This window comes from Strix uralensis, chromosome 13 (genome assembly GCF_047716275.1).
Source record: "Strix uralensis isolate ZFMK-TIS-50842 chromosome 13, bStrUra1, whole genome shotgun sequence".
NCBI lineage: Eukaryota > Metazoa > Chordata > Aves > Strigiformes > Strigidae > Strix > Strix uralensis.
In genome coordinates this window covers 20110395-20234895 of record NC_133984.1, presented here as the reverse complement: position 1 = coordinate 20234895, position 124501 = coordinate 20110395, and the positions used below count along the sequence as shown (strand labels likewise).

Below are 124501 nucleotides of genomic sequence, written 5' to 3'. Positions count from 1 at the left end.
CACTGGTCCAGATAGGCTTTGGAAATCCAGAAGACTGAAGTGGGGTTGCAGCTTAGGCAGAGCTGCTTCACGTGCTGTGCCAGAAGCAGTTCTGTTCTCTGAGCTCACAGCTTGAGAATGATCGTATTCTTAGTGTACTGCCTTTGCCACTGTGGAGCGTTTGCCTTAGGGAAATTGGAACACCTGTACCTGAACCATTTAAAACAGACTGAAAAACTAGATAAGGGGGTATAAAACCCAAGCCTTTTCTGGCCTTTAGACTGCCCTAGGGATGGTATGAGTTTTATGGATTTTATGTAACAGTGCACTCCTTAAAAGATTCAGAACAAATCAGTCATTCTTGATGGTCATGTTGAAGCCAAGGTAGTGAGTAAAACGGTATCTTTTTTTTCCTGGTAAACACATGATCTGTTGTGTGGACTGATAAAATGTCCTTTATGATTTGAAAAAATGAACACGACCCAAGCACCTTTTTACTGAGGTTGCACAGGCTGTGATTTCACAACACATACAAGCCTTACCTGGAGAGCTGAGGTGTAGACTTTTCTTCAGCTATTAAATGAATCTGTAGGTTTAATGATGAAATCTACAGCCTGTTCGCAGCTTGTCTCCACTTTTATCTGTGCTTGTGATATGACTTGCAGAAGTTTTATTTATAGCAGAGGTAATTGTTACATGTATATCTGCTGTCAGGATTTTTTATTATTGTAAGTCATCATGGTTTCAGCCATGAAAACTCTGAAGCTGTAGCTTTTGTGGAGGGATAATGGACTGGTATGGCCTGATAGTAGAGTTAATACTTTATAATTTTGGAAAAATCTGTATGTGTTGTAGTTTCAGATACAAGATAGTTCCCTCTCTCAGGAACTTGCTGCTGTTACCTTCTTTCTCGCCAGCAGAGGTCTAGCTAAGATACCAATTTCAAAGCTGGAACAGGGTAAATCTCTTGCTGATGGCACGTCAACAGCATGTTTTAATGATTGGTTGTGTCTGTGAGTTCCTCTAGATGTGATTTCCCTGCCATACCTGACCAGTGGGACGGATGTGATTGTATTAGAAACTGGAAGTTCAGAAACACTCAGCGAGTCGGTAATGAATGGTGAGGAGCCATTGGCAGATGGCTGTCTCAGAATCACGAAAGCTGAGAGCTCAGTGTGTTATGTTGAGCCTGTTCCATCGGGGCATGTAAGAAGCTTATTGAAGACAATATGATTTTTCATATACCTACAACTAAGTGTGCTGAACCGTACCAGCATTGACCTCTGGTGAATCAATACATAGTCTCAAATTCTCAGACATAATTAGCAGCGAAGTATCTCAGTTTTTATGTACAACAACCTCAAGAAAAACAGCAGTTAGCCTCTCTAGTAATGCCAGTGAGAAATTGGCTATGTTTAACAGAATGTATAACGTCCTCCTATTCAACATTACATTGACTATATGTTGGAGAAATGAGAGGCACAAAAGAATAAAAAGTGATGCTGTAGATTAAGAAGAAGAATTAGCTATTGTGCAAGTTTACTGTAAAGCACAGTTATTTGCCACAGTGTTTTGAGGACAAAAATGAAAAAGCCTTTCTAATACATTTCACCATTATCTCCTAGGTGCTTTTGTTAAATCAACCTAGAAAAATAACAGGAAGCGATTAAATAATGCTAAAATAACATTTGAGGTGATTACCCAGCAGACATCCTTTTGCCCTTTAATCAGCTCTATGCACTTTGAAGAGCGGTTTAAGAAAGTGGTGGGCTATCAGCAGGAAGATCTCTTCCACTTTTATGTGGAACCTTGATTTATTGTGCAGGTTTTAGAATCTATAGAAGTCTTTTATATGGATTGCAGGTTTGCTCATGTTTCATTTAACTTAAATCCAGCTGTCTAAACATGGAACTGAACTCGTAAGCTAGCTTTTATGATGGTCTTTGGAGAAACAATTTCATTCCAGAGCAATTTGGTACTGCGAAACAAACTACTTTCAAATGTAAAACAAAGCTAAAATTAAAATGCCATTTTGTTTGAGCTCCAATAGCAATAGATAATAAAAAGCTATTTACAGTTTGTTTGATATATTATGTAACTTGCACTCTGTGTGTGTATGTTTAGCTGTGTCTTAATGCCTAGCTCTACTGTTTGGCAAATAGCTGTAAATTAAAAAAGATATTGTAGTTTTTCCTGTTATGAGACTGTGAAGAATATGGTGGTGATTCGTGTTGTAAAATATAGTGACTTCAATGTGAAGGGCAGGTATGCTGCAGGTACTTTGCAATGTATATAAGTTAAAGGGGATTTATCGTGGTTTTGTTGTTAAAATGGTTCGGAGTTCTTTTTCTGTAAGCACAGACTCCTATGGACTGTTGTTGCGCAAGTGGAAAAGTACTGGAGGGACCCTGTCAGAAGCCCCCAGCAACACCAGAAAGACCCGGGAAAGTTCGAGAGACAGTACTGCGCATGTGCGGACTGGGGAAGGTTCGAGAAACTCTATTGCGCTTGCGCAGCCAGGAGGTGGAAACTTTTTGGGGAGAATTACACCCATTTTGGGAATATGCATGAGGGTAGACTATAAGGGGGGGGTGGCACAGCTGCACCTGGTGTCCGTCGGTGCGGAGCAGAAACCCCCCCTGCTCCCCGGCGTACCGAGCCTTTTTGTTTTACTTGTTCTTATTGCAATAAATTTATAAAAGTTATTTTCTGGCTCTGCCTCTGCATTTATAGCAAGACAAACCCCCCAAATGCTTTCACTTTGGACTGGCACTGTTTTGTTTGCAAAAGTGTGTTTTGTGGTGGTGAGCTATAAACTGGCTTATCTATGCCTTTAGGTGCAACATGGATAATATAACTTTATCAGGGCAATTCTACTGCCAAGTCCTAGTAAGTTTGAAGGGTCCTTAAGGTGGTGAAGTTTCTGCCCAGAAGAGAGAAATTCTGCATGTTCCCTATTAGCGCCTGGTAATTCATGCCTCCCCTGCCTGGCTTTTTTTGGCTACCTTGCAGATTCTGAAGAAAGGGTTGCTTGCTTATGTTGAGGAAAATCTAACGGCCATCTCGCTATTGCCTTTTGGCACGGATATGCTGATTTTGTGCAGCACCTTACAGAATACACAACACAAAAAAGATGCAGACGTAGAACTATATAGGGCTGGAATGAAGCGTGTGTGTGTGGAGGAGGAGACGACTAAGTAAATTACGTATTAACTTGATCCTGGCTGCTACCTCTAGAAAGGGCAAGTTGAGGCCTGGTCATATCTGTTGACGTCAGAAAGTTGGAGTCCAATATGCACCTCTTCCATGATTTACTTGTATGCTGGAAGCTAGATCAGGCAAATAGGTGTATGGGTGGATGCTCCTCTGTCTCCAAGGGGGTTCAGTTTCTAGCAATTTGCAACCTTCTGTTTTCTTAATAGTATTTTAATTGAACAACTCAGGATGGGGAGCAGGAGATCGTGAGCAAGGATGATCAGAGAAAGACTAATTTTATTTTGTTGTAAAGTTGAATTTTACTTAGTAGTCACACTAATAAGTACCATAGTTGCGCCCAGTTTTGTTTAGTCAGTGTTTGCTGCAGAATATTTCAGGGTAGGATGAGATGATTACTTGATTACTGGCACACCACTGATTAAATGGGTGTGCTGCCTACCTGCATGTCAGCCACTGTCAATGAGTGAGGGGTGCGGGAGGAGATTTTAGTTACTAGCCCATGAAACACTTCCTCTGACTTTCCTTATAGCACCTGCCACAGCTTAGCATACGTACTGGACAAAACCACAAATAATGTTTTAGTACTAGTCTAGACAGGGTAGATCAACCCCCAAACCTAGTAATTGCAGGTTAGATTTGAAATTGCCTTTATTTGCTCTCATCTCTGGGCAGCAAAAGATGAAAACTGTAGCCTGCTCTGAAAAATCTGACAATATGAGAAGCAAGGGGAAAAACAGGGTCTTAAGAAGATCAGCACTTCTCGCTGTACATGTTACTAACCTTTGGCAAGGTAACACAGATCTACAGTCAGAAAACAATAAAGGATCACCTCAAAAGAGTAAACCCTTGGGTCCTCACCTGCAGTTCTTTTCACATATATGGGGCTGGAGACAAGATTTCTCATGCTGGTTCTAGAAAAAAATACTTAGTATTTCCTGATAAGAAACATTAATGACATCTCCCAGTCCACTAATAATGCATTTATGAATCACTGTACTTTTTTTCTATAGGAAAGTCATAGCTGCAGAACTGAATCACCCGTGAAGCAGGAAGCCAGAATTCTTGCTCTTCTCTACTTATTACAATTAGTCCTGATTTTAAAGGAGAAAAGCTCCTGTCCCAACAGACAGAATTGTCCTGGAACTCAAGCCTGCTCTATTTCTTCTTGTGTTGAGGAGTGAAATTCATTTGAAGTAACTAGTGTGGAATAATCCAGGTGTACTTGTATTACTGAAGCTTAGAAATAACTTTGGGTGGAACGAATAATAATGACTGGCAAATCTAAAAAAAAATTAAAACCCAGTCAACCAACCATGGTACCTTTAAACTTCTAATACAGATCCTACTCCATACATCAAATGCTGGAAACAACGTGCTCTGCTAGCTTATAAGAGATACAACATTGATGAAAGATATTCTTCATTTTAAAAAATGAAGAGAAATTTTGCCTCATGCCCTCACCCTTTCCAACTCCCAACGCTGGCATAAATGGCAAATTTCCTAATTCTTACTCTTAAGTGGTACAGCTACACTGTGCTATCACACCTATGTATAGCAATAACTTTTATATGTGGCAACAAAGACTGCATGAGCATACCTGAGAAAGTGAATTGGGCTAACGTGGCATTCAGGCTGATACATGTGCACAAAGGCCGGTTCTTGTAGCGTCAGTGACTGCAAGCTGTCATTTTGCTCTAGTTCTGCTGCCCTCGTCCCACTGGGTATTTGTGTAAAGAGAAAGGTGGAAGCACAGAAATTCACTTGTGAAGCTCATTAGCAGCACACACAGCACAGCACTGGCTGTCACCCTTACTAGCACTCTGTCTAGGCTGAACTCTCCCACTGTCACCTCAACATCTTTATCCATGGCAAGGAAATATATTCATTTTGTCTCTATAGGCAGATGTAGATGTTTCCTTAGGGATACCGACTGGATTTAGAAAAAATAACAAAGCTTTCTATGATTTTTACAATAGGTTATGCCAATATAACAGAATTTTACAATCACACTATTAGTTTCAGAGTATTTTTTATTACTGTTTCAGTTGTACAATTTCAACATTAGAGAACAATACATAATGTACAGTACATAGCTTGCGTTGTTCCCAGGTTTTAAAGTCATGTGTCAAGGTTCAGGCTGCAGAATAGAGTTCACCATTCCTAAAATGAAAGCAGGCACATACCATACTATCTTGCTGCAGTGTTAGCACAATCTTGTTTGGCAAATGTAACGTTAGAAGCACCACCTGCCATTAGGCTACTGCATGTACCAGAGGATCACTAACATGGATTCTTAATGTTCTGCCCTTCTGTCCCTATAGCATTTGTTCACATCAAAGTGACATCACTAGAAAAACACATTTGTTAAGCAGTTTTCTCCTTGGTTTCGAAAGTCAGTGAAAGAGTACAGCTAGAGACACACCTCACAAAATGAAACTACAAATCTGATACACATCTTGCATAGTTAAATTTATGTCAGGATAAACATAGGTCTCTGGATTTTTTTTTTTTTCTTCCAGCCTTTCAGCTTTTGCTTTGAGCTGAAACAGTTATTCAGAACACTCATTCACTGTTCAGACCACGTGGTCACTCCAGATACTTTTCCATTTCTTTGGTTACCTTCTTTTCCTTAACATCTCTTAACCTTTTTTTATTCCTCCTACAGCAATACACAGTTCTAGACATCCACTCCCTCCCCTTTGGCTACTCCTATTTATTCAGCTTTTTCCTCCTCTTCAGTCACTTCCACTCTCTCCTGTTACTCTTGCCAACGTCTCTGGGCTCTTTCTCATCTGCAACCATTCTGATTTTCTCTTCATAAAGAGAAAATGTCACAGTTGTCTTGTTGCATCCAGTTGCTATTGCTATTTGCAATACCACTTCTAAATCCTTTAAAAACATTCACCTCTAAGGGCCTGATTCTTTCTATATTTACACATGGATGTAACCCCAATGATTCCAATGGTTTTACATGCAAAGTGACAGATAAAAATCCAACCCACTGCCTTGAATCATAGCTGCAAAGAAAAGAGAGCTAATAGGAAACAGAATGAAAAATTAAAATCTCAGTGTAGTAGTACACATTCCCTCTCTTGAAGTTGTGCTTTTTTCTCCCTCTTGGTATGAAGCTGAACATCTTCACAGTGTGTCAACTTACTGGCACACTTTTCTGTTACAATAATATTAAACAAGTCTGATCACATTTGCTTCTTTAATCTGTTGATGCAGGTTGTTCTAAATTCCCACTGTTCTCTGATGAATTCTTTTTAACTAGTGCCTAGCATCAGGAAAAAATCTGCCTCCTACCTGTTGACGCCAGAATGGGAGAGAAAAAATTCACATGCATCCCATGTAATGCAGAGGCTGCTGAGATAAGCACACTTTAAAGAACATCACAGGGCAGCCTGGATCACTGCCTACAGCATGAGCAGTTTTGCAAGCAAGTTTTGCACACCTACTGGGTACAAAATGAAAGCTGTTCTTTCTTCACAGTCAAAAGCAAGTAAGTTGTATTTCTGATGGTCTGCAAATTATTTTTTGCCTGTAATTGTAACTTTCATTTCTGTTTCTGTTACAGGTTTGGGTTTTGTTTTCTTGTTTTGGTGAAAGTTGAACAAAACAAGCCCAGCGTTCAGTAGCATAGGGAGCCAAGCCATGTTTTGTTCATTTGCCCCAGTCCTGGGCATTGGCAACAGGTAGGAACATGACTACAAATAGACAGAGACCTCCTGTTTTCACACAGCTCTGCCCGAGCACAGTACACCATTCAGATTTTAAGCCTGCACACAAGCTGATTACTTGCATGCATTAAGAACCACTTTGAGTATTTAACTGCACATATTTTTTAGTATGGCCTTAGGCTAATTTTTCTGTAAGTTAAAACATTTAAAAGGAAAATACTTCATAAAAAACACTATACATTTTGAGATAAGCTAGTGCTTGTGAAAAGTGCTAGGTTAATAACTTTGGAAAGTGCAGTCCTCCATATAGCCAAAGAACATAGACAGCAACAGTGCAGGCATCCCTGCTCTGCCTGCAGCAGATGAGGTGCCAACACGGGGAAGGCGGGGAGGGTGATTAGCCCCTAGGTTGATTCTCTGCTGACATACACAAGGATACCAGTTCTGGAGCTGATGGTTGCAGTCTGAGCACCTGTCAGTCACAGCATGACTGCTAACACTAACCTAACCTGACATACTGTACAAAACAGCTACCAGTTTTAACAACTTTATTACTCCCCTTCTTAGTCAACTTTGAATCATCATCCTTGAGGTAGACTACCAGATATTCCAACATACTTTCCCTGCACCTTTCAGTATCGCCTATTTCAAGTAAAAAATAGCTATTTTCAAACACTGTAGCTAGCGATTTCGCTTTTGCCTACTGCATCATCCATACTGTATCATGTCTGGAATGAGCTCTTCTGTATTACATTTGATGCTTTACATTTTCAAAGCACATCCAAAAATCAGCTAAATGAGGATTGCATTAAACTCTACAATTTAATCATAGTATATGATTATATATAGTATATATATATTATATCTGTATAGTTTTATGGCCAAGTTACAAGCCCCTGAGAACAGAGTTTATGCAGAAACACTGGCACCAATAACACTAGTGGATGCAGCTTTATTTAGATGTAATTAGCATAGAAAGCACCTGAAATTATTTATATTTTCTATTTATAATAGATTAACTCTTTGGATATTTTCATAACTATATTAAGAATACATTTGTTAATCTTAACATCCATTGTGGGAAGATTATATTTACACACAAATACATGAAGACTTGATGCCGAAAGAGCAAGAAGGGAAGAAAAGAAGGTGCCTGATTCCTGTGCCCTTATATACATGGGTAGTGCCTTTAAATCAACTCATATGAGTATGGGTCTTGTGTCTGAATAGGTGTTACAGGTTCAGGTCCATAATGCTTTATGCATATATGATTTTGAAAAACTACTATTTAAACTATTTTTACAAATACAGTCTACAGTAACTGTGTCTACGGGCTCAGGCATCCAGCCCTGAGAGAAACATGAAGTCTGTCCCCTGCGTTTTGTAAAATCTACCAGATGGGGCACATGTCTAGAAGTAGCTGCTTTTACAACTCCGCAGTGAAATGCTCCTGTCTGCCTCGCACAGGATACTATGGTCCCTCAAGCCTCCCAGTCTGCGCTGGGCCCCATCAGGAACAGTTGCTCTTTCACTGATTGTAAGACTTGGACAAGTGAGTCTTGGCGAAACAGTAACAGCTTGCTTAAAATGCAAAACAAGCCAAAACCCAATTCAAAATAAAGTAGATTCCAACTTGTCACCCACCTTGTTTGTGTTTTTATATCTACCTACAGATGTTGCTGTCCAAAAAAGAAGGAGACTTCAGTTCAAGGTAACAACATTACATCATTTGTGAAAATGAAACCGTACACTTTTCAGAGTACAGGAGCTTCTTATATTGGCTACATTCTTCATTAAAGTTCTTCTCTCCTAACACTGTGAATACAACTTGGTTTGCAACATATTTCAGAAGACAAACTAAACATGTTTGCAATACTTTGACAAGAAAATGGAATTCTTTCCAAACTTGACAAAATTTTTGTAGGTAAAAAGTGCAAATTTGTGTATATTACCTCTAAGCATTTTACACTGCTACCTACAGGGACTTTCAAAGCATCCTTCATTTTGATGTGATTTACCAGTTGAATAATACATTTTGACCAAGAGTCATAAAGTATATTTGACTGCTGCCTCCTGACTGTACAGATGCAAAGAACACCTTGAAAGGGAAAAAAAAAGAAAAGAAGCTACTGTCAGTTTACATTTATGAGAAGATTTTTATCTATACAGGAAATCTGAGAGAATGCCACAGTCCCAAATACAAACATATATATATATCACAATTTAATTTTAATCCCATGAGAAACTTTTTAAAGTGAAATGGTGCTTGTGGTACAACTGGGATATGTTTTTTTTGTATATTTTTTTTCCTATTTGGAAAGGCACAAGAGAATATTTTAAAATAATTAATTAATCCAAACAGTTTTGGGGCCCCAGTTTTCTAAATATGTCAGTGGGACTAAGGAGATTTCACAGAACATCTATCAAGAACTGCTATATGCAGGAAATCATACTTGATTATCCATACTCTAGTGCCTGCAATATCTCAAATATTAGAATGTTGGGTTTTTTTCCCCATGATGGCTGCTCTGAATTGCCTGTAATTTCAGAAGCCCAGGAGAGGCAGTCCTGTAGTTGGGCATTATCAGGGCTGGCTCACTAGCCCTCCCCACTCGACCTGTGGTGCTGGAGTCTGGCCAGTTAGCAATGTCTGTACTTGTTATCACCTCTGAAATCAGTTAAGGCTGGGTGGAATAGGAGTTACAACAGAGCTGGCTGAAGTAGGGTGGTGTGAAAGTGTGGAATATCCGTAGGGAGTGCTTTGTGGGGTCAGTGACTACATTTGCTTTGAATGGGGAAGTTATACTAAGGTAAGAAATAATCAATATAAACCCAAAGTTATAAAGATTAAATGGTGTCACAGTCAACTATTACTCATTTTTGCTAAATCACCACACTGTAATCATCTCTGTACCTTGTCATTTCTTTCACATAGAAATTTTAGCTTCTGTGCTTTCTTGTGCATAAATACTCCTTCCAGATTTCCTGTTTCCACTGAGCGTAGTTCAATCGCCTTCTCTCCCCAGCCCATGACCTGATTAGACTGAAGATAAGCTTAAAGGAAAAAAAAAAGATTTGATGCCATTTAACAGCTGAAAGACTGATTCTTGCCTCATTTATGTTAATATGAATCTGAAACATTTGTCTATGATAACAATATATTCTGAGTTATTTATATTTTAAGTTTACACAAAAAGCCTTGTGAACAGTAACTAAATTTCAGTTTTTCCTCTCAGACTTATTTTGGACTCTAGACATAAATCTTAAGTATGCTACTATTCTTATATTTTAGAATTACAGAAGGCGGGAGGAAACCTCTGAAGGGCATCTTGTTTAACCCCCGCCCCCAAAGCAGGGCCAAATGAGCCAAGGTTACCCGGGACCTTGTCCAGACATGTTTTGATGGATATTTCACAAACTCTCTGAGCCCTGCTGCAACGCATCATTACTTTCAAGGTTAAAAATTTCTTCCTAATACCTAGTTGGAATTTCTGTTGATGCAACTTGTGCCCATTTTTGCCTCTCATCCTTTCACCATATATGTCCAAGAAAAGTCTTGACTCTGTCTTCTCTATACCCTCCCATTAGGAAGTCGGGTTTGTATTTACTACCAAGTTCAGCTGAGTCTGAAACCTAAATACTTTTGAGTCTGAGACTATGGCATGATTTATTTGGTGTCCTTATCTATTGTCTTCCCATCACTGGTTAAATGCAGTATCTCCAAAACCGAAAGAAGATTCCAGCACTGTGGAAGCTTACTATGTTACTCTCTTTAAATCTGGTGATTCGACAAGAAATCAGAATAGTGATGAAGGAGTTAACACCACAGATGGCAAATTAGGCACAGTTTCAATGAAAGCCCTCTGATTAGCACGTGTATAGGCTTGCAAGGTAAAAACACATTATTTATGCTCTAATGATAGTCAATGCTCAGAAAATGTTCTTCTTGCTTGACTATGAACTGTTACTTCATTAGTCCAAGAATTCTGGTGCTCTGAAATGATGTAGAGGGAATGTGTGCATTTGACTGGTTTTTAGCTTCAGTGGACAGTGCTTGCCTGCCCTACATTATTAGAGCAAACAATGTCTGGTCCTTAAAACCTTCCATGTTGATTTAGGTTTCTGTCTAAAAACTAAGCTTCCAGTACACACTGATACAGGAAGCAAGAGTCTGCGATCCTACTTTAGAAGGACAGCAGAAAACAAAGGCAGTACGCCTGAGTGACTGTACATCCTTCTTCTAGCAGCTGTTGATTTAATATTAACTTGGAATCCTTGCTTTATAATTCTGGTCAGAACAAGTGTATGAAAATTATGCCTCCTTGGAAATGTGTGTGGTTTGGCTACAATGTGATTTTAGTTCCCTCAAAGTCTACAAATTTCCCCTAAATCTGTTTAGTATACTTTCAGTTATTCTTTGTTCACACTGAAGGCTTCCCTGCCACTAGAGCTGAGAGCAAGAAAATTCTTTCCCAGTATTCCAGCCATGTGGAAAGAGGAAGAAACCATCCTGTTTGAAAAGCAAACCAGCAGTGAGCAACTGAGTGGGAGGAGTGGGGGGAAGGGTATTTTCTAAAAATCAAACACCTGAAATCAATACATTCTAAAATTTTCCCTTATGCTTCAGTTCCTAGGCTGCACAACAGGGCACCCCTGCTACAGGCTGTGAAGAAGACTGTCATTAACATTTCTGAATCACGGCAGAAGTAGCACGATCAGCACCAGGGCAGCACCCACGCACTGCGCAGTTAGTATCTAAAAAGGTAGGCCCAGACCACACTTAGAGTGAAGAAGATAAAAATGATACAATACTCAAACATTTGCTATTTTTCATAACAGCCAACACCACATCATTAACCTTCTCAAACTTCGCTTTTGAACACAGCAGAGACAAAGGCACGCTATGGTTCTGGGGGGTGGGACAGCGAGGCAGGTGCCTATACACAGACAACATGAAAGCATTCTATGGCTACATTGTTTACTATAGGTCATGTATATTGGGCATAAGCAATCCAGGAGGGTGCTGAGACACAGGCACAGGTTGCCCAGAGAAGCTGTGGCTGGCCCCTCCCTGGAAGGGTTCAAGGCCAGGCTGGACGGGGCTTTGAGCAACCTGGGCTAGTGGAAGGTGTCCCTGCCCATGGCAGGGGGGTTGGAACTAGATGAGCTTTAAGGTCCCTTCCAACCCAAAGCATTCTAGGATTCTGTGATAAAGGTCCAGCAACAAAGACCTAATCCACTCATAAGTCTCCTTATCTTTTCCACCACATGAAATCTGTGCTCGAGCTGGCAGTATGCTCTGTCTGTATCAGCTATATCTGCCTTTGGCAGGTTTCAATTTGATAGCATCCTTGCAGCTCTCAGTGACAGCCCAATTAGGCTCTGTTGCAGCCTCTAGATCATGCAGGATAGAAAGCCCTAGATTTCTGGACCACTACTGCTACGTTCAGAAGAGACCTGCTCTCCAAGCAGTATTACAGTAGGAACATAATAAAACAGATAGACCAAGTTCAGCCACTGATGCTCTGCTGGCCAGCCAATATACTAAGAACTTGTCAACTGACAATGGCAAATTTCAGTTCAAGTAGCACAAAAACTCATTCTTGTAGCAGAATCAAAAAGTTCTTTTTCAAATTGCATCTGTGGAATAACATGCCAAAAAAAAGGCTCCATTATACCATTTGTGGGCTTGTCCAATTATAAGGATTTATCTATACATGGAAATCAATTTGGAGGATAGCAGGCTGTGAATTCAAAGGTCAGTACTGAGTCTTGATAATCTTCCCATGTGGGAGCACTTACACAGTTTCATGTGAAACAAATTGAGAACAGATTAGATACTCAGCATAAAGTTGTCTTATTCTGAAACAAAAGCTCCTGTACATGAGCAACTTAGGATATAGTTAAATTTTGAGTCCACCTTCCACCTCAACAAGCTTTAGATAAGAATATCCTATGCTTCCCGCTGGCAACATATAAGGGTGTTTATATTGCACACAATGCAAGACTGTACTGGTTTCTAGCAACCCTAGACCTGGACAGCCACTCTGGTCCTTTGGACAGTAGCTCAGCAGAAAAGGCACATACTGACTCAGACTGATGTGCCAATATTGCTTAATGTGCTGGAACAAAGTTATTCAGAGTTCCCTGAAGCCACCCTGCTTCACCGAGATTACTGCCTATCTTACAAGGCCTACATTTGTGCAGGAGCTGTGGTTTTTGTTACACCGTTTACACCAGCGTTACTCCCTCGGCATCAAAGGATATATGGTGTAAAGTTAGTATAGCAAAGTGAGCTGAAAATCAGTTTTTTATCATCGAGTAGAGCCCCCATTCAGGGAAGCGACTGCTTCAGGGGGAAATGGTTGAGAGAGATGGGAAAGGTGAAAGAAATTACTGAGCCATATTGGATCCATTACTTTCTTCGAAGTGTCACTGACAGGAGCTAATGATCTCAGTCTCACCACAGTAGCATACTCAGTCTGAATGAGACAAGTGCACTTGGTACCACACAACCCAGGTACTGCTACAATCTCACTTCTCAACTTTCCTTTTTTAAACTCTTTCCCTTCAAAAATCCCTTTTCTGATCTCATGTACTGAATTTGGCTCACTGCCATAAGCAGTTATTCCCAACTGAGCTCTGCATGAGAGCAGAATCAGGCCAGCTTTTAGCAAAATATCATAAAATTGGGCTTTTCTGATTAGTGTTACAGAAATAGGGCAGGAAAGGGCCTTAATGCACCTTTTCTTCCATCCGTATCTCTGTACATCAGTATCACTTCTGACAGTTGTTTGTCTAACCTGACCTTGAAGACCTCTAGTGATGGAGACTCCAAAAATTCCCCAGGCAACTGATTCCAAATGATCCAAAAAGTTTGAAATGAACAAACTGAACATGAATTTAAAAAGTCTGACCCACTTTTGCATGCCCGAGTCATGATATCAAACTCCATTTCACAGGGTAAAAGAGAGTGTACGCTGCTTTACTGAATCCCTTTTCAGAGACAATCAATATGTATGTAGGTGAAATTCAATGCAAAAAAGCTACTGATTTTTGCTTTTGTATACATGTTTGAGAAAATAGCTTCAGGCAAGCATGCAGCTGGGCACAAACATTGAAAGGAGACTGTCCAGTGATGATGTTGCTGACAGTAAAAGATAAAGACAGTAAAAGATACCAGCTATTAGACTATACAGCTCTTTCTACAGAAGCCTTCTTTGGCCCTTCAGTCAAACCCAGTATGCTTCAGGAAATTGCGACTTTTATTGGTTCCCCACTCTTTAAGCAAAGTATGTTTATTTATTTATTTGCAGACAAATGGAAGGGAGACACACATGTTGAGGATTGGGAATGGCAATAACCCACAGACACACCAACAGTGTCCTGTAATGTAGCAAAGCTCATTCCCTCTGAAACCCAGCCTCAAGCTCTCCAGCGATGCTGCTGATCACTGATTAGGGACTGATTAGCTACTTGCTTGTACTTCTGTCTGCTGCCCATGCAACTTACTGTCCCCAAAGCTAAGCAATTTTGGGTAGGAAAAATGAGGGAGGAGTCAGTAACTTCTCTTGTGCAGTTTTGTTAAATAGTTTTACTGCCATTATTTATGTTACCTGGATAGAAGTGGGTATTTTTCTTCCTCCAGTCACAGCTGTGGAGAACTTTTACTAAATGAGAGAGGCTAGAGAGCCAAAATCAAGGAGAAAAACCTAAGGCAATGGACAAATTAAGGAATTGGCCATGGAAGGCAGGTGTTTTTCTGCTGTATGTTTTGGTTAGATTGTACTGGACAAAGGGCTAACACGTACACTTCCCTAACCACCCTTAAGCAAGCTAAGAATAAATTTATGTCTAAATCTTTTTTTTTTTTTTCCCTAAACATGTATGTTTCTATGCATCTCTGTTCCAAAGCTTCTCTGCCCCTCTTTGTTGCTCACTCCTCTGTAATTATTCCAGTAGAACTGATAACCTAACCCAGAAATGTATCTGGGGTGACAGTTTGCTTGTTCGAATGCTTTTTGCTGTTTCCTGGGGAAAAAGTCTGCAGGAGATCTGACCAACAAGAATCATGCAGATATGAGCAGGCATTTTCTGTGCATGAGCTGGACAGCAGCTGTTTCAAGAACTGGTGAGTATGCTGATAGAGCACTGAGGCAGTAATTCAGCCAGCTTTTGGTAATGCTGTTTCTCTACATAACATCCTTTTTGCTTCTAATATGTACACAGCAAAGGAAATAAGGACTTTTATTGGTTTCCTACTCTTGGAATATCCAGTTTTGTGCCAACCCTCTAAGACTACATACTGTAAATAATTCATTACTCACACAAAAGGGCAAAAGTGTTTCCAAATCTTATTAACTTGATGTTTCTTAATCCCTTTTTTAATCCTGTTTTATAGAAAGAAAATATTACAGCTATATTTGTATTTAGCCCTACATATGTGAAATATCTTTCAGATTAAATATAACATAGTACTTCTACAATTTTAATTTCCCATGGGATTTGGGTTTCTTCTCCCCATTTTCTTATTTACAGAATGGTCACAGAGGTCCCAACTTAAAGACTATGACAGTAAGCTATATTTAGATTCCCTGCCCTAAATCCATCAATTATAATACAAACTATTCTTTATTTTTTGTAGTCCAGGTATTCTCACCAACTAAAAAAAGTTTTCTTTCAAAATAATTGTTTAAAGAAATCAAGAATTGAACAAAGGATGACTAGAGAGAACCCTGAGGTTAACATAAGATCCTTCTGTCTCTGAAACACAGAGTGAAAATTTTGAGATAATCTCACATAGACTTTAGGAGTTCTGAAATAGGTCTGCAAATTTCATGAAAATGAGATCTCTTATGAAACACTTAAGTTCCCCCTAAATTTGGCCATGCAAATACCACAGTTATTCATACTTCCCTTGTAATAGTTAATGTTTTTGTCTGGAGCTAAGAATTTCAAAGGAACAAGAAAATGAATAGGAGCTAGTGGGAAACAGTCATTAAAATAATAGTTAACAGAGCTCTTTGTTTAAAGTTTGAGTTGTGTGCTGAGTTATAGGTTGGGTTCATTTGCTTTTAGTGGAAATATGATTCCAGTCAGAAGTCAAATTAATTTTGTACCACATCACAAAGATTGACAATTTCTGTTCTAAAGAAATCCATTTCTGAGATACCAGAAGAGCTGCAGCAGCAGCAGAAACACAAGCGTTCTCAAGATAACGTATTGGGAAATCTTAAAATGACAACTGAGAGGGGCTGTTTGGAGACTTCCCTCCTTCAGCTGTGGAATCTGCAGAAGTATAAACAATGAAAGAGGTAGATGGAGACAGACACCTTTCCTTCCAGAGAAAGCCTACAGTCTTGCTTTCTGAACACTGGGAGAAGTTCTAAAAAGAGCTAGCTGTTTACACAGCTCTGCTAAGCTTACCATCCAAAACATTTCATCTAACTCACCCTCTGCTTCCTCAGCAGGATGTTTGATATACCTGTCCTATCTCCCTGTCCCTGGATGGGCACCACCTTCCCATCTGGTGGTGCCCATTTCTCTAGACTGGCTACAGAGAAAATCTAAACTATTCACATAGACGAGACTCCTATAATATAGGAGTCCTATAACTTCTATATAATAAAATTCAGCAGCCAGGATGCCACCCTCAGAAGCATTTTCTCCATCCTCTTCCTATTTAACCGCCCTAAAATACTGTAACAAAAATGCTTAGGCAATTTCATACTGATAGCTTTCCATGCAAATTATTATCATTAGCAGTGTGCTGAAGAACAGGAGAAATAGCTGCATAAGCACGTGGAAAGGCGAATGTCCAAATGGCATTCCTTCTATTAAGATGTAACCAACCTTGAGAAATTGAGAATATCATGCCTAGCCAGATGCATAGTGAAGGATGTTTTAAATCAGAGTAATTAACTGGCAAAAAAGATCACATTCAGCTGGTCCAAGGTGGTGAAGCTTTATTCACTTTAATGCCAGCTGGGTACACGCATGGAAATTTTTACTGAGCTTAAGGCAGTGTGATTTCTGGGCTACAAGAATGCTTTACAAACCTCTCTCCCATATCTGTGGGTTTGATGATTCAGTACTTTCAGCAACATTAGGAAGAAAGACTTAAGGTCTCTGGTCCACTTCTGAGGCATTTCTGCAAACTCGATCTAGATTAAGCGAAAAAGCTTTGAGAGCAATCAATGCCCAGTGACACAAACTGCAAATTTTCAAGCAGGAGTCATAGATCTGTGCGACTCTTCTTGCAATATGCCCCTTTCTGAAGCAGGATGTAAGAAAGCCCTTTTTTCCTTATGTATCATCTGTCTTTGAAACACATTAACTCTCTCGTAACAGTGACTCTTTAGGACACAGCATATAGTAAGAATAATACAACTAGAAAAGCCTGTAATAGTTGCAAATAACATTCACGGTTTAAAAAGTATTAAACATGAGATCAGGGTTAATCTCTGGCAGGACACTTATATAAATGCAGCTGATTTTGAAATTGTTTCTTCCCAAGACAGGAAAAAGGAGTTCTAACCAATGAAGTACATGTGCAAAAACAAAGGAAGGTTTAAATATTTCTGAAAATCATATATGCACACCATAAGGTGGATAAGACTTTACAGTTTGAAGAAAATGTTCATGTTAAGTAAGCTTGCTACTTTTAGTAAGGCCTAAGGAAGCACGTCCCGTAACGACATGCTTCTTGAAAGCTTCTGTCTCCTGCAGATAGCATTCGTCAGTGCAGGTTCCAATTATGTTCAGTATTTCTCATTAGAACTCGTCTTACCCTGGCTGAGTAATTGGTTTTTGATTATTGATTATTTCTTATGGTGTTTCTAACATTAATTCAGAGGGGATGTAAAACTTCAACATCAAAGACCATTAGATGTTCCTATGAAAAATGGAGAATTCATACATTTTAATTACGCCCTGTAGCTCTGAATAAGGACTGAAAATTGGAGATGGGGCTATTCAGTGAAGGGAAGGAAACACTATATAGTTAGCTCATTACCTTATACCTGGTTTTGAAACTGAAGCAGTTTTGTTGCTGAATTTTATTGAAACAGTTCCAAAAATAATTGTCTTGTAGCAATTTGTGTTCCAGAGGTGGGCTTCTTGCCGTCAGTACTGTTGAAAACCCTCTACAACGTCAAACCTGGAATTTACTCAAGAGTTATTCCACTAATTTTAATGGACTTCTCCTAAAACTACCCAGCTAGAAGTGAAAGGAGAAAGGTAAACATCCTCAATTTTTCACTGTGGCATCCAGTTTCTGCCAAGTTAATAATACGCTTTTGTACAATCTAAGTGTCTTGGGCTTTTTTTGTTTGTTGTTTGTTGGTATGTTTGTTTTAAGATGCAGGAGTAAGCCAGAAAAGAAATTAAAAGCAACAAATAATAAAAACAGAAATCTGCCTGTGTTGTTCTTGGTTTTCCCCACACTGTTAACTTGAAGCCCTTTAGGGAAGGTGAAACAAACAGCTGTCCTGGCTACAATGCAATCAGAATCTCCTCCTGCAAAGCCAACTGCAAGCACGGAGAGAACGAGAATCTATTAGAAATACTGTGTGCTGGCAGCACTGTGAATTTAAAGTGATAAAATTAAGGGGCCATTTGACAGCAGTTACAGACCTCTTCGGTAACTGACCTCTCTATTGTCGTGAATTTTTACATAAAACGCTATGGGCTGTGAACAATCAAAGCAGGAAACAAGAGCACCTTTCTTCCCCTCTGTAATTCACGGAATTCTCCCTGTGAAAACTGGTGGTACGCTGCATCCTCAGTCAAGGTATGATGCAAGAAACAGTGAGACAAGAACCCAAACTCTGTGATCCAAATGTGAAGACCCTATTGCAATCACTGGCTGTCTCAACACAAACATACATAAATCTGTTTACTCTTTACACATCTGGATCGTTCAGAAGTTGCTTTATGTGCCACACAACCACTTTCATATGGATACAAACCTCATAAAGAAGTCAGGCTTCATGCAGCAGAATCCTGTATTTAATAAAGTGCTATTTTTCATACGTACCTACAGATGCTGGCATTTCTCCCCACTGTAAAACAGTCTCCTTTGTGAAATGCCCATATATATCAATGTAGATGCCTTCATCTTCATAGGTGAGTAAAAGCTCCATTCCGCTGGTGTTCGGGAGGATGATAATGGCATGTGGGCGAATAGTCCCCTGGATCTAGAATCATATTTTACTAAGATTTAGATCAGAAAACGGACTGCAATTTTAGTGACTACATCAATCTAACTAGCTTGGCAGAGCAATAAAAGGAACTAGCTCATGGCTCATGGAAAGTGAAAGAAACGCCTGTTTTCAGAAAGGCAGTTTGCTAGTTTGCTGGCCTCTGAAACAGGCTTTCTCCCCTCCTCCCCCCCCCGCTTTGAATATGACAGCAGGTTTGCAAACAAATCAACGTTCAATATTTCACTTTATATTTACCAGTATTAATTGGTTTCAAGAAGCCATGGAGCCACTGAGACACAATAATATTTACTTACTCACTCACAAAACACTTGCATTATATAAATAGAAGAAAGGTGAAATAAATTGGAATTCACAGTTATTTCAGGAGATGAAGGACAAAAGCTTCCACATTCCAGGAACTCAGTGCTTTCACTTTCCATGATATTTCCCTATCCCCCCTCACAAGCTAAACCCTGTAAATTCAACAATATTTACAGCAAGTTGAAAAGTTAACCTGGACCTTTCAAATATAAGCTACTCTGTGTCCTTCCCTTCCCACAGCCTTCATTAACAATAGTTCCCCATTTAACGCTGTTCAGCACACATTTTTTCTGCATGCTACAGGAACAGTGCATTTCACTGACACAAATTATTTTAACAGCTGTTCAACGCACTAGAATCTCTCCCAGAAGCCAACATGTCCCAAGTGAAAAAGTCTAAGTATACAACCATGAAGGTGGGGTTTTATGAAAGCGTTTTTGAAAGAAAGAGGACAGCCTTAAAAAACAACAAAGCATTTCCTTGTTTAAAAGCAGTACTCAGGACGTTAAACAGTAAATTAAACCACTACAATTAATATTTTTATAGGAAGGATGACTGGAGTTTCTACATCATTTTCACAAGCCAGCAACACACAGATCTTTTTTTTCTTCAAGCACATACATTTATGCACACCGCAAGGGCACAATGAACAGTAAAAGAAGCACTGAAGCTGTACTTGCCAAACTGAATACACTCAGGCCAACCACTTGACTCCGTGCCTCCGCAACAACTATCCGTAACACTAGAACGGGTATCCAGAGCCGCAGAGCAATTTTAATGCGTTGCCTTGGTACTCGCATGAGCGATCGAAGCAGGTAAGAGATGAAGAAAGAGGTGGGGAACCAGGAAAAGAGGCTACCAGAAAGCAAGAGTATCTAAAGTCAGCCTGTTAAAAGTCTGGTCTGTTGCCACCACAAAGCTCCTTGAGAGAATTATCCGATTCTAGCAGATGCTCTTTAAAATAATAAAATACCAAAAAAAAGATAGAGCCACCGCAGCAGCAGATTTATTTCAGGTCTAAGACTCTAAGGGAAAAAATATTTTTAGTACACGCTAACTTTTGGTTAAAGAACACACTCAAATGGAGTCAGCCTTAAAGGTGCCCCAAATATTCAGGACAGTCACCTGGGAAATCTCTCTCATCAGGTACATAATTATATTTGCAGCCTGTTGAAAAAATAAAGCCTCTAAGAAGGTTCACTTTTTTCTTTGCCTGTCTTATCTTGGGCAATTATGCTAATGATCTTTTTGACAAGTCATTATTCACCTTGCTTAGCAACCAGCTTCCAGGGATGGTATGCAGGCATCACACTTAGATTTATAAACTGATGTGAATTTTTCATAGTTGCATAGTTAACAAAGCTATTAATTGTCAGATTAAATAAACCCTCTAACAGAACAAACATTAAGTCCCTTAAAAAACCCCGACACAGAAATAAACAGTACAAGCTTTTAGCAGGTGATTTGTTTGTTCTGGACAGCTAGAAAAGTTACTTTCTAATTAAGAGAAGTTTAGAAACTTGACAGCCATCCTCAAACATTGTGTCCATCAGAAACACAGGTTTGACAGAATTTGAAGGCAGAATTTCCATGAGCCACTTGTCAGGGCAGCAGAGCGATCAAGTGGCTTGCACGGGAGGCATGGGTTTTCATTTGGTTTGAAAACATGGGGCTGAGAGTGGAGAAAAAGAAGTTTAAAAAAATAAAAAAATAAAAGGGTTCAAGGCACAGGCTGCAACATGCAGATCTGGGATGAGATTTCTTCAGACCTCCTGAGCGTAACTTTGGGACACTGCCTTGGGATACAAGGCGGCCATGGCACCCGATGAGCTAACCCTCTGCCCCTGTGGAGCTCTGTTGACTTCAGGGAGGTTTTCAAGTGTGCACAGAAGTTTCCTTGCCAGAAGCCTCCCATTAGACTGGAACCATGGCAACCTGCTAGTTTTCTGGACCTAAGCCCCCAAGTTTCTCTGGCTTTTGGGACTCACAGCTTTGAAAAGAACTATCTAGAATAGCTAAAAAATAAGCAAACAAACAAAAAGATTAAAACCATAGCACAGACTTCATATTGGACAGCCCCATGCCAGTCATTCACTTCTGCAGGGCAATTACTTTGCTGTTATCTGAGTTTAAGCAGGAATTTAGTGACCACCATCACCTCAATGAACAGATGCACAATGCAGTATGTACACATCAACCTGCAATCAACATCCTCATGCCAACTTCTTGACAATCTAATGAGAAAATCCTGAGGAAAATTCTTTTGAATTTAAGGACTGATTTCACAGGCAACTGAATGGTAAGAAGGCCAGCAAATTTATTTAGACTGGAAGTCGGGTTTCTGCAAAGTCATGACTGAAAGGCAAAACACATTTTGCACACAGAGCCTGGACCTGTAATCACGTGAAACAAATGCAACTTTGCTTCATGTTGAAGAAATCTGGATTATGCACGGGTTCACATGTATACCTGGATCCTCTAGCTACAGGTACTCATTCGTGCAAAGGTAGCATGCTTGCAGTGGATCAAGATTAATATATGTTTCAATGGTCTTTGCAATCCAGGCCAAATTTCAGCTCAATTCAATGATAATTTAATCAGCTTGTCAGCAAGATTGAAAAGCACAGTGGCAGATTGTAAAAGTCACCTAATTCATGTAGATATTATTGTGTCTTTGATTGCTTAAGAAGTCCTAAATTTCCAGGATAAATCAATTAAAAATAGTACTGTCCATATAACAGGCTTTCTGACATTAAACCATTAAAACTGATATTCTAAATATGATAAAAGCCTTTTAACAGAACTTTAGTGTTATAAAAGTATGTGAAAAGTGGTTTTCTATTAGCTGCCATACAGTAATTATTCTCTTACCCTGACTTTTGAAATACAGCACAACTCTTAACCTGATCATCATCAATATACAACTCAAAGAACAGAGGCATTTACGTAATTTTTTGGAGTATCTTACGTGTGTTGGAAGGTACAGGTCATACACGGATCCAGAGTCCACATCAATAGCGTGAAAACCTACTAGTGAACCATATATGACTTTTAATCTTTGTCCATTTTCAACGGTCAGGTCAACTGACAGTGGTTTGTGATGAAGTGAGGTAAAGGACTGGAAAAAGAAAAATACACTATGTAACACAAACAAGCTGTTGGTTTACAGATCTACATATATGGTCTTAAGAATTTTCAAAACTCAAAAGTTAGACTGCTGTTTTTGTTAAATAGTTTGTTACATTTAAGGAGCTAAGTATCCACCACCCACTGAGTTGCAAGGAGTGCTGGATAATTCGCTTGTGTTTTCAAAAAAATCCACATTCTAGAAACCGACTAGGCAAAAATTAGGCTGAGTACCATTCATGTTCGATTTCCTCCTCTTTTGAGGGAAATCAGCATCAACTTTGTTAACTCAAATGTACGTTCTGGCACAGCACTGAAACATGTTATTCACATCTAACAGAATGTGCCAGTTTTATGCCGGTCATCTCCAATGTATGTCAAAAGAGCTACATTTTCTTTAAAAAGAATACTCATTTTATCTTTAACTAGAAATAGATGTTATACAAAGCAACAAAAGCAAAAGCGAAGAGTAGATGAGAGACACTGATACATCTGAACCAAAGTGAAGTTTCACTTACCTTAAAAGCCATGAATTTGTGATAAGGCTTTGGAGCCCAAGCATAAACCTCCACTGAGTTTTTCAAAGCAATTACAAGGAATTTGATTCTCTCATATTTTACTGTAATACAAGAAGAACAATTCCTTAGGTATCAGACAGACACTTAAATCAAAGACCTTCTCATCACATGAAATAATTTCAATGGACTACTTGTAGAAGTAGACATTATCCAGCAAGGGAAACTAATGGGTTCTGGACATCAATGATACTAAACATTGATGTCAATGACAATACCTTGACTGAAAACCTGTAGTTCATTTATTTTCAGTAAAGCCAGATGACTGTTAACAATATTTATATATTGCTTTTCATACATCGATGGGGGGGAAAAAAAAAAACAAAACACACCCTTAAAAAAAATCTTACTTGTCACAAAAAAAGGTCTTGACCCTGCAGCTAAGCCAACCTACTTTATTTTTTAAGTGTGAACACACACCAACATTGCTGGTTGTGAAAAGCTACTTTTGGAGGAATGGTGGTTGTTGGCTGAATAATTCTGTTACACTCTGTAGGATGACTTTTCATTTCACTGTTCATGTGTGGAGTTAAATCTCCATGTGCTAGTGTGGGTGAAGGACTCCCATGTTTCTGAGATGAGTAAGCATTTAAGAGAGGAGCAACTTCTCTAAGTCAATTAAGGTCATGTTGGACTCATCAAGAATAAATGAAGAATCATGCATTGAAAACTAAGGCTTCTCTGTACATTGTGTTTTCACTCTGCCAGAGACAAGCATTTGCTTTGGAAACGGAACGCTAGGGTATTGCATCCCAACACATTCACCCTTCATTTCATATTCAGTGTCTGCTTGGCAGGGATTTTTAAAAGATGCAGGTGTTACGCTACTGAAGTAAGGTTTGTTTTCTCTGGGAGGAGGGCTTGATCAGCCCTTGCTGCTTACAAAAGCAGCAGTTCACACTGGCCAAACATACAGCAGAGGCACAGAGTGGATAAGGGTGACACTGGAAAATCTCACGTAGTCAGAGAAAGAAGAAAAAACCAAACTCCACCAAAATGCAGAACAGTACATCCTTTTCCTCTTCCACCTGGACAAGTGGCTGTAAAACCAAAGGTCAAGATACAAGAAGATTCAGCAAGAGAAAAACAACAGCAGCTGTTCTGTCCAAGTAAGAGTGGCTTGTCGTAAGTAAACACAGAAGCTCCTACAAAATGTTTGCCTATTTTTTTTAAAAAAAAAAAAACAACCCACACCAAACCCAAAGAGGAGCAACTGAAGTGGAACATGTGGGTACTTAGCTGTAATCACAAGTAAAGTAACAACACACATCTGTTTCACATTCTTTCTTGGATTTAACCCTTGCCAGTTTTAAAGCAGTGAGATAAAAGCAAAACAACCATCAAACAAGATACTTATGAGAGCCAGCCACCTTTCTGTCTTCTGCACTCCTCTACATCATTTCTCCATTTGACTTTGAAAAAAGTGCCACTTTCATATACCATCTTTCACCAAAGCAAAACTTGCACTATACATCACACCCCCTCACGAAGTTAAATGATAGAAACTATCACAATACTGATGTTCATCTTCAAGAATGAACTGCCTGAAAGCCAAATAAAAGAAAGATGGTTTTTCTACTGCTATGGTACCATTTCCAGTGTGTAAGTTTAAACAAAGATACATCTAGGTCTTTTCTGATATAGAGACAGGGATGAGCTGCAGCACATCCAATCTGATCTACCTATGGATGTCTTACAAACATGACTTACTAGCACTTTACTAGACCAGTTTCTTAGCAGTTACTCAGAGCCAGGAGGGAAGCTGAATAGCATGGAGGTGGAAAACATCAGTCAATTAAAACCTTAAGTAACTACAGAACTTCTACACCACTGACTGAGCAAAAGACCAGGGTTGGCACTCCCTCCTTCCAGCTGTCACAGGGAATACCCATAACATCATCCGTAACTGCTGCAAAAAGAGATGCTATCTGGAATGACAGGGAGCAAAGCGTCTGCCATGTAAAACAAGGAGGCTTGAAAGAACTCAGAGATATTCAGCCCAATACAATCTTGAAACAGAGCTGAAGAAAAATGCTGGCGTCACAAGATGCAAAAGGATGATTAAGCAGCTCTTCAAGGAAAAGACAAAAAGTCCTTACCAACTTTGTAGTGTACACAGCCTTCCAGGTCACCCACAGACACCCAACCTTGACGCTTCTCCACCTCTGGATCATTGCGCAAAATTTTATTTCTCAGCCATGACAAGTAATACACCCTCAACTTATTCTTCTTCCCTAGGATTTGAAAAAAGAAGACAGACATAATGCTTTAACTCACTGAAGTACAAACTCTCCCACACTTAGAAAAAGCCAGAGTTTTGTGACCTTGAATACAGTGGGTCTCTGACTCTTCAAGGTACAAGAAGAGTGCAGCAGCACAAAAGAAAAGCCCTGTATGACAGCGACATGCAGGAGGGAACTGGAACATGTGCAGTCCTATGGCATTTGGCACACGTGCACTTACCTCGTGACCCAAACTGCATGCAAGATTTTCACACCTGACTAAAATTCCTCCCTCAGGCCAAAGAACAGGTCTCTACAGACACACGCATTATCAGAAATAATCACACTATCTGGCACTTACTCTTTGATGTGAAGGAACACAGGTATGGCCTGCAATGGCCATTTTGAATAAGTAACTCAGTTCTAATTAACTGACAATCTTCATTAAAAGTAGCTATTTTCTTTTGGATGCTTTTCCAGGTGAGAATTACTTTGTCATCTTTCATCTCAGTCAATCTTTCTGTTGCTTTAGTTCATAAGCACATATGGTCAAACAGTAGTCTGGGATCACAGGTTAGTCTAAGGAGAAGGACTGTGTCACATAAGCAACTGGACCTGGCAATATGGGACAAACAGCTCTCACTGTCACCTACCACAGCAAGTCTGCATTGGTCCTTGCTGGACCAATGATATTTTAATAAAATTGCACTTAGATAGAGGCTCACCCATCACAGAAACAAGCAGACTGACAAACTACAAGTTACTGAGAACAAGTTCATTTTAAGGATATGAAACACTTCATACTTCCCACAAACCATTTTACACATTAACCAGGTAATGAAATATCCCAAAGCCTCTCTGAAATGAGAATGTAAATGTTAAAAATTCAAGAGAATTTTTCTATTAACAAGAATAACTGTCCTATGATTTTCTGTAAGAGGAAATTCCTCAACCTAGTTTATAGCCTAATTCTTTTTAATTGCTTCCAACCGCAGTGCAGGTCAGATACTTTTAGACACTGAACTAACCTGATATAGTAATTAGCACATTGAGTCCTTCCAGAACATCCATTTGCTGGAATCGTCTCCTTGTAATCAGTGAATAAACTCTTCCTTGCCCACTTCGGTCCAGCAGCCACAATCCATTCTCTGTTCCCACCAGTAAATTTACTCCTGTTAATACATGAAAAAAAAAATACTGCATAAATCACCTAATGATTCAGAGGCCACTGAGAGTTCATTGTTTTGAGAACTGATTCTTATTTAGTCTAACTTAATGATACCTGATAATTTCTCTGTTGCTCTGTGGATGATTTCCCAGAAAAATGAATAGAAGAAAAGGATCTCACCATTACAGTTTTTACCCAGCAGAACACTTATACACCCATGTAACTTGAAGGATGAGTAGTTCCACTGAGGTCAATGTTGATTTAAACAAAAAGGAAAATGCTTTCCGAACTCGATTTCTCAGGTGACCTTGGAAAATGCCTGTGAGCACTGCAAAACTCCCAGTCCAGCACCACTCCACACAGGAGATCCAACTAAATGATCTAAGGGTCTCTACCAATTAAAAAAAAAAATTTAAAAACCCCTCTTTCCCCAGATACAACACTCAAATCACAGGAGGACCAAACCTGTGGGAAGAAGGGCTGCTGTTACGAGGACGCAGAGTGTTTGAAAATGGTCTGTGTTTTGCAAGAATGCTTTCACATGTCAAATTAAAGGAGTGGATCCATCTGAAATCCAACTGCTCCAAGGAAGCAAAGGCTCCAGTGGGTTGCTGACATCAGAGGATGTCAAAAATTGTGTTCAGCTGGCACGACAGCTATGCTTCCTAATCAGCAGGTTCTTAGAAGTGACATGAGGTATCCTGCTGTAACAAGCAACCTCCTCTATTGGCAATGCTCTGATGAGTACCTGGTGCTCTTCAGCCTCAACACACATTTAATTACAGACCTTGCCACACAGCTCTGTTCTTAATTTAAAATCTTGGAGTCCTAACATACATAACACAAAATCTGTGAAGCTGTAAACTGGAAATCTACATTTCCTTTGGATAATGTTTCAACTACTTCATTCATTTTCCATTCCAGACTCAAAAAGTGAGGAGAAGTAAAAGGCTGGGAGAGTCCCATAGAATACATCCGTTCTTCAGAACTAGAAAGACAGTTAAAACAACTCAAAAGCTTAGCTACTGTGAGACTGGGACAAGGTCTGTAGCTGCTGAAAACTAGTCTGACTACACTCATCTTGGTTTTACACCATGTGAAGCTGATCCTGTAAAAAGGGTGATCCAGCGAGGTTCTGTGGAACAGCAGGAACTAAGGAAGCCAAGCTTTTGGAAAGACTGACACCTGACATGCTTCAGATTCTTGGAATACATAATACACATGACAGCAAAAGGCTTCAGGTTTGTATTATTTCCACTGGGTCAGGACTTAAGAGTGATCAGCTCTACTTGTATGCAGCTAGGACATCATGAGTCGCCTAAGTTATTAAACATTTGCAACTTCTGGCTCTTCAAACAAGCAGTTTCAGTTTGGTGCCCAACCAAAATATTTTCTCATTCTGATGCACAAAATCCTTTGCAACTGTAAATCATCTGTATCTTCTACGAGGAAGGCAGTGCCATGCGAGTGACACAGGTATCTACTTGGTGATCTGCCCCAGGATTTTGACGGAAGAGGTGCAATACAACTGTGAAATCTGCCTGGCATATACTGCCAGCCTCTCCTGCTGCTGCCTTCCCTCCATACACATGTCCAAGTACTTCTGAGCTTACCCCACAAAGCAGCACAAAGGACCTCTGAGTTGAATTTCTTCTTGTATTTACGAATTTCTGGACTGTCACTCTGCGGGCGGATATTCGTTGGGTTGACGTTGACAACGGAGCCCTTCCTTGCATTTTCTCTCCTGACAGGCTCAGGTTTTGCACTAGATGCTAGAATGAAAGACATACGCAATCATGAAAAATGCCAGTGTTTGGCTACATCTCACATTTGACCTGTTCATGGCAGAATGAAAAAATCCCCGGAGGGGTGAGAAGACACCTCAGGAGCACTACATAGCCATAGAATAAAAAAAAAAAAACCACCCCAAAAACATCTGGAAAATTTCTCAGGCATTCCTGAGTAAGCACAGTGGTAACCCAGCAGCAGAGTAGAGCAAGTCACATCTGGAAGAAGGGCAGAAGCAGTACAATGAAAATTCATAGCGATGTGGAGTTTCAGTTTCTGAAGATGTTACCATCAGTTTCCATTTCCAAGCAATAGGCCCTCCCCACTCCCCCCAGGAGAAACCAGGAGTGACATTTTATGAGAAGGGTAAAGCATACTCACGAGAACTACAGGAAGGTCCTACTGGACTGGTGGGAGGGGTGATTGGCAGAAGCCTAGGATCTATGAATGAAGTAAACGATGTGGTAGATGATGTACTGCTCTTTGAAGGTGTGCTTTCAGTGCACAGGGTCTACAATGAAAAATAACAGCTGCTTCAGGAAGATGATGCCAGGAGAGCACACAGCAATGCTGTGCCTTGGAGGTTCAGCAGAAACGGCACGTGGTGTACTTGGACACGATGAGTCTTAAAGCACTATATGCATGGTACAAATTCAGTGACAGAAGAGGAGGCCTGAGCAGGCAGTTGTGTGGGGTTCCTTAGCCAGGCACCGCACTGCCATAACTAGTCCCCAGAAGAAAGGCACGTTGATCACTCCCTGCTGTCACATCTGCAACAGGGCACTGCTCGAATCTCCGCAGCAAGGAGGACGCTGTTGCCTCAAGTAAGGCCGTTTAGGACATGACCACTGACAGAGCTGTTACCTGCCTCCAGTGACACACTCCTCCCCAAGAGAGCCCTGTGCTCACAGTGGTTAGAGGCCCTTTGGGGCTGCTGAGACACGCTGCCCCGGCCCTGTGCACTCCCACCTGACGCTCGGATGGAAGCAAGCCAGGGACAATGAGCAGGGGCAGCCGAGAGTGCTGCGTTGCTGACACGACAGGTAAAGGAGCAGAGGGTACAAGCCCTTCTAGCTTGTGTAAAAGGGGAGGAAAAAAAGGAAGGAAAGAAAAGGGAGCAGATGGGGACAAACAAGTGGAACAATAAAATCTGTTAGGGAGCTCAAGATTATATGTCCCCTAGACATAATTTATAAAGAAAAGGAGTGATGTGGTGAAAAATCTCATCATAAAAAGAGGCAGGATAGATGAAGTTAAAAGACTCAATCTCAGGCTCCTAAGGGCTGGAGGAAAATGATGGTACAATTCATTCAATCTGTAATTTATCTCTTACCTTATTCAGAGGTTTGTTCTGAGGTTCCTGGCTAGTCAGTGGCACTTTTGGTGGGTTCACAGAGGAGTCTGAAATTTGACTTTGCTGGAGGAGATCTGGCAGGAGATAGTTCTGGTTGTTTATGCTCCAGAGGCCTTCTTGGGTGCTAGAAATTTGTTTCCCCAAAATCTGATCCTGCACATGAGAACATACATGTGTATGTATGTTAAAGTCCACATTTAGCATACTTCCATTGCACTATGCAACTCCTGTTAATTAGGACAATAAATAATGACGATATGGGGAGGGGTGTTCTGTGTGATACATCATGTAAAGACAAACCTCATGGAAAGATTAAAATAAAAAAAATCAAATAGAAAAGTGTGTGGCAAACACCAAGACATCAGCACTGGCTTCCACTCCTGAAGTGCTCTGCAAATGTTCCTCATGTACATTACCTCAAGCACAGGTGAAGAAGCAACTTCATTATCAGAGACACTTGAGACAGAATCAAATGACTTGTCCTAACGTTACAGATCTGACCTCTACCTACCACAGTCAGAAGCAGGTACTTCTCAGTTCTGGACCTGCATTTAGTTCAAAGCCCCTTACGGATGCTACTTTCCATTTACCGAATTAGGATACCTTATTCTAGAATGAATGATAACATTCAGTAGGATCCAGTATCATCATTTCCAGTACAATGACGTTTGGTACTGCTGACCTCCTTACAGGATCCCATCAGCTTCAAGGAAATACTTGTAAACTGTGTAAGGTGTGAGGCACCACGCAAGCTCTCTCCCTGACAGCACAAAATACGGAGTCAGAGGTCGGTTTCTGGGAATACATGGCTGGAAGCTTTGAGAGGAAAAAAGATGAGATGTGTAAAGCAAGTGGTGTCCCACATGTGGAGGGAAGTGCAGAGGGACCTACTCCTGGTCACGATCGGTCAAGGGTACCTGAACACCATTGGCACTGGAATGTAGAGAGTGACAGAAGCCAAGTGCTACATTAGAAAATTCCTCCTGAATTACACAGAAGCAGAAAGCACCACCAAACTCGAGCAACTTCTGGCTGGCTGAATTCAAGGCAAGTCTGTACATTGTACTGACTGTGAAAAACAACCTACTGAAATCGGATCAGCCTTTTTGAATGCTGGCCAAAATATGAAAAAAAAAAAGTGTAGATAATTTTAAATAGACAATTGCCTTTTAAAAGCCAAGTAATTAACTAGAAATCAAATTGATGCTCTAAGTATTTTACATTTTGAGTTAGATATAAAAAACCAAACCAAAATGTACACGTCAGTATTTGAGATTAGGGATCAAGCCAGTATGGGGCTTTTTTGTTCAGTTTTGAGTCAGATTCAGCTGAACTAAACCAAACCCCCACCTGAATCATCTGGGCGGTTTGGTACACTCTAATCACTTCATAACAGTTCATGTTGATGGGCCGTGGAAAGGGATGTTGGAAGAAGTTGTGGAGACTCATGATGGCTGTGGGTGGTGAAACGAGGTGGGAGGAACAGATAGGAGTCTCCATGAGGAGGAGGTAGAAGACTAGAAGGCATCAGAGAGATCCATGAGGAGAGCTGGCAGTCATCTGTTTGTTCTCCCTTCTGCATTGTCCTCTCCAAACCCACCAGAATATGTGACCCCCACTCTCTTCCATCCTCCCTCATCCTCAGTTGGGGCCTCAAAGACCCCATCCTTCCCCTGTTCCTCAAGCAGCCTATTTCCAATGCCCAGGTTATCAGGGGAAAGGGAAAGCACCGGGTTGGTTTTGCCACAAGAGAAATACTGAGTTGGCCCTGTTTATAATTCTTTCTCCGAAGCAGGGTCTTTTCTCCTTGAGCATGGTGGGACAAAGGCAAAGTGGGACTCCTTCCCCCGTCAGGAAGGATGCCACCCTGGTGTGAAGCTTAGAAATCACAGCAGAGGTTAAGAAAATTCTTTTTTTTTCCTTAGCCCTGCCACAGCTCACACAAGCAGCTCTGGGGAAAACACCAGTTTCACAGCAATTTATTTTCCCTATCTGTGAAACAAGAGTACACTCAGTAATATCTGAGACGCGCTCTGATGCTGAGTGCAAGTCTTATTACTGTAATTTTTTTTTTGTTTTCGACCACAAAGAACATTGTTCTGCTTTGTCTGTCTTCATCTTTTCTGCACTAATATTTATCACAGGGGAAAATCCACATGACTTGAAGTCTCTACTAGAAACTACAGCTGGGAAGGAACCACAACATGACATATGAGAAGACATGCGTTTTTGCTAAGCCAGTAGGGAGAGATGAAGTGGTTTTCCCCTCTTCTGGTAATATTTTAAGTAGTAAGAGGTACTTCTCTTTAAACTGGAATAAAAAAGGTCAAGATTTTTAAAAATAGCAACAATGCACACCAATAATAATCAACAGCATTGCTTTTTGCAACCTGCCCAGTGCTTTCAAGAAATATGTTGACATCAGAAACAACTACCAGGTCAATAACAAGGACAAATAAAGAAGCACAATTTTGTACCTAAATGTAAGCATTTTTATAGGAAGCACAAAACCTGAAACTGCACATTTTTTCAAGGCTTATAGCTATAATTTGCAATGACAGAGCAGGACTTCAGAGTGAAAACGCTGCCGAGAAGAAATGGATACAGCGTTTATCGTGCACATTAACGATCTGACTCCCCCCCCCACTGTACCCACCCCCTTACAAACGGCCAAATTACCTTCTGTTCTGTGACAGTGCTTTGGGGTTTCAGTTCAATTCCATCTGGTACTCTTGTCCTTGAGAAATCTGCCACTCTGCTGCTTAGCAGTTGCCTGGTAACAAACTCCAATTAATGAACAGAACTACTTCAAGGAAGAAAAAAGAGCCCAAAAACCAAAAAGCAAAACACCCCACATATACACATTCAAAAGTGAGCATCATTAACATTCACTAGTTACACTTAAAGGTTCTTGTACAAAAGCAAGTCGATTAGTCTGTGGATGTGCCTGAACAGACTCAAGCCTGAGGACCACTCGCGGCAGGAAGCTCTCCCCACCTCAGTGGAGAGCATCCCTTCATCTCCCTGCATTTCATCCATCATTTTTCAGACACTGCATAGCTCACGAAAGTGAGAGCTGGTCCCTCAAGCTGTCATTTGAAAAGTGTCTACTTCAAAACTTCCCCTGTCTCCCCTCATACACTACCCTGCGCGGTGCAATTATGAGCCACCCTGCTCTCCAGAGAAAGAGCACCAGCTGCACTAGCAAGGGGGACAGCCGCTGCTCCACATCAGGGACCTCTCTGCCAGTGCCTGCTGGGACAGGCTACACTGGAATTTCATACTGTGAATCGGTCCCTGAAACATGGACATCCTCACCTTACATACAAAGAAACAAAGGAAAAGTTGCCCAGCGCACAGAGACGGAAGAACATAAGAGCTGCTGGACTGGCTGGAGTCAAAGCCCACCCAGCCCAGTATCCTGGCTTCAACAGTGACCAAAAGCAGATACGTAAAGAAGGAGTAAGAACAAGGCAGGCATCTGCTGGGATATACCCCAGCATACCAGTGCTTCCTACACAACCAGCAGTAGCTTTGTGCTTTAAACTTTTTCACCCAAGTGGAACTGCCTCAAACTTCTGTCAGCAAGGCTCTGGCCTCATTTCTCTGCATTTCCACCCCACGTTATTTATTCATTCCATTTACTTATTTATTACTGCAATCCATTTAAGCCTATTACATTTCTGCCTCCTTTCCAGTAATTATAAAACTGGATTCAGGATGCTGGTGTGAAGGGCTCTACAGTGCCACACCACAACTGGTAGGAGAGTGTAAGGTTTGGGGTTTTTTAAATGTTGTCCAATGCGATAACAAAGAAGGTTTGGTGAGAGAGCTACTGAGTTAAGATTGCTGTGAAGGATTTGAAGTTTCTGTGGCTTTTTTTGTTGTTTGTAGTTTGGTTTTGGGTCCTCCTCCGCTTCTATGGGAGGGGCAAATATTTGCATACTAAACTTAGAAGGAATGGCAAGATATGGAGTAGAATCAATGGTGAGGGCAGGGACCTGTTCTTATCAGGAAAGAAACCAGCAGCTGATCTTAAATGATGTCAACCTTCCGCTTATTAGGGGGAGAAAGTAATTCCTAGCCAAGCACACATCTGCACCCACCTTGTTCAAATTTTGGTAGGGAACAGCACGTGAAGAGCAGAGAGAGGAAACTGAATATACAAAATGAGCCCCAGGAAACTCAGTGTTCTAGGGGGACTGCGAATGCTGCAGGCATCGGAAGAGGAAGCATTCTCAATAGGAGAAATTAGCATCAATGGAATAGATATGTTATACAAGCAGGTAAGATGCTGAATCACATACACTGACATCCTTTCCTTAAAACAAAAACCTGGTGGGAGGAAGAATTCTGGCTCATCTCACTGAAAAGAAAAACAAGACCAAAAGTTGTTTTACTGGTCAAAGACTGCTGTCCTTAGTCCTGGCTTGCTCAGAAATGAGCCTTCTCAGGGTGGTTAACAGGATCTGCCCAAGAGAATACGAAGCTCTTTCTCTTGCATATGTGCATGCCCCAAGTCTAGTCCTACTGGGCACCTCCATGAAAGCTGGAGTGTGGAGATCAAAAGCTGTTCTACAGCCCAGGCAAGAACAAGAAAACACAGATTATTTTCAATAGCCAACTACAACTTGGCCCAAGGTGTCTCAGCCAAAGCCCACACAAAAACACTCCTACAGACTGCAAGGGACTTCAGATCCTGCATTCACATGCTTTAGATAGCAAGAAAAACAAAAGCCTTCACTTTAACGAGGATATGCAAAGTTTCAATGCTGGCTGCTGCTTTCACTTTGATCGCTATCCTTTTTGCTATTTACTTGGTAGTAATCAGGATATATTTCCCAAAGTATCTATCTTTCAATATAAATGACATTCAGCTGAGGTGAAGGGACTTTGGTAATAGACAAAATTATACTTTTGATTTTACAGGCGTTTTTGCAGTGGCTGTGTGCACAGGAAGGCAAACCTGGCAGGGATCATCCTGCTAATTCCACTTCTCCAGAGGACTGGTGGACCTCACACACAGAGGAGATGCAAACAACACATGCAGATTTCCAAAGGCAGTGATACCACTCCTTCAAATCATTACAGCATGCAAGGATCACAGCAATCTAACACTTACACAGCAAAGTCATTGCTACAGGGCAAATCCATATTTTTTATGTAGAGTCTTTCTGAGGTCTAGGATGAATTCTATGACCTAGAGTGAATAAAACTTTTTACGGATCAGAGTAAGGTGGTTTGGAAGAGGAGCAGTAAGAAAATAAAGGCATTACGGTAAAAAGCTCTTTCAGGTGCACTGCATTATCTACAAGTTTTTTAACATTCTCCCTCCTCATCCCTCAGCTTTGAAAATGAACTTCAGACATGCAAATTAGAAGCATATGCAGGCACAAAAACTCCACCTTCTTCAGAGCAGCACAGGGGAAAGGACTGGTACCAGGCCAACACAATAGCTTGCCAACAGTGCTACGAATCTGTGCATCTCTTCCTGAAGACTGACAAAACTGCATGTGCAATTATGTCAGAAGAGCAAGAGCCCCATCCCACAGAGCTCTGTGGTCCTATGATGCACTTCAAAGTAAATCCTAGAACTTGAATTAAACTGAAGTCTCTTTGCAAGAAAATTAGAAGTTTCATTCATCAACACTAAAAAATAATTGCTGTTCCAAACAGCAAGGCTGGCCAGCTGTGATCCCCCAACTCTCTCGCTTGGACTATCAAGCTATTCACGCTCCGTTATTTCTCAGTAGAATACACATTTTGCACGACAGGTAAAACACCACAAGATGTCAGTCACAAAATCAACAAGAGAAACTGGAAAGCTACAGAGAAAGAGTTCAGGTGAGATCAGCTTGGTACAAGCCACAGCATCATCTGGCAGCCACAGCAATTGTGTAAAACAACAGTGTTAAAAATACAGCACATTTTATAAAAACAAATCCTGCTTACACTATCCCCTCTTTGTAAACAGCCTTGGTGAAGGAATCAGCTCTTCAGTGGTAATTATTTATCCCGGAGTACACTGTCTGAATACAAGGGTCATGTTTGCCTTGCTTTTTTCACTGTAACCTGTATTTAGCACAAAGGCATACAGTTTTCTTTCCCTCTCCTTTTTTCTTTCAAAAACTCCATTTAAACATAGATCAATGTGAAGTAATCTCTCTAAAAGCACTACCTATTGATATTCAGTTAAAATGAGACATTTCCTCATTGTCCCAGGGCAGCAAGTCATCAAAGCTTATTACACTGCATACATCTGATGGAGCAGAGATTTACCCCCGGGACTTCATTATAGTGCGATTAAACTGCTTAATTACAACTGACATAAATGACTGATAGTAACTTCAGAGGGGAGGTAGTATTCATGTATGCCAACTCTTTCCAGATATTTAAAAGTGTGTAATCAAAATGAAGAAAATAATAGTAATTTAAAAAAATAATCAAGCCAACCTTGTGTGGTTCATGTCATCTTCATCGCTGCTGCCGACTTCGTCACTTGATGAGGAATAGTCTGCTGCTTTTAAGAATGAGCTGGCACTGTCCTTCCCCTTGGCAAAGGAGACTGGACTCTGAGTAAAGAAAACGCAGTTGTTTTTTTTTCTCATAGAAAAACCCATTACTAAACAGTATGTGCAGTATTTTACTGTCCCAGCAAATATACTTATTGTCACTTCTATGCCAAAAAAGCTTTATTAGGAAGCTTTTGTTGGTCCATCACAAGTGGGTATTTCACACAGGAAAGCAACCTAAGCCAAACCACCTGACTTTCTTAAAAGTTGAAAGGTGACTAACTTTAGTCAGTATGTGATTTTGAATCTCAAACATCTATGATTCAATTTTCACACTTTGCAGGAGCACAGAAGTACTTCCTTTTTCACACAAGAAAAGGAATGCTCTGCACCAGGGCTAAAGAATTACACCGGCTTGAGTTCCATTCCAGCCCTGGATTACCTTGAGGCTTGCAGGGCCATGCCTGAGCACAGGCTGTGCCAGTGTGGACCGGGCACGAAGCATCTTTGGGCTGGAAAGGCAATACCACAGAGCCATGGCTCACACCCACTGGGCAGTTAGCCATCCCAGTCCTATGAAAACTCATATATAGGCCTCCCATATTATTGGCAATGGCCTAAACACAGAGTCTTCTTCAAACCTCTGGTCCCTGACAAGCCAGGAGGGGCTGGGGACCCCAGTAAGCTGCAGCTGTCCCCTGCTGCCCCACTCTTCAACCCCCAGAGCCACCCAGGTCTGCTTGCAAAGTTTTAAAATGCCAAGCATCCCACATATGAGCTTTTGCACAAGGTACCGTGAGCTCCAGGTGCCTGACAGACATCCCCCCCAGCTCAACACCACTAAAGAAAAGAAATTCCTCAGTAAATAAGACAGAGAAGTAGCAATCATCCTTTCCATCAGTGGCACATCAGCTAACGGAGAGCCAAGACAGTCTTGAGTGTGTCACAGCCTGGTGGCACGTATTCCAGGCAGCTACACACTGGATATTTGCACAAGCCACCGGCATGGTCTTGACTTCTGGATTTCATTACAACTGATCAATGACTTCCTGAAATATTAAAGGCATACCCTTCCTTTCGAAAAAGTTATTATCAGACAGGTTCAGGAAAACTGAACTCTCTACCAACAACCTGAGCTGATCACAAGTCAGACCTGGACTAAAAGCTGATGAGACGTTAACACAGCAGTAAGCTCAAGCCAGCCCCACGCGGCCTCTCAGGTGGACTCATTAGCTAGTAAACTCAAGAGGAGCTGTCTGCATAGACATACCCGCAGTGAAAACTATGAACAAATCAAAAATATCAGTGGATTTAAAAGAACCTACTGCAATCTGGCCTGGATAAGAAACTTTTTCAGACTTCTTATGCAGCTGCAAGTGGTTCTGGGACAAAGCATTCTCTGCCTTGGCCGGTCCTGGATTCCCTGGGGGGGTGAAAAACAACAAACAGTTTCTTATTTTAAATGCATCTGCAGCAGAGTGACAGAAGGGACCAGTAAGACAAGCACATATAGTTGTCACCCACACCAGACACCAGCTTCTGCTGACAAACTTTTTTTCCTCTTTGTTGCAAAGGGAAATCTTTTTGCTTGTTTCCCAGTAGTTCTGGATGCCACAATATACATATATAAATTGATACTCTGCACTTTAATGCTGCAAGAGTAAGACAAGCAGACCAAAACCTTGGCAACATACTCCCACTATGCACCAGCAACAGTTCCATGGATTGGAAGGCAGCTTGCAAGGGAAAAGGGTGAGGGCATGTTAATCCCTTCCTCTGATCCTCTTCCTGAGGGAAGACTCATCATATCAACAACTGCTGGTCATATTCCAGCACTAAAGGTGCCACCTAGTTATATACCACATATATACCACAGACAGGGGGGTCAGAGAGAGGGTACAGGAGCCCAGGCCCCCAATGCACATTTTCATGAGCAAACAGACTTGGTGCCAAGATTTGGCCTTCATAAAACTGTTGCACAAAAACAGTCTAAAGGGTCTGATTATCTAAACCCAACTGGGCTGAGGGCAAACAGCTGCACTGAACTCCACTCATGAGAATGGGGTCAAGCTAAAAGCAGAAGAGGATTCATCGCTTCCCATGGCAGCACAGGGAGAAGCATGTTCCAGTCCCTGCTTGCCTTGGGGCACGTGGAATGTCACTTCTCAGCTCCCACTTCCACTCTGCACTCTCATTTTTGCAGAGAGCTGGCCCTTGATGCAGGCCAACTCAGCACGAAGTGGCACCTCATGACACTCTACCCAAGGTCAGGTACGGGTAGGAAGGAAGCTGTGGCATGATGCTTTCCTCTCCCAGGTGGCACGGGGATCTACACTTGCCACCATGCTTGCACAGCTACTGAATACCCAAGCAAACAAGACCAGAGGAGCTGGAGTCCATCTGCATATGCTGATGCTACGTTAGAAGGGATGCTTGCAAGTAATTAAGCAAACCTTCCCTTTCAATGCCCCCACTGCCCACAAGACTACCTGGGAAGAGCAAAAGGAGCCTTAGAGAGATGCTGTCTTCCACACAGAATTCCTGATACAAGTGAAGGGAGGGAAAGCACATGTGCCCTCACCCTGCCATTGGGACACACTAGCCAGCTCAACATCTACCTCATTCAGCAATTTTTCCCATGACTATCCCACGGCTACCAACAGGACTCCTTGCAAGTTAAGAGGGGAGAATTCAAGCTCACACAAATTAGGACTTGTATTTGGTAATTTAGATAGTTTTACCACAATGGCTTCGCACATTTTGCAAAGCTTTTAAGATTCAGAATTCCTTATTGGTCAATGAGTACCTAAGCAACTCAGCAGAATTATTAGCTTTAAAGTATTTATAGCCCTTTCCTGCCCAATTCATTATCCCTGTGGGTTTGGGAAAGCAACAAACTCTTTCTGGAACACCATATGCCAGAAACAAGCTGTAATTTAATGACACTTAAGAACCCAAGGAGACAGTTTAAACCACAAGGGAGGTTTTCTATTCTTTCCATTGCTGGTGAGATTTTCACTTCCCCATGCCAAAATAGCACAGGAGTTACACATCACACAGACATTGCAAAGTTGAGCTGGACTGTTGCACATTGTTCATCTCTCTGCTGTTATTCAAACATAAAATGACATAAGAGCAAAAAGAAATAAAACTCAAGCAGTTTAAAGTGTGCTTTGGATTTCTCTTAAAGCCAAGCTTCCTATTCTGTGTAGTTAGTGAAAACAAAACTGGCTTCATTGTGTAATAAATAAGCAATTTGTTCTTCATTTATCAAGGGCTTACAAATTATGTGACCCTCAGTTTAAAAATAAATTACCTCAGCAGCTCACTGGTGTGGTTTCAGAACATTTTTAGCATCCACCCTTCTTCAAACTGGGTGTGATTCCCTATGTCCCCCATCTTTAGTAGTCAGCCTCGATGCAGAGCATTGTAACACACCACTGCTTTGCAAGGAGCTACACAAGAAATTGCCCTACAACTGACCCACAGAAAACAGCCTTAGGAATAACTATAGAGTAACAAAGCTGTCTACTTCTGCTTCATGTCCCCATCTGCCAGAATCTCAGGTCATGTCTCAGGAACCAGAGTCTGTACTGCAAAAAAAATCTGCACAACCATCAGCAAGCCCACAGTGTTCCTACACCGCTACCAGTGATACCAACATAGCTTACAAAGCTGCATTTTACTAAAATTTGGATGAGGCTATCTCTAACTTTTAACTACTTCTGTTTGGTTTTTGTTTTGGTTTGGTTTTTTGTTTTTGTTTTTTTTTTTTTTTCCCCAGTTCCACTATCGTTCTGCAAATAAAATAATATTGGAGGAATGTCTCAAGGTGCTGTACAGAAAATCTTATGCTTCATTCAGCCAGTACGTTATTAGAGTCCAGAAACATTAGTGTACAGCAACTGCTCATCTGTATCATCAATGGGAAATGTAAAAAAGCAGCATACAGTTATGCAGAAAATGCCAATGGGTGAACATTAGTACTGAATTATGTCTGTATGTCTGTAATGTTGGCTCTGTTGAGTTTCATTGGTCTCAGTAAGTGCAACAGAACTGATGTTTTTCAATTCTTAATTGAGGCAATTCAAGTTTTCTGTATGGAAATATATTCACAGTCACTTTTTGACTCAAAAGAGGAAGTATTTATATTTAGGAACATGGAACCATAAAATCCAGAGATCTTTCAAAAGTCTATCATCAGAAGACATTTTTAAAAACAAAATCCCATTTGCAATGCAGCACTTGACACCCTGCAGAAGCCCATTTCACGTGATAGGAATTTTGCACATTTTGACTGATGAATCTTTGACTTAGGAATCACCTGAGGTTGACCAGCTGCTCTGGTGAGATCCCATCTCCCACTGCTTGTTGCCAGGAGTGCTGCTGCCACTGTTTAGCTTCAGAGCATGTCCCCCGGGGGATGACTGATGAGTGTTACTAAACAGAAAGACAAAAAGCAGATCAGATTATCTTGCGTGCAGGAACACAGACTGGAATGGACCTCCTAGTCCACTGAATCCAGTTCCCTCCTGTTACTGTAAGATATCATACTCCTGATAAACAAATATTTTACATTTATTGCTGCTCCAAGCAGGGCCACCCAATAGTGAGATAAGATGGAGAGGACAGCTTCCTCTGGGCAGTCATTCTGGGAGATTATAAAGATTCCCAAGTCATTACAAAATATCCTACCACATGGACTCCTCCCTTGGCCTCCTCAGATCTGTGTCACTCCTGATTCCAAAATCTCATGAATTTTGCAAACAATGAAACCTGCTCCAGCACCCTCCTAGAAGATCACTTATCATCACCCACTTATCAGTGGAGAAAGGAACGCATCAGACAGTAAAACAAGCTGCCAAGCTTGTGAAGTAAAAGAGTGGCTCACCCAGAAACCCAGGCTCAGAAGCCACTCACTTTTAACAGTGTGGTTTACTCACATGTTTCTTTTTTGCTCTGCCTCATATAATTTCTAAGTAGAGAGCGTTTAGGGCTTGACTACACTTGAAAGTTATGTCAGATGATGTTTCTGACTCTGGCTCATCACAAGTGCTGCACACTATTTTGTTATGTCAGCTAAATCCACTTCCCTTTCAAATCTCTCCAACCCTAGTTTCTCACAGCATTATGTTCCCTGATTAGACATCCAGTGGGGGCTACCCATTACCACTGAGCTCTCTGCATCCTTGGTCTTTTCTCCTGGGATATGAAAAAAGTGTACCAGTCTTAAGGGCAGACTGCCAAAATAGTCAAGATACATCTACACTCAGGCTGTTCAAGCTACTACCAAGCAAAACAAAGCTACAGGCACAAGCTTCACAAGCTATAATTGTAAGTGTCTATACAAGGAGTTGGGGCTAGACCCCCACTCGCCAAAGTATCCAGGCAGCCAACTCTCCTTTGAAACCAATGGTGCCAGCGCTGATGTAGAGCATCTACAAGAGTATCCAGGCAGCCCTGCCCATCAGCACTCCCACCAGCCACCATCAGTGTCGATAGGCTAGGACCTCAAATAACCTGCACCTTCAGCATCCACTTACTCTAACGTGAAGGGAAAGTAAAGCGTCGCCAAATCAAAGGAAGTTAAATGACTGCACAACATGCTGCCTGTTAACTGGGAAACGGATGCACAACTTGCGTGCAACCCACTCGGGCATGCCAAACAGGCTGAAGCCAATGAAACAACTCAATGCAGGAATTATTACAGACAGAACAGCCCTTACATATTAAAAATACTGCTTTCCAGCACAAAACAGGACTAACTCACATGAAAAGAAGGAAGAGATCTAAAAGAGGCTTGTTTCTCTTTAAATCAGTTATGTCAATCATTAAAAGGAAGCTGTCTTAGACACTTCCTTCAGGTTTAAGATCAGGAAGCATGATTAGCTATTTTTGTGGACCAACTGACTCAGAAGACAAAATTGTAACAGGTATTAAATGAGGTATGAACCCATACCAGTTTTGGTGTTACTGAGGTTATGGGTTTATTTTTAATAAATTTGCTTTAGTTTTCCTATTGACAATAAATCAGTGTTAGTATAAGCATAAAACACTTAAGAGCTTACCTTGAAAGGCATCTCTGTTGGCCAGGCTGATCCCTGCTGTAAAATTTAGAGGTTGTCCTTTCTGGAACCTTAAGGATTTAATCAAACATTTTAAGGTTGCTACTGATATTTTAGACTCAGTTAATAAACATAATGCTTACCCTGTATCAACGCAAAAATAAGGCTAACCAACATAAATGAATAATGCCTCAGTAGGACCTGTGGAGACGTATTCCATGATACCAACACTGGAAGCTGCAAGTCAGCAGCAGGTGCTTCCAATTTGCTCCAAGGCTGTGCAATCTATCAGGGTGCAGACTGCAAGTGGTTTGCACCTTTCCTTTGAGTCAGCATTATTCTTGGTCAATATTTAAAGCAGACATGGAAACACATCTGCAGTCACTTAACTCAGCTTTCCCTAGGTGGTGGATTACCTTATGTTGCTACCAAAGGGTTGGGGGGAAGAGACACACACACACACCCAACTGCAAAGTCATAAAATGACTACACGCACGCATGCACATACACATCCCTGCACAAATATTATTAGAAATTCTGTTAAAAAGATAAACACACCATCACCTGACTCACACAAACTAATGAGCTTTTCTGCAACAAGCCAGATTTTTCACAGAAAGTGCAGCTACAAATACTTGGTCTAACAAAAGAAGTGTACCTGCATTCTCAGATCTCACAGATATTATACACATACGCATAAACGCTCAACGGTGACCTGCTTATAAATCCGTATCTTCGTTCTAGATTACTGAGACTGGACAAGCAATGAGATTTGCACTGAGTTTCATGAAGTCCAGGGGATGGATGCTACACATCACAGGGGAACTGAGTGGAGTGCTATTAACCACCAACAGTGCCAAACACCCTGCGTTTCACCTACCTTTGGGGGTGGTTCTTCGTTTTGACTCATGCTCCAGAATACGTCATCCTGCACAGGGCTGAGTGGTGTCGTCACCATATCTGACAGTGAACTGCTGTGGTACACATCCTTACTAGCCCGGAAATTTTCACACTTGAAACAAATGAAATACACGTTGAATTGTACTTCCCTGCCTACGTAACAGGTCACAGTCTCAACAGATATCAATGGCTCTGTTTCTGAGATCAGTTTTTTAGTAAACATACAAGGAGTATTGTGTTTGGATATAGCCCTACTCACCTTGTTACTGTGAAGTAAGTTATTCATTTCCAGCATGTTAGGCACAAATATTTCAAGGTGAAGGGCACAATAAAAAGAAATAGCAAAAACATCTATGCTGTACATATATTTCCCCTTCTTAAATCTGTGGAGAAGCTAATGGGTCATTGGCAACACACAGCCAACTAGTTAACTCGATGATGCAAAAATGACTGTTGAGTAAGTATATTTCATTTAAACCTGACTAATGCTTCCATTTCAGAATTTAGATAGTATAATCACTAAGTTAGATGTTGACTTCTAAACTACTCTTCACAAGCCCACCATCAGCCTCGAGTCAATGGAGACAAACTGTCAGCTGGAAGCTCTTTCAACTCTCCAGTGGTTATGAGGGTGCCCTGGCCCTCCTCTGCAGTAACTTGAGAATGCACTAAGAAAGAAATAAGAAACATGCCCAGACTACACCTCATGGGCGCCATGTCCAGGTGCTCCCAACTGAGACCACCTGTGTTTATAAAAGACACCTTCAAACTATTAAATTAAAGCATTAGGATAGTAAATGCCCTAATCATGGTGGGGGCGGGGGAGAAATCAAATCACTTTCTTACAAAGTCTTCATTCCAAGGGAACAAGTAAAGTACTCAAGAGTTGGTCCTTTGATTCTTTCTATATTAAAAGAAAAGGGGGGGGAAAAAAAAGATAAACAGAGGAAAGGGCCCTTAAATTCTACACACTAATGATCTCTTACACTGGCATCTTCCAAAGGGGAAGAAAGGCAGAGAGCTAAAAATGTCAACTGAATGTACTGATCCTCCCTGAAATGAGAAATCCTCTTGGACACAAGACTGAGACAGAACACATGGAAATGCTGCATGAGCTGGGCCCGTCTTGAGAGACTGCTATGCTAGAACCAATTTGATGTTACAGAAATAGAAAAAAATATTAGAGAAATGCCTGAAGCTATACCACTTCATGCTTTATCTTGTCAGACCTCCCATGCAAAGCAGGACTGGGGCTCCCCAGAGACACCGCAGCCGGCAGGAACACCACGGGCTGACATCCTTCCCGCGGCAGAAGGAAGCCCATGCCCCGGCGTGCTAACACACCTCTGTTGGGAGGCGCTTCTGCCTCAAAGGTACGGCAAGACCAACATCCCCACCACTTGCAGGTCTAAGAAAGAGGCTAGCCATTTTTGTCCAAGTCGAAGTTCAAATTCCTGTGTCCCGATTGAGTTACTGCAACTCGGATCAGAGGCAGATGCAGTTCAGTTTTGCCAAAGAATGATTCACATGAATGTTTTATTGATTTATCAGCCCAAGTCTACAAAACTCTCCAGTTCCCCACTCTTAAAAAGTAAAATACAGTAACAGAACTGCGCACAGCTTTTCAATAATATAATATGATTATGAACTCCCAACAACTCTACGATACTAATTATTTCATGAGAATAATGTTCAAAATCACTTAAATATTGACAGGTAGTAGTTCTAAAAACTAGTTAAAGATGCCAAACATCCATTCAAACATCCCATCACAACCTCCCTGACCAGCATGGCAAAGTCAGCTGCTGAAAAACAGTCCTGCGAATTTCACCTAGTTAATATTCAGGTGTTTTTCCTGGCTTTTTGGGACAATATGTTCTGTTGACTCCCTTTACAGAAAATAGCTTTTTCAGCAGTTATAACATCTCATAATCCATGTCCTTTCATTTTGTCAAAACTACATTTTTGTCCAACATGATGGTCACTAATAATAGTTTTCAGTTAACCAGAATTATTTCAACAGCAAAATGCTCCCCTGAAACAATTCATCGTGCGTATAGGAATAGGTTTTATAGCAAGTGTATTATTTTCAGAATATAGGAAGATTTTTTTTCCTTGCCACTTTTTCAACAAGATACTTACATTTCTTCCTAAATTCCAGCTTTTCAGTCCTGCAGACTACCAGAAAACTATTTGTGCTTAAAAGCATGGATAAGCTTTGCTGAATCATGATGTAAGTGACTTGGTGAATCCAAACTCTGCAGATGGTACCCACATACCTTCTTTGGGCAGAGAGAGATCAGTACACTGGTTCCATGTAAAGCCAAGAAGTTATGCCTGCTTTTGGGATGATCTCTGCAGGACCGGCAAGACCTTGCAATTCCACAGCAAGCCAGAAATGTCTCAGATAACCCCCAAAATCATAGAGTTTGATATTCCCCTTAAGTTTTACAGATAAAATAATTTGTATGGGGGAAATTTTTTTTTTAAAAAAAACCTAACAATGATTCTAAACTACTGAGACTTGAGCCTTAAATTGTTTTTATAATAAGTAATACTGAAAGAACAGCAGCTCCTCTGATGCACAGAAAGCACTGGTAGACAGTGTTACCTACTATGTGTCTTCAAACCATAAAGGCACACCTAACAGAGCCAAGGAAAAGGACCCTTTGCTCCCTGAAATTATAATAAGGTGATATAGTACAAAAGACTGATTACTAGAGTTAGTTTAAAAAGATTTAGAAGCAAGAAGCTTTAAAAAGATAGACTGCATTGCTCTTCAGAGGGTGCCTAAGTTACTAATTTGAACTGATCTAGACATAGGGGGTAGATAAGTGCAACTGTTGTTACAAAACAGCATAAGGAAGAGGCTTTTCTTAAACTTCTGAGCAGAACTTCTTTGGGATACTGGGTCAATCCATGACCTAATGCACAGTTAGCTCTTCTAATATTGTTAGCTTTCTTGTTCTGTTTCAGCCACGTTACTCCAGGCAATAGAGGAGATCTAGCTAGCAAATCCTACAGGAAAACCACAGTCAATTAAAAAATGGAGCTCATTTCAGATGTGAGCTAAATTCCTCCACTAGTCGGGCGGCAGGAGACGCTGGGCAGAGAAACAGACTCAGTGACTTTGCTCAAGAAGTCTTTGTGAAATTCTGCAGGTAGCCCAGAACAGCTCATCCCACACCACCACAATCAGAGCGCCAGATCTGCTACTGCGCTGCAAACACAAAACAGGTGGAAGTGGTACACCCTGATCTGGTAATATCTCACATTTTCCTTATCAGACAGATAGGCTATAAGACACTGAGAAATCATGCTCCCTGCACTTCAGGGGCTGTGTTAAGATTTCCAGTGAAATAATTTTGAGAGAGATTTGGGCAACCAGGACGTGCCACAAAATCTCAACAGAATATGATTGTGTAAAATGAGAAGTCATTTTTGTCTGAGCAGAGCAGTGATGACAGATGATCCCTCTCTGACAAACCTGGCTGGAAGTTCTTCAGCAGACATCTGTGATGAATTCAGCTTGCATTTTAACTCTGCAGTTCACTTTTACTTTAAATCAACAAGGCACCCACGTATTGAACTTCACAAGTATATTGCTGTGAGTCTTTTAATCTCCAGGTGACTAACTGGTCCATCACTCATATCGCTTTAACACTTCATACAGTTAATGCAGGCAGCATATCCAAACATGTCACTATTAGCATCAACAACTGCTGCCAACCAGCAAAAGGAAACACAACCCTTCAGAGGATTTATAAATTACCCATTGAAGTTCACCCGGTCTCCATGCTAACACAGCGGGTAGGAGTACAGATTGGCTTCTCCCTGTCCACACAGTCTCTATCAGCTGGAGCACTGACTTGTGAGTGGGTAACAGGGCAGCTACCAGCAGGGAGTAAAATCACATGGTAACAACTGTATATCACTCACTGCTATTATCCTTAAGTAACACCACCACTTTAAACAGCATAAAATTTTTATAGCGTAGTTTCCATCAAGGAATGTGAAGGCGGTTGGTAAACACTGCTTCATCCCTCACCACTACCCTCGGCAGCTGGGAGAGCTACTATCAAACAGGGAAGCAGCGACAAAGTGCAGAGGAATGAAGTGACTTGTCCCAGGTGACGCAGTCAGCCTAGAATGTAGCTCCTTTCATCCCAGGAGTGGCATTTTAACAGGGCAGGGCTATCCTCTGTACAGCCACTGTGCTCCTACAGAATCCCAAATGCCCTGCAATAAACTATGGACTCTCACACTTCTATTGCAGGGCTGAAATATTCACCTCAAGGAAGCTGACAGCCTTTACCCAAGGCTAAGATACAAATGTCCTTCTTGTAGACCTTGCAAGAGTTCTCCAGTGATTTGATGCTACAAGCCAGGCCATCAACTCAAGCCCAGTTATGATACTCGTGACTTGAAATGACAAAGAGGGCCTGGAAAAAAGGATGTGAGAAGATACACAAATATTTCCCCAGGTAAAATCTATCCCAGGTGAAACAGGGCCTTTCCTCTCCCAACAACTGTATATGGTGATTGTTCCACCATCACCAAAGAGCAACCTGAACAGGAAAGGCACAGGGAGGCTTTGACTTAAAGACGCCAACATCCAGCTATTATCTGCCTCCCACAGACTCGCTCCAGAGCATAAACAGAAGCAGAACGACAGGGGAGAGCTAAGTCGGGGAGCCTGATCTTCGAGAAACCTGGCTCCTGGGGAAGGAGGAGCTGTGGAATGCTTTGAGAAGCACAACCTGAGAAAAATGGCAAACATGAGAATGGTGCTACAAGGAGGGCTGGCTCAGGACATGCTGAGCTTGACATGGCCAGTATACAGAGCCACTAACAAGGGCATGATTTTTAAGGCACTTCCTTATCTTGCTTTTTAAGGCACTATCCATATCCTGCTGGGGGACTTCAACCACCCTGACATCTGCTGAAAAAGTAGCAGGGCAAGCTGCAGGCAATGCAGGAGGCTCCTGGAGCGCATTGAGAGTAACTTCTTAAGTCAGGTAACAGACAGCTCTACCAGAGGGGATGCGACACTGGACCACCAACACAAGTGAGCTAATCTCTGACATCAAGACTGAGGGCAGCGCGGGCTGCAGTAATCATGCACTGGGGTGCAATTCAGAGTCCTGTGGCATATGGGTCAGCTGAAGAGTAAAGTCAGGACCATGAATTTTAGGAAAGCAAAATTCCAGTTGTTCAAGGAGTTAGTCAATGGGACCCCCTTGCAAACTGCCCTCAGGAACAAGGGAGCAGAACAGAGCTGGCAGATCTTTAAGGATGCTTTCCATAGAGCACAAGAGCTCTCAGTCTCCAGGTGTAAGAAATCAGGAAAGGAAGGCAAGAGACCAGCATGGCTGAGTCGAGACCTGCTGGTCAAAATAAAAGGCAAGAAGGAAATGCAGCAGCAGTGGAAGAAGGGACATATATCCTGGAAACAGTATAGGGATGTTGCCCGGTTGTGTAGGAATGGGGTCAGGAAGGCCAAGGCACAGTGGGAGCTGAACTTGGCAAGGGATTCAAAGGGCTTCTACGGGCATGTCAGCCAGAAAAGGAAGGTCAGAGAAAGTATACCCCACAAAGGAGCATGACTGGCAAACTGGTAACAATGGACAAGGAGAAGGGTGAGGTACTCAACAACTGTTTTGCCTCAGTCTTCACTGTCAAGCTCTCTTTCCACACCTCCCGAGTGGATGGACCACAAGAGCTGGAGGGAGCAAAGTCCCTCCAAATGTAAGAGGAGATCAGGTTTGAGACTACCTGAGGAACCCAAACATACATAAGTCTATGGGACCTGACAAGATGCATCCCAGAGTCCCGAAGGAACTGGCTGATGTAGTTGCCAAGCCACTCTCATGATATTTGAAGAGTCATGGCAGTCAGGTGAAATCCCCAGCAACTGGAAAAAGGGAAACATTGCACCCATTTTAAAAAAGGGTAGAAAGGAGGACCCTGGGAACAACCAACCTGTCAGTCTCACCTCTGTGCTTGGGAAGATCATGGAACAGATCCTCCTAGAAGCTATGTTAAGGCACATGGAGGACAAGGAGGCGATTCCAGACAGCCGGCATGGCTTCACCAAGGATGAGTCTTGCCTTACCAACCCAGTGGCCTTCTATGATGGAGTGACTACATCACTGGACAAGGGAAGAGATACAGATGTCATCTATCTGGACTTCTGTAAGGCCTTTGACAGGGTCCCCCCACAACATCCTTCTCTCCAAATCAGAGAGATATGGATTTGATGGATGGAATGTTTGGTGGACAAGGAATTGGTTGGATGGTCGCATCCAGAGAGTAGTGGTCAACAGCTCAACATCTGGATGGAGATCAGTGACAAGAGGTGTCCCTCAGAGGTCTGTACTGGGACCAATACTGTTTAATATCTTCATCAACGACATAGTGGGATTGAGTGCATCCTCAGCAAATTTGCAGACAATACCAAGCTGAGTGGTGCAGTTGACATGGCTAAGAGACAGGATGCCATCCAGAGGGACCTGGACAAACTTGAGAAGTGAGCTGTGCTCACACCAGTAGTTTATTTCATTTCTACTTGCTGTCTTGTTTTACTTTTGCTCACACATGCTTATAGTCCTTTCACAAGAGACTGTAGAACAAGGTAACTGCAGTCTAAGCTACTTCTTTCATAGACTGTGAAAGAGTAGGATGTTGAATGGGAGAAGAATTTTTGGGCAGACTGGGAAAATCCTGAATCACTCTCCCAGAACTGGTAGAAATAGCAGGAGCTAAAATGTTTTCAAGAGAAGGATTCCAATACAGATCTTTATCAGAGTGTTTTCACTGTATAGTTACTGTTTAGGTACCACTCCTACCTCTAATATTGAAATTTTTCAAGTCACAGACCTTCTGGGCTCTATACACAAGCAAAATCTGACTGAATTAGTCCTTATTGCATCTCCATATACTCCTAGATTATTTCATAAAATCACTAACAATGTTGCTTGTTTATATGGTCTTCAGCGATAAAAATTCTAGCTTTGGACTTGTTTTGTAAAATGCCGTATGTATCTACGGTGCCATATAAATTATACATCATCCAGGGACTGAAACAGCACGGTCATTCAGGCTTTCTGTGAAACATCTAAGAGTAATATCATGGAATCAGCAATCATGCATCAAGTATATAGAAATAACTAACTCTGATCTGCAGTGCCTAAGCATAATTCCACGTAGAACTTAGCAGCACATGGTGGCACTAAAAACTTCTGAGCTGGTTTGCACAGGCCTCAGTCATTTGTGCCAGGAGCAAAGGAAATCAGGTTTCTGATGTGCTGCTCTGCTTAGGAGCCACCCATACTTTCTCCTCCCCATCTGGGGCGGCAGTACCGTACCTGTACTAACATGGCTCTCTGCGGCGCGGGGGTGCAAGGGCTGGAGCTGCTGCCAGATCCCATCCTGGCGTGTGGCATGGCTTCGTGCCCCAGCACCGCTGGCCACTGGAGGGAAGGCTGGATGCTGTCATTTTTCTTTTTTTGATCCTCGGCCTGAGAAGGAGAAAAGCAGCAGCATGTTGTACACTGAGCCTCAGGCTTTGCAGCCTGGATGTTCTCCAACAGCAGCACAGAGTGCATCGACTCTGATAGACCTCCCCGTCGGGGAGAGGTCAGCCCTGGCACAGTACGAACCATTATTGTCTCTTCATTTGCAAACCTTCCTTTTCCATCAAGTTTCCAAACTGCAGCAAGGAAAAGGGCCTGAGCTGCCATCTGCTGTATTCTAGGCCACCCCATTTGCTGCAGGCTGGGATTTTAGCTGGGAGGAATCATCTGTCTGTATTTACTTACCTTTGACAACATGCAGCCTGGTTTGCTGTGCATTTATTACCCCCTTCTACAACGTTGACTCCATGTTGCTTTCTACTTTAAAACATTTTTGACATTCTATCTTTTGGTATGTTACTTACACTACAGAGAAGACTGAGGAACATGATCTAGAAGGAATAAAGGTCCTTTTATTTCCTGAAGGCATTGCTCATTACAAAAATCTTTCATCCTATGGTTTTGACCCCACTACTCTTTCCAGTTTCATTCAACATGACTAATTCCCATTCTCTAGTGTAAACCTTTAGCATATCCTTTGATTCAGCAGCCTAGAAACAGCTCTACACAGTAAACTAGAGATTAATGCCATAAAAAGACCCAGTTATTTGTGTCTGGGTGGGAATTCTTAACAGTATCTCTCACTGTATCTGGATGTTTGTGCCTGTGTCAGGAAGGTAAGCATATTCATAACACGGCCTAGAAAACTGCTGAGGAGACGGAAAATGATTCCACTTAGACTCACAGATCTCGATTAGGGAAAAAGAGAACGCCAAAAAAAACCCCACAAAAAAAACCTTATTAAAACAGTCAACCACAGCCAAATACCATAAAATTCTAGCCCCAGTGAGCTTGATAGTTATACTACTCTTGGGGCCAGATTTTCATTACTTACAACTCCTAATAATGAAAGGCAAATTTTACCATAAACAAGAAAGAAAATGTAAAAGCTAGACATGATAATTTACCTACCACCTCTGTGCCCAAAGGATGCTTGCATGCTATATATTATGATCCAGATGCAAACTCATGCACCAACACTTTGGGCTCCCAGAAGTGACGCCAGCCCCTGTCCAGGCACTGCACTAGTGCAGCATCAAGCCCGAGCTAGGAGCCTGTCCTCTCAGGTCATTAGCTCTGGTGCGGGTGGGACCAGACACAGCGCAGAGCGAGCTCACATCTGCACGTCCTGGGGGAAACCCACCCCGACCCGCCTGCGCCAGGATGAGCGCAATGGCAAAGACAAGGAACTCCCAAGAAAGGATTTCTGTGGCTCCAAACGTTAAACTTGAGGTTTTAGAGGGCTTTAGAGTTTTTTGTTTGGTTTTAATGCCTCAATGCAACAATAATTCTGGAGGGTTTTTGTATATCAATAATTGGCCCTGCAAATACCACTGAGCCCTAAAAAGTATGCAAACAAACTCACTCTTGAGTAGGCTATCTCCATCCCTGTGTAGATCTCTCCCAACAGAGAAACTAGCATCTCTTTGGCTAATAAACTGCGAAAGATCAATATCAACAAGAACAAATTAACTGAGTTATTGCTGTTAAAATCAGTCAAAACTCTAAAGCATTTTTAAATTGTTGTGGACAATTACGACTGCTGACATAATTACAAAGTCTCAATCTTCAACTGAAAAATGTAACCCTGTACCACTCATTGTGATTGTAGCGGATGGATCTGTGACTTCCAAGTTCTGAGATTAAGTAATATTGTAAAATAATTTTTCCGTAAAACTAAAGTATATTACAGTAGCCATAATGACAAGACCTTTGTGCTGTGAACCTAAAAGGCAGGCAGCACTTTCTCTGCAACTAGTGATATTTTATTTCACCGCTAAATTAAATTAGCAGTGACCGCACACTAAATTCCAATAATACATTTCATTCTGCTACAAAGGGGCCATTTACAAAACACATGCCAAAACCAGAGATGAGTATTTAAGCTGACATTTTGCAGTTGACTTCTAACTACAAGGAATGAGAAAACAAAAGTTAAATTAACTCAACTGAGTCGCATTTTCTCCCCACCCACTGAAAGCCTAGCAAAGGCAGAGCATTTCTATTGACTTTGATGTTGTATATTTAGCAAAAGCAACTTACTTTTCTGTCCACACCCATTTATGCAGCTGGAATAAGACCCAGCCCTCCACCATCAAACAAATACTGATTTCAAGAGTTCATTCAAATTTCAGTAACAATTTGTTTAATCAGTCAGTGCAATAAAGCCTTTGGAGCTAGGGCATTTGAGTTTTCGACAGTGAAGTTGTACTTCAAACAAAAGTACAACTTAAGTAAGTTAAGAAGTACTCTTGTTTTCACAAACTGCTACTCTAACAAGGAGCCTAGTATCTTTTGTTTTCCTGATTTCATATTGCTGCTTAGCTGTTTGAAGACTCTACTCACGTTATTAAAATTCATCATTGCAACAATTCTAGCAGTTTCATTTAACTGTTTATCAATATAGAAGATTTCAGCTCACATGCACACACACAAAGAGATGACAAAGAGGGCACTTGCTTAATAACTGCAGCAAGATGTTAAGAAGCAGCGCTCTAGCATTCCTCCTACATATATGTACACGAGTTCTCCTCATGCATTTGCTTGGGTATTTTGAGAAGATGCTTTGCCATGAATGCAGAGACCATCACATCCACTATTCTACTTAGACACGGCCACCTGAGGAGGCACCTGTGAGCTGCTGAGTTTTTGACACTGACTCAGACTTTAGTAACACAACAAACAGTACCAGCTGTAGAACTGCACTCAAGTCGGGATTATAACAAAAAGAAAAGTAAATGTGCTAGGAATGATAACATATGTGAAATGGACATGTAGCTTTTCACAATGTGACAACAGTAAGCAGAACAAGTTGGTGGGCAAAAATACTTTCAGAGTTAGCAGAAGAATGAAATGGATTACAACTCTAAATCAAGGACTATATGTGGTTACCCTTGATCCATCAAATCTTATCTACCTAAAATCCTGGCAGACAAAGAACAACGAAAGGCATCACAGCCTGACACTGGGGCACAGAGATCTGTACTTGGGAGGCATGACATCAATCTGTGTCTGGGTCACTTTTGTGAACCCTAAAATCAGGCAAAGACATCTGTTAAACCTCAGATGATACTGCCTTAGTTCGTTCCTCTTTGGAAGACAAGGGAATGACACCTAGTTGACCAGAAGGACCTTGTTTCCCCATTCACCAGTCAAACCCTTCTCTGATCTCGACCAGAAGTGACCTTTACCTTATCCTCTACAGTAACGGAAACCACAGGCTTTACTGTAGCATAAGTGTGTAGTACGACTCAGGTCAAGCTCCAGATTTAGGTTTAAAGATCAATCTGTTCTCTGCTCCAGCATTATCACAGCATCATAAAATGCAAAGCACCAAAATGCTACACTGGCCAAGACAGTACCTCTTTGCTTGTGCTGCTTGACAGAGGATGCACTGCTGAATTTGAACTCTTGGAAGGCTCCTTCTTCTTCTGCTTGTGGTCATGCTGGAGAGACAGCAGCTGTGTCTGATCTTTGGGGAGAGTTCGATGCACCTTCCTGTTGTGCTGCACATCTTCCACCTTCTGAAAGCACAGAGTGATGAACGTCAGAGAGAACAATGTCTTGGAGGACAACCAAGCTGACCGCTGGAAATACTGGCTTTTCAAAGAACAAAGCAAGCACAATTCCAGCAGGGCTGACAGAAGAGCCACAACCCCGAGCAATAGGAAGCATAAAGTGACCCCAAACACTCTGTGGTTGGCTTTTGAGACAGCACGTCAGAAAATCATATTTTTTCTTTTTACTTTTCCTAAAACCAGAGGGCTTTAATAAAACACTCCCTGCTTCTGTCTGATTACAAATCAGTTTGCTGCTGAAACATTAGAAAACCATCATGGCCAAGGTGCCAGACTTGACAATAAGACTTCAGCATTAAACTTAACCTCTGCTCCATTTTCATTTGTGAAAAAGAAACGGTTCTGGTTACACAACCCAAACAGAAACTGGAGACTGGAGATTTAAGCTTAGGTTGAGCTGATGCTGGAAGCTTCCAGGGTAAAGATATTTTAAATCAGATCGAAGCGACTGAAGACCGTTTCAGCACACAGAAACGGCAGGGACAGAAGTGGGAGGCAGTGTCATTACTGTAGATAAGGAGGATGACTCAGTAACACATAAATTAACTCACAAGAAGGTTGAATCTGAGAACAAGAGGCAGTAAATGTATTAAAAAGTCCCTCTCTGGTCTGTGACTCAGAAGCTGGGAACACCCTCAGGGAACAGAGAAAGACATCAGCTACAGGAACAGGGAGCTGCGAATTGCTGTCAGTAAACACTCTTTTCATACCTGCTTCTTTTCTGATTTCCTCTGTCCATCTACTATGAACCGTTCATCTTCCACAGCCCTTTTGTCTTCTTTACACCTCTCTTCTTTCCTCTGAACAGCTTTAGCCTCTGGCCACCTCTGCTCGCACTCCTGCTGCCTTCGTAGCTCCTGCTCTCGCCTCTGATGCTGGAAGGGAGCCAGGGAATAACATCGCTTATTTTACTTTACTTTTGTACCCACCAATTACTTGTGCCAGTGTTCATTAATCACAAGGCCCATTTCCTGCCATGCAGTCACTAATAGGGGATACCCGATACACTGAGCAGCAGAAGCAGACAGCCACAAGCTGCCACCACAATGACTGCCCAATTTGAAGTGAAACCTTTGCCCTTTTGGCAGCCAAGGGCAGATTTGCCATTCATTTAAGCAGGCATGCAAGATCTCTGTGACGGCTGGCAGCTAATCTAATGACAGATGTCTTCTCATCATTTTGAGAAGAAACGGTTTTTCCAGAGTCCCTCCGTTTTGCCGAAGCAGCGCTAAGCTTCACAAATGCCAGCTCCGGAGTGTTTCACAATGCTTGAATTTCATTGGATACTCATGAGAAGAGACACGTTGGTGATTTAGTAATGCCTCCAACACCACAGTGTGTCAGACAGCTGAAAAGGCAGCAGCTATCTTGTAACATCTTAAACAGAAGCAGGGCCAGGACTCTGGATCAGACAGACTCCAAACTGGGCAATGCACATGTGAAAGGAATCAAGATCTCTCATCCCATCTTCCTGGGCTTCCACCACCAAACAAACTCAAGCAAAATGCCCTTCCTCTTCTGCTCCCAAAGCTCGGGGCAGGTTCGCAGCAGGAAAAGGACAGAGCCCATTTAAAATCATTGTGTTCAAAAGTGACACAGTTCTCCCAAGGTTAAAGACTACAATCCAGGTTGTACTGACAATTTAACACTGCAGTCTTGCCTTTCAAAGCCTACTCTCTACAGGCATGATTTTTGTTTGTGATGAGACATGGAACAACAATACAAGACAATCCCTACATCCTCCAGCCTCCTCCTCTGCTCTTTCTGCTGCTCAATCCGTTTCTGCCGTTCTGTCAGAAGCTGCTTCTTGTATTTCTCCTGGTCCTTCAGCTGCTGCTGCTGACGATGAGGGTCAGAACGGTTTTTGTTCTCCTGCTGCAGCCTCAGAAATTCACGGCGGAGAGTTGACTCCCCTGGGAGATTAACTATGGAGCTGAAACAAAGAGATTTCTACATGACTAAACATGACATTAAAGAGACAATACAAGATGCACTTGGAATTGCTTGTTGTCCTGTGTTAGAAAATTAAGATGTTCTGATAAATCTCCAGCATGTTGACCACGCAACGGTACTTTCTGTGCTACAAAACAGCCTGAAGCCGATTATTGGGTCCTTCATTTGAGTTTTCTCCCTATTGCTGAGTAACTAAGAAGCAGCTTATTACAGACATCTTATACTCAGCAATTATATTTGATAGCCACAAAACAGTTAAAGCTACCAGAGGGGATACAGGAGATAAGGGATTCAGAGCAAGTTAAAAGCGCTATTCTGGCTGAGCAGGGCTGCCTTCAATGAGAACAGTTTGGGCAGTCAAATTTTCTATTCCAGTAATAAAATTAACCTTGGTTCTCCTTCATCTTCATTCAGTTCATCATCTTCCTCCTCACTTCCACTGTAATCATAGTCCGTTTCTTCTAAAAAAGAGAACAATAAACAAACCCCAGTGGAGGATGCTGTTATTTAAGATATGATCTTGAACTTTGTTTTTGAGCACTCAGCCTGAACTACATGTAGCTCAGCAGGAATGTAAAAGCCACAGGTTGCACTGGGAGGCTGAGGGGAGGTAAGATATCCACGTACATAATTCAAAATCTAGTTCACATAATGTTTCAGGGCAGCCCCTTTACACACTCCCACCTTTTCCCTTGACTGACTGTATTGGTTTTGCAAAACTAACCTATTTCCATAGTCTGAAATAAATTAGGCTAAACCCACAGAGAAATCCAACCCCCACAACATCACCAGCAGAGGGGTTCTTCAGAAAGAAATTTAGATAGGACATAAAAGACTTGTACTGCCATACTCTGTGCACCTGTTGTATGGCTAAGCTGAGGCCTCCAGTAAATCCAGGTTTCCTTTTGTTTTAAAGCAAATAATTAAAAAAAGGAACAGGGATAATAAATTAATGCTAGTTTTAGCACAGAGGTTCAGAAGAAGCTGACTCACACTTTTAAAGTTCTCTTCAAGACTAACATGAAGGCAGATTTTAAGGGATAATTTTAAACTGGTCCTACTCTGTGTTGCTGGCATGATAAAGTGGGACTTAATTTTTTTTTAAGTCACTATTTTAAAGTGTATAGTCTGGCAAATTCACACTGTTCTCCCTTTCAGGGGAGCTTTGATTAAAAATAGCACTTTTCAGGTCAAAATATAACTATCTATCAAAAAATGGTTGTTATCATTGCACTCCCCGCCCCCTCAAGGGCATTTGTGAGAAACTCTAACTCGCTATCTTTCCATTCGAAAGTGCTTTGAGATTCATAGCTGAAAGAGGTGGTGGAATTTGCAACTACTATTGGAGTCAGTAAATCTACATTGCAACAGCAATTTCATTTTAGGCACAAATATTCCTGTTGTCAAATCAATACTTGGAGTTTAAAAGTCACTTTCCAACTGTATAGTGCTTTCCAAGTTTGTCCTCATAGTCACTGATCTTCACAGTGCTCCTGCCAGTACAAAATACACAGAGGAGGAAGAGAGGAGAAAGGGCAGGGAAAAATTGGTGGTCAACAGGCTACAGGCTCTCTCTCCACTGTGCACAGCCCTTAGTCTGCTATGCACAGGCATTTACACAAGTATCATCCCCACTCCAGCACTGCTTCTTCCAGGTTTTGCTCTGAAGAGCAAGGCTAGCATTTGGAACAAACTCAGATTCTCTCTCTTCCTTCAGCCACCCTCTGAAGTAGATGATTCATTATACTCATCTGTGTTTTGCTGGAGCTTGGAGGCCTTCTCAAGGTCTCTTTTGTGTACGCCACCGCAAAACACTTAAAGAGCACTTCTGCCCCCAAAGAACTCACAAGCTAAAACTATGTGGAGATGCAACAGATAAATTAAATGGATTGGGGACGGACAGATGAACTGAGAGACTAGAAAACACTCAATGTACTATTTAAGATACTCAACAAAGCAGGGACCCAGACTTTACTTGGAGTCCTCGCTCACGTTACCATTAGGGCTGCTCAGTGAATCGGGGTAAGTCAGGCTCCAAAGATATTAGCACTTAAACACCATTAAGGACATGGGCTTTGGCAAAGAGATCTTCAAAATGGCCCTACCACTACCAAGGATAACACTCTCTCGCAGTTTCCCAGGTTCTAGTACTTTAGTTGCATCTGCCTTGTACTCTGCTGCCAAAACTGGAAGTGGACCTACTCTCTGCAGTGCCTTTTATTTTGTTTTTGCCACGTTACCCTTTTCTCCTTTTTTCTTCCTGGTCCTGTCCAGGTGGTCTTTCAGCATGATGCGCACTTGCCGTTCATTCTGCATGTCTCGGATGAAAGAATGCTTCAACAAGGTTTCAGTGGATGGACGATGCAAATAATTTTTTACAAGGCAGCTTTCAACAAAGTTTAGGAACTTCTTTGACCTGAAAAAGATAGAAAAATGGAGGAAGACAATAATCCTTTTCAACTTGTGTGCCAAGCACTATCCCCAAGTGATGGAAAGCACTAATTTTTCCAGGTTTCCTTTTGCACTGGCACTGCGTGAGACAATTTGAGTTTTGCCACCGGTGTGTCTCCTGAGGCCAGCTCAGAGCTGAGGGCGAATGATGGGGAACTCCACCCTGACTGCCCTCTCAGTGGAGTTACCCTGAGTTTACATTCAGATCAACAAAAACCACAATCTGGCCAATGCAACTCTTTCAAAAATGCCCCTACCCTTTTGATATGGTGAGGATTTTCTTTATACACTTCATTTAAAAGACCAACTAATTCTCTGTAGGCCAGAGTGACTGCCATTAGCCCCACAAGGTCCATGCAGTCTTCTGACAAAGCCCTGACCCCAAGCAGCCCATCCAAGCCTTGCCTATACTGCAACTTCAGCCACCCATGCCAAACTTTAGCAACTGCAATGACTGGCACAGTTTAGGCAGAGTTCAAAACAAAGGTGTTGCTTCCCAAAGGTAAACTACATCTGCACCTGTGGCTTAACCCAGCACTAGAAACAGCCTAGGAAAGACCTCATAGATTACTCAAGGATGTAACAAGATCATTGTCTCTGGACAAGAGAGCTCAAAATCCTCCTAAGCTCAATGAGGCAAAAATACATTTTTTACACATCTCTTTACCATTTTCTGGATTTCAACTTTGGGGGCGGGTTCCGTGGGATGAGGAAGAGCGCTCTCATGGGGTGCATGTCACACAGGGCTGAAAAGGAAACCACAAGCTATTGAAGGGTGCATGGTCTCTCTGTGTCCTTCCCACAGCCCGACCACGCTGACCCAGCCAGGCCAGGAGCCTGGTTCACCCGACAGAGAGGAGTTTTTCCTCCATAAACACTCCCACTTCCAACAGCACAGCATCCGCCGCAGAACCATACCATTAGTCAACGAAATTCATGCTACAGCCAAGAAATAAAGTCTCTGAGTACGCAGAAATCTTTCACAACAATATGCTGTTGTTGCCAGTTAAAAGAGATTTGAAAGAAAGGCTGCACGGCAGAAGCAACTACAACTTTCTTCATATTTTTTATATATAAGGGTTCAGAAGGACATAAAAAAAGCCCACCTTTCTAATACACCAAAGGGGGTTTTCACATAAATATAAGTTAAAGTTTATTATTGTCTAGCTTATGGTTCAGATAAATGAGCTTTAACCAAACTCTTAGTTACATCGTTCATGGCATAAGAGAAAATGCAGAATGAATAAAATCTGACGCAAAGTGGAGAGCTCATAAACTGCGTCACTGGCACAGAGCGGAATGACTAAGCACACATTTCATCTATTCTGTGTTTTGGGAGTGTGAGCACCATTATTAGGCAATCTGCAACAGATTCTACTCCTGCATTCAGATGCTGGTTTCTCTCCAGCCCAATGTACTTCTCTTCAGTGTTACTGTTGTGGAAAGTTGAAGCTACAAAGAACTCTGCAGAAAGTAAATACCATCACATCTCATCTACCCCAGGCATCTTGTATGGAGTTATGAGTGTGCTCCATCTGCCACGGAGAAATATCGAGGGTCAGAGGTATTCCTTCACAAAACAGAGCTACTGAATGACCACTGATAGGAACTATATGGAGGCTGATTTCTTATGATATACGGGCGTTCAGCAGTGATTCTCTTACCAGGAATGGACTTAAGTATTACAGAACTAGTAAAAGTGAGAAGACTGTGGTCTGGTAAAGCCCACTGCCTTCTATTAACTTCTCCATCTGCAACCACCTGCCGTTGTTTCTCACATCTCGGTTGTGTTTTTTGACTTTTTCCTTCGTATTTTCAATAGCTCATGATACAGTGGGGATGGGGGGCAGAAGAAGTCTGGTTTCTAGCTATGGGTCCCAGACACTGCTGTACTACAGCAAACAAAACACAACACAACAGAATATAATCCATAGCATTTTCCTGCCAAAACTAATGCAAAAATCAAATACAAGTGCCATGAGGAAATGTAAGCCAAAATGTAAGCCAACACAGTATGCAAAGCTACAAAGTCTGTCTCAAAGAAAACTCCCCACAGACTCATGTCTTAGGACTAAGCTTCAGCTAGGCTGAAGCACAGGGTCTGAAAGTGCTCCTGAACTACAGCTGGCTCCAAAGCACTGTTAAAAACCAAGTCTAATGGGAGAACAGCCAAGTGTGTTTTTTAAAAACACAGCCTACGTGCTCTCAAGCTCAGGCCAGAGTATAATTTATTTCATCCTCTGTGCTCTCAGCAGTGACTGGACACCCCGTCACATCTGCTTCGTGGGCACTGGAGCAAAGCAACCAGTCCTCCATGGAAACAGAAACGCACAAGGTCTTTGCATCCACACTGCAGCCACCGATCTCTGCCCAACGGCTGCAAGAGGCTAACTGGAGGAGCAAGGGGGGCGGCTGGCAGGCGGGGGCAGGCTGTAAAACTATGGCAATCCGCTGTCAAGTTGAGAATGTGGTGGTGGACTGAAGCCATTACATAAGAAAATTCAGTATTCATCCCAAAACCTGTGAGAATCAAGGCAGTTCCAGAGTAAAAATATAACCTCTAGGCCTAGCTTCTCTGACTGCCATATTTTTTTTAGTGACCTAAACCCAAAGCCACTCCTGTCAATTTTTTTCTGCTAACGTGTCAATCACTTCTGCTTAGCTGTACCTACAGGCAGTGATGAACAAAGTGATGCTAACTAGAGCTCTAAGAAAACTTTTTTTGTTTCCCAAGGAAATGAAGGCAAAGAATCAGAATATAGACTTAAAGGGTCTAAAAGGAAGAGGAAAGCACAAGAGCCCAAATGAGAAAAAGTCATAGATTATTTTTAAAGATACAGCCAGAATCAGAATTTTGTACATCTGTGCATTATCCAAGCATGAGTTATTTTAACACAGAACATGTTCATAAAGCAGACACCCCCACCTTTATACCAAATCACTTACGAGGAGCTCCTTCGGCCATTTCAATAGCAGTGATTCCCAGAGACCATAGGTCACTCTGCAGGAGAAGAAACATTGCATATCGCAGCGTTCAAGCTTTTTTTGTTTGTTTGTTTCATTTTGCATTTTTGTTTTGTTTTTACAGTTTCCCTAGATTTCTCCCAAATCAAGTCATTTCAGTTGGAGTGACATACATTCTGCTCCCTCCCATTCCCTACTGAGCTTTTAGGAAACATGCTAATAGCCAGAAACTTCCCATTTCCCATGCAACTCCGAACAGCTGATTCATCATTTAAGCAGCCAGCCCCAAAATGCAGACCTTCTGCATTCAAAAAACAAGAGCCAGAATATAGCAGGCACCATTTAAATATATGTCTTAAATTTTTTTAACTGTTTTCATGAGGCAGGGAGACACAGCAGTGCCTCACCCCACCCTGCTCCTGGCCAAAGAAGTTCTTGGTCTTAATACTTATTTCAGAACAGTCATTGCTGAGTTTCTACAAGGCCTGACTCTCATTTCTTTCCATCAATGGAGTCTGACTTTTTCTGTCTACAGAGCCTCCAGTCACAAGCTTTTGGGCACATGAATGGAGAGCACATCATGCAGTCAGATTTATGCCACAGTATATGTCCAGCTCAGTTAACTTCGAGTGGAGTTTCCTTTATGAGCTTGTCTGGATGCTAAGGGCCAGGTTTTAATCATGGAAGGTAAATTGGAAACACTATCAGGGAATGTAAAAACTTCACCGGTTTCCACTTGATTAATCATGTGCATTATTTTACTATTTTTTTGTGTCTAAACATAGCCAAATGAGAGGCATGTGACCAAACCAACTTGCAGGGCTTCTCTAAAATTATCTTTTAAAAGGGGAGTGACAGAAGACAAACATTCAAAAATTAGAAGCAATATACCATTACGTGAATAGGAGGTCATACCCAGCCTGACACTGTGACTAAATTTGACTTTATCAACAGAGTCTTCTCAGTCCAGCTGCTCTGAACTGCTTTACACAAGCTGAAAACCAGTTTGCATCATAGTTTGTGGAGGGATTTGACAAGAAAACTGGTGGGAATTTAGTAGAGTCACAATCTTGACTTGTTATTAAGTAAATGACTAAAAATTAGAAGAGTCTTCTAGGGGTAGTGATGCAGGTTTTTGGGACAATGGGAGAAACAACCAGGCTACAAAGAATTTTGCTTTGGAGTTTCAAATTGCAAGAGGCAGACAGGTGAAAGGGAGGAAAGGGAGGATGACAGCAGTGTTTGTAAAGGTTAGTGTGTATATATACATCTTTATGAGTATATATTTTTACTCAATTGTTATTTTATTTTTTTTGGAACAACAAGAAGTTACAGAGTGGCTTCCTGATACTTTGCTTATCATATCAGCTATAAATCTCTGTAGAAAAGGCCAGCCCCATGCCACCTTCTGACCCGTAGCACTGCCTGCGTAAGTGCTTCCAAAATCCTTCAGTGATCAGTTTTAAACTACCATCTGCAGAATCTACTCGGAAGCATACATATATGCACACAGATGAACTGTGATTACTACTGAAAGCAAAGAAACCTCAAGAATTAGGGGTACACATTCCTAATGCTTATATTTTCTGAAAAGCACACATTCTGAAAAGGAAATCAGCTGGGGAGAGGGAATGAAGACAAGAGATTAATTTCTTGAGGTTTCAGTAGAAGATTTACATGGTATGAAAAATAAAATCCAAGAACATTCTTTGGTCATGACTGACACTTACACAACATGACCTCACTCTGCCAGTGCAGCACAGAAGGTGTCAACAAGGGAGAATCACAGCATCTGAATCACTAGAAAATGGAAGCAATAACATGTTCTTCTAATATTTCCGAAGCCACAACTAGAATGAGAGCTGCAAAGTGGTAACCACAAGAGCACCTGATCCCAGAGAGCGACTGGAGGATCACTCAGAAGATGGCTGCACAGAAAGCCAGCCCTGGAAAACATCCTGCATAATAAGTGTAGGCAGACAAATGACAACACTGCTGGAAACAGGCCAGAGGACAAAGAATAAGCTTTGTAAGTCTCTTTGGAATAGCATCAGTGTATTATAAGAGTTAGGAGAACCAGAAAAAGTGCTTGAGAGCTGTTCTTGGGCTCCCCAGTACAAGGAAGTCATGGACACACTGGAGTGTGCACAGCAAAGGGTCACAAAGATGTTTAAGGGACTGGAGCTGGGAGTCTCTGGGCTGAGACAGAACTGTTCAGCCTGGAGAAGGGAAGGCTCTGGGGGATCTCATAATTCATACAAATTTCTGACCACCAAGCCAGACTTCTCTGAGTGGTGCCCTGTGACAGGACAGGAGGCAATGGGCACAAACTGAAATACAAGAAGTTCTGTGCCTTCTCACCTCAGTCACCCTGCGAATGACCAGAAACCATTCTGGGATGGGAAACCTCTTGCAGTCACATGCCATAAATGAGTACAGTGATACTAATTATTGCCAATTAACTCAGGATTCACAGCTGAGTACAAAGTAAAACAGCTCTATCAGAGGAGAGCAGTAACTTGTCATATTAGTACTACACTACTTAAAGTACTCCTTCCAAATTTATCTCTTCCTTTCTTTTCTATCCTGACCTGCAACCTCCATATATCAGTATTTTTTTTGCACAGACGCTCATGAAAGTGTTTCACGTATTAACAATTCACAAAAAAAAATTCATAATGAAACTCTACTCTTAAAAGAGCCACCACCCACATATTACAAATACTTCTATTTGTACAGTTAAAATATTATTGCAGTTTGAAAGGAGGGAAGTTTGAACTTTTCAAATGCAGAACTTGAGCAGGATTTCAGCAATAACCTGCACATTTTTCTACCTTATGCAGAGTTGTGACACCTACTCTGTAATCATACGTAGAGTCTGGGTTCTCCTCACAAGCAATGACCTCAGGTGCCATCCAATACGGTGTGCCAATAAATGTGTTTCTTCTCCCAATAGTTCTATCCAGTTGAGCGCTTACACCAAAATCCACTGAAAAGCCAAGCACAGGTAAAGAATAATAAAGAGCTGTATCCATGTGGCAGAGTGTTTGCTTGGTTACTTTCATACTGTTTAGAATACCAAACCTTTGGGCTACAATGCATATAAAATCTGAGTTCCTCCAGTACATCTTGTCCAATAGTTGAAATTTAACTGCCTTTTTTTTTTTTCCCTTTTTGACAGAAGACCAAATAAACAGCATGCTAAATCTGCCAGGCAGGTTACAGCAGACATGAATTGCTCTAGGAAGACATTATAGAATAATTTATGCTTAATCTAAACGCTACGTTGAGTAGGACTCAAGATCTTTTAACTAGTATCTGAAAGGAAAAATAGTATCTATGGACAAAGCAAATTTTGACGTGTCTAATACTGCCATTTGTGAAAGCTGGAAAGAACTATCATATCACTTCATTTTGAGGTGTTTGGAATAACTCCTTCCCTACATTCATACACTATCTTAGAACAAGCTGGGGAGCATGCTAGTTTATTCTGATTTTAGATTCGTTATAATGAGAGAATTATGTGGTGCTCTTTGTGCTGAAAAGGGTGTTAGTTTCATCAGGATTACATAGCAAAATGTTTTGTTCAGATATGAAGAAGGGTCCATACAACCAATAACTATGTGATTGCATTTTTCTTTGAACAAACCGCTAAGATACCCTAATTGGATCCGCTGGGCATAGTGCTCCAGTGCTATTCACAGAGAAGATGAAATGACAGCGAAAAGAAAGGACTGAAAGGAGGCAGCCCTATGGTTACCATCAAGGAGAAGATTTTCTCACTTATGTTACCTCACTGCAGATCACCTGCAAATAATGTGGCTGTTTAGCAAACGTTCTCCAGCAGTAAGCTGGACCTGACCTTTGGGATCATCACGCGCTTTGTGTTTCTGATGGGAAGTGTGCCCACTTGCACTGAAGTGGAATGGAACTGGACTGAGGACCTCTTGGGTTTCTAGCTTCTTTAAGACACACAAGCTAAAACTCTCTGGAAACAACTTTTCTGTTGTGGGTTTCTTTTTAGTTGTTGTACTTAGTAAATCTGTTTCATCTTTACCCAGAGTTAGAAAGGTTTAACTTTCTTGTCAACCACGTGAAGAATGGTGGGACCAGTAACTATACAAGACTGTAAACACACACAAACCTCCCATCTTGCCAGTTTTAAGAGGAACAATTGAAAAACAGTACCTATCTTTTAGAGACTACAAGCAAAATCCTGCTTTCATTTAATACAACAGCAAAACTCCCTTTGACTTCAGTGAAGTCAGGATTTCACCATAAGGTTAAACCATAATGACATTTAAAGTACTTATTTTTACTTGCTCCAGCCAAACATCCTACCCCACATCCACAGGCCATGTTTATTATTTTTGTTCTCCAACTCTACAGTGAATTCTTTCAATTAAAGAAAGAGGGAGTGTAAAGATCATCCCAAATAAGAGAAGTGCTCTCATTGAGACTGCTCCTTTAAATCATTGCCATGTGTTCTCTGTGATGTCTTCCCAAAACATGAAAGACATCCCCTCCTCAAGAGAGATATGTACTTAGGAAGTCAGAAGTTGTCAACACTGATGTGTCACAGCTAGAAAAGGAAATAAGTACACTCTCCAACATTTTTGAGAGATGACAATTAATAAGAGCTGCTCTTCAGTGGTAGCCCTTACACATGAGTAATTTCACCTATTGTCAGATTTATGAAAGTGTCTAAGACTACTTCTCTTAGAGAAGTGGATTAGCATAATTTATTCCCCCAACTTTTTTATTTGGAAGTCTTTGCATGCTGGGATCTGCTGTGAAGGCCTGATGGTGCTGTGACTTACTAGACAGGTTCTGTGTTTGACTGCCCAGAAGTAGCTGCATTCCCCACAGGCTGTGAGTGACATCCTTGCAGAACATGTCACATTTTCAGCTCTATCTATATGACAGACACCTTATAAACACAAGCATTAATGCTACTTGACATATTTGTGGCTCTTAGGTTGCTGAAGGTTCTTTCCAAGACAAGATGGAAATCTTAAATTTTTACTAACAGGTTTCTAGCACACATTTAAGGAAACTTACCCAGTTTTACTTCTGCATTTTCTGTGAGAAGAACATTCTGTCCTTTAATATCTCGATGGATGACATGGTGAGCATGAAGATGTGCCAAGCCCTAAAACAAAACCAGACTTTCTTTATTCTTTCTGCCTATCATTATAATGAGCATTGCCTTTTTACACTTTTACCCTTCTCAGACTTATTCATAGGGCAAGTCATTTAGACATTATAAGCAATGTGAAGACCACAGTTTCAGGGAGGAGAGAGGACAGCCACCATGAGTTTGATTGTCATCTTTACCCACAGGCCTGACAGTAGTGGAGCATCTCTGAAGTCAAGTGTGAAGAGAACAAGGTAGCAATATTTTAAACGTCTCTCTCAGAACCAAGGGATGCCTCCTTATACTATGTGTTGAAACCAAACAAAAGAGGGAAAAAGCAATGCATCATTCTCTGTATAAAGACCAGAGACAGCAGCTGGCTGGCCACAGCGTCTTAAATTCTGCATTCAGCAAAACCATGTTCAATGGTAAATGGACCATAGAAAGTTCAAAATACTGTGTTAGACCTCTTTTGAATGCAGTGAATATTGTTTTCATTCAGCTAATACTTGCAATATTCTGTCTCCTCCTTTGTTCCGAAGTTGTCCATGGTTAAACTAGCATAGATATAAAGGTACACTGTGCAATAATACACTGTACTGAACCAGGGGATACTTCACTCAAAATGCTTAGCCACTGTAATACTAATGACTTCAGAGCTTCCACCCAGCTTCTAAATTTTTCAGAAGGAAACTGTCAATCCACATGCAACTGAGTCCTTCTGTTTTGAAACAAGCATGATTAAATCCAATCTCTTGTCTGACACCAGCATGCTGCTACGGTTTTCAGTTGCATGAACGTAAAACAAATGTTTTAACATCAATTGCTTTAATTGAGATATTCTAGCCACACAAATGAAGAGCAATTTGACCACACCATTAAGACTTTTTTTCAGAAGAGCTCTCCCCACACTCTCCAGCTCTTACAATCTAATGCCAAATCCTTGTAAGATGGCCAATGTTCTCTACTGAGCATGCTCATCAACTCTTCTGCTCCAGAAGCAAAGATTTACCCCTATTCAAGCATTACTTTAGCACGCCATTTGAATTCCAGCTCCCAGAATACACATTTATCTTACCATTATTTAGAAAAGAAGTAAAACTCCATTACAAGGAAGACGGATCAGTAACTCTGTAATGGGTTTCGAATTTAGAATGACAGGTTCTAACATATTTTTTTTTCCAGGCTAGTTCACTAGATTACACTTGTGAATTGTTTTATCCTCTGTACTTTCCAGGAACAAAACAAAACAAAAAGCCCTAAGCCTGCATAGAATGAAACATAGCCCCAAGAATTGTCTTGAGGAATATTGCCCCTGCAGGGCCACCTTTAAGGTTTTGGAATGCTGTTTAGTGAACATTCCTTCTCACAGTGCAGAAAAGAGGCCCCTGAGTGTGTGCAGGTAAAGGAATTATGAAGAGAAAGATCTTACACAGCATGAACAGCTGAAGCAATGAGCAGTAAGATCTCCTGATGTGGAGGACAGACTTACTGAAAACAGAAAATTTATTTACTTTTCTAAATGCCCAGAATCTGGAAGCTTTCAGAAGATGGCTATTTGCCACAGGGAACAGAAAATGGGATTAACTACAATAATATGGGATGTCAAGCAGCCATCATGCTGGCTCTTTGGGCTCTTCTGAACTCAACGACCACAGCCCATGGGCCCCACAGATCAAAACCTTTAAACAATAACGCTCGTTAGTGACCTACGTTAGAGACCAAAGGCTTGGAAAGGCCTTTCTGTTGCGAATGAGCAACAAAGCTCTGTTGGCACAACTCACCCTGAGAACCTCTCTGCAGATGTATGCAATCCAGTCTTCCTTGAAACAGTTGCCTTTTGTCTTCTTTACCAGGTCAGTGACAGAGCCCGCACCACAGTACTCCATCACCAACTGCAGGAAGACACATGCAAAACACCTTTACCACAGCACTGACAGGGTGCCAGCAAAGACACCACACGCAAACACCCACTCCACCACAATCAAGGTGTGGCAAACTACACGCAACCTTCCCGGATGCCAAGTGACACAAAATCTCATTTCCTGAATCATGCACATTACCGAATAAATAAAAAACCTCAGTAGTGCTCCTCTCCTATTGCAGGTTATGGGTACTTTTTTTTTTTTTTTAAAGAAACTACAAAATCAGAAAAACAAGAGCTAATAGCACTGAAAAACATGGCAATTTTTTCAAAATTTGAAATTTCTCATTTTGCTGCAGAGCTTCAAAAATCTTGCAGCCAAAAACATTGGAGGATTCATTTTTCTTCTTTGCTTTATTGCCAATTCCCCCGTTCCCTTTTTAATTTCCCAACAGAAGAAAGGAGAGGAGGGGAAAAGGACAAGCTCTCTTTCACTTCCGTTAAAAAAAAAAATAATAAAATTATAGAAATGTTTAATTTGGAAACAAAAAGCTTGAACAACAAATCAGAATGACAGCACAAGTCACATCCTCAAAGGAAATCAGGGGATTGAAGACATTTAGGGAGGAGCGATTTTTCTGTTTTATGTTATTCTTCAGAATAATGACTTCAGAGTTTCACTGAGACAGAGTCCAAGACAAGCATACTGGAGCTCCAAAGAAAGGAGCTGTAAATCTGATGAACAGAAATGACACTAAACACTTACCCAGAGCTGATCATCTTGGCCTGCAGGACTTTTCTTTACAAATGCACCATAATACGTAGCAATATTCCGGTGATGGGAGTACTTTTTTAGCATATTTATCTCTAGCTTGATTTCCTCCTCTTCATTCTGTAACAAAAGAGAGCAGAAGGCTCCTTAGCCCAGAGCTGCAGGGCAACCTCTGTCTTTGGAGGCTTTCAACATGCAGCTGGAACCAGCCCTGAGCAACCTGGTGTGATCCCATGGCTGGCCCTTCTTTGAGGGCCTTTTGAGGAGGTCGGACCAAAGACCTTCTGAGGCTCCCTCCAACCTGAATTATGCCATGTTTAGAAGACTGCAACTGAAGGGCAGGCTCTTAAACCTACAACTGAATCACCCTGATCCATCAGACTAAAACAATGAACTGCTAGGGCTTAACCTAAAGAAAAAAAATGTCCCTATTTGGGCGTAACAATTGCATATTGTCTCCTCAGAGGGCTTGGACAGGACCTGTTACTCCCCCAGCTGCAGTCTCTGTATGCAGTAATTGAATCTTGGAGAAATTAACCAGATTCAAACAAAAATAAAACTATTCCTAACACTCCATTACTTAAATACTTGGAAAAGCATTTAGTGCACACATCAGCCAATTTGTCTTCCCAGTGCTGTGGAGGGTCTTGCTGGGAGGAAATCAAAGCCAAGAAGGAGGTGACTTGCCACAAATCAAACTCCAGAGCCAGCACAGGGTTAGGATCTGTTCCTTTGTTACAGTTGTGAGGCTACCCCACCTGGACCATGGAGTTTTTTCCCCCCTCCTAACATCACGTTATCTGGTGTGCTGGGGGCTAGCACACCCCTAGACATCTCCTGCCAGGCACTAGCCAGCTCTGCTTTCCCACTGTCTTTGTTTCAGTCTCTTCAGAGCAGACATTCTCTTCTGCCCAGTACAGCACCGTGCACAATAGGACAACTAACGGAAACACGAGTTTTAATAATTACATGAGAAGGAAATGCTGTTTTCCAGAGCGAACTGCCTGATCTGAAGATGTCCTCTCAGAGCTAGCCTGTTTGCTATGTTGCCACCAAGAGAAATGGTGTACAATACCCGGTGAAATGCACATAGATTTTGCTGTCCCATTTGCTTTAATAAGAAATGAGTGGTGCTGCAAGGTATTCTTGTATTGGTTAAAATGAATATGACAAAGTTGAAAATTAGTTTACCTTGCTGCAAAGCATCCCAGTCAGCACTTAGGAGCTCAAGGGGGAAAAAAAAAAAAAAAAAAAAAAAGAGGCAGCAAGAACAGCTCAGACCCACAGGACATTTTTCTGCACTTTTCGACTGTTTTCCAGTAGCTTTGCCATTGAAGCATTCCTTTAACCATCACAACAGACTGCTTACAAAACCAGCTGCATTGTCCTTCCTACCTGTAGCAAAACATTAAAGTCTGAGAGGCTGAAGCCAAATTCCCTCAAGCATATGCATATGACCAACCACACAAAAATAATTCGCAACAGAAGGGATCAATAAGTTTTCCCCAGTAACACCAATCCACAGGAGACATGTTACTAGACCAAAGCCTAATTGTCTTAAGCTTTAGGAAATGGGAAATGTAAAATAACTCCACTTGAAGGAAAATGAGCTATTTCAGGTTTCAGAACAGCCCCTTTGTCGAACACAGGCTCTCAAGCTGCGCATGTTACACTGGATAATTCATTTATCTTTTGGCTGCAATTAAGGAGAAAGGACAACCCTTAATCCTTGGCTTGATACAGTCCTGGATGTTGTACAACTTAATTAACAAGGGTAAGGAGGAGCCCGGTGCAGCACCTGGAGTCTCTAAGAGAAATCAGAGCTGACTCCCAGCAAGGTCCTATTTCTCTCTGCACATGGTCAGGGCACATTCAAAGGGAGCTGAGAACTTGTGCTGATGCTTGGAGGGGAACCAAGGTTCTACTCCCTTTGGGACTCCAAATAGTGCAAGTGAAAGGGTGGAAACAGGCAGGTGAGGAGAAGGAGGCAGAGAATGACATAGGAACCGCCATCCTGGAGCTGACCACAAGGGTCCTGTCACTGATAGGAGTTTCTGGTAACTGATCTCTAGGCAAGGAGGGCAGAAAGTGGGACAAACAGGGAGGACTCCTTTCCTCCCTCTGCTGTCCCTCCTGCCCACTCCTTCTGCTAGGACAACCAAACCGTGGAGGAGCAACATTAACTTTTGGTAAAGGCCTTCCCCAAATTACTTAATATCTCTTCAAATCTTAAGGTTTTGGGGTATTTTAACCCTGCCCATCTGCATGAACTTTGCACTGGTGGAGCCTGACTGAAAAGCTTCCTTGCTATGCCCTTAGCACCAGCCTGAAGCTTCCACAAAGTTCCCCTGGGGGAGCTGGCAGATCTCAACAACTTCCTCAGAGCTGTTGCCTCTTCAGCTCTTCTTCCTTTGCCCAAGTCATTTGCTGGATGTTGGAACTGTGCTGGCACAGCTCTTATCGGAGTACTTTCTATTCCTCTGCAATCTTGACTCCATGTTTTTAAAACAAAGATAAGCATATGCCTGTTTGTGAACACAGCTGGAATACCAGGTAGGCTCTTCCACATCCACTGGCAGAAGCAAAGAGTAAAGCACACATGTAATGCTCTTTTCCTGTTACCAGCAAGATGATCCAACCCCTGCGTTATCTTATGTCCTTATCTATATACCCAGAAGGCTGTAACCTGCTCCCTCCCTGCACCTGCCTCTTCTTCCCTCGCCCATAGAGGCAGTTACCTGTTCTCACACACTGCTGTACGCTGCTCAGGTGCAGGATGAGTGCCTTGGGAAGACACTGATTAGACTAGACAGTGGGATTCCCTGCTGAGCCCTACCACTGCTGAGCAGAAACCCTCTGAGCCAAACCCCTGCATCCTCCAAAGACACAAATGTGACTTCAAATACCAGGCAGTGGGTAAGGTAAAGGGCTATACAGGACAGCAGGTGGGCATTTCACAGACAAAAAGTACTCTGGCTTCCCAGTGCTTGAGTGTGTTCTGGAAAAATGACTCTGTTTCACATGGAGAAACCAAGGCAGAAGGGTAAACGTGAGTGATTCTGTCCCATGGGCCACATCTGAGGCTCTGCCAGGAACTGAACCTGGACTTGCTAAGTCTCAGTTCTACGTACATCCTTCAAACAAGGTGACTGGGGACAAAAGCACCCTCAACTTTTCAGTGCATGCACATGCTCAGGATTTCCACTTTCCACCACTCCTCTTGCCAGTGTTACCTTCAGATGACAATCTCCCAGGGCTCTAGAAACCTGCTCATAAACCATGCTGCTTAAGAAAAGGAAACATGCTAACAGACGCGCAGGTGCAAAAAGCTGTTTGCTTTCACAAACCAATGCGTTTCTGGGCACAGATGGCTGCATGCACAAAGATGACAGGTTCACGATCAAAGGCTACTTTTGAAGATGTGGGCCTATCTGCAATGACATTAGGAAGCAAAGAACTCGAAAGCACATGCCTCTGACCTCAAATGGAAACAAGATCAGCGGCTGATAAATACTCTACCAAGAGACCCCTTAGTACTGGGGCAGTTCCAATGACAAGTTTCTTGTTAAATATTATTTTGCAATATGGAAAGACTGAAAGCAAGGACAGACAGAGAATGACCTGCTGCAGAAATGCTCTTTGATCACCTGCACCGACAGCTGAAGAGAAAAGCAACAAGAATCCAATCTCTTTGCAAGCACTCTCTTGCTTGGCACTGTCAGATAACAGGAAGCAGAGCCTGCGTGGAGAAGCACATGAGTGCACATTGCCCTCAGCTCCCCTTCAACCATTTCAAAGGGCTCCCCCCGTAACACAACACAGCAGCACTTCCTGACAGATGTCCAGAGGATCCCGCAATGACCACAGCATCCTGCTGCCGCTCCTAAGAAACTGGCCCAGGGCTGCTCATGACAGCAAAAGGCAGATTTGCTCAGCTCTTGGTGTGCCCCAGATCTTAGAGCTGAACAATCACAGTTGGAGCTAGTCAGGGACTTTCTGATTAAATGATTTCTTGCTGGAAAAAAACCCCATAGATTTGGTGAAACAGAATCTTTTGGCAGAAATGTACTGGTTATGATGAAATGTTAGCTGAAAGACTTCTCAGGTTGGATTTTCTAGTGATGAAAACATGATGCTGGGGGAGAGAAACCCACTGCAAAATATCCCAGTAGAAAGGAAGTAGCTCAGACCCCTAGGATACGAGACACTGTTGTCAATCCTATCCTCTCCCAAGACAGACAACACTGACCTGTTACTGAGCAGGTTAGTGACCAAACCACCACCAACCTACACTGGCACGGGCTCTGTCAAACTCAGTCACTGGAACTGCCCCACTGTGAATGAGAGAGATCTACTGGAGGCTTGAACTGGGGAGTTCTCTAAGCAGGTACACAAATCCCAAAGCCAATCCAGGCATTCAGCTTTTCTCCACTTATTTTGGAAATGGATGAAGGGAAAAAGACTGCATTTGTTTTGATTTTATTTTTTTATCTTCCTGTTTTCTACCACATGAAATTTTCACTCCCTAAGAAAACTGTTCCCTATGCAGCACTAATCAGATCATGCAACCACCCAAAGATGAAAATGGCCACGGGGGCTAGGAGCCTCCTGTCTCACTGAAGCAGTTTTACTATGACAGCTTTCATTTCTCACAAGCCAAACTCCATGTGAGATGTTGCTCTCAGGTGCCATTTATAGGCAGGACATTGGAGATGAGGATTTCAATATATTAAAGACTTTATTTAATGCCTCAAGCTAGCTTTTCAGGACCAAAGGATCAGAAAATAACTTACACCTGAGCAGACTAACAATGCCAGAGAAATACTGAATCCTTGACAGGCTCTGAATTTATGACACTGAAATTCTAGAGATTAAAAGGATTTCTATGTTACAGTTAGGACCCACTACTGCTGTGAGAGGCTTCAGTAACCAAATGCTATGAAGCAGAGAAAAGCTATTGCTATTTTACAGGAGAACTGAGCTTCAGAGATGCCCTAGACATGTACAGCATCAGCCTCAGCTGCACCCAAGCTCCTGCCTACTGCAGCTGCAGAGCAGGAACGCATTGGCTTCAACCATCCCATCCACTCTGCGCTACAAGAGACCAGCAGCACAGTCCCTGGCCAGACAGATCAGCTCAGGAGACCAGCAATAACCCCGTTTTCTTGCAGCCACGTGTCCCACCCCGAGTGCTCTGGGAATTTGCACCGAGGTGTCTGAAGGGCTCAGGACCGCAGCTGCCAGCCCCACCCTGCCGCTGCACACAGCCACCCACAGCCCGCTGCGCTCCGGGTTTACCATAACACACCGAGCTGTGAGATGTGGTGGCTGAGGAGAGGACAACCCCAGGGCAGAGCAGACAGCTGCTAATCACTCCCGCACTGGTCTCCCAACATCTCACAGAGGCACTGTCAAGGGCCTAGAGGGAACCAGTGACAAAGCAGAGAACTGCATCCAGGTCTGCCAGCCTCTGCCCTAGCAGTGGGAACACAGCCAACCCCGCATTAAGAAAGTGGAAGTAACAGCAGAAAGCCTTGCACTCACCCTGCACCAAGGTCAGAAAGCAGAAACACTCAAGTACAGCTGAACTGGATTTGTTCAGGGTTTAGTGGGGAAAGAGCACCAGGGAAAACCCCTCCAGGTGGCTGCATCACTCAACTCTCAAACCGTCACAACTGCTTTCGCGTTAAGTGACTCAACATGAAAACATCATGACCTTTTATCATTGCCCCTCAAGCAATGGGACAAGTTCCCCAGTATGATGCCAGCTCTCTAGCCTGCAAGGAAGCAGTAAGTCAGACCTAAAGGACTGGTTTTTGTTCCTAGAATCATGCAAGTCTATCAACTTGAATTCCTGAAGCTGGACCACAAGGTTGTCCTCCATTTAAATTTTGTTTCCAAGCATGCAGGCATTACTGGATGCTACAGTTTGTTGCTTACATAAAGGAGACTGTGTTATGTATAGCAAAGGGAAGGAAATCTTTCCAAGGTTCCCTTCCTGCAGTTTTTGCTTCAATTGTTTCATCAAGGAAGGGACTGTCACTGGTGTTAACATGACAGCACACAAGTGACATCTTTGGCCAGCCCTCACGCACTGTTGACTGACCCAGCAAAGCATGAAAGCAGCCCGTACAGAAGCTCCGGATCACTACTGAGTCCCTGTCAGGATCTGTCCCGTCAGCTCCTCTGTCAAAGGACAGAAGTACTCTGATCTTAGGAATGTGTCTGCAACCCAAACCTATCCCCTCTCCCTTCCAAAATCCAGCAGCCTCATGTTTGGTGACTACCATTTTTTAAGGCCAAAGCACCTGATGATATATGTACCTATAGAGCTAAAAGCAAAAATCCCACCAATCTAATGTAGTGCTCATTTAAAAAATGCACCCTCTGTGCACAGAGAACAGCACAACTGGCAATTCAACTACGTGTGCATACAAGGTAACAGCCATAGCCAAACCAGCCCTTAGACATGCTTTGTAAAAGCATTACAGTAGCATCTAAGTTCAAAAAACCCCTGTGCAATTCAGACCACTTGCTGCTTAGGGCTGGATCCCTACACCATCAGCAGACAGAACTGTCCTGGCCCTGCTCTATGTGACAGGGCCCACGCAGACACCAACTTGTTCTGCTGTCTTCCAAGACAATCAAACGACATATGAAAATGCAGGCAGGACTTGCTTGTGCTTGCCCAAAACACCACGCGTAGATGTACCACTGGCAGATTTGGCCTAGAGGACTTGGCCCTGTTTTCTATTTCAGGCAATAACCCTTCCACAAGATCGCAAGAGGACTCAAACATTATCTTGGCGTTTGTACTCCATATCTACACTGCCAGAGTGACAGAATGGGGAGCTGGTCTTTAGCTTTGACTAGGTGCATCCCACCAAACCACAGACTTCCAGTAAACTCAAGAAGAGGAAGCAGGGAGTCTCCTCAATCTTTCTGGGGCTCAGACCAATATGGTCTCAGGGAGGCAAGCTGCTTCGCTTCTGGCTGCACTCTTAAAACAAGAAACAAAAATCAATACTTTTCAACACTTTTTCGACACCCTGTTCCAGCACTGACACCACTTTATAAATGTGAGCAGGGACAGTGTCAAATAAACTGTCTCCTCCTCTCATCTGTCAAATAACAATAAAGAAGTGCTACATTTGCATTTCTAACATGTTCCTGCTTGCTAGCTGTCAGGGTAGCTACTCTGAGGAATGGCCGGCACGCGAGGGGAGAGGATGTGATGAAACACAGCAGGGGCAGCGCAGAGCTACAGGAAATCTTTTACTTGCTATCTCTGGAAACAGATAATCAACTAGAAATAAGCAGGAAGAGAGTTCTCTTCTTTGTTATTACAGACCATCAAAATATATGGCAATGCATTCCCTTACTGCTTTGTCACCATTGGTCAGGTACAATTGAAAAATCTGGGTGTATTAACACCTCTCAGCACTTTGTAAAACACAAACCGGTGCTCAGCAATCATAATTTATACCACTAGATCATGTTTTATAAGCTATCTACCTTCTTGTGATCTGATTATTTATTTTTCCTTGCACCTTGATAACAACTTTTTTATTTTTGGTTTTGCACTCACCTCCGTAACATTCATCACTTTGATGGCTGCTAGCTGCCCAGTCTTAACATGGCGACCCTGTTAAAATAACAGAAGACTGTAAGTAAAACATGTATGCAAACTATGTATACAGTACCAACCAGGCTTGAGTACTTGCTTTTAATCATGTATCAACAACCTTTCAGTGATACAAAACTACCAAGATGAACTTTGGTGATACGGTATCAGACCCATACCCTTGCCATGCTCTAAAGCTGAGTTACTTTAGCAGGACTGAATTTCCCCCTTTAGCAGAAAGCAAGCGGCAATGCTGGGAGACCTCTGCTGTCAGAGCACAACACGGCATGAGCTTACGGGTCTCCATCCAACTGTTCAGCAGGCGTTGCTGCCTCCTCTTCTAGGAAATCTCAGCACAGGCCCAGGATGACCTAACCAGAGCAACCTTCTCGCCCTGCAGTCGTGGGCTGATGCGTGCTGGGGAAGCAAGGCGTTGGGCAGCTGGCGCTGTCCCCACCTTCCCACCCCACATGTTCTGGCTCACCTCAGGGTAAAGAGAAAACTCTGGGTTTCAGTACCTCAATCTAACAACTGGTATGTGACTGTCAAGAAACTAAAGCTGTGTGTACTTTCTTGCCCCCCCCCTTTTTTTTTTCCCCAAAGGCTTTTCTGGTGAAATACATAGTTTTTAAAATTCTTACTGCAGCTGAGTTAATCGTATCTCAGCTACCTCCCAAAAAGCATGCAGAGGCTTTTTATTTAAAATGTAGTCTTCTATGGTGGTGGGGAGGAACTCTCCTGCAGCTCTGACTACACGTGTGCCTACATACATACACACACTTCACTAGTGACATACCCACACACCACAATCATTATTAAGCAACAGATAACTGGTAATTTTGGACTAGGTAAGTGGCTAGTTTTTGAAAACAAAGCTAGGAAAAGGGAGGTAATAGGCAATTAAGCTATTAAAAGAGCAAACTTGATACTGAGACTGACAAAATGTGGTTCACAAGAATGTATATTAGAAATGCAACCAGGAATCTTGCAGTAAATTGCACAGTTTCTTGGCCTGGTTAGATTAAGTTGCTCAACAGATGCCGTAGACACCGTGTTTTGCCATGATAACCAACACTAATCTCATACTGGAGGATAGTATCAAAAGATTTGTATGAACAGTGGATTGGCTACACGTCCTAACCCCTCACTTCCATCAAGTGCTCAGAAATGGGTTTGAAGCTCTGAGACTGCAATTTTGTTACTGAAATACTAGTGCCGGCAAAGCTGTACATCTAAATAACTAACTGACATCAGTTAAGTAAGCTATAAGAATTCAGGAAATCAAATATGAAATGTTGCAGTTTGGAGACAAAATGATTTGCAGGTGCAATTTACACCTGCAAAATTAAAAGCTAGGTTGATGTCATTTTAAAACGTAGGCCCTATCTGCACAAAATTGCATACGAGTGTTATTCCTAAGACTAAGCAATTTTGCATCAAAGAAAAATGATTCCTCGTTCACAGGCGATATGTCACAGTCATGTTTTCTTTTACAGAAAAATAAATCCTGCTGAGTTTTTGTATATTTATAAGTGTCCTCTTTCCGTGGAAGCGCTCCTGGGATTGCAAAGCTTTTTCTCATAAGCTAGGATGATAGGATTTATATATTATCACAGACCTCAGGAGGAAGACAAATGGGACACACCCTCACCAGGCCCATGATACACACACGCACTGTGGCCAAGAGCAGTCTGGCAATGACAAGTACTAGCCCAACAGATGCCGGTGTTTGGTCAGCATCCACTCCAGCTGACGTCAATTCCAGTTAGCAAGCTTCCTCTACACAGCCACAGCTCCTTTGTTGGAGGCCATTGTTTGCAAATGTTTCCAGGCATTGAATGTGTTGGCAATATAGCGAGAGAGGGCCTTCCACAAAATACAGTCATGCTAGACACGCTGGCACCCTGACTTAACTCCAAAGTTTGTCTGGAGTCAAGTACAGTGATAATTCCGTGTCTCAGGCCACTACACATAGCAGGCGACCAATCCATGGAAATGGTGAGTCTCTCCTGGGCTGCTGTACCTTCTGCAAAGGATGATGTCAAGAATCAACACTGATTTTCATGATTACAGTGAAGCATGGAGATGTGCTTCTTTACTGAAAAAATAAATCAATACTAGGTTAGCGTTGCACTTGATATTGAATGTTCATCAGAAGGGGGAAAGGTTTGGCATTCAGTTTTGATTTCAAAGCACCATATCTGGTCAGATTTTCCCTCTGTATAACAGACATCTATTATTTTGCAGCCACCGTTACTTCTGCTGCATGCAAACCTGCTGCTCTCACTCCCTTTTACCATTATAAATGAGAATGCCAAATCCCCCCCAAAAAGGTTTGAAAAATTAGCATTTATGGGAAAGAGAACAGCGAGCCCTTTTGTTTTGTGGGTCGTGATTCACCTCTGCACAACAAATGTGTCCCCGTTAACTGAGATGCACAACTCAATCCTGCTCCCGCATTCCTAAACACTCCCATGTCTGCAACTAGGCTGATTCCTGGACAAGAGGAGCTTAGTCTGTGCAGAGGGCAGGATCATGCCCTGTGCCTTGTCTCAGTGCCCTATCTTACTCACACCGAGCAGAATTACTACTAGCCCGAGGGAAATACATAAGGTCGCATCCAACCATCCCTCCTCAAAGGCTCACCTGCAGTAAATACTCTGTGACTGGGTGAAGCAGCCTGTACGTGGAAGTAAATTCTATTAACTACAAGCACTTCACACCCCTATGTTCTTTTAGAACCCTTTATCCTGGAACAAAACAGAGAGCGGTTCAAACCACCAGAGAATTCAAGCCCTTCTCAAGAGGTGAAAGGAAAGGAGCAGTAAAAACTTATTCCTGTTGGTTTGCTCTAATTCTCAACTCACAATAATTAATTTTCAACAAATGTTATCACACCTTTTGAAAAGAGTCTTCCATGTTTCTTGGTTGCGTTAAGCTGAAGAACTTAATCTTCCCCCACCAGCAAAAGTTTGTGCAGGGTAATGCAGAGGGCTGCAGGTTAACCTCATGAAAAGGTGTAAACATATCTATATACTTACATCTGCCTTTCATCAATTATCTAAAAGGGATGAATTAGTTTAGAAGTGTATATAAAAAAAAAAGAGTATCTTGGAGATTGTAGCTAAATATGTATCTACAGCTATATATCTATATAAAACCATTTTTATCATGAGATACTAATTTTACTGCCATCTTGGCAGATTTATTTTTGATTACAGTTGTACATTTTCCCAAATAGAATTCATCCTTATTGTAGAGCAACACATCTCAAAAGTCTCTGCACCTGCTAATGTATGCAACAAACAATGTGGCAGAATTACACAGCACACTCCATCATTTCTCCTTAGTTCTGACATCATCCCAACATACACAAATAAAACCTTTCCCTTTAAATATTGACAAAGGAAAAGGTTCAGTCAGCGGAGAAAAAGTAATCACAGAACCCTGGAGACATCCTAAGTTTTATTCCTTCTCCCCAAAACTTCACTGTCTATTCAGTTAGTTGTGAAAAAGAGGGGCTGAAGCAAAGCCACCCAACAGCTCACCCAAACACCAGCAGTCCCTGTAAGCAGTGGTTGCACACTGGCACCCTACTGAACTCAGCATCACCCCCCAAAAAGTGAGAAAGACTCCGTGTGAAGAGGGATGAAGCTTTCAGAGAACATGTGTGTTCATGGGGAGAAGAACCATTAATGCCCGTGCAGCTTATCTGAGCAGGGTAACATGCTCTACATTAAACTTGCTTTAATGCACAGACTACAACTGTGCTGGCAGTTCAGAACAAAAATCACAGGTTTCTCTCCTTTACGTTGCTTTTGCAAACTGTTTCGAGTTCATTTTCCTTGACATCTCCAAAAGCAGTAAACATCCTGAACCCAGCCCTGGGCTTCTTGTTAAACACACTGAGACTAGTGCCTAAGTAAGAAAAGGTTTCAGGGCCTGGCCCCTTATTTTTTCCATTTATCAATAAATCTCAGAGGTTAGCCAGAGTTCATGGGAACTCACACATTGCTACTTCTGCTGAAGTCACAAGGTTGAGCATGTCTGAATTGTTTTGAGAAAGGTGGTGTTTTGATTTTTGTTTAAGGCTCCCAGGAGCAACGGGCTGTTTTAACTGTTTCCCAAGCAAAAGAGAGCAACAGACTCACTTACTTTCAGTGATGAGACATGCAGAAGTTTGTCCTTTTTGATTTAATCCAAAATGAGAGGAAGAATAGGGGCATTGCCCTCCCAGCCCTCTGTGCAATCTGCTGCTGTCCACCCTCTCCAGATCATTAAAGGGAATCAGCCTGTTGCGATTCAAGATCCTCCACTGCACATTTCCCCAGAAACTGGGCAGAGGACTGGAATGGTCTGTGGGCCCGTTGCCCTAATAAAAGGTTTCATCTTTCACTCAAATTCTCAGTTTGAGAGCAGGTTTCAACTCTGGAGAATGCAGCCAAAACATCCAACAGCCATCTGCAAGTCACCCATATTCCTACCCAAGAATGCAGCATTAAACGCTATCAAGCTCATACAGAGCTGAGAGATGAACAATTCTGAAGCTCAATGACTTTCTAAAACTGAAATTCCTGCCTACATTTTGATGAGGTATCGAAGCTGGAAGAAATTCTCCCATTAGCTTTGAGTCCAGCTAAATTCCTTGTCTCCTCCAGAAAATATTTCTGCATAAAGTCTGCTGCAGTTGCCAGTCAGTCACTACAGTAACATTCAGCAATCCTGGAGCCAGCATACACATTTTTCAAATCTGCATACTGCTCATTGCAGCCACATTTGTGGAAGATGCTTTATGCCAAAGATCTGGTTCTGATGAGGTCCAACCACGCATTATCTCTGCAGGGAGATATACATGGAATAGGACAGATCGCTCAGTGTTATTTCTATTGGATTTGTATTTACTTTTTTAGCTCAATTACATAAAGGAACCGCTTATCTATGCCCTCTATTGAGGGTCAAGACATGCATTTTTCTATTTGCATCAAACAAGAGTATCAGTAGTAGTGGTCAAGCTATTAGCTGATAAAGGGGCTTTACACAAATTAAGTATATTTACAAAATGATGCATTCAGTCACGTACAACACCTTTTCCTGTTAGGTTCAAACAAAAATTTGGGGCAGTCCATGGCTTGGGCCATGATTACAACCAGAGACCCAAGGTCCCAGTGACACACACCTGAGACCTTGAGGCTGCGGGTCACATGCAGAGCACTTGGTTTGACAGCCTCCCTCCCAGATCCTGCGCAGACCTCTCTTCCTAGGGGTGGCAAACCGCTCCCATCAGCTTCTCTCCCCCCACTTATAATCTGACAGATTTGAAGTAGACAGTTGCAAATCCAGGCAACACAACCCAGCTGTCCTGTTCCGGTGCTGTGCACCATGCCAAGGCAGCCCACGGCAGTCCAATCACACGCTTCCTTTTTGGCAACAGGCTCTCCTTAATATCCGCGTGCTTCTGGGTCTGTCTGATGTAGCTGTCCCCATTTAACTGCAGCAGGAAAAAGTGCACGTGAAGGACAGGGACTGCCTGCTGCTGGATACCAAGGCGGCACAAAGCTGGTGGTTTTGACTGTGCAGAAGTCCTCGTCTGTGTCCATGTCCTGTCTGCACCCACAAGCACGACCTCACTTTTCTCTCCTTTAAAAAGCAGCATTTTTGGTGAGGCTGTGAGATGGCTATGTGCAGGGATGCCTCCCAGGTGCTAGAAGCCTTGGACACTTGCCAGTTTGCACCTTTGTACCCATGTGGAGGGCAATTTCACATCAAACACACTCTGCCATCACAGGCACACACACGTGCAGTGCACTTAGGCTGTGCACAGACACAAAGAGCTCACAACATCTGCACAAAGCTGCGGGACTCCCGGGTGACCCTTCACCACACTGCCTGCCTGTGTCATCCACAAAGCTGTAGATACACAAACTTCACTCTTGGGATCTTCTCTGGATATAGAAGGTTTCCATCTGAAAGCAAGATCTGGCTGTTGGAGGTGGATGACCTTCAAGGCCAGAGGACTTTTTCACCCAGAAACATTTATTACGGGATAACCGATGCAGGCTGCAGCCACCCGCCCTTTGGGAGCGAGGTGAAGGCACAGCTGTTTTGCTGCAAGCTCTTACTGAAAGTGAACTTCAGCAAGCAGGTTTCCTGTTCAAAACCCACTTATGAACTTTGAAGTTTGAGCCCATCTCGGGTAAATCTGTGTGGCCCTGCGGTTGCTGGTAGACTGCCAGCTCAGCGTTCTGTGCCCTGGAGGACGGGACCCCACCCTTTTGCCCCTCTCCTCTCCACCCTTTCCATCCTGGTAACACAAGGAAAGCCTTTAAGAGATTATGCATCAAATGAACAATGCTCTGCATAGGGATCCAGGAAACCCTATGTCCTATTCCACATGACCTTAAAGTCATGATCCTTCTGTTTCCCCTTCCACCTACATGGAGCTTTTCTACTTAGATCCAGCTCTTCAGAAGAGATGAGCGATGTTTGCTATCACCAGCCCCAGAGCCAGCCTGGGAACACCAGCTTTGCCTGCTCACACTGCAGGCAGGCAAGGGCAGGCTCCCATGCAGTTGCAGTGTGCTTCTCAGAGCACGCTGGTGGGTTAGCACGGCTGGGAGGAGGACCCCAAGAACATAAAATGTGCAGATACGCTGCTCTTGCACTGCCGTTTAGACACAGCCTCTGTTTTACAGCATCATGGCCACTCACAACAGACATCCTGCTGTCCCCTGGGGTCTTGACTAACGTAAACAAGTGGTCAGGGTTTGCACATCCAGGGCTGTAGCTTTCTGGTGCTGAGAAGTATCACCTGAGAAGACAGTTTATAGGAGACATCTATCAAGAAGACTAGTCCCAGCAACTGGTACCACGTGAGGCAACCCACTGTAGTCGTGGTTGGAGCTCGTCAGCTAAAAATACAGCAGTAATGCAAAACTTGAAATGGGACAGGAATAAATTCCAAGGAAGAAGTTATTAAGCGTTTGGAAGCTTATAGGTTGTTTTTGTTAGTTAATGGTCTGAGGCAGAACTCAGGGTCAGTTGTGCACTGAATGCTAGCACTGGATTTCAGAAATGATCCATTTCATTGTAAACTACGACATGTCTCCCACATCAATTCTGATATTTAAAAAAAAAACCCAACAAAAAACCAAATACAAAAAACCCAAAACTCCCAACCCACCACAACACACATCAGCCTTGTACAGATAATTACCAGTTCCAGCAAGCCTTTTTTTTTTTTTAACCCCTCATGAAGAATTCAGGACACCAGCCAGGTGGGAATGCAGCTATGATTTTGATTACAACTTCATTCTTCTAATCATGCAACTCAGGCTGCAGAAAGCCTACTCTGATTGACATGATAGTGTCTTGGTATCACTTCTGTCACAATGTCTCTGGATGTCTGTTGTATTTTGGGGCTGTAAATTAAAGAACTGTATTCCCTTAGAGCATTTCTTCTCTTCTTTGTGATACCAGGAGATGCTGAGATTTGGAATCTCTCTTGTTCCAGGCCACCTCCAGGGCAGCCCTCAGCTCCATCTCCCAGCTGAAGCACACCCTCCTTCCCTCCTAAGTGACTGCTTTCATGCCAGCAGTGCAGGATGCAGGGACTTCCGTAAAACCACAACCCAGCTGCACTGCCTAAGTGCTGACCATGTGGACGCAACACATTGCCCTTTCACCCCCACATCTGGCACCAATTTCCAGACAGTCCTAGGTCTCACCCAAAAACACTTGGCCAGCACAGCCAAATGCTGCATTTCCCCTTCCCTATCCTCCATAAACACCTTCTTCCAAGGGCAACGGGATAGCTTTGCCATTAACTCTGTGCTATCGAGGGGAAGAGCACACAGCAGACTGCAGCTTCAGAACGAGCTCCGGAGATTACTGCTTCAGCAACATAAAGGTCCTCCACTGCTCTCAGACTATCCAACTTCAGACACCTCCAGTCAGTCCTTCAGGTTGTAATGGGACTGCTGGACTGACTTACACTTAGCGTTGCCTTCAGAACTGACCACAGATGTTTTCCTACCAGGGAAGGCAAAGCGTGTCACCTAAACACTACAAAATATGATCACCCTTGTCCACAGCTGGTCAGAGTGGTGAACGACATAAATATTAAAACACCGTAAATAATCAAGACATGCTCTTCAAGGTCTATTTTTTTCTATATGCTAATTCCCACTCTACTTTATGATTAGATATGTTCCAAGAAGTTAGTAAGATTTATCACTTTCAGTATAGACCACACTATGAAGTTGAGTACTATTTAGCATGCCCCAGAACTCGGGTTGTAAAACATTAACAGTAAATTCTAACATGTCTGCACGTAGATAAATAAAGAACAAAAGTTAATTAATAACACTCAGTGCACTTTAAGACAAAACATGTTACACTAATGAAGAAATATTAGAGATATATATATTTATAAAGAAATGAAAAATTATTCAAAAAATAAAAATGTTACACTGCATTCCAAATGAAAAAGGATAATTTTGTAAAGGTTAGCAAATTCACATAGCAAAAATGACGTGAATATTCAGGGAAAACCATATTATTTTCCTAGCAAACACCACCGCCCTATTTCTATACAGAGCAGGTCATTCTATCCCTCCCATCGCTTCTCTCTCCCCCCTCATCTCAGAAGTGGTTAAGTGGTGACTCAAATATTTTCATTTCACTCAAAGTGAAAATATTAGTTTTATAAAGTTTTTTTAAATGAAGTTTTAGACATTTCAGGGGTAAGATGTTAGAAAAAAAAAAATCAGGAAGTTCTCTCAGGACCCCTATTTGTGTCACATGCTTAAACAAACAAACAAAAATATCACTGTAACTCATAACACTATAGAAAACAACTAAGTTGGCAGTGGTATCAGACGACTTCCCTTATACTAAAATAGCAACACATTAGCCAAGGGAAGAGATTAGAATGTATAACTTCTATCAGTCACTTAAAATTCTACCCAAGTCCACACTGGCTAGAAGGGAGAGATAGATAGGGGTCACTTCAATGGTACCAGATCAAACAACCTTGATCTCTGGAGGAAAAGGACAGTTTTTCAATCCTACTGCAAATGCCTGTACCACAGCCCTCACGAACTGTAAAACCCAAGAGGCATCAGAAGCAGTTTTTCTGACCAGTTTGGGTGGTTTTTTTATCCTTTCAGTTCCTATTTCCTCCCATTGTACAAGTGGAAACACAGATTGTTTGTTTTGCCTAATATTTGTCTGTGTCTGACTGCGGACCAGTGGGAAAAGAAAATGAAACAAAGGAACAAATTCAAGCCCTTTTGCAAACGCCTATTTGAGTACCTACATTTTTGCAATATCGGTATGTTCAGTTGATCAGATTGCCATCCTTATGCAAAACACAAACCACTCAAGGCTACTGCATACTTGTATAAGACTAGAGACTGATCTTTTGGGATTTTGAAACCAGCTCCCAAAGAGGTCATTCATGTTGTGATTAGCACAACGAAGCAACGCACTTAGCACTTTTGAAAATACCGTGCTAGTCGTAGTATGAAGAAAGGAGTTTTGTCATCATTTGAAATGGGTGGTGTCTGCAGCAGAACATCCCATGTAATCTTCTGCAGCTCCATGTTCATTTGGAGGAATCTGGAAAGTACCTATTCCTGTGGCATCTCCTTTATTCAGCTAACCTGCGGACACGGTGCTTTAGATATCCTACTGCCATTTGAAGTTTCTGAGCAACGTGAACAATGTGCAAGAAAGAAGAGCAGGAGCATTCCTCCTGGGGCAAGTAAAATCATGGTGGCCCTTGGTGGGTAACGGCGGGAAATCGAGAGCTGCAGCAGGCAGCGCAGCGTGCAGCTCAGAGCTAACCTCATAGACTGCCACCGTGCTCGGGGTCAGCACTGGCTGGCGATACACAGGGTTACCGAAGGCGTGGCTACTACTGGTGAAGGATCAGACTCTCAACAACTTTGACAGAGCTGGATCTGGCCCGATCTGTTTTGTATCTGGAAATACTTCACGAGGGTCTAAGGGGAAGACAAACACTCTGAAGCTCAAGCTGTCCTCTGTTTGGAAACCCATGCAAGTGCTTGACTTATGAGAAGCCATGGGAGTTCAGGGGCCTCTCTACACGTACCCAAAGCAAAGCACACCCTTTGCCAAGTGGCCTGAATGGGAGCTGCTACAGCAGGGCAGGAAAACCAACGTTTTGGGGCCATATGTGGGTCAAGAGAGCAACTCAACAGCACAGTGAATGGGAGGAGAAGTCTGAAAAGCAGGCTGTGCAGTTATCCCCTTTCCCTCCATTTATTGGGACATAAAACCTGATTTCCTTAGGCCTAAATTTCAGTATTTGCACAAATAATAGTTTCACCAGCCTTGCCATTCATCCTGGGCTTTGGCATTTGTCATGCCTCTCAACGTCTGTTGAAACACGCTGTTGGGTTTCCAAGCTCAGACACCCCATCACAGCTTGCTACTCCTGCCAGGGGCTCGGAGGCTTCGCAGGCACAGGCAGCTTTCTTCCCCCAACGGGTGTTCTGCCTTGGGCCCGCCGGGGCTGGTGGTCTGCAGGCAGTCAGCGGCAGCAGGGACCTCGGCTGCCCAGCACAGCGCGGCCGGGATGCGGGGGGTTTGCAGCCCCGTGGCTCCTCTTGTTGTAGGCAGGAGGGTTGCAACACTCTGGGCACAGAGCCAGTCCCGCTCAGCACCTGGGGAGCCCAGCAGTGATTTATGACAAAGGTCTACCACGCCAAAAGTCTATTCATCCAGAAAAATAAACAGTTTAGGAAAAATCCCTCAGCCTTTGGAAGACTCTCACTCTGCAGACCAGGGGCCATCGAGAAGCTAGGTCTAGGGAGAGGTACAAATCCCTTCACCCCAGTGTATTTTCACTGTCTGACTCACGTGCATCCGTTTACAGAAAGGCACTAGAGAAAATCTATACACAGCACATCTCTGCTGGATGAAGTCACAAGCAGTTAAATGTGTCCCGCCAGCTCCATCCTGCTGAAAGGAAGTCAGGGCTGGACTGCAGGAGGTCAGCTGATGGGTGCCTGGACTTTTGGAGCAGGAATCCCTCAAAGGAAGGTTTTTTGGCTCATCATCACTACAAAGCTCTGAAGGTCAGGCTGCACACAGCAATTATAAACCTCATGTCATGAGAGTCATGTTTTAACTTTTAAAGTCAATGCAGCCTTCCCAGGCATATGCTAATAAAGAAAGGCTTTATTAGCCTTCTATCCCACATAAACATAACTCTGTGCACACATGAAGATCTCAGCAATTATATCACTGAATTTTTAAAAATCCTTGAGCATTCTTGTGAACAGTAAGTGTAACGTAGTTGAATTTTCTCTTGCATATAATGCAGGACATGGACAAGGTTCTGCATGGGTTAAAACTGTGTTGCTGGGTTTTTTTAAAAAGGCTTTAAGGCAGGCAGGGTACACAGCTCAGACTGAAAATTCCAGCCTAGATGATGAGAGCTACAACAAGCTTAAAGGTGATTTACTTCTTCATGACAGTTCTGCTGGTGTTTTTCTCACACAGATTGCAATACCGTGCAGGCATGCATCTCTCTGCAGATATGAGATAGTACACATGGCACCGCACAGGACAGCCCAATTCTAAAAACTGGCATTAAATGGGTTTCTCTTGTGGTCTCTAAGCCTTTCCCCTTCAGTACTTCATGGCAAACACCCTCCCTAAAGCCTCTTCACCTGAGGTGAATCTTGAAGTCAGAAACTCTACTGAGTACTGCTGTTGAGTTCAGCAGATCTGAGGTTTGCCTAGGGAAAGGTCATATTCTTCACACACATACAAAAGTCTTCACAGAGCATTTAACTGAGGAAAAAAAGAGCATCTACTCTCAGCCCTTTTCATTTGGCTCTATTTGACACATCCTCTTCAAAAATAAAAAGAGAGTTAATGGACACAATTAGTCTGTGAGAAAAGACATCAGTCTCCAGATTTCTGAATGAGCTCTGCAAGAAATGAACTACATGGCACTGATCTCACAGCAGCAGCCAATTCCTATTTCCTTCCAAAATCCTATTGGCCAGATGGTCCACAAAACTCAAGGGAAAATTACTTAAACGTCTGGAAAGGCTTTCAGTATTAAGTTGGTCTCCAAAATGAAATCAGACTACCCTTCTAATTATTCTTAAAAGTAAAGTATACCTTGCTTTTCTAATTAAATTAAGAAGGAGCAGTGCTTCCAAGTTTACTTCCCTAAAGAAAAAAATCTAAATTCAAGAAGAGCCTTGGTGTTATTTTTTTTTCTAAACTGATCTAATCAGCTCCGTACAGCAGAAGCCTGGCTGGCAAAGGTTCTCCTCTCGAGCAAACTGTAGGTCAGATGTGCAGTAATAGTTCCTGAACAGCTACAAGCAGTTACTGTTCAATGCTGTATCTTCCAATTTTCTGTATTACTTGTAGGGATTGAAGTCAATCATGGCAGAGAGAGAGAAATGAACAGTGAACTCCTGATAGGAAAAAAAAAAAATACCCCTGCAGAATAATTTCAAGAAAATGGCTAAACACATTACAGCTGAAGAACCGCAGAGCCTTAAGCAATGTAGACTAGCATAATTACCAGCACGTATGAAGTAAAGCAGCAGCTAAACATCGGAAGAATTGGTCACAAAAGGGACCAAGAGTTTCCTGCAATTAACCACTGAACAGCGTAACCAGATTTTGAAACTTTCATCCCTTCGCCTTGCCCATTTAAACAACCCAAGTTCATTTTGTACAGCATAAGATGAAGTAGTGCACTATATAGTGAACTATGCATTTGGGTAAAACTAAAGCAGAGCCCCAGCACAAGCTGGGGACCGCCATGCCCTCCCCTGACACGCTGCTGGCTACATGTCCCAGCGGCTCCCTGAAGGGCATCCCACCAACAGATACGCATGGGCTCTCCTAACGCTTGGGTTCTTGCATGCAACTCTGGCTCCACTGATGTCAACAATAACTTCTGCTGTTAAATTTATTGAATCTGATTTTTCCCCATAAAAGGTGAAATTTCTCAAACGGAACAACTCCCACTTTACACCAAGTTTTTCACTGAAAAAGTGAGTATATTCAGTGCTTTCTCTGTCAGAGAAGGTGTGTTCACACTGATCCCATCACAGGTTTGTGATGGAAGAAATTAACCTATGCCATTACTGCAGTGTGTCCACTTGTGTAAAAGTGTCCGACAACCAACTGCACTACTACTGCCCAAAGTTCACTGCCTACTGGAAATTAGTCTCTTCATAAAGCTGCAGATGAGGGACAGATGAAAACAGAGAGCCCTTGCTATTCTGATTGATTACAGATACATTTACATTCACAGGCATATAGATTTGAGTGGATTCCTCTCATTCACGATCTGTCAGTTGGTACATCACAGCAACGGCATCTCTGTAAACCTGTACACCACCAAATACAATGGGGGCCAAGGTACTAGGCAGGAACTAAGGTACTAAGTGCAGAAACATGCACACAAACAGATATATAAACAAAACTATGAGCCTGAAATCCACTGAGCCAGCCCATGAAATCTCAGGTGTCAATGACGCTGCACCAGAAACCTTCTCGTGATTCAGGCTCAAACCCAGTTCTCATTTTCCAGGCTCTGAACCCTATCCGCTTCCCTTACCTTTTAATGGCAATAGCCTGCCCAACCAGCTGCATCACATCACAAAGCAGCTGTCAAGAAAGAAAAAACAAAACAAAACAGCAAAAAAACCTAAACATTCCACAAGGCATCCAGCTAATGCCAGTAGCTTTCTGGAGAAATGTGTAGTAGCAAGTATCTGAAGTCTGGTTTACACATATAATATAAGCTTTAAAAACTAGTACCTCTGCTTTAACATCATCTTACTGTATTCACTTTAAAGTTTACTCTAAAAGTTTAACCATCCATAAGTTTCAAAATGACTTCCTTTTGCAGCTTCTTTGTATATTCCATCATCCACATCCAGATGCCAAAATACACCACCAACAGCTCATTGCTCCTGAGGATAAATAGGGTAACACGCGCCAGAGAAAAATTTCGCAGGGTCAGCTAAAACTCTACAGCATGGCCAATGCACATATTTAAATAAGAGAAATTTAAATAACTAGGTCTCTACCTACAACAAAAGCACCTCAAAAAAAAAAATAAAATTAAAGAGTATATGAAAACACCATACCAGAAAACCTACCTCCCAAGTGCTTTGTATTGTCTTCTAGTTTATGAACCTTTAGGTTCAGGGAGGGACGTGGGATTACAGGGAATTGCAAGCTTTCCTGTACTATCAAAGACAGAAGCTTAGCCAGGTTTCTTAAGAAAACAAGGCGTACGTGATTGTGCTTCCCTTGCATCCAACCATGTTTTAACCTGTCAGCCCATTTCAACCAAACCTGACAGACAGATAGAAGTCTCCAAGATGATTCAATTCCCGTGTTTTCTGTGAAAATCAGAGATGGAGACTAACTCCCTTCCTGCAGAGGGGAGGGCTCCAGAGCGGGCTCTGTGGTTTCCTACCCGAGGCTGTCGGCCAGCGGGCCAGCCAGGGCACATGCAGCAGCCTGCAGCCAGCCACAGCGCGGGCTGCTTCTTGCCCGAAGGGCAGCAGGTAGCCACAGGCAGCAGCTGCTGCAGTGTCAGATCGGGGGGGGGGGGGGGGGGGGTACAGAAGTGGGAGGGGGGGGGGGGGGGGCATGGGTGTATGTGCTAGCAGAGATCCTAAAGGACTCAACAAAGGAATTGGGACTGCTGAGGTCAGAGGTGGACAGAGGAGGACACAATAAGAAAGGACAAATTTGCAAGCAACTGCATTTTGTTAGTTTTACTACCTAGTTTTTCGTCAAAACCCAGGAAATTTAAACAACTTCAGAATTTACTTTGATATGTAAACCCATCTCTCATCAGTGCTTGTAGGCTACTTTCCTCTAGCCTGTTAGCGCTGCAAAAGTATTTTCATGTTTGCACCACTGAGACTTACAGAAAATAAGTATTTTTGACACGTTTGCACAAGAAAAATAACTATATTCAATAGTAGAATGGTTACAGAAAACCAAATAAGTAAACAAGAAGGGGTTCTGAAATTAGTCACTGAGTCACCTTTAGGGATTGGTTCCCCTGCACTGATTCGTATTTGCCATTTACTCTGTAATCAAACGAGTGAGAGGTAAGCATAAAGCATGCCACTGTTAGCATTTTATATCCACTTTGAATATGTAAGACAAATGACATCATGTGCAAAGGACTGGAAAAAACAAGGTTCCAAATAATTATTTTTAAAGGCCTGGTTTGCACACATGGTTTGAGCCAGTTTAATGAGAAAGCTCAGTTTTGTTAACTGTGGACACGCTCACTGGCCTGTATCAGTTTTGTTCGTTGTTTCCTTTTCTTTGATCCAGCCACACTGGACATCATTTTCCAAGCGCTCATCTTTTGCATAACTCCATCTGTCCATGCAGTTTCACAGTGGATTTAACAGAAGAGGAGGGAGATAACACTGAGCTCTTTGGAAATTCCCATTTATTTCTGTTACCAGCGTTTTCTTCTTTTTAAAAAAAATTGTTTTAGGAAAGTCAGCACTTAACACTGACTTAAAAAGCTGACTGGTGTTAAGCTTAATATTCATGTGTTTCATGATCCAATGAGAACAGGGGTTTTATCACTAGCTAGGACAGCAAATGTTGGCCACAGTCAGGGGTGGGTCCAGCTAGTGGTTTTGCCCTTGCAGCAGTCATATGCAAGAACATGTTTCTGTGGCGAGGCTACAACCTTCTACCTGCTAAAGCTTCCTTTTGTTTTTGCCAAGGGAAAAAAAAAAAAAGTCAAGAATAATAATGTAAGAATCTATTTTCTGCCAAACCTCAAGAGAGCTGTTGCTCTGCTCCATCCCCAGCTCCAGGCACACGCCCCGTTACATAACGACAGCAGCATCCATGCAACCCTGTCCTGAGCACACAGGTTGGAAATGCTAAACCTCAGGAGCGCAGCCGCAGAAATGAACAGCTACACTGACGGCTAACACGGATATGGCAAACACAATACTGCGGCAAAGGAGGGACATAAAAAAAACTAAGATGTAAAGCCCTCCGCATCCTCTCATGCATTTCAAACACTGCTTGCTAATAAAGGTTCCTTCAGCCAGAGCTGATGCACAAACATGGATGTCCTCCTCAGCAGCCGGGACACAAGCCAGACGTGGCTTATCAGATCAAAACCAACTCCTGGAAACACACCTAGAGAAACACACAGTCAGCAGCCTGCCCCGAGGTGGGAAAAAAATGCAGAAGCTGCAGCTTCCCTGTTTCTCATTCTGATCACATTCCCAGTTTTATAAGGAGACCCCTGGGAATGAAAAGGCATCATGCAATCTCTGGGGACTTTTGATATCACGCAATCACTACCAACAGTGAACAGCTTTGATAACAGGGCACTGTATAATGGCATTCATGCTACTTGCTTGGCAATAAAGGAAGCCAGAAAGGAAGGAAAACCCACTGTTGGCACATGGTCCCGTAATCTGAAGGAACAACCCCTCTGGAAGTTCAGGCAGTGTTTACACACAACAGGATTCAATCAGTCAGGCTCCCCATTAATAATCACAGTTTATATAGCACAGTGTCATCTCCATCCCAAACTCCACTGGCACCTACAATCCCCGTCCAGCCCTGGTCCAGTTCCCATGGGAAGGCTCAGCGCTGCCTCTGTTGCAAGGGCAGCGGAGGTGCCTGGAGCCCCACAGTCAAGCCTGTCAAAGTCGTACTAGAAAGTCATCTCTGTAATATAAAGAATTACTCTAATATTAATAGCATCAAAATGGAGAGGTCTGCCAGAACTCTGTAATGTAAACAATGCAGGACACAGCAACCACGAAAGCTCAGCAAGCCAAGTTGTCTTTAACCTACTCATTACGACATTCAAAACCCATCTGCGTGACGGATAGGACAAGTGCCACAGAGGCTCCAAGCATCACCCAGGGCTGATAAGGCCATTTTCTTTCGTTCCTGGTCAGAGAACTGTGAATTTGGCAGAAGCAAGAAGCCAAATGACATTACAGAACCTAACCAGGAATTTGTTGTGACTATTTGCATAGCCTCATGAATGCACTAGGTGCTTTGCAAACACACACAGAAACCTGATCACTCATGCATGTCTGTACATGCAGATTCCTGTGCCAACATGAAAATACTCGTAACTCCAACATGAAAGCCAGGGATACAGGCCATGCAAAGTCTTCCACCAGGTGGGTACCTAGAAACTAACACGATGCAAAGACAGGAAGAGAGGAACATAGGAAAGGGTGAATCCTAAAGCCTCTCTAACCTTTATTCTCCAGCCTGTGGGATCGGAGACCTGAGTTTCCAGCCTTTGTTTTGCAACTTCCTCTATTCAAAACAGTTCTGACCGAAATCTTTCAAGTGTTCAAAAGAAAGGAAAGTTGGAACATCTCTTTATGCCTCATCCTTTCTCCATTTTCAGGCATATTTATGGAGAGCAGACTACAATAGACATAGCTTCTCCAGATGCAACCTCTTTTTCTGCCAAGCAAGCTGTCCCACTTGGGCATCCAGCAATCTGCTATGCCCTATGCACATGCACACCTATTCAATAGCATGTGAGCCGGGAGCTCAACAAATTTGGGAAACGTCAGACCTACTTAGGCTGATCTGCACATGCACAAAAAGCCCAATGTATCCTGAGTGTACCACATTTACTGGCACGTACCACCTCTGCCATGTCCAAGCTGTCCCGGGCCTCTCAACTGCTGGGTTCACTGGGCACATCCTACGCCTCAAGTGCTAATGTGTCTGCCCGTGAAATTTGGCAGTCTTCCACCGGAAGAGATGACAAAACATATTCTAATGTCTCTGGAAACAAATCACCCTTCATCAGAAAGGAATCCCACAGGAGGAATGGTCTGGTGCACCCAAATCATGCCCTGGTACTGCCTGTCCTCTCCGCAGGTCAAAATGCACACACAGGACCAGTTCCCACTGATGAAAAACTGGAAGACTTCACCACAGCAATTTGATTTTTCAGAGCAGCAGGGATATGCTGGTCCACAATACCTAACTCTACCCTCTGATATTAATAAAAGACAATTGGGTATCTGCTGATATAATTTGGCTTCTGGGGGCAGAATGTTTGCAAGAAGCCTGTTACAATAAATATTTCATGTTAGACTGCAAAAAGCAAATATTAAAGCAAAAACATTTTTTCCTAGTTCTTTCCATATAAGATGACATCATCATGGACAATCTGTGTAAATAATACATTTGAGTCCATTATCTAAGCCATATGTGTATTTATTTTATGTCAGTTTTCTTGCATATTTTAGTATAATTGTTCATAGGTTTAAAGCCAAGAGTAAAACAAGAGTAGACAAATCTACCACAGCAGAAATAATCAGTAAATTGGTTACTCTTTTGTTATTTTTAAATACTAGGAAAAATCCATGCTAAAAATTTAGCATAATAAACAAGAAAGATAGAAAATTCCTCAAGTTCAGTAAAATAAATATTTTCAGGCCACCACACATTTCTCTTATGCCCTTTTCCTCAACACGTTTCCACTTTTAACAACAGAAATACAAGAAAAAAATGGATCAAAAATGCTGATATCAGATGTAGCAGTTGTACAATCGTAGAGTCAGAAAATGGAATTTAGTCAATTCCAGTATTCAGTAAACCTCAACAAAATGTCAGTATTTTGCCAACTGGTCTCCCTTTCAGTTGTAAACACTCCTCACAGAATGGAAAGTCAGAAGAATTCACATTAATTTTGGTTTATTTTGGTAATGCCAAATTATTTCAGTATGATAGTACCTTTTCTTTCTGAGTATGCAGTACTAAAGATAATATTTGAAATATTAAAACACATGTTTAAATTAAATTAAAACATATGTTCAAACAAAGCAAATGAAATGCAATGGTTTGATGTTTCTGAAACAAAGTTTGAAAAGCAAAGCCAACTCATTTCTTAAAATCTTCCCACTAACGTTTCTGTTGAACTCAACATATTAGAATCAAGTGGAACTGTTTTCAAACAGGAGGTTGTTTAGTAAGTGTCTGCTAACCAATTCCCACAAATCACCTCCCTAAGTGCACTAATTCCTCTTAACCAGAATCTCAAGATGCTTTACAAAAACAAGGACTGCCTCCAATTTAATAGCTACAGTCACAAGGAGAGCTCCATTTCCAGCAAATTCATGTGTTTTCAAGCAATGATGAGAGGCAGAGGCAAGAAGAAAAGCTAGCTCTGAACTACAGCTGCCCGCATCAACCCCTCTCTTACCTTTATGAAAAAGTGTATTTCTTATATGATGGGAGCACCTAAAAGCACTGCCACAGACCACATGCTAGCCATTACATATTAGCTAATAACATTACTTGTGCAGGGCACTGAAAAGGCCACAGTTTGCTACAAAGTATGTCTTCTGGATTGTTCAGTCCCTAAGATCTCGGAAGTCACTAAAATTTCCTGTTTTCATGAGGAGAAAGAAGGGGATGGGGAAGAAACGACCTTTGAAAATGCACTTCTAAAGCAAACCTTAAAAATCTTTCAGGAATCCCACAAAGTCAGTAGGTTACAAGGGCAGGCTTATAACACACAAGGGCTTTAAAAATAGAAAAAAAAGCATACTACAAAGAGCTGAAAAATAGTTTTTTCTTTAGTTTTATTCCCAAGATCTGTATTCACAGATCTGCTCAGGCCAAGAAAATTACCACTGGCCAGCAGCCTAAGAACAGCTGAATACCAGACAGGAGAAGTGCAATTTTATCACATTTATGGATTTTACAATTGAAATTGGACATTACAATTTAAAATTACTTACTGGAAATTTCATTATGATAGGACAAGGGGCTGACCTGCATCTGCGTCTACTGACTGAGCAAGCTGTTTGACCCCAGCTGACAATAAAAACTGGCTTTTAGACTCCATTTCCCCACAAATGCCTTGGAAGGGCAGGATCATCAGTTGTCGCACCAGATTTTGCGGGTGCTTGGATGGACAGCAGCAGTCTCAATAGCTGTGCTCCCTCCAAACCCAGTCATGCTTGGCTTTAAAGCCAGCAGGAAGATGACGGCTGGGCCAAACGCTGCCTTCCTCCCGAGCACGGGAGCGGCGATGCCCCCGAGGAACGGAGGGCAGCATTGCCACAGAGCCCGGCGTGAATCCACGCGGCGCTGGGAGACATCACGAGACGTGCTCTCTGGAGCAGCTCTTCCCAGCAGCAAGCACAAGGACCAACACAACAACGGGTTTCGCTACTGCCACAAGTTAGCTCCAGCCCTATCCCAAGCACTGCCCTAAGCTCAAGTACCGAGCACATTGGAAACCTTTCTTGCACAAGCATGGTAGTGCCTTTAACTGCTCCCAGATGGCCTTCACAGGGCAAAAGTTGCATCTCCACAGCTACAACTGAGCAGCTGCTAATACAATTGCTTCTTGCAGTGTTATTTCACCATGTGCCTGCTCTCACACAAGTCAGACTGACTAGGAGTTAACACAAGCTCACCTCTGTAGTGAAAATATTTAACTGAGGGCAGAATGAACTGTAGATGCATTCTGCAGTTCAAGCAAACCAACACCTATGCTACTTAGAGGAGAAAAACCCACCAGAGAGACTGATCGGGTACTGGGGAAGACAGAAAAAAGTGAGGGTGGGGAAGTCAAAAGTAGGACAGAGCTCAACCAGGCCCAAGCTCATGGTCACAGTGCCAATGCAGCAGACACCCTAGCAGGAGATTTTAGAGCTCAGGTTGCTGAAGTGAAACAGGAGCTAAAGTGAACAGCTTTGCAACAGTCCCACTGTGCACAATCACCGGTCCATGCACGCTGGAAATGCTGCATTATGTCCAACCCGTGAAAAAGATCAATCCATTACAGACTTCAGCAGGAGAATTTGCCTCTTTGTGGACTATTTCTGATGCTGGATTTTCCAATGACACCTGCAACAAAGCACTACTGCTACAGGATTACCGGAGACCCCACTCAACACATAGGTAAAAAGCCTCCTTCAGAACAGAATCTCAATTTAGATTTCTAAACCATATATTTGGTTCCCAAGATCTCATCCTGCAGGACTTAACTATTTGACTCAACATAATGAACTTGTGAATACTCGAAGAGCAAACTATAAAGCACTATTACGGATGATCCTTATACAAAAATATGGGTTCCTCAGGCAATAAACAAATTCTAACACATTCTTATGAAAAAATACCTGAAGACTGGGCATGAAACTATAAGAATATTTACTGCTGGTGAAGACAATGGTGATGTCTTGTCTCTGCAGACAATGGAAGAGGACAGAAGAGCAGCATGCTCTCCACAACAGACCAATTCATCACATTGTCAAGTTTAAAGCACCAAATGTTGGATAAGTCCATGAAGTACAAATAACAATATAAAAAAAAAAGAAAAAAGACAAGCAGGCTATCAATATTTTTAGGAAACCAACTGATATGTTCCTTTTATTAGGCTCTATTAGCTGTAGCCCAGAGGTACCAAAGAGGGACTTTCAACAAATGTACCTGCATCCTTCAGGTCATTAAAGCAGACCTGGAAAGCACCATTCACATGTAGCTATAAGAAAGAATCAGAGGCATGGATATAAGGGAATGTGCGCTTGCAAGGCACTAAACTTCTGCGATTCATTCAGAAAAAGGTACAGTTACTAAAGCTAACCTGCAGTGGCAGTCACCTCAAACATCTATAAACAACATGCTAAATTTTCTGCTGTTTAAAATTAAGTAACATCCTATTATTCCTTCATTAACTCCAATAGCTCATTACATGTCTGGGAGGTTTTTTGGACTGCAAATAGACAATTTCCCCTGACCTCACTGATTTATTTTGAAGAAGAGATAACATACAATGCAATACCTCTGAGTAGGTCAGGTATTGTAAAAGTCAGGCATGCAAAGCACTGGTCACTCTGATGCATATCTTCAAATAAGCATGATTCTGGATGCTGTTGAGCAGTCATAAGTATTGAAATCAATGTCACTAGTGATGTGCTTAAAGTGTAGCAAAGTGCTTGAGTGGGGAATTAAGAGCTTGAACTATTTCCTACTGTGCTCATATTATCACCAGTGCATTTTTAGCATGTTCTCTTACCTTCAAAATAGCATGTCCCAGTGCCAACATCTTAAGTGTTATGCAACGTGAGCTCAAAATGCCACCAGTTTAGGATGAAAATGCACTGCACTCTCCCATATGGACATTTAGGTCCAAAATACGGAGGAGCTGGAAGTGGCAGGCCTGCCAACAAATTATTTGGAAGGATTTTACTATTCTCTAATGGCTGATATGGCACATCTAATTACTGTACATAGCTCTGCTGAAAGAGCCTTTATTGTATAGAAGCACTCCACAGATGAGAGGTTTTTTCACATCCTCACTCTTCTATTTTTGATAAACTAGTCCTACACTTAAGAATCTTAATTGAATTCCTCTGAAATATTCACTAACTAGAACCAGGACTTCACAATTTGCTAATTAATTTTGCATGTATGATCCATTATTTTAAATTCCAGCGCTGAATATAGTTTGGCATTGCCATGCAAATAAGCGCACACACTATGGAAAAACACGCTCCTGGCTCTGACAACCAAGTACACATGATACACTACCTATTTCACACATATGTTTCAAATACGTCATTTCCCCTCCTTTTTTTTTGTATTCTCCAAGTCAGTCATTCACAGTCTAGTAGGCTGGATTGACAGTAGGTATGTTCTGTCCACTGAGATTCACATGTCCTGTACTCAAATCAAGATTGGAAAAGACCTCTGAGAACACATGGTCCCACCTTCTGTTGAAACCAGGACCTTCAGTTAGGTTACCCAAAACAATGTCAAACAGCCTTGGATATTTCCAGCAAGGGTGACCCCACCACCATCCTGGGAAACCTATTAAAATGTTGACTTGTTCTCATGGTAAAGAATTTTTTTCTTACCATCACTGAAGCACCTGAAGACTGTGGCTAGGTTTCCTTCAGCCTTCTCTTCCCTAGGTTGAAAAAAATCCAATTCCTTCAGCCCTTCTTCCTTCATGCTTAAAGTTCTTCAACCCTCTAAATGTTTCGGTGGCCCTCTGTTGGACCCTCTCTAGTTTCCCAATGTCTCTCTGGAACTGGATGGGACATGGTATTACAGGTGTGACCTAGTAAGAGCAGGGGAAGTAATCACATTCCCTGATTTGTTTGCTACACTCTTGCTGACGTAGCCCAAGGCATGGTTTGCTCTCGTTGCTGCAAGGATGCACTGCCAACTCCACATTCTTTCTGATGAAGAAGGAAAAGGACCAACGTGGTGGTGTGGAAGCTTTAAGGAAAGCATGACGACATGTACAAAAGTGTGTTTAGGAGCTGCAGGCAACTGAAAGAAGAGGAAGAAACACACCTAGTAGTATGTGGACTTCACAGGTGTTACTAAAAAATCAGAAGCATGAAGAATTTAAATACTGAAAGACCAAACCATGCCCCTCTAGTGTGTTAATGATATTACAGCCATATACACTAAGCTTTCACAGCATTTCTGATCTTATTACAATGGCAGTAGCACATACTAAGCTCAGACTTATTCCTGAAAGAGATCCCTGTTGCCATGATTAGCAAACAATCTCCATTATTTGTTTGCACTACTGAACCAAGAATCTACACAAGTGGTTGACTCCATCTCATATGCTGCAGCAATACTTCTTTATACACTGCTGCCTACAATAATTAACTAGTTTTTCATGTGGACAAGATAATCAGCTATGCTACTAAAAACCCAAATGAAGAAAATTAATAGACAAACAAGCACTTCTACCAACTGCCAGTGAAACAGAAAGTAGCATTTTGTCATTTCTATATAGAACAACTGATTTCCCTACTTGACTCATCAAAATCTCAGTGCCTTGAAGGTTATGGTTGGCTTGAAAACTGTAACTGACCACAAATGATAACAAAACACCCCAATACAACATGACATTTTTAACGTCTCTGTCTGCAGCAGTTTGGAGACTCTGAAATTGCATTTCAGCCCCGAGACACATTCTTCAGAAGGTGGCTACTTATGACCCACCCCTAGAAGGGACAGTTTTGAAGTTTTCAGCTTATACATATTCACTTTCCGTATTGCACTGACCATAACTGTAATGTTTCTTGCATTTAACCTTCCAGTAACTGCCTGAGGTGTTACCATCAATTAAGGTTTTCAATGTAGTCCACAGACTTTAACACTTCTTAAACTAGCACGGTTGTGCGATTCTTTCCACCCAGTAACAAGTCTCAAAAAAACCATGTTGTTTGCCCCCACCCTTCCCAACTTAGTCTCACTTACTTCAGCCAGTTATTCAATGAAATAAATTATGAGGAACTTAGCAAACTTTCAAATTAAGATAAACTGAAGTCATATTTATGCTTCACTACACTCCTGCCACTGTACATCAACAGTAAAGTAGGTAAAGTAACTCATAACTCACGTCAACAACTGAAGCATGATTCAATGCTATGAAACAGCTGTATTAAAAAAACAACAAACAACAAAAAACCCCCATCCCAAAACACTTCCTTACTCAGACCTTCTTCTTTTTTGTATCCAGAGTCTTATGTGACTACATAGAAATAAAAATACTAGCTGTGCAGAGCCACTACAGGAAGGCAGGGTCGCTTCCACCCTCTGCTAAGCCTCAGCAACAGCATTGCTTCATCTTCATCAGTTGTATTACTGGGAAGCCACTGCTTCCCTTTTGATTTTCACAGTCCCAAACCAGAGTACCTCTCTCAAGTTCCCTGTGCCCTCAGACTCCATTAAAGATACAACCGCTTTGCACACACAGCAGCTGCAGATCTGTAACAGTTTAGCATCATCCTGCAAGACCATACTCCAAAAACATCAGTCCCTGGAACTCACCAAAGACACTGACCTCTCATTCCCTGGGCCACTCAAAAATGCTGACCCCAGGAGAGGCCTAATCCACATCACTAAGACAAAGGCATTCAAAAGCCCCAGTCGGGTGCCTCATGACATCAGAAAACAAGCAGATTGCACAGATACTGCTGATGACCTCATCTGGCCCACGAAAATTTTTTTGGAAGGATGAGGACTCTCAGAGCACAGCTGAATGAGTAGGATCAGGAGCAATTCCTCTTTATCTTGATAACTAAAAATCAAAGCAGTTATGAAGTCAGAGTCCCACAGTTTCCTCCAGAGCTCAAGAGCAACTGTCTAACCCAAACACTTCAAAACTGGCACCCACTTCAGTTGCCCCATGTCTCCCTTTCCCCATCCACGCACTAGAAAAATGACCCCACACTGAAAATTAAAAGATAGAAAATGCATTAGCAGACTCCTACTGAAGACATGCCACTCATCAAAGAATACGAAACTAACAGCTGAAGTCTTTGCAAAAAAAATATTTCACACTCACCCCCCCCTTGCAGTTTAGTTATTACTAAATGCACAAGCTCAGACCAAGATACAACCGTTCTACATCAAGGGTGATACACGATCACTATCCAGCTCTTCATAGCAATAGAGTCCAACCATGGAAGGAAAACAAGGCATCCCCATAATTAAACTTCTGGAGGCAATGGGAATAGGCAAAGAATTATTCAAATCACAACACTGTCAGGTCTCGGCAGCCATACCTGCAAGATACAGCCTCAAGCACACTAAGAGCAGAGCACATAGCCACAGATGTCAGCTTCACAATGCTTTCAAAGGTACCACCTTTAACTGTACACCATGTCACAATAATGTAGCGACCACTAGCCAATGAAAAAAGATTGTGTTTATAGATCTCCTAGATTTCTGCAGTTTTACTGCCATCCCAAACAACACGCAACTCAAGCTTCCCCAGGCAGCCTGCGAGACAGGGTTCCAAGCAATCGTGGCTGCAGCCCATGGAGGAAGCAAAACCCAAGAACTTGCGGGTGACACCTTCAGCAATCTCACTTCCTCCCAGATGACACCAACAGTTATGCGATGCAAAACATTGCTCTGCCCTGTCTGAAGGTCCTTACTGATCTGCAGCTCTAAAAAACACCCAAAATGCTGGCCCTCATACTTTGGAGAGCAACCCCATGTCCCTCACAGAGTCTTTGTGGTCCCTGCCCTTGAGGGTTCCCAGGAAGATGGACAGCCCTTGCAAAAAGCAGTGCATGGGAAATTCAGAAACTTCTCTTTCCATATGCATTCAATGGAGATGGTGCAGAGACTGGACACAGCCTGACTTTCACACTCCAAAGTTCAGGAGACAAAGGCATGAAAGACTCATACTTCTCCAACCACCAGCAAATGCACTTCAGAGGAGACTCTCTGCTATCACCTTCCATGATGTTATTCAGAATCACCTCTTACATAGTATTGTTCTTCAGATTTCAGCTCCCGGAAGCCAGCAATTAACTGAAAAGCTCATCTGTCATTTCAAGAGATAATGAAGACTGTCTCATGACTTCTGGGTACCATCTGATTTTTTAATATCTAATTCATACTTTCCAAAAGGCTGAAGTTGCCAGTACTGGCATATTTACATCCTACTACTTCATAGGTTGTCAAACAATCTGCTAGCTTTTAGTCAGTTATTATATGCGAATCCCAACTTTATAACATTTCTAGACAGCTCTAGCATTATCATGGGTACAATTTATACCTCTTCCATTTAATTTAAAAAGACACTGAACTGGAACTGGTCTGGAATAATTCAGTATGAACAATACTCTCCTTCAATAAATCTGTTAAACATTGTTTTCCAAATCTAATGATGAATCCTCCAAATTTTATTTTCATTTTTAATGGAGCTGCATATATTAAAACATATAGCCTTATGAATCATCTCCACAGCCAACCAAACAATTTAGTAATCTTGGACATAGTTTATTTAGCCTGAAATAAGCTTTGCTTTGATTATGTGCAAACTGCAATGTGTAGCTTCCGAATGTACAGAAGATTCCAACACCTCTGGAGAATAAAAACGTGCTCTAATGACACGAGTACGTTATGTGGATAACTGAGATTACTTTACAACTTAAATATTTATGATCACAAGCCTATACCAGACAAACTGCAAAATTATTCCAGCATTCCCTAATTCACTCCATCGGTCCTAGCATTGTATAGATCAAAGGACATACAGCAGTGAAAAAGAAAAGCGAATACCATAGCCTAACTTTTTATTGTCACTTCAGAAGCAGTTGCTCCATTGCAGCTGCCTTCCTTCTGAGAACACTGACATTTGCTCTGGTTGCAAGGCCAGCACCCAGGAGATACCACCCGAGTACGCTCAGCTGATGCTCAGCATCTTCTGAAAAGGTATTTCCAAATGCACTGGAGCTTCGGACTGTGTGAAAACAGTTCACAACGGGGACCAAGCTGACTGCCTGCAGTTTGGAGCCCACACTTTGTATCTGTCCACCTCATCATCTGTCTTCTTCAGCTGCCCGGCTCACCAACATCCTCCCCCAAATCGCAGCTCCATCCCCTAAGCAAGCCTCAGCAAAGCACCCTACATTCAGTGATCACATGTATTTATATGAATAAAGCCTTTGTTATGGGTGTGCTTGCACAGAGCCAGGGTTGCACACAGTCCATCAGCTCTCCATCGCGTGATGCATATGCACAAAGCTTCCCCTCAGCGACCTCAGCCTTGCAAGACCTTGTCTCTCAGTGCCGTGTTTAGATGTTGCAGATAGTCCAAGTGCAGAATGAGCCGAGATTCAAATCACCCATTATCCAGGGCTGGCAGACCCTGGTCTCTTGCATGCTCAGAGGAGAGCAGCCCTTGGGTACAATTTTTAATTGTCATTGTCAATATTTCTTACACATTTTGGTAACTAACGTTCTAGTGAACCACACGATAGCTCAGAACATTTTCTTTTGCAGCAGAGAAACAAACTATGTTGCTTCTTCTTGCTTCTGCCATGATTAAGCAGCTGATCACTCTCAACATCCTTAGAAGACAACTAGATTGAAATTTTTTCTCTCCCAATATAAAATAAATCCAGGCACGAAAAGAAAGGCAACTATTTCAGAGGCCATTTGGGAGCTTTAGGATCTTTTTACAGGTAGAAAACTCTGTGATTACACTGAAAACAGCACTCTTGAACGTCTCCTGGCTTCTAATCTGTCCATGTGAACTGCTGAGCCTCTATTTTTAATTTAGTAGTACTGACCTCAGTATCTGAATGACAATCTCAGAAACAACAGAGACTTAATCACGGCAAGAGTTATATGAGAAAGACCCTGCTTCTGACATAAAAATAAATTTAAAAAAAAGTAGTATGGGAAAGCAAAAACTCCCCAGAACTGCTTCTGTAGAAGATTTTTCAGAATCTTTGAAAAAGTATCTGTAATGTCAAAGGGAAACTGAAAGGTGATCACAGCAGATCTGCCACCAGAGGATAGACAACGAAACATGACATTCATTCAATGCACTGGAATCGGAGAAAGATGAACAGTTCTGCATTTCTACATTGGGGCCCCTTCTGCATTCTTCCTGCAATAGCGGATCAACACTCCTGTGCGCCTTCGTCACACAGGAGCCTGTCAGCAGTGGGATCTGAGGGAGAAGCAAGACCAGAGAGCTTCCTCCAGTGCCGTTACTCTTCCGATGCACCTCCAAGGTTCAGCAGCACGGCCTTTTCCTTCCTCCGTCTTCTTTATCCAAGTGGGAACAACACAGATGCCATTCCCTGTTTTGTCACGTCTATTTTCTCTTCTCAGATCATTCTTAGGAAAGGCTTCACACTGAAAGAACACTTTTCTAGGCTAGTTCTTATAACTACATAAAGGTGTGCATAGTGTACATAGCACGTTAGGGTAGACAATGTTTAATCACTGTCGTGTACTGACTGGGAGTTCTGCTTTAATATCACAGTGACAAAGGTAATAATGGAAATCTAAAACTTCATAGCCTGCCTGCAAAGCATGGTTAATTGACACCTCTGTCTTGAAGAGTACTGCTTTTTTAGTCTCTGCCGAGGTCTCCACTCAATCCAGGCCAAATTTAGACATCACTGATGTTAATTTGTGCCATCCACTTATTAAATAATTTTTGAAAAGAGAAAATAACCAAAGGACAGAAAATACAGGGCAGAAGGAAGTCAGTACAAAAGCCAACACACTTATCTGACTTGTAGCAGCAAAGAGACATGAAAACAAGACAGAAGGAAAGAGGCACAGAGTTTCATAGGTGACATCATTTTCCACCATGCAGAAAAGACAGCAAGATAAAACAGTCTATTACTGGAACAATACTGTCCATCTTCTTAAATGGAGCTCACTTCTGCTTTAGGAAAAACAGTTTTATCAAAACCAGCATCATAAATTAAAGAGGCACCCAAACCTTATAGACTTGTCCATATGTCCCATTTCCAACAACCTGCACCAGTTCAAATATTCCTGCAGGGTCCTGCAAAAAGCAGAAGAAATAACATGATTTGCAGCAAAGCAACCACTTCATAATGGAACGTAACTGTAGACAATCAAAATGAAAACATCTGTGGCACATCTCTAATGATCTGTATTACACACTAAAAGGGAATCAGCCAAATAACAGTGTAAGAAATACCTTAATATTAAAGGTTTCAGTCAAGTTTTTCAAAACTCTATACACAAAACAACCTGGCGAAGATTTGTAGCATGGCAGTACAGCAGATACAGTAAATAGATGGAATGCGTGAAGAAGACAAGAATTCAACCATTCAGCTTAGCAGCAGAATAAGGAATAAACTCCAGGCTTCCTAAGCCTTAAAACACTGAGCTAGCCTGGAGGCTGCTGTCTTCTGCTATGAAACGCTTAGCACTAGCAATGCAACAAAGAACCTAAATAACAGAATTGAAAAAATACTACATAAAGCAACTAAGCCCAATTACCTAATGAAAGGGAAATGCATCATCCCAGGTGATCTTAACACTACAGGTGGGCTGAGAACGCCCAGTGTCCTGTTTTGCAAACAGAACGAGGTGAATTTGACAGATGTCTTGAACTCTTGGCTTTGAACCCAAACTAGATTGCTGTTGATTTACAAGACAGATTCAGGTGTCAGGCGATCACTGTACCATACCACATGAACCAGTTGCTCTAAAACCAACCACTGCAGCAAATGTTCTTCTCCAATAATGAGATGTTGCAGCCTTTCAGATATAGGAAGACCATCTTGTTGCAAGGCATGGGCAAGTAAATGTTCGCTCCTGCATGACTGAGCACATTAAGAAATCTGTTGCTTCAGTTAAAACTCACTTGAGAGATTTATATAAAAACATTAAGAACTCAAGAGACCAGTTTCTTGGTTTCTGGCTGAGCCATTTATCAGTCCACTCATTTCTTGGGATGATATCACTGAGATATTTATATAAAATATTATTAACTCCATGTGTCAGTTTTACCACATCTGTTTCAGCAATCTGTCATGTCAGTTGATGCCTACTGGTACTGCTGAAGGATGCGATACAGAAAAACATTATCTCAGACGTGCAATTTCTTCTATGACTCTGGTTGCAAAAACATCCTTTTTTAAGGTATCAAGCTACTTCTCTGCCTCACTTATATGTTATTTTTTTAATATAAATAAAGCTTTCTTCATATCTGATATGGAAATGTTTACCTCAGCAAAATCCCAGTGGAAACATAGAGGCTTTTTTCTGAGAAGATTCTGCCTTTATTGGCACAACTATCATGATGAACAGCAATAGCTTTCACTGTTAGAGCAACACAGCAGAGACTTCCACAACTGAAAGTACTAATCAGTTCATTTGTTTTTGCTTTTAAGTTAAATGAGTTCTAATCTTATACTTCCTGGATTATCAATCTCACAAGACTTTTAATTTTAAAAAAACCTAATAATGCATAAACCAGACCAAATCACTTCCTTTTGACCCATGCACGAGTCAGTCTGTGTCATTTCTGTCTCTTGTTTTTAAGACCAGGTAGCAAGGCATGGCCTTCCAGACTTAAACCCCAATTCCAAAAGCCCTCACACAAAAGGAACTCAATAGGACCACTCGTGTATGGAGCTACACACAGGCATAAGAATGCTTGCAACACTGGGATCTTTGTAAAGTGCTTTGATTCCTTCTCATTTCTTCGTTTTTTCTTTTCACTAGTCTTGGATATGAACGAGCCATATGCTTTGCATTAGCAGAGCTAAAGTCAGCAATAATCCACTGCTGCTGCTAAAGCAACAGGTGGGTGGTACAAACCTCTGCTTCACGTGCGACCTTCCTACAGAGCCGCGCTGGGGGTTGCACGTGGTCTGTGCAGTAAAACACGTGGCAGCTCTCTGAGGAACTCTTCCAGACAAGCTGTGCCTCCATGCACAATATCTACTGTCCTCCTCCGCGGGAAGCACGAGTAGCACCCCATTTCCACACGTAGCACTGCTGAATTGAGGTGTTCATAGCAGAAACCTTGAGGAACTGCATTTTCAACTCGGAGTTTGCAACTGCCCCTCTCACTTAAATGCACGCTCTGTCCTCATTCTGCTCCAAGATTATTTATTATGCAAGCATAATAATTTAATGAGCCTCAAAATCAGCTTCTCTCCCTCCAAGCAATTTCATTCTGATTTAGCATCCTAATAGCTTGCTTCTAAAAGTTTCAGACACTCTAGGAAAAACCCAAACAATTCTCTAAATAAATGTTAGCATTAACTTTAATCCTACCCTGTCCTTGCTAGCCAATTGAGCATTAAAGTCTCAAGCCTCCGCAGCTCTGAGTGCAGCCAAAATACTTGGCCATGACTCTTCTTTTAATCAGGACACTGTAGTGAACTGAGCCTTGTTAAGAGTCATAAAGGATATTAATCTGGGCTCTGACTTTGGTCCTTGGATTGCCCTTGTTTGCTTGGATATCAGCTCTGCATCGTTCACTGGCATTCTTCACAGTGGGCCAACTTCTTAATTATCTCGGCGTTAGGTATCATCTTTGATGTAGTGCTTCCTCTCTGCTACCATTTAAGCCCCATGGTCCATCTAACCCTTCACCAGCCAGCACCTGCCAAATTGCTAGGTTCACTTTGACAAATGCCAAAATCCTGGCCTGAACATTCATCACTTTAAGGTTAATTACTGTAATGCACTGTACCATATGGTGGCCTTCTTGCTTTCCTGCAAGTCATCTGCAGAGTACTCAAAAGGCAAGAGCAAGACTGCTGACCCAGAGGCACCCAGGCCACATCCATCTCCTCTGCAAGGCAGAATGAAATACAACGCACGCAGCAAGAGCCCGACCGAAACGCACTGTTCCAAACCTCTGCACCTAAACAAGATGCGCGTGTCGGAAGCTCAAGTTCTTCTACGGGGCCTCTGCGCCTCGGTGCCTAATGCAGAGATCAGAGGCCTTTTAACCGTCCGACTGCCCTGATGGACCCAGGGCAGAAGCACCCCAATAAGATGCGCTGGCAACATTTGGAAACTACAGCCTTTCCAGAAACCCGCTCTTTCCAGGGAAAGGAGAAAGCCCTGGCAAGCACCCATTTGGAGCGGAGCAAGGCCAGCCCGTGCACTTTGAAAACGACCCCAGTCCCAGCTGTGCCTCCCCACTGGGAGGGGGCTGCAGCGCGGCTGGCGGGAGCACAGCACCAGGCAGCTCCCCTTGGCCCCGGGAACACCAGGACAAGGCAAAGGGAAAGCACCTGCCTTTACATCTACAGCCCAGCCTCACCCGCCTCCCACTTCCCGCTAAGCACGAACCCCTACCTAAGGCTGCTGACGTCTGAAGAGGTTTCCTCTGGAAGGACACATCTGTCCCTTGCCCTGTCAAGGCTGAAACGTGCAGCGCTTACAGCCTCTGGGAGGTTTCCACGCTGGACGGTTCTGACACAAAGCCTGCTGCCCGGTTTGCAGCACTACTCTTTTACAAACTTACACTGGTTTCTTATTTCTCTAAGGAGATAAGATTCACCTGCTAAAGCTCTAAAGAAGAACTTCCACTATTTTGTCTTACTCCCCTGAGCAGAGCCAGGTTAAACTTCTGCTTGCCTAGCCAGGGGCCTTGGGCCATCTTCACAAATTTACTGTCTCTGCTGTCTTTCTTCTTTCTGCCTCTGGTCCGGAACACCCTCCTTGACATGTGATTATTGCAAAGGCTTCTCCCAGCCCTCTTTTTTTTTTTTTTTTTCCCCTGGTATTTTTTAGAAAGTTGCTTTCTTTGGTTTTTCTGTCTGGGGCTGACTGCTTTTTGCCACAATTGAACTCTCCCCTCTTCTGTGGAGAGTGCTCCAGAAAAAAACTGCCTTGGCTGGCCTGGGTTGATAGGTGGCCAGCTGCTATGTAAAAAAGCGAAGTGGAACTAAGGGGCATCATACACAACCCTGCTAAGTGTTTGTGGACATGAAACACTGACAGTGTGGCTTTTAATGTGGCCAAAGTTTGGCTTCTGTTAAAAAACCTAAAAGCACGAGAGCATAATGATAAAAATTCATAGCAAAGTAGGTGAATGCTGACTTTTTTAGCTTTGGGGAAAAAAAAAAAAAGAGGCAGCCTAAACCTCAACAAAAAAACCCACAAAAGTCAAAGCCCCACGCACGTTTTCTTCCAGAAAATCAGTTCTCGTTTGCTTTCTCCCCACAGCTTCGCATCACCCTTAGGAACGTCAGTAGCAGTAATTACCCCGGGAGGGGAACGCGCCCCGCGGCGCAGCGCTCCCGCGGGACGGTCCCGCCAGCGAGGGGGCCGCGGCCCCTCGACCCCTCCCCGGGCAGGGCGAGCCCCGGGCGGGCGGCGGAGCCCCGGGGTGCGGGTCCGAGGGCTCCGCGGGCCCCGCCGCCCGACTGCCCACCCCTGCGCGGGTCCCCGCGCCGCCGCGCACGGCATCGCCCGCTCTCCTCAGCCACGCGTGTCCCGCGGGCACCGCCAAGGCACCCTGCAGCGCCAGCGCTTCTCCCCACGCCTATCCCCCAGATAAGGGGAAAAAAAAAAAAAAAAAATTATTAAAAATCGGGTGAAGCGATGCGCGACCCCGCGGCGGGGCTGCAGCGGCGAGGCGCGGGCAGCCCCCGGCCCAGGCGGCTCCAGCGCCCGCAGGACGCCCGCGGCGGCGGGACAGCCCCCCCCGCCCCTCCTTACCCGCAGCGCCGCCAGGTCGATGCCGTCCAGGCTGCGGGCGGCGCAGTCCCGGGCCATGGCGCTCCGGACCGAGCCGCGCCGTGCCGCGCCCCCGCCGCCCCCAGCTAACGGTCCCGCGGGCGGCCCGCGGCGGCCCGGCCGTGCCCCGGCCAGCGCAGGGAGGCGGGCATGCCCCACCGCCCCCCGCCCCGGGAAGCGCGGAGCCAGCCCCGGCCCGGGCGGCCGCCGCCGGCAACTTTGGCCGAGAACGGTTCCTCGGGAAAAAAAAGTTTGCGAGGAAGTGACGTGCCGTGCCGCGCCGCGTGCCGGCGGGGGTCGGGGCCACCTGCCGCGCTGCCCCCACGCCGGGGGAGGGGTGTGGGGGGGTGTTCCCAAAAGCCTGCACACACCGCCCCAAGCTGGGGCAGGCAGTGGGGGGGGGGGGGGGTCAGGCCGGTGCCCGAACCCGCGCCGGGAGGTGCCCCGGGGCCAGGCGGGGCGGGGGGTGGGCGCTCTGCCGGCCCCCCGCGCCGAAGGAAATCGCCCCATCCCGCAGGGCCCCGCAACGCCCCCCGCGAGGTTCGGGAGGTGGAGGAGAGGAACGGGCGGACGGCTCCGGCCCCTTCCCCCGAGGGGACGAGCCCGACAGCGCCGAGCTCGGGGCCAGCGCGGCCACGGGGGGAGCCCGGCCCGCGGCCCCACACGCGTCGTGGGGCAACCGGCAGCAGCAAGTCCCCCCCGGGGGGGGGGGGGGGGGCAGGGCCGGGCAGCATCACCCTCCCCCCGGCAGGCCCGTCCCGGAGCGAGCTGCCAGAAGGCTGCACGTTACTATAAACTGCTGCTCATTCCAGCCTCCTTCACCCTGTAATTATGACCGCGGAAAGAACACAGTGTGCAACTGCACTGTAGTGGGGTGGAAGGACTTGGGGATATTTTGGGGCCTCGTATTTAGAGACAAAAATCGGTGGAAATGCACGTCACTGAGATAAAGTCGTTAAACGTCCCTGAGCGATGCTCAGGGCTGGGACATTGTTCCCTCGCAGACAGCAAAGTAGAGGGGGCAAAATTCTGAATCACTACTTTCCCAATCACAGATGTGAAACCAAGACAAAGCGGTCAAAGCATCTTTGGTGGCTATTAGCACACCACGGCGGACGCAATGCCAGCAGCGGGGTGGCAGTGTTGTAATAAAGGCATTTGGCAATTTCCTTGAAAGAAATGCTGATGCATCAGTCAACTTCAAAGTATCCCTTTAAAGCAGCCCACGCTGGGTACATTATCCGCTAAAGCGACCCTGGCTTTTTGCTCTCTGCCTGTAGGCCAGCATACTGATACACCACTAACAGATTTGAGGCCAATCGCTGCATTAAAGCGTAAGCTCGTTAAAGAGCTAAACGCAAATAATGCAACTATGCACGACTGGCAGAAATCTGCATGCAGCAACAGCCCAGCCCAAGCCCCTCTCCATGCACAGCCCACCCCCCCCCCCGCTCTCCCCTGGGCAGCATTTGGAAAATTCTGGCCCTCACGTCACCTTTGACGAAGTTAAGCCACAGCTTTGCTCCCCATTATAGCCTTCCTGCCTTACATAAATCCATCATTAGCCTTTCTGCTTGTGTTATTTCTCACAATCCCTCTTTATCTCTTCTCTAACCTTTGGGCTGTCCTTTGTCTCCTGCCACTTTCCACTTCCTTCCTGCTTCCCTGGTGAGAACAGGCGTGAAACTTCTGGCTGCTGTCTACCAAACACCCTCGCTCTTGCTCCATCTCTTAGATTCTTTGCCAAAATTAATCCTACCTGCCTTGCTCGCCTCTGGTGAGTGCTCCAACCTGAGGCTTAATTTCCACTTGACAGAAAGCTTTACGCAAAAGTGATATGCAAATCTGGTTTTAGAAGTATATGTTTTGCAGTATTTCAGCAGGTGTGTCTCTATCTTTGCTACATGGTTTTATCACCCCTTTCATCGCCTTCCCTCCACTGAACCCTGCTGCTGGTAGAGTTTCTGTGGATGCTCCAGTCCCACTTGCACCACTGCGGGTGCATAAGCGGTTCTGCCCCTGCTGCTGAAGAAGGCAGCGCATCTTCTCCCCATAAAGGCCTTGCAGGTCTAACAGAAGTGACAGCTGGTTTTGTCACTGATACTCACAGCAGATCTGTTGAGGGTGAAAATGCCACCAGGACAAGGCTACGGTTCAGAGTAGAACCAGATTTACAAGCCTCGAGTTCCTCATCGCCAGCCTGATGACTGGTTCTACAGAAATAGAAACTGTGCTCCGAGTGTCCCCTGCGGCCTCGTGCCCTGCTTCTGCTCCAGCCCTCCCCAGAGCACTGCACAGACCGGGCGTTTGTGCTATTGCTGACTCGCAAGCGGGCTGTCACACCTTGCTCTTCTGCATGAAGTCACATGGCAGAGTAAGTCCTAGGAATCAGGAAATTCAATGCCTTAGCACAACCTGGCTCTTAATAAACTAGAAACCCACATTCATCTTATCAATAATAAAAAGTGAACAGGATCCCTTAAGAATAAATTCCATTTAAAAAAACCAAAAAACAAACACAAGAGAATTAAATTCTATGAGCACAGCTTTCCTCTCCAACAGCCGTAGTCAAAACCCTGCAGCTAAATTCAGCAACCACAGACCTGAATATAAAAACCTTTCAAATATCTATGTGCTTGTGAAGGATGTTTTGTGTTAAAAGGGAAGTGCAAGCATGAAGGGGGAAGAACTTCCTTTGTTTCAGCAAAGGAAATGCCATTGTACCCCAGAAGTATGGGGCTAATCCTGAACTCTTCTGGCTGCATCCTCCCTCCCCCACCCCAACCTCAGATTTGGGTCCATACTAATAGTAATTGCCACTGCCAGATGGACACTCAGCAAAGGAAGAGACTGTTTAAAGTTGAGGCTCGAATTGACATGCTGGCTTGTTTCCTTTAGCTTTGTTTGTGCTGGGGTCTCAGCTACAGGTGTGAAGCTGGCAGAGAAAAACAACAAGAAGATAACTCATAAGAGATCAGGATTTCCGGTCTGCAGGAAATAAACAGCTTTGTAAAATGTGGTTTCAGTCTGAATTGGACAAACTGACTCTTTTCAGCATTTCTTAGTTCAGAAAAAAAACTCAGACACACAGGATCTTCGCCTTGAAAGAACCCCCCGATGCTGCTCAGGGCACGGACATCCCTGCCGCTGCCAAGGCCGTGGGAACAGCCAGGCTCAGCAGCTCATGCCACGTCTGTGACTCCAGAGCCAACCCTCTGCATGCACTTCCCAGCATTTTCAGGATCCAAATCCTAGCTCTCCAACAGGCAGCTCAGAAACCCCAAGGCTCAAGTGAGGGTCCCTGCTATAGGAGGCAGGAGGCAAATCCCAATTCGAGCTTCTCAGTTCCTCTGCTCCCAGGTTCATGGCAGAGAGCCAGAGCCCAACCCCAGCGTGCCGGCCTTCCCCAGGACTCCACTCAGCAATGGCTCCCCAGCACTTGCTCCAGAGCCAGACGGGATCCCTGTAAACACCAGCTTTCCTTGGCACCAAAACATTCCCCAAAGGGATTTATTTTGCTGGAAGTTTTCTTATCATTCTGCCAGGGCCAGAGGTTCCTGATCGGATTGATGCAGACTCTAATGCTCAGACATCAGCACCTTTCTCCCAGAATAAGAATCCTTTACAAAATTCCCCACTACTTCTGTTTTTCACATGAACTAGAGATTTTAGACATCTCTTTAGTGTTTCTTTAGGGCACAACCCTTAGCTGATAGGCAGCAAAGTGACACAAAAGCCCATGAAATCTGCTTGTAACTACAGACTTCATGCTCCCCTTCCAGAAGCTCTCTCTGAATTGCTCTAGACCAACCTTTTTGCCTAATGCTTTCAGAAAACATTTTGTCCTTGTCTGGTTGCACCAGAACCAGAAGATTACCAGCTATTAAATGGAGAGTCAATGGGTGGCAACAGCCAGCATGGTATTAAGCCCCACACTCATCCATGAGTAGGGTCTCTTGGTTGCTGCTTGAATTCATTACCATTTACAGCATCACTCTGGAAGTGATTTATTGTTGCTAATGGTTTTTATGAAGTCCTGGAGTACAAAAAAAAAAAATAAATCTTGATTTATATGAGGCCAGCTGCTCACTTTAAAGTTGTCCCCTTCCGTTTCCAATTATAGCATGGTTTAGTACCATGGGTGGCTTTGCTAGACTGTCAGGACCAAGATTACACATTAAAAAACTGTCTAGGATTGTATACAGCCTGGGTATGTCTTCATGCTAGCTTGGTGGCAGTCACACAGTGCCGTGACTACTATTTGATGAACACAGAAAAGTAGAGAATCCTTTGATCAGGTCACACCTTGAAAAACACCAGTACAACTTAGTGCAGCTGCTGCTAAATTTCTTTGGATTGCAGGGGAAAGATTTAAGTTTCAGGCTGTGGACACCCAGTTACTTACATTCCAATTTAGTTAAAAGATGCTAAAAGAGATGAACCACAACCCCTCCCCCAACCCAATCTGCTTCATAACTTCAGTATTTCTGTGACCCATCCCTGCAGTGCTTGGAAATCACAGTAAGATGTCTTTGTTTTCAATGGATTGTTGGATCAGGCTCTGAATATTTCTCATGCTTTCTCCTATTTGAACTAAAGAAAATTCCACTTCATTCCAAACACATTAAGGCTGGGCCAGAAAGTCATACTTAAACCTGAATCTGACTTTGGATTTGCACTTTGCAGAGGCTGCTGCATCAAGATTGAGAGACAAGGTTACTACCTTGAGTAAACTGGGAATACCAGAAATCCAGACAAACAAACCAAAACACTCATTTCCCGTACAGTACTCAGTAGCACATACAGTAGTTTTCAGCTCTTTAAAAATTAAATAACTTCAGTTCCTGGCAGCCGTGCTAGTTCAGTTTCACAGGATATCCAAAATGAGACCAAACAGCTTCCTTCCCAAAGGATTCCTGAGCGGACAGGCGAGCTGGAAAAAGTGCCTCTCACTACTGTAATCACAGCCAGGATGTCCACCTCATTTCCCAGAGTAAAACTTAAAATAAAGGTCTCCCACAAAACTTGCATTAGTCCAAATGCCGCTCCCTGGGACTCTTGCAGAAATTTATTTTCAATTGCACACCAACGAGCCTGCCTGAGCAAAGCGTGTCCCAGTAGGCTGCACATAGGGAGCACAAGGAACCCTCTCCTTGCAGGACTGATAACCCTCTTTCACTGCATGACCCGTGACTTCACAGCATTGTTTCAGCACAGCACTTCGGAGTTTCTCAAGTAAGAACACTGCTGCTGGAAGTTTCCCATTTCCCATCAGTCCAGCACACGTCCCTGCTATCCCTGACAACAGCCACACGAACGCTTTCAGGGAGAAGAGTCCTATTTTCTGGAATGATGATATTTTGCACCTCTGGCTTTTGGACTCAGTTCCAGCGCCAATTGAATCCTCAATTCTGATTTTGTGCAGCAATACATGAATCATACAGATAACTGTTTCCCTGTGTGAAAGTTATTTCTATTACGTTGTCTCCCCAAGGGAGTTTTTCCTACTCTGATTTTCTTTTCTTTCCTACGTCACCAGGTATTTCACTTTGTATGCCTAGTATCTGAACACCAGCACAGTATCTGCATGCTATGGTAACACCAGCGTACAGTGGCTGGCTGGCAATTTTGCAAAATTAAGAGCAAGATGATTTATTGAAATAACTTGAACTCATACATTTTCTATTACTATTGTATATTACTGTTGTGCAGCCATCTGCCTAGCTATGAGTTTTCCCCTTCCCTCCCACGTTCTGCAAAGTTATTTCTTCATTCAAAGTGGCAACCATTTTAAACGCTTTGCAAGGAACAGTAGCTATATGTTACTAGGTCATCAGATCCCAATGGGGTTTATGAATACCATAATGAATTTCAGCCCAACATCTGTCTGCTCTCTGAAACAGATGCAATTATGGGAAAAAATAGCTGCTGCCTCTTCACAGGCAGATTTCTCAGTAAAAAAACCAAAATACAAAGAAAACTGACGTAGCATAGCTTAATCGCTACCACATTAAATTTATCAGTCAAAATATCATGTGGCACACACTTTTTTTGTGAAAGCAAGAGAAGTTGTGGTAACTTTTCTGGCAGACAAACAGAGGATTTTGACTTTTAGAAAATCTTGCAGGCATGGTTTTGGTTTTGCCAAGCAAATGCTAACCTTGGATGACTCAGACCACGGTTCCCTTTTATCCAAACCACTGAAGTTTGGTGATTAACTAAGAGGGAACTGGTATCTGAATCACCCTTCGTGTGGAGAATAGTCAGATAAAAGTCTTGGGCGTAGGGTTTTGGGGGCAGGGTGTTGGTTGGGTTTTTTGTCCCCCTCTTCCCCAAAGAAAAAAAAATTCAGCGACTTTAAAAGTGGGGACACTTTTCAATGTATTTAAAAATAAATAAAATCAACTTTATCTCATCTTTTAAACCTTTTCAGTGTCACGTGTCAGTCTGGGTACACCTTCACTAAATTAAACAGATTTTTTTCAGAGATTTTTTCAGTTATGTTGCAAACCTAACCTGTGCCTTACAAAATTACACAATTTCAACCTCATCTTTAGCTAAAAAAAGAGCCTACCTCATTGCTCAAGTCTCAGCTACATATCTGCAGTTCCCAGGCCCCTTGCTTCTCCTTTTCTTAGGAGAGGGAGAAAAAAAAAAACCACCCAAAACTGAAAAAGAGGAACTGTAATTTATGAGCCTCCATCTAGCCCTCTGGAACAAAACCTGCCCTATTAAACATCTTCAGTGAAGTCCCCTCTATTCTCACTCCAGTTTCTATTTAGTTCCAAGTTGCTTTTCATCTTGGTAGTTTGTCAACATTGAGCGTTTCAGACACACTCGGATGCCCCAGCACAGTGCCTTTTAAATCCTCCTCTTTTCCTCAAGGGAAACATAACCCATCTTTGGGATGTTGCCTAATTTGTGTGTGTGTGTGTGTGTGTGACTGCTGGATGGGAAAGGCAAAGGGAAGCTCATTTGAGCCTTGAGCAACAGAGTCCTCTTCCAACACTAACTCATGAATAAGTCTATGCCTTTTCCTGTATATCCTTGCCAGTCCTATCTAAACATTCTCTATCTTTGTATATTAATAACCAGCATATAACTTCCAGCCAAGTTACAATTATGTCTGTAACATCATGCTCAGTCTGGTAACAGGCAACACGGCTCTCGTGAGGGTCTGCCAGTATTCTCACTGCACTTTACAGTGGATCTGGGAAAGCAGTGGGTAGGTGCATTCGCCTTGATGTTGCTGCCGCACAGTACAGCTGTCAGCTGAGACTGTAAACATTTTAAAAATTAAATTTGACAAGTTGTTTAGCGGCTTGAGAAGAATGGGAAGTCTCTGTACATCTGCCAGTCATTCACCAATATTTAGTCATGGAAGTTTTGTGGGCAAGGAATGTGTTTGTGCAGGTCTGAGACTGGGTGTATTCGCTGTTTTTATTGATAACCTGGAAACAAATACCAAATAATCTCTGCTTAGCTCACAGGGGGCACAGAGGCAGTGTGGCAAGCGGCACAGGGCTGCGCTATATAGCACACATGGCTCAGCAACCTAAACTCATTTAAACAATATTCATCTTAATGGCAGCTCATGCCAGGTTCCGTACAAGCCCAGCTAGCACGCAGTGGGGTGGAAGGGCTGTGGCATAGACCCTGCTTCCCATGCTGGCCTGGCTGCACCCAGCACAGCCTGGACAGTGTCCAGAGCACCGAATCCCAGAGGCACTTGCAAACTACCAAACAGAGCGAATCTGTGGTGCAATACTGTGGCAAAAGAGCTGATGGCATCGTGGCTGCATAAGCAGAGAAGACAGACTAGAGAGGGGACTTCACCCCCCATACGGCTTTGCTGAGATGGATGCTGGAACAGCAGCTCCAGCATCTTTCTGATAACGCACAGAGCAGAAATGAAGACTTGGATTCAGTGCAAGGAAGTGGCACAAAAATTAACAGCCAAGGAAAAATGACTTACTGTGCCCAATTGAAACTGAAAGGTCCTACCTTATTAAAAAGAGAAGTGACTTTATATTTGCTCCAAAAGAGAAAATAGTGGGCATTTTAATCACAAAAGAATTAACAAGAGCCATCAGCTGAAGCAGAAACCAGACAATTAAATAAAAAAACCAAAACCCAACAAAGTAGAAACAAAGGCACTACATGTTAACAGACCCCATTGGTTTCCACTGCTCATGGGTCTCTTGCTTTCTGGTTCCTAGGGTAAGTGAAAGAGTGCTCAGACACATTACAGCAGCATCTCAGACTGTTTCACTAGCCCAAAGTAACGGGTGAGCAAGCTGTCCTGACCATAGCCACTTCCGTGCCACCCAGGAAGTCCATCCCCTCAGAGGGCTGCCTGGCTGCGTCACAGCAGCTGAGTCACAGCTGAGCCCAGGACTGGCACCCCATAGCGCACTTGGGCTTAGCCTTCCAGCAGGGAGAACTGGGGATTTAAACCAGCTTCCCTTTTCACAGCAGCTTAAGTTCTCTAAGGAGTTTAGCTCCATAAACCAATTAAGCATCTTTAAGTACTTGAGCTCTCATACCTTCTCCGAGCAGTTTGCACGCTTACATTTCTTTAAAGGGTGAAAGCTGATTCCATCGAGCTGAGGCCTGTGCACCTTACAAGGTCACGGGGCGAGCAATCCCAAGCAGAGTCAGCGAGTCTGGAATCCTCTGCAGACCAAATCTGGGGTGCTGCACTCCTGTGGCCTCGTTTCTACAAGCAAATCCTTACAGGCTTGGAAAAGGCCAACTTCACCTTTAATGCTTTACTTTCCAGAAGCCCTAGTTCTAGGTTATAAAGTAATCGATGGCCCATGAGCTCATAAACTTTACACGCTAAGAGTGGGAGTAAAACAGCTATTACCCGCATTTACATATCCACTGTGGTAGTGCAGGCTGACATAACTGGTGTGTCACCCCCTCGAGTCCCATCCCAATGCCTTATCTGCCCTTCCTGTTTTTTTTCTGTTGGATTAGTTAACACTAAAAGAAGGAGAACGCTAATACAGTCGTTTGATATTTGAATACGAAAGCTTACAACCAAGTCTCTGAAGTACTGTTTTGGGCTTTTTTGGTTTTTTTAAATAGACAAATCAGCAATATCTTGAAAGCCAGAAAGCCACATCATAAAATTTTATGCTAATCTATCACCAGCCCCCTTTGTTTCCTGTACAACATATCCTGCATAGCTAGATGTATTTATATATAAAACACATAGATTTGCATTATATAGACGTAAATAAAATTACTGCATGTCTTCTAAACATTGTAATTTTCATAGATATTCTTTTAAAGTCAGTTAATAACCATACATCATTATGTTGTGTTAAAATACAGTTTTTAGCTCTTGCACAGGAAAAACAACATGCTGCGGTAACAATGCGATTCTGTAAACAGTTGTGGATTAACATTCAGTGACCACTGAATCTTCTCTGTGATTAAAAATACCCATCAGCTGCCCAATCTGCTTTTGTCAGTAAACTCTGCGTCATTTTACAGCAATAAAAATACAGTTCACCCACTCACTTGAGGTCAGTCACGTGCTTATATCTGAAAAGGAGCATTTACATGAGCGTTACATGAAGGGCAGACCTGTTCCATTGCTCTGGAGCTGCTAGTGCTGTTGCTTGCTTACAAGGTCACCATCTCTGTTTCTTCTAAAAGAAATCATCCCAGAAAACACCCCATCCACCAACTCTGCCTGCTCAGCACCCAGGCAGTACCCTCTGCATTAGGCTTACCCGAGGAGGACACAGCACTGAGACCCAGCCCCTGGACCCCATAGCAGACCTGGGGGTGCTGGATCTTTGCATGGGCTTTCCAAGACGAGCCCTGTCCCAGCAAGGCACTTTGTGCAATTCATCACCTGAACCCAACTCATCAACAGGTCCAACTGTAGCTCTAACCGTGAAACTTCCCAGCCCAACCCCCCCCCAAAAGGGGGCACTGCAGCAGTTCCTCCCTCCCTGCAAACACAGATGGTATTGCAAAAACTTACCTCACCTTTGATTCAAAATTCCCCAAGGCCACACAGCTCCTACTAAAGCATTTCCAGCAAAACTGTACCTACCAGCTCAGGCTGTGCACCCCTCTCCACGTCACCAGCAGCACCCTCCTAGGGCATTGAGGTCCAGGGTGGAAACATACAACCACCTGCCCAGAGCCGAGCTCCCTCATCAGGCAGGGACCCAGCTGCCAGCACTTGGGGCTGGGAGAGAAGGTGAACACAGGTGTGGCTGCTTTGCACTGATTTTATATTCTGCCTCTGATAAAACCTTTACATGGGCCCCTTCCTTGTGGAGACAAAGTGTGGGTGTTTTTATATAACTTGGGGACCTACAGCAGTTACATTACATTACAATATCACTTGTATTTTGCAATGCAGCACAGCAGGAGTCACAGCCTTGCCCAGCAGAGCCCTCTGCCGTGGTCCCTCACGCTTCCTCCAAAGCTTTCCGCTCCATCAGTTTTAGGGCACCCCATTTGTAACTCGGGGACAGCCCTTGCCAGATGGTTCCTCTTCCTCTGTGTGAGCACGCAGCACCTGCACGCTGACCGCCCTGCGCAGGAGGCTGGTGCTCGCCCCGAGCGAGCAGAGCAGGCTCACAGCCCCCAGCACTGCCAGCCCCCAGCCATGCCACGCTCTGCACGTGCTCTCGCTCAGGCACTAGTGCCCACGCGGAGCTGCAGCCCCCTGCGCCCTCGCAGAGCCTGCCCTGTGCTGTGGGCTGTCTGCCTTCCTCCTCCACCCGCAGGCCACCACCACAGCTCCCACAGCCCTGTGTGTGGCAAGCTGTCCCCTGCACAGCCTCGGCCAGAGCCACCTCCTTCACCCGCTGGCGTTTCGGAGCAGGGCGCTGGCAGGCAGCCCACACCAACACCTCATGTGCTTCTGTCCCATGTGGGGATAAACCAAGTAACAAGCGATAGGACAAGAGGGAATGGCCTCAAGTTGCACCAGGGAAGGTTTAGACTGGCTATTAGGAAGCATTTCTTTACAGAACGGGCTGTTGGGCGTTGGAATGGGCTGCCCAGGGCAGTGGTGGAGTCCCCATCCCTGGAGGGGTTTAAGAGTCGGGTTGACCCAGCGCTGAGGGATCTGGTGGAGTTGGGAACTGTCAGTGTTAGGTTAATGGTTGGACTAGGTGATCTTCAAGGTCTTTTCCAACCTCGATGAGGATTCTGTAAATCCCTGCAGAGACAGGTAGTCACGCAGCAGACTGCGATGCCGCAGTGGGAGGGTGGTGACAAGTGATTTCGTGGTTTTAGCCAGCCCAGCACTGTTCCCTTTGGCCTTGACCCTAGCTGTGCCGGGCCATTTGGGATGCCGTGGAGGCTGGCTCAGCAGCCTGGCTGTGCTGCAGGCTGCCCCTGGCATGGATCAACAGCCGTGTGCTCTGCACTTTCTCTTCTTTAATCTGCTCTCTGAAACCAGAGATGTTCCTTACGGCGACTGTGAATACACATGCACACGCTGTGGGTACTCACACGCCTCTTCTGAGCTGCGTGCTTGATAACACCTCTTGCTTTGAAGCGGCAATAGCACCTCCAATTTTTTCCTAGGTGTTTTTTTCTTTAATTAAAAAAAAAAACCAAGAAAAACTTTCAGTTTATCACTGCATTACTTGAACCCTTTTGTTCTTTTTGCTAGACTTAGGCTACTCCACAGAGATCGATTGTTTTCTTTCTTGTGGGGACATGTCTTCCTGCTCAGCCAGATAACAATTTGCCTCACTTTTGTGTGGCTGTATGGGTTTGTGTTTTCCCTTGACGTTTCTGCGAACGACGTAGCAAAGGTTGTTGTTGTGTATCCCAATTCCCTTTCTCTTTTTGGCTTATTTGGATGATTCTCCCATACTGATGCTAGTTGTTTTTCCAATCATATTTAATCCCCTTTGTGGCCACCTCCACTTTTCCAATGCATATGCTGGCATTAAATTGCCTGTTATTCTGTCCTAATTTCCATGTTACAACTGCTGGGAGGATAAGCATAATTTATCTTTTTTTTTTTTTCTTTACTGTGTCCCCTTTTATTGTTTATTCTTCATCTAGCTTGGGAGGGCCTGCAAGTCCTTTCATGACTATTATTTTTTCCACATGTCCAAGCTCAAACTGAGAATTAGAAAGCTTCCAGGGCTGATCCTTACTTGGCCAGCATTTCTACTGCATTTTTCTTTTTAACCTTTTGAGAGCATTTGCTGCAGTTTTGCCTTCCCATCTGATCAGATAGGAGACCAGAGGCAGGAGGGAGGGCTCACCGGGGGCCAGCCCCCAGGGTGACTCTGCACTGGAGATGTGCTGAGGCCCTTCGCAGAGGCACTGGTTTGGAGAAAGGTAACTGAATTTTAGTCGAGCTGAAACCTGACTGCCGTTGGGGTCAGGAGGGACAATTCTGGCCTCCGAGCAGTGTTAACTTTATGCTGCAACTTTTGAGTCTTTTACAGTACAGCTGACTCTGGGAGCGTTTGGTTGGTTTGAGTGGGGAGCATGGTTTCAACTCACTTCTTAAAATTTGGTGCAATACTTGGTGTCTTACCCATGTAAAACTGGGAGGGGAGGAGCATGGTTTTGTACTTCAGGTGGCAAACTGAAAATATGTCTGGTAACTCCCCTCTGGGTTAGAAGGAATCACAAGTTCTGCCAAGCCACATCACATTAACTAGTCTAGTTACAAAAACACGGACCCTGTAACTCACAGGTCTTTTGTTGTCCTCGGTAAAAGCTGTTGGATCAAGTGAAGCCAAATGCTCAGCATTATTACAATCTTCCTTTTAAGCACTCAGATTATTGGAACAAGTTCTCATTCAGAGAAATCAGGTACAGATCCCTAGTGACTACACTGATTTGAATCTGGCTTTTGAGTAGTACAAATTACAGCAGACTATCATTATTAATTTCAGCTGTCCCCTCTTCTAGCAAATTGTCATTCATCTCCCAAAATACATATCTCAGCTGAAGACCTTTATTTTATCATTTTAGTGTAAAAAAATCCCCATTACTTCCTCCTTCTGAATTAGCAGTCTATGATTTCCCTGGGGAAGTCTGTCTTAGGTGTAGTGTTATGACTTATGCTTGACTAATATCACCAAGACTAGACAAAGCACATTTTTACCTTCCAGCACATACCTGAAATCTCTCACCGGGTCCATGACTGCCTGCTCAGGAGTTAGTCACTTCCTCCACAGCCTGTAGGGAAGACAGTAAAGTTACAGAAATGTTGCTCTTTTCTAACAAAGCCTATTGTCAGTGGCTCACTGCTCACACGTACACTGAAATCATCCTACTCTGTATGAAAACTGCCCAGGCTGCAGGCTAGGTAGGGTCTGATCAGGGTGTCATTAGAGCCTTCGCCTGGGTTCTTGGTGT

The 124501-nt window shown here is 43.0% G+C and overlaps 1 protein-coding gene across 3 annotated transcripts; it reads right to left on the bottom strand.

The window, feature by feature from the left end:
- Positions 1 to 5207: 5207 nt before the first annotated feature.
- On the bottom strand, positions 5208 to 111246 carry NRK (Nik related kinase). 3 transcript variants are annotated; one of them, XM_074882232.1, is made up of 31 exons: positions 111113 to 111246; positions 106392 to 106457; positions 77051 to 77107; positions 69457 to 69582; positions 68611 to 68721; positions 66751 to 66841; positions 64548 to 64678; positions 61672 to 61726; positions 59393 to 59471; positions 58515 to 58690; positions 56663 to 56735; positions 56059 to 56254; positions 55032 to 55196; positions 54106 to 54267; positions 50477 to 50629; positions 43090 to 43221; positions 42213 to 42280; positions 40469 to 40584; positions 37470 to 37567; positions 36086 to 36204; positions 32312 to 32405; positions 29612 to 29785; positions 28660 to 28789; positions 28104 to 28262; positions 26351 to 26494; positions 25200 to 25334; positions 23044 to 23144; positions 22368 to 22517; positions 18913 to 19072; positions 9790 to 9929; positions 5208 to 8973 (listed from the first exon to the last, which is right to left on the bottom strand). In XM_074882232.1, the coding sequence occupies exons 1-31, from the start codon at positions 111167 to 111169 to the stop codon at positions 8890 to 8892; spliced, it is 3702 nt and encodes a 1233-aa protein (XP_074738333.1). In that variant the 5' UTR covers positions 111170 to 111246; the 3' UTR covers positions 5208 to 8889. The 3 variants fall into 3 exon arrangements, with proteins under 3 accessions (XP_074738333.1, XP_074738334.1, XP_074738335.1); XM_074882233.1 differs by lacking the exon at positions 50477 to 50629; XM_074882234.1 differs by lacking the exons at positions 106392 to 106457; positions 111113 to 111246 and adding an exon at positions 102697 to 102715.
- Positions 111247 to 124501: the final 13255 nt, after the last annotated feature.

Coding starts and splice junctions, on each gene's coding strand:
- NRK (XM_074882232.1), bottom strand. CDS start 111,169: ATGGCCCGGGACTGCGCCGCCCGCAGCCTGGACGGCATCGACCTGGCG. Junction 28,263..28,659: donor AGGACCTTCCTGTAGTTCTC/GTGAGTATGCTT, acceptor CTTTCATTCTAG/CATCTAGTGCAAAACCTGAG. Junction 23,145..25,199: donor CTGTGTACACTACAAAGTTG/GTAAGGACTTTT, acceptor CTTGTATTACAG/TAAAATATGAGAGAATCAAA.